Source organism: Myotis yumanensis, unplaced genomic scaffold, assembly GCF_028538775.1.
Source record: "Myotis yumanensis isolate MYYU_CA2020_CCGP unplaced genomic scaffold, mMyoYum1.0.hap1 SCAF_15, whole genome shotgun sequence".
Classification (NCBI taxonomy): Eukaryota; Metazoa; Chordata; class Mammalia; order Chiroptera; family Vespertilionidae; genus Myotis; species Myotis yumanensis.
The window spans coordinates 14,871,947-15,014,178 of NW_027223766.1; the positions used below are offsets into that span (position 1 = coordinate 14,871,947).

The following is a 142,232-nucleotide window of genomic DNA, read 5'->3' on the forward strand; positions in this document are numbered from 1 at the left end:
CCACCGGTGAGAGGGCTGGGGGAGAGGAGATGGCATTCCAACCTCATGAGTCTGATGCTGGCAGGGCTCTCCATGAAACTGACGTGGGCCTGTGGGGAAACACCTCGGCCCTGGCCTGAGGCTGTCTGGGTCCAAATTCCCGCTTCACCCCCTGGCCCCCTAGGACCTGTGGCAACCTACAGAACCGTCCGTCTCCATTTTCCTCCCTGGCAAATGGGGCGATGGATCCCACCCAGCTCGAACTATGCGGAATTATTTCACTGGGAGGCCACGCCCCATGTTGCTTATCCATTCGTTGTTGGATATTTGGGTTGTGAACATTCGTGCACAACCATCTGTTTGAGTCCCTGTTTTCAATCTCTTGAGGTCTGTGTCTAGAGTTATCATAGGGCCGTGGTCGGCAAACTGCGGCTCGCGAGCCACATGCGGCTCTTTGGCCCCTTGAGTGTGGCTCTTCCTAAGCCTTAGGAGTACCCTAATTAAGTTAATAACAATGTACCTACCTATACAGTTGAAGTTTAAAAAGTTTGGCTCTCAAAAGAAATTTCAATCGTTGTACTGTTGATATTTGGCTCTGTTGACTAATGAGTTTGCCGACCACAGTCCTAGGGTAACTCTACATCTCGCTTCTTGGCGGCCACTAGACTATTTTTCAATGTGGCCGCACCATGTTCCATTCCCACGAGCAACGTATGAGGGGGTTCCATGGTCCCCACTTCCTCACCAACACATAACTTCTGTCCTTTTTAAAAACGTGCTGTTCCTTTCTTAATTCCCATCTTGTTGATGACAGCCACCCTGCCGGGTGTGGAGTGGGGCCTCTTTGTGGTTTTGATTTGCATTTCCCGATTGACTAATGCCACCGAGCATCTTCTCGCTCCTGTGCTGGTTGAACCGGAGGCAGCAACTGGTGTGACCGCCTGTCGGAGGCTGCGCTTCACCGGAAAAGGCATCTGGACAATGTGATTCCTCCCCGCGCTTCCCCAGGGTGTGGGCTCGGCTCCCAGGGTCCTGTTTAATTTCCACGTGCGGCAGGAATTGGGCCCCCCCCCCTCCTCTGTTACACAGGGACATTCGTCCCCCACTCAGAGGGAAGGCACGTGAGAAAGGGGAGAAGCTGAGAGTGTAGACTCTGAAGCCAGATTACGGGCTTCCGATCCTGGCTCTGACACCGTCTATGTGACCTTGGGCTACATGAGTCGATGTCTCCACGCCTCCGTTGCTTGTCTGTAACTGAGTTTATAATAGTGACGGCCTCACCAGGGTGGTTGCCAAGATTAGGTGAGTTAGTATCTGAAAGCCAGCGCTCAGGAGGCGTCTGCAGGTATAGGCCTCCACATTCTGTGTTCCTGTTTGCTCTGCTGGTGCGCCAGCCTCCTCCGAGGTCTGTATCAACCGTCTTCCGTTTGAACTACGTACGCACTCTCATCTGTTGTCTGCACCCGTCTTTAAAGCAAAAGGAGTGTGGTCTCCGTGAAGACCTCCTCTTGTGTCTAAGCAAGGCTTTGATGAAACTCTCTAAAAACGGTGCATCTCTGATCGTCAGACGCGGACGCGGGGCCGGGAACACAGAGGGGAAGAAGTAGATGTTGAAAGGCCGGCTGAGTCCCCCAGACCACAGCTACCTGGTCACTGTTTCTCCTTCTGCCTCCGGGCTCCCCACGCCACCTCTGAGTCCTGCCCTGACCCACAGTGAACGTCAGTCCTGTTGGCACCAGGGTTGGCCAACCCAACCCCAACACTCCGAGAAGTCCTTCCAGGGAAACCCATCTCAAACTTTCCCTAAGGGTGGCTTCCTCTGTCACACCTGGGGTTCCTTAAGCTCCCTCAGTTCTCTCACGCCCACATGATAAGTCTTTTTAAAAATCATTCTTTCTCTCTCCGTGAGTGTGCACACACAGGAAGGTCATGTGAAGACCCTGACCAGGTAGTCAGTTGGTTAGAGCATTGGCTCAGTAGCCAAGGTTACAGGTTTGATCCTAGGTCAGGGCACATATAAGAGCAAACAATGAATGCATAAATAAATGGACAACAAATCAATGTTTCTCTCTCCCTTCCTCTCTCTTAAATCAATCAATAAATTAAAAATGATTAGAGAGAGAGGAAAGAGGAGAGAGAGAGAAAGAGAGCAAGAGAAGAGAGAGACATTGATGTGAGAGAGAAACACCGATCGGTTGCCTCTGGTACTTGCCCTAACCAACATTTTGGTGTATGGGATGATGCTCCAACCACCGGAACCACCCAGCCGGGGCTGGAATGCAGTTTTTAAAAAAATATCATCTGGATAGGCAAAACCCAGAAAATGACAACAACTCATATAACCAGATGAATGGCTATAATAAAATATGATACATAACATATTACTGCATCACATGACATAAATGTATAGTGAAAATATCGCAGGAATTAAAGAAACTAAACTCAGAAGAAAAAATTTGTTTGGACATAGCTTTGAGAACATCTGACTCTGGCCTGGGATTCAGATGGCATTAGGAAGTCCTTGTGGACATCAGCAGGTGTGATGTGATGTGGTTACAGAGAAAACATTCTTTGTTTGTAAAAAAGGAGAAGCGAGCATTCCTACTGTTGGAGGTTTATACTGAAGCATTTTGAGATAAAGTATGATATCAGCAAATTACTTTGAAATGGCTCTGTAGATAGACAGGTAGGTGTAAATAAAGCCGGTATGACAAAAAATTTAGGACCATGGACTCTAGGAGGTGCGTGTGTGGGTGTTCATTGTACTGTATGTTTTCACTTTTTCGTACGTTGGAAAATTTTTATAATAAAGGTAGGGGGAGAGTCCATGGGGCTCATGCAGTGGCAGGGCCTGGGGGCAGGTACACCTGGTCCTTGTTCTTCCCACTCATCTCTTCTGCCACTTCTGCAAGGTGAGTGATTTTGTAATGACCTAGAAGGGATCTTCATGTGTAGAAGAGATACTATCTTTTGTTACTTTAAAAAAAAATATTCACCCGGTCGGTGTGGGTCAGTGGTTGAGTGTGTCCACCTATGAACCAGAAGGTCAAGGTTCGATTCCCAGTTCAAGGCACATGCCCAGGTTGTGGGCTCGATCTCCAGTGGGGGGCGTGCAGGAGGCAGCTGATCAATGATTCTCTCTCATCATTGATGTTTCTAACTCTCTCTCCCTCTCCCTTCCTCTCTGAAATCAATAAAAACGTATTTTAAAAAATTATACTCAATTTAATGAATATGTTGGAAACCTCCCCAATTTTGCTTAAGCTTTTAAGTTCAACTGACAACTCTCATTTATTTTATTTATAAGTCTAGTTAATTTTAGCAATCACTCTTAAAGGGGTTTTTCACTTGTTAGTTAAATCCCCTTCTATATCTTCAACAAATTTATACATGGAATATATTTGGTTTTAAATATAAGCATTTCAAAATACCTAACCATCAGAACAGTCCCAACACTAAAACATATTTTAATAAGTCTAAAAAAATGAAGCAAAAATATAGTGCATCTCGAGTTCTCATAAACATTCCAGTATTGTTTACAAACCTAGTAAAATCACGAATGTAAACAATTACTCAATTAGACGCTTCACATTGGAATCACGGGACTGATATATGATTCTTTGACGCCAGCTCCTCTTAAACATTACAAACACCCAGGAGGCCCAGTATACACAAATTGTTGCAAAACCTAATGCAAACATATTACTGTTTTATTGGAATCCTTCCCAAGGTCAAAAGACGCTAACTCGAGGAGGAAACAGTAAAGTTGGGTCAGCAAGTTGACGTTTCCCCTTATTGGGCCGAGGTGACAGCCCACAGGTTTCACTGCGGACACGGCTCCTCACAGACAAGTCGCACCATCCATGCAGGCCTGCAGGGGGCTGGGATCTCGGGGGTCAGGGTGTCCCCTCACTCGAGTCTCATCTGCCCGGAGTGTGTACAGCCTTATAGTCAGGTGATGTCATTTATTCACCGCCCGAAGCTATGTAGGTTCCCCAGCCCCGTGTCTTCTTCCTGCCTGCCTGTCAGGTCTGCACCTCGAGTAGCTATAAATGCCACCCCGCTGGAATCTGTGTTTCTCTGGCGGCTCGATTTCCGGTCAAGGGCATATGCCTGGTGTGCAGGAGGCAGCCAATTGATGCTGCCCTCTCACATCGATGTTTCTCTCTCTCCCTTTCCCTTCCTCTCTCTCTAAAAAAAAATCAATGAACTATTCTTTTATATATATATATATATAATCTATTTCAGCCCTAGCTGGTTTGGCTCAGTGGATAGAGTGTCGGCCTGTGGACTGAAAGGTCCTGGGTTTGATTCTAGTCAAGGGCACATGCTCAGATTTCAGGCTCGATCCCAAGTTGAGGCGTGCAGGAGGCAGCCGATCAATGATTCTTGCTCATCATTGATGTTTCTATCTCTCCCTCCCTCTCCGAAATCAATACAAATATTTAAAATAATAATAATAATAATAAATTCTATTTCAGCTTACAAGCCTCCACTGCCGGAGAGAGCCAAGTAGACTGGCCTGGGGAAATCTGCCACTTTTTGCATTTTTCTCCCGTCCACATAACCTCATCTTTTCCTCTTTAGTGACATTTCACTGATCTTTGAAGTTACATGATTCCCACCACCTCCACATCCCGCCGTTCATAAAATATTACTTCTTTCCTTCTAAGAGAAATCATTCCACACTGGCATTTCTTCACTGGGAATAGACCAGAAGTGCCCCGATTACACCCGCTTCTTATTCTGGGGCTCATTGAGCTAAAACCTCGAGGCGTGAATGAAACTCGCTCCCCAAAGCTGGGTCCCCGAGAGGGAGCGCCAGCCAAGCCCTCTCCTCCCGGAGGCGCTGAGTCCGCAGTCGCATCTGCAGCAGGTAATGGGAAGGAAGGGCTCCTGCCTTTCAGCTGGGGGCGTCCTCAGGGACACTCTCCGGTGCTGGAACAGGAAGTCGGAGCAGCTGGAGGAGCTGTGGTCGGGAAGGTCCCCGGGGCCGCAGCTTTTGCTCTAGTTCCTTCCGAGACAGCCGTTCCTTTCCTCCCTCCCTGGCCAGGTTCTGCCTTTCCCAGCCCGCGCTCCTCCGCAGGAATGCGAGGGCAGCAGGGCTGGGGTGAAGGCCCCAGCGTCCGGCAGGAAACCCCGTGGCCAGCTGTTGATTTTCTCTCCCGACTCTCCAAGACTGGCCAGATATTCGGAGGGATCAGGAGGACCAGCACCTGTGGGGTGGGGTGCCTCACACACTTTTCTGGCCATCAGTAACTTTCCAGCACAGGTGAGGTTGCTGGGTGCAAAGGGTCTCAGGGTGTGTGAATAGACAATTCTTTTTATTATTTTAAATTTTTTATTGTTTTAATACTCACCCAAGGTCATGCTTAGAGAGGAATTGAGAGAGAGAGAGAGAGAGAGAGAGAGAGAGAGAGAGAGAGAAGCCTCCCTTTGTACACTCTCTGACTAAGGATCAAACCAGAAACTCAGGTATGTGTCCTGACCAGGAATCAAACCGGCAACCTTTTGGTGCACGGGACGATGCTCAGTCAACTAAGCCACTCTGCTAGGCCAAGGAAAATTCTATTGTCCTCTAAATTCCCTTTAGAAGCAACAGAGGAGGGGGGAAATCCTGTAGTGCACAAAAAGAAATCCTTTACTGCACAAAAAACTTGGCGAAGTATGTTTAGGTTTCCCAGGGGAGCCGATCACAGGTGATATTTGAAGAGCACAGAGAGCATTCAGGTCCGCATTTATTAAGCATCTACTGCACTCAGCTCTATGTGAGGTGCTGCTGAGATGACTAAGGACACTGTCCTCAGATGTATAAAAGCTGACTGCAGCACAGGAGGTATTTATGGTACGTGTGTGTGTGTGTGTGTGTGTGTACGTATTCAGTTTTGACCTCCTTTCCAGCACAAAGCCCCTAAAACCCGTGGCATTTCTGGAGTGATGGGAGTGTCTTCTGTATTCATAATGAGCCTCTTTCCAGCACACCTGCATTTATGCTAATGAGGTGACCCTGGTGGGCACTTCGTTTGGAGGGAAAGCTAGCCACTCAGAGGACTGACTTTGCTTTCCTTTTTATTGGATTTATTGGGGTGCCAATGGTTAACAAAAGTATACAGCTTCAGGTGCACAATTCCACAACACATCATCTGTACACTGCATTGTGTGTTCACCACCCCACGTCAAGTCTCTGTCCATCACCATTTATCCCCTCTTTTCTCTCATCTACCTCCCCCTGCCCCTCCCCTGCAGTCACCATACTATTGTCCATGAGTTTTTTTCCTCTTTTTTTTCTTGTTTGCTCAGTCCCTCCATCCCCAACACTCCACCCTCCACCTCCCCCGCCACCCCAACCCACCCCCGCCAGCAGCTCTGGGCCTGCTCTCTATCTGTGGGTCTGTGAGGATTAACATTTCCAACCACCCCTTTCCCAGCCTCCAGAGCGGGAAGCAGGGCTGGAGATGGCGCTCAGTCACCTGTGGTCAGTGACTGAGCCAATCATGCTTCTGCAATAACATGCCTCTGGGTTGGCGAACACATGGAGATGCTGCGAGGTGGTGTGTCTGGAAAGGGCATGGAAGCCGGCTGCCACCTCCCCTCCCGCTCCTGCCCTGTGTCCCTCTTCATCTGGCCATTCATTTGTGTCCTTTCTAATCAACTGTAAGTATAGTGTCTACCTGAGTTCTGAGTCGTTCTAGTCAATTATCAAAGCTGAGGAGGAGGGTGTGGGAGCCCCCGACTTGGTAGTCAGCCGGGCAGATGTGTGGGCAGCCTGGCGTCCTCCCTGGCAGCGGAATTGGGGGTAGGCTGGTGGGTCTGCGCTAACGCTGAGTGGTGGCAGAACTGAAGGGCATGGTAGGACACCTGGTTGGTGTCAGAGGATTGAGAACTGTTGTTTTAAAAACCAAACAGTATTATAAACGGGGGCTCTGATATTGGTGCTGCCACCACCATCACCACCCTCTTTACCGTTAGGCTGAACCACGTGTAGGTCACAACCAGTGGAGCCCTGGCTGGGTAGCTCGGTTGGAGCGTTTATCCTAATACGCCAAGGTTGCAGGTTCGATCCCTGGTCAAGGCACATACAAGAACCAACCGATGAACATGTAAATAAGTGGAACAACAAAGGCAATCGCTTCACCGTGTTCGGTTAGGAATGGATGCAGCACCAAGTGCTCTGTGTGCGTCCTCTCACACTCCTCGCTATACTCCTGAGACAGGTACTGTTGTTCCCAGTTTACACACAAGGACACCAAGACTAACAGAGGTTGTCGGCCCAAGAAATGTCCAACTTGTAGAGAATTTTTTATGAGTTTATTTGAGCCAAATTGATGACGATTGCTAGGAAGCAAAATCTCAACGGGTTGAGAAAATGATGCAGAGGCACAATTTGCAATAGCTAAGATCTGGAAGCAGCCCACGTGCCCATCAGTAGAAGAGTGGACAAAAAAGCTGTGGTACATTTATACCATGGAATACTATGCAGCAGTAAAAAAAAAAAAAAGAAGAAGAAGAAGAAGAATCCACTTTGAGACAGCATGAAGGGACCTGGAGGGTATCATGCTAAGTGAAATAAGTCAGTCAGAGAAAGACAAGTATCACATGATCTCACTCATATGTGGAATCTAATGAACAAAATAACTGATGAACATAGAGGAGCCAGAGACATGGAAACATGGAACAGAGTGTGGAATCTCGGAGGAAAGGTGGGGGAGGGTGGGTGGGTGGGAGGCAATCAACCAAAGACCTTGTATGCATATATGCATGGCCCATGGACACAGACAATAGGGTGATGAAGGTGGGGGACAGGGGGCAAGGGCTGGCTACAGGGGGTCAGAGGGGGACATATGTAATACTTTTAACCATAAAGAATTATTTTTTTAAAAAGAAAATGCTGCAGAGAATGGCAGTAATTTCATACAGCAGGATCAAAGGAGGAGATGTAAGGGGGTGGGGTGCATGAAATCCATTAGTGGTAGGCTAAGGGGGTGGGAGAAAGTCAAACGGGAAATCTCTGGGATTGGATCAAAACTTAAACGGAGCGACATACACATTTTTTTTACATTGGTGGGAACAGGCTAGTGAAGAATTCACGTTTCCAGAACATAGAGATGGTGTATGGGGAACCAGGTAACAGGAGGGTTCTGGTCTCGGCTCTGGTGCAGAGGCTGTGCCCTGAGGGGCCGGGAGCAGGAGATGACTCTGACATTTCAAAGGTATGTTATCTTCCATGGATCAGAACAGTGGACGGGGATCACCTAAGGCAAAGACTGACCTTTGTCAAGGAAGCTGCAGGCCTAGGCCAGGACTGCCCACCATGACTCGCTTTTAGTTGGGAATTTTTATGTTCAGACCACCTCGGGTGGTTACTTCAGGTCTCGGAGTTTGTAAGGCCTGCACAGGCCTCCCCTGAGCTTGTCGGGTTGAGTCTGTGGCTTCTTCTCATCCACGCCTCTCCTACATCCCTCACCATAGTCCTGGGGCAGATACTCTGACTTCCCCCTTACACAGGCGGACGTTGACGGCTGGTGAGGGACAGGGCTGGGTTCGCGCTCAGGCAGTGACCCTGGACGTGCTGGATTCCCAGGGCTGCCGGAAATAGCGTCGCAAACCGAGTGGCGGAAACAACAGCAATTTATTCTCTCAAAGTTCTAGGGCAGTGGTTCTCAACCTTGGCTGCACGTTAGAATCACCTGGGAATCTTTTAAAAATCCTGATTTCTGGGCCTCATCCTCCGGAAATTCTGTTTCTTTGTTATGGGGTGGGGCCACAACATTAGTAACAAAGAAACAGAATTTCCGGAGGATGAGGCCCAGGAATCAGGATTTTAAAAAGATTCCCAGGTGATTCTAATGTGCAGCCAAGGTTGAGAACCACTGTTCTAGAGGCTAGAGCAGGGGTGGGCAAACTTTTTGACTCGAGGGCCACAATGGGTTCTTAAACTGGACCGGAGGGCCGGAACAAAAGCATGGATGGAGTGTTTGTGTGAACTAATATAAATTCAAAGTAAACATCATTACATAAAAGGGTACGGTCTTTTTTTTTTTTTTAGTTTTATTCATTTCAAACGGGCCGGATCTGGCCCGCGGGCCGTAGTTTGCCCACGGCTGGGCTAGAGATTCCAAATCAGGGTGTGCACAGGGTTGGTTCCTCTTTGGAGGCTCCGAGGGAGAGCTCCTTGCCTCTTCCTAGCTGCGTCCTCGCCAGCAGTCCTTGGCCCATGGCCTCGTCACTCCAGTCTCTGCCTCTGTCGGCACATGCATTCTCCCTGCTGTCTCTGTCTTTTTTTTTCTGCAGAAAACTTTATTGTTACCACTGGGCCCCAGGCATGGGAGAGGGCTCAGGGGGGTTAAAAGGCTGCCTAGTGGTTGCAGGGAGAGGCTCAGGTAAAAGCCAGACACCAGGGGGACAGAGAGGAGCCCCTGGGAGGCCTTGGGGCTCCACGGGCTCCTGGTGGTGCTTGAAGGTGACCCTTTGGAGGAAGCACTCGCCCAGCCCAGCCAGGGGGCGGCCTTTGGCGGTGCGCCAGGTGTCGCCCATCTTCTTCATGAGTTTCACCTGCTCACCCAGGAAGTGGTTCTCCAGGAAGGCACAGAGACGAGGGTCTGTGGGGTCAGAACCCAGGGCCTGCAGATCCAAAAGGGTCTGGGTCAGGTTCCTCTCTAAGGCCACGGCAGCTTCCATGGTGACCTGAGCTTCACCCACTCATCTTGGGGAGGCTTCAGCACATCCTGAAAGAGGGGGTGGCCTCCACGCTGGTTTTGTATCTTCCAGAGCTGCTGGGAGCCCTCTCAATTCTCCTCGGCCAACTCGAGGAAGAAGTGGCCCCCTCCCTCCAGGGCCACATGGTCACCATGGAAACAGAAGCCCAGAGAGAGGTAGGTGTGGGAGGCCCGCAGATGCAGGCTGGCCGGGCGGTCGATGGGGCCTCCGCCCCGGTGGCATGATTCTGACGAATTTGGGAGCTCTGGCAAATTGCTCGGCAATAAGGAGTCAAGCTCAAAAAACGGTGTTGGCTGCTCTCGGGTGGAGGATGGCTGAGATTATTCCGTGTTGGAGGGTGGTTGGAGGCTGCAAGAAGGGGCATCATTGGGTCTGTTGAAGGAAGAGACAGATGGGGTGGGGTGGGCACTGCCGAGGGCTTTGCCTCTGTCCCGTCTCTTAAAGGGTGCCAGTGATTGGGTTGAGGCCCCCCGGGGTAATGGACCTAATTATGATTGCAAAATGGTCCTGCTTACAGGAACTGAGGGTTAGGACAGCATCATCTTTTGGGGGGACACTAGTCAACCTGCAATACTGCGTTCTTAAATGGGAGCTCTACAGCCTCAGGACGCTGTGTGCCTGGGGTGGGGGAGGGCAGGGCCCCCACCTGCCCGCTGGCCTCCTGCACAGAGCCGGCTGGATGGGGAGACACACACCTGTGGGCAGAGGCCGGGGTGGAGGAGCCAGGCTCCGGCCGCCGCCGTGGGGGAGGGGAGGTCTGCGGGTGGCGTCCAGGTGGACCACCCAGGAGGTGTGGGCAAGGCGAGGGGGCATTTCTCGTGGCGGCTATGAACACACAGCTCTCCCTACAGCAGTGGTTCTCAACCTTCTGGCCCTTTAAATACAGTTCCTCATGTGGTGACCCAACCATAAAATTATTTTCGTTGCTACTTCGTAACTGTAATGTTGCTACTGTTATGAATTGTAATGTAAATATCTGATATGCAGGATGGTCTTAGGCGACCCCTGTGAAAGGGTCGTTCGACCGCCAAAGGGGTCGCGACCCACAGGTTGAGAACCCCTGCCCTACAGCATGGTTTAAATCACCCTGACAGGAAAACCCCCAACTCAAACCTGGGCTGGAGAGGCTTTGTTTTTCTTGCTAATCGATTCCCTTGCTCTTGGCTGGTGGTTAGAAAGGTTTCAACAATTACAACTAAAAAGCTGGTGAGAAGCTCCTGGAAGACAGCACAAGTTGTCTACAGAAGCGGAGCAAGTTAAAGGAGAAATAACTACTCAATGAGGAAGAGTCTAGACTAGCGATGGCACATTCTCAGGGCTTTCCCGGAGCGAGAGTCGTAGAAATGGGCTAGCATTGTGAAATGGCCACGGTCATGTAGGAACAGGGAGCCCGGGAAGGGTCATAATTAAACGTACCTAGGGCTGCCCAGCTGGCGGGGCTCAGTGGTTGAAAGTTGACCTATGAACCAGGAGGTCGAGGTTCGATTCCTGGTCAGGGCACATGCCCAGGTTATGGGCTCAATCCACAGTAGGGTGTGTGCAGGAGGCAGTCAATCGAGGATTCTCTCTCATCATGATGTTTCTCTCTCTCCCTCTCCCTTCTTCTCTGAAATCAATAATAATAATAAACTTTTTTAAAAAATATATTTTATTGATTTTTCACAGAGAGGAAGGGAGAGGGATAGAGAGTCAGAAACATCGATGAGAGAGAAACATTGATCAGCTGCCTCCTGCACGCCCCCCACTGGGGATGTGCCCGAAACCAAGGTACATGCCCTTGCCCGGAATCGAACCCAGGACCCTCCAGTCCGCAGGCCAACGCTCTATCCCAGTGGTTCCCAAACTTATTTGGCCTACTGCCCCCTTTCCAGAAAAAATATTACTCAGCCCCTGGAAATTAATTTTTTTAAAATTTTAATAGCAGTTACTCATCGCCCCCAAATGCACCTGTGGCCATCACCGCCCCCCTGGATCGCTGCAGTGCCTACCAGGGGGCGGTAGCGCCCACTTTGGGAATCACTGCTCTATCCACTGAGCCAAACCGGTCAGGGCAATAATAGTAAACTTAAAAAAAAAGAACCCAGGACTGTGGTCCCACGCTCTGCCTTGCCGTTCCCTGGGAGAGCAGTGATGTCCATCTTGACCCCTGACCGGCCCGGAGCAGGTCCTCGCCGTGCCTCGCCAGCGGTGAGGTCAGCACGCCAGGGAACCAGATAGGAGCCTGTCTGGTTGCGCAGACTGATAAGAAGTGCGTGGTGCCCCGTCTTTCTGGCTCGTGGAAATGGCGCACTCGAAGTCACATGTATCCATTGGGCGACCCTGAACTGTGCCTTGTTTTTCCCGAGGTTCCCAGGGACCATTCGTTGCCTGCAGGTCTCAGCAAGGCTGGCTTCCGCAGCCACGCTGACAAAATTGCCAACGAGCGGCAGGGTTCCCAGGAGGAAACTTCCCTCTGGTCGCGGGAACAATGGGTCCAGTCACTGGCCACCCGCGTGCCTGCTGGTGAAAGCTCCCGTGCTATCTGGTCGCACTGCCCTTCACCTTGGGGCCGCGGCCCCGGAGCTGGCCACGCAGACTCTTTTTCTTGGGTCAGACTGGGGTTGCTTAAGGGTGACTCAGACTGGAGATTAGGGGCAGGCAGAGGAGATAACTGTTTCTGTCTCGTCTGGTTTCTCCTCTGGAGGAGGAAGTCCTCCTCCTAACTTGGTTCCGACGTCACCTTTCGTGACTTGTCTTTTCACTGGCTCCCTCTCATTCCCCAAGTTTGGGTCCCTGGACCTTCTCATTCTGAGTCTCCCCCTCCCAGGCTCACTTCAGAGCGTCTCTGCAGGGGGGTCCAGAATCTTAGCACCGGCTTCTTTCCGGGGCACAGGGGCGAGCGGCCCCGCCTGCCTGTTCCTGTCATCTCCATGCAGAATTTCTGATATCAGATGCACGGTCCGATCTGCTGCTCCCGCTTGCTTAGGCTCCTGATGAGTGTGCTTGTCAGGAAAGTTAAGTCACGCCCAGCTGCGTGGCTCAGTGGTTGAGCATCGACCTATGAACCAGGAGGTCAGGTTCGATTCCTGATCAGGGCACATGCCCAGGTTTGGGGCTCGATCCCCAGTATTGGGCGTGCAGGAGGCAGCCGATCAATGATTCTCTCTCATCATTAATATTTTGATCTCTCTCTCTCTCCCTCTCTTTTCCTCTCTGAAATCAATATATATATATATATATATATATATATATATATATATATATATATAAAAAGAGAGAGAGAAAAAAGTTAAGTCCCCCGTGCAGCCCTTGTCATTGGTCCACACACTCTCCGGCCATCTCCTTTCCCCTCCCACCACCTCCCTGCCTCAGCTTCCCTCCCAACTGGTCCCCTGGCTTCCATGTCCCCAAATTCTTCATAGCCGCTGACCTGATTCTGTTAACCTCACAACTGCTCATGTGGCTGCCAGCAAATGCCCCAGGCAGAGCTGCTCTCTTCTCTGTCGAATGAAGCACACCGCTCCTTCCCCTGGAATGAAGGCTGTTTTTGAGACAGATGGGGCTTCCTTAGGGAGTGCGTGGCGTTCTCTCCTCCCGTCCTGTGTGAGGTCTAATGAGTGTGATCTTGCTGTTCACTCTCCGGCCTTTCCGGAGACCCTGTTCCATGGCCCGGCCCTCCTCCTCCTCCTCGCACCTGTTGTACCACCAACCTTCAAGGCTTATTGCAACAGCCACCTCCTGTCCCCCGCCCCCCGCCCCCCCCTTGCTGAGACCTCGCCGCACTCTGAGGCTTCGTTTGTAGCATCAGCACAGAGAGATACTTGGATGTGACCTTGTGCATTCCCTGTAAGCTCCCGGAGCCCCTGGGACAGGCCCTGGGCCCGGGGATGCCTGGTGTGCTTTCCTAAGCTGCCCCGGGGGCCAAGGCTGTCTGCCTGCTCAGTGGCCCAGGGTCCCAGCCCGGCAGGCCCATCCCAGCCTTGCTTTCTCAGTTCCTCTTTTTAAATCAGACACAGGCAATAGATTTGGCACAGGAAGATCTACCCTGCTTCCCCAACCCCCACTGATTTTAAATTTTGTCGGAGGCAAAAGCAAATATCCAAGGTTCAGGTCAACGCCAATTTGAAAGTATTTCTGCCAGTTGGAAAAGAAAACTTTGAAAAAGACGTTTGACTTTTTTTTTTTAACTTGGGAAAAATTTGAAAGGTATAGCCTTTCAAGGAAACAGGATACTTAAAGAAAAAAAAAAAGAAAGAAAAGGAAAAAAAACCCAGCCTGGCTGCACGCAGTTGAGCCCTGTCAAGCTCAGCTAATCTCCTGTGACAGAGCAGCAGACCTAGCAGAGCAGGGGGAACAATGGCTGGAATTTATCTCCACTGGCTTCATAATTCCTGGGTCCCACTCAATGTGATTACCATTAAACCGATTGAAAGGAGTGTGTGTGTGTGTGTGTGTGTGTGTGTGTGTGTGTGTGAGAGAGAGAGAGTGGGAGAATGCACTCTCACACAGCTGGGAGACAGAAGTGGTCTCCCTAGGGGTCAGCCTTGAGTGCAGTGGCCCTGAACAGTGGCCTGACTGGGCCAGATGACAGCAAAGAGAACATATGCAAAGTCAGCAGTAATGTCAAGTGGGGGTGTAGAGGAATCATCAGCAAGAAGAGTCGCCTTGGCCATTACTTGAGTGAGTAACAGCAGTACGCAGGCTCGACGGGAAGAGAGCTCACGTTTGGGGAGAACGATGACCATGCACCCAGCGTTAGACCAAGACTGTGATGCGGAGGGAAAGAACTACAGCGCGGCGGGGCCTGGAACCCTACCCTGGCATTCACTGTATCCCCTTCCAACTGCACGGCTAGGGAAGTTGGACAACGTTCAAAGGAGAGCCATGGATGTAATTAAACTAGGCTGGGACGTGGGAATTGAATTCTACACAAAAGGGAAATGAATTGGGTTTATGGAACTCAGAGATGGACAACCTTACAAGGGCAGCAACAAGCAAAAATAGCAATAGCTTAAATGACAACACGGGAGAATTAAAATTAAACGTAGGAAGTTTCCTTAGTCCTGAGATGGAGAAATGGGTCGCTTGAGTAGAATGGATTTCTCCAGGGTGGTTGGCGGGTGCTGGCTGATGCAGGCAAACCTGAGTCGCCTCGGACACGTCTCCGCCCACACTGTTCTGAGGCCCCTTTAAATACTTCTTTAAACTCAAGATGGAAATGAAGAGGCAGCCTGGTGCCTCCGTTGTCTCAGTGGCCTGGGGCTTGGTTATCTTTGATAAAGAGAACTCCTGACATAACATGAAAGCCACTCCTTACAGACCAGCGATGGGGACAGGCGCCGCGCCAGGACTGTCCTGTGTGGGCACAGAGCAGATTTGATCTGTGCGGGGCAGGCCGACTCATAGGGAATGGGCTTCTTTTTCTTTTCCCACTTTTAGCATAAACAAGGCCCTGATAAGGGATCTAATTTAAGCAATGGTAACAGTGGAGACTGCAGTGAATGGCACCCTAAGCTGTTCATGTCTGTTCTCGACACCATCCCATTCAAACATTTTCCTTAAGGCGTGATATGGCAGAGAAAAAAAGAACATGATTTTCCCTACAACATTGCTGATAACTAATAAGCCACACACTCAGTTGTATGTAAGTTAATTCTTTAAATTTAATCAGTCCTTTATAAAACTTCCCAATTAATTAGTAAAAGATGGCTTATTTTAATAGCCTTAAACCTTGGTTGCTATTTAAACAAGACATTCTAAAAAAAAAAAAAAAAAAGGCAATCACATAATAGTTTATAGTCATTTACAAGTGGATGGTATACATTTAGATACAGAGGTAGAAGTTCACTTTTACAACGTCTCACTAATACACATTTACCAAATTCAAGGCACAAAATAGTTTGCTTTACAAAAAAATACTGTAAAAATGTCATTTGCTGTTGTACAAGGTGAATAAAAATTTCAAAAGAATCTTTACAGCCTTCCATATGTACTCCATAGTGTAAGATCCCCCCCCCCACACTCATCATAGTTGGCACAAAAATGGGGATTTTTTTAAAATTTAGAAGTCCCCATTTTTAGAAACGTTCTCTTTGCTGATCTGCTATGTGTTCTAGATAAAAGTCCACCCAAAGAAAGGAAACGGTGGCTTCCTGAGGAAAGGGCACGTTCTGTATGCAGCAGAATTCATAGGTAGGAAATGCATGATCTTTTTGGGATAATTCGGTCCCCAGTGATAGATACTTCAGGAAAGGTTTCAGAGAGAAAGTTTAAAAATCCGGCTAACACTTTAGTCGTTGTGACCTTAAGAAAGAGACCCGATTATCTTACCGAAACAATCAAACATCACTTGATTCAAACTGATGGAGATTTCAAAATTCCTTTTTAGAAGAGCTATATAAACACCACGAGAGGCTGCACAGGCTGTGCAAAACGGAAACTGAGGAGACGGGAGAAAACATCGCACTATCGGTCCTTGGAGTTGCAAGGGGGTCAACTGACTGGAGTTTAATGACAAGAATTAATGAACGCTATGGGAATTAAGAAAAACCACACACATGAAACACACTGTAGTTATCATCTCTAGACTTTCTGCTCATTAAAAAAAGTCATGGGAGCCTGGAGACGCCACACAGTGCTTGTCTGAAAGAACTGACTGGTTTTAGGGTTCTGCCTAAAAGGGACCCCACTGGCAACACTCGACCTCACTTTTGCTGATCGCGTTTTCCAAGTACTCTAGTCGGTTAATTTACACTTTATTTTTTAAAAAGTTGATTAATAAAAAAAAAAAAGTCCACACGAATTCAGAATCCCGAGAGTGTCCGTTATGCTGATGTGGTGAACGGAAACATCTTGATCGTCTTCCAAGGGAAACGGCACTCCACCCAGAAAAGATCCTCAGATGCCGTTTTTCGCCTCATTATTGTTTGTGGCTTGTTTTCTCTGAGCGATAAAGGGGTACATACACTTGTCTGCTCCTAGGAACCGATACATGCACACGACTGCTTCGAAAGGGAGGATGCTGCAAGGGAAAGCCACAGCGGTTAGCAAACGCGAGGCGTGCGCTCAGGCAGGGTGGGCTGGAAGGGCGGTGCCCAGGAGGGACCCCAGTTACCTCTTCATGAAGGTCACGATGTACATGAGGCGGGGCGTGCAGATCATGGGCTGGTCGGTGAGGATGGCCCTCATGGCCTGCTGCACACAGTAGTCGGGCTTCAGAGGGGGCAGGAAAGGCTCGATCTCCTTCCTGAAAGTTATGTGATTAAAATGCAATGAAAGGTGAGCACACAACAGGCAAGCCTGCACTTCATTTCACATGAACAGCGATGTTATCTGAGCGACAAGATTTTGCCTCAGTTTTCACTTCATTTCGCTTTTCTGTTTTTTTCTAAATTTTCCTACTATGAACAGGCAGAGTCTGGACAAGTTTAAAAAAGAGGGCAAAATCGGTCTGCTTTCTCTAAAGTGAGTCAAGTTTAAATGTCTTAAATTATTTTTTTCTTTCAACATAAAAAGGAGAGGGTGTTTGGCATAACAAACACTGAGCCCAAAGGAGATGCCGGAGTGGTGTGCAGGGCAGGTCAGGCAGTGGCGTGTGAGCCCTGCACAGCCTTCCGGAGGCAGCAGGAGCCCTTCCCGGGCGCTGGCTGGGAAGCCAGGTATGTTCTCCAGGGCTCTCTGACGTGACACGCATTGACTTTGACCTTCAGCTGAGTTCAGAGCGGTGGATGTTGAAATAGCCTACTGAAACGCGTTACTCCTTTCACTTTCCTTTGTCCCACCACAGCTCTGGACACCTGCCCTGATGCTAAATAGGAAGCAGAGCTCCTCTGGCCCTGAGCAGCTGATTCCTAACAAATAAGGAGGGAAAACCACACACACACACACACACACACGCACGCACGCACGCGCATGTGTGCAGGGAAGGTCAGCCTGAGACTGCAAGGACTGAAGTCACTTTCCACCTGCCTCCCTGCTTGGTCAGGCTCAGGATGTGACCGACAGGGAACGTGCTGGGTTATCTTCCTTTGCCTTTCAAATGCAGCCAACAGAGGTCTCAAGCCCGTCATCACAGGTACGCTCTTACTGACTCGCGGTGTTTATGCTGCTTAGCAAAGTCAGATGAGCCTTCACATTCAGACTCCCACGTGCCTCCTTTCATTCCTAGTAAACGGAGTCGTTTCTTCTCATTCTGGAGTGAATCTGGCCACATACACTCTCTGCAGAAAGGACCTCCCAGGCCTGGAGAGTAACTCCCCTGACACTGACATTCCCACACGGGACTAAGGAAGGAAACACCTCCTAAAGAGGGGTCTCCAGGGCACTCCTGGGAGCTGCGTCTCCTCCATGAAGGCCTGGAGAAGCCATGTTCTGACGCTTCTAGACGGACGTCTGCAGGGTGACACAGTGTGGCACGAGACCCGCCTGTTCGTCTCGTTCACCTCAAAGCCTCTGACCAGTGGAAATTATAGGTTAACTATCAAATGACAGTCCAAGTGCAAGCCGACGTCTAGGATCCAATTTCACGTTTTCCCGATATGGAAAGATGATTTTTAAAACACTTTTTATCAGCAGTAAGATAAGTTCTCACGGACCTGATCCGGCAGCCTCGGAACATGCCAGTGTCTACCAGGTACGGGCACACCAGTGTTGTCTTAATTCCGTCCTTCTCAGCAGCCTTTAACTCGTGGCTCAGCGATTCGTGGAAACCCACGACTCCGAATTTACTGGCACAGTAATCCTGTTAGAGGGAGAGAGGAGGGCAAGAGCTGAGTACACCGAAGCCCCAGACCAAACCCAACCTTCTCCCGGGCCTATTACTCTGGTTACATGTTTGCTACGAAAGGTTACAGGTGACTAAGCAAAGAAAAGGAAAGCATTTTAAAAGACAGATATCTGATGTGGTTCAGTGCAGAAATAATATTTTCAAAGCAACAGCAAAAACACATGAACACTTTCTGCCACATCAATGAAGTATCAGATTACTTGGGGGAAGTTACCACAAAGGAGTCTAGGAGAGCCAGCGAACTGGAGTTAGAAATGGAGAGAGGTTCACTTTGAAGTGTCTGGAAATTTTACAAATGGTCTCTTGTTCCCCGAAGGAAACTGAGAAACAGTTAAATTAATGCTAGGAGAACAGAGGTGCGTCTAGCTTAGGTTATAAGTTGTTATGACCTGATTTTCTTTTTCGGGTGAAGTACAAGTAAAAATGATAACTATACCTGTGAACTTAAACTAGAACTCAGCCTAAGGAAACATGGTATCAGAAGAAAGTTCTCCATTACCCAACGTTAAACTTGGGAATGGCCACGCAGAATGCAGAGTCGTCTAGTCTGTGCCCATCTGCGTGGGGCGATGCTTTCAGTGTTAACCCTACAGGCACCCACAGGAGAACAGCACGGGTTCTATACATGCACACGCTTTATGGTTTGAATGTGGTGTGAAGAAGGTCAGTTCCACACACTGACAAGGCAGAATCTCTCACATCTGCCAGAACCATCTCATCTGACGAGCTGACAGAGATCGCTAGCTCACTTTGGTCAACTTTGGGCCTCACTTATCTGCTCCCCGTGACACTGCCCCTGCCCTCCATGGCTTCGTTCTTGAACCTGTGCCTTCCACCATCATCAAGCAAAACTGCTATCGGGCACGGGGCACACAGAGGACTGGCCCAGCGCCTTCTCTGCCCGCTGCTCTCCCGTCACACTAGCCGGCCCTGGGACGCCAGGTGGAGGGCAGCAGGTACTCTTCTTAGGATGTGGGGGTACTCGTCACCAGAGAATGCGATTCAATGAAGGAAATGCTTCCCATCTGACAAACCTCGACTCCAGCGGTACTGAACAGCCCCAAGGAACTCGCGACTGTCACGATATGACCGTGATTGATCTCCAGCATCGTGGGAAGAAAAGCCTTCGTGGTCTGAAAGAAAAGGGAGACATGGGCTTCAGAACCGATACGAGCAGCTTCATCTAAAACCCAACCCAACAGCATGGAGCAGAGTTCACACTGACCAACAAGAAGATCCCTTCAGAGTCGGGGTAACTTCGCACATGTCATTGGCGTGGCGGGCCTGTTATAAGCCGTGACCAACAAGACCGTGACCCAAGACCCTTTGGGGACAGTGTCCAGATGAAAAGAAAGCCGTTCGTATAAGGCTCTCCATCACCTTCCAAGTGAGTGTTGTCTGCTGACCTAAAAGACCCCCAGATCAGTCTTCTTATGCTCAGGACACCTAAGTGCAGCTCTCTCGGCCTGGGAGGGCCTCCAGCCGCCCCACAAACAGATGCCTTGTGTTAAGTTTACCTAATGGACACATCTAAGCAGTGACAAACCATGAATGCAGGGGTGTCCCAGCAGTCTCTTCCAGCACGCAAAGCTTTACTGCCAAGTGTGCTAACAGGAGGTGAGTATTTTCATATGTAAGAACCGGGGAAAAGTATAGAATCATTTTAATGAAAACTGTCATAATGCTAACCCTGCATTGACAGAAACTTCTCACTGACTGCACTGCACTGGGGAATGTGGAGGGGGGTGGCTTTCCCACGGAGGCAGGTGACGGCCACTCAGGTAGCAGAGCACGGGGCTCCAATTCCAGGAAGGGGCCTCAACGAAGTCTCTTCTCCTTCAGGCTCTATTGCCTTTGAGATGCAAGGCCGTATTTTTTTTTTTTTTTTTACATTACTTCAAATTGCTTAAGATGATCTATGAACTACTCTACCAGGCTCCCAACAGTTTTATAACCTGCTTCTTAAAAGAAAGCAGCAAAGAGCAATCTGTCTACTGTTGAGTTATAGCCCATTGCCAACACAGCTTCCCATGATTTATGAAGTTAAAAAACCTAAACGCTGCACACAATGGACTTTAAGAAGAGCTGCATTCCCTTCTCAGAGGAGTTTCTGGCTAAGTGATCGCTGAATTTCTGCATAAATATCTAATGTGTTATCAAAGCTTTTGCACGTCCAAGATCAAAAACAGTCATTCCATCAATTTTGACGTTTTTCCATGTTCCAAACCATGATGCATACAGTTGGCCAGATGGATCTTGGTGACATGTCCTAAGGTTTTCCTGAGTCTGACTCTGGACCAGCATGTGACACCCCTCGCCCCCCAACTCAGACCCCATCTGTCTGGGCCTCCTCGCTGTTGTCACCTGTGTCATGTTTATTCTCACCTGTCAGGTTTCACCCACGACCTCTTCTCTGACACCCCACCTCCTGGGCCTCCTACATACCTCCGAGCACACTATGCATCACAGTCCCCTCTGCTTCAAAGTGCTCATGCCACTGGGCTTCCCAGGACCTCTCTATCGAAAGTAGTTGGGGTGTTAAGCCTTTACCTAATGTTATTCTGTTCACCTTGACTTTGTCCATATTTCTTTAAGACCCATAGTAGGTACAACCGTAACATCTGTTGTATGGTATCATGGTTTTGATTAATATGTCTAGCTAGCCCAGACTAGGCAGGAAGATACAGGTTCTTTCAGCGATGAAGGGAGATTCCCACACGGTGACAAGCACTGGGGAGAAAGTGACGGGACTCGTGTGCCTACAGACCCGCCGCAGGGCTGGGCGTGTGACAGCCCATGCTTCAGTTTGACTTTATTTCTTCGTAGTAGTAAGCAGGAATGGTTAGGGCAATGGTGATAATAGCTATGATTTTGGACTGCTTGACAGCCAAAAAGGCAAGCTGTGGTACTTTAGGTCATTACAGGTTCTCCTTTAGGCTCTATAGCTGACATGTGGCTATTATATCACAGAATTGCAATAAAGTAACATCACAAACAGGCTTCTATATTTCAAGAGAAAACCTATCAAATAAGTGAGTCGATGAGTGTTCTTGTAAGTATCTGGTTATAATTAATTGCCTCCAGATTTATACTCCAAAAAATAAAATAAAATGTATTCTTGATGTTATCCAGAAATCATTTTTAAGTATTAAAAGTTTGCTTAGTCTTGAAAGACGATAGATTTAGTATGAAGGGCCTATTTTTAAGTTCTTAAATATAAGAACTCAATGTTAAATCCCAAGAAATTAAACACAGTATAAGATACCATTAAGATATGCTACTTGGTGACCTGACAAATCCGAACGTCGACTGTGACCGCCACGTGGCCAGTGTCCCCCGACTCTTGTTGGTGGCTGGCCGCGACTACACACACAGACATTGAGCAGGTGGGCTCTAACGACACCCCTTGTTCATGCGCCACAATGTTGCTTGCACGTGTTAAATGACTAATCCAGGTCCCAGCACCGTATGAAAGTAGGGGATAGAAGATTAACAAATTCCTAATGGTTTTCAAAGTTTAATTTCCTCTAAGTTTCTGAAACTGATGAATGTCCCCTCCCCTGAAATTAGTCTGGTGGCATTAACTTATTCAACAAGTGTTTCTTGAATGCCTACTCCATGCAGGTTCCGTGTTCTGCCCTGGCCAGGGATGGGAAATGACAGCGGGCCCTTCCTGTCTGTGCAGAATTCACACTCGCCGGCGCCTCACTGTGTTAATTCAGAACACCAAATAGAAAGCAGTTCTAGTCTAACTGTCACAAAAGCAGGGTCTTATGGCTGCTTTTTTCCTAAAAAAAAAGTCGTTTGGGCTTCTTCCCCTGCACCCTCTGAAAAGTAGTTTGGAGGGATTCGAAGCTGCTGGTTTGTATTTAAAGGGAAAAAGGAAAAAGAAAAAAATCCAAACATGGCTAAGTGACAATTTTTTTTCCAATTAATTGTGGTTGTGAACCGCTGTTTTCAGGGGAGTATGCTTCACTGTAAGTAGCTAGTAAAGTGTGACATAAGCTTGTTTCCATCTGAAGCTTTCTTTTGAGAGGGAAGGGTCAGGTCAATGTTTTGTTTAAAACATGTGATTTCTTGCCTAGTTAGGGACAGATCTGGCCTCTGTCAATGAAATGCAATGTGTTATGGTATTTCTCACTCCAAGTCCAAGGCCTAATATTCTTTATTTGGAAAAGTTTACCAATTATAGGTCTAATACTACAGTTACTACGACAACACCAAAATGCCAGGAAAGCGAGGTGCTGAGGGAAGTGGGATGCCACGTGGGCCTCGGAGTCCACACTGTCATCCTCCAGGGCTGGCGTCAAATGCTCAGCCCCTACTGTGCGCCAGCGGAGGCCAGCCTGGGACGGGAGCATGCGCGTAGGGACCACGCACGTTTCTTTCTAACTCTGAGTTTGCAGGGCTCACGCTGGAGCCTGATCCACGTGACTGAGCACCAAGGCTGTTAATCATTTTCTTTGCTGCCTGAATGGAGGTGAGCAATGACCGCTTGTGCGTTATTTCCACAACCAAACCCCTGCCTTATGTCTGGAGCACATTACCAAATAAATTTTGATCAGCACGGATTCTACCCCCGACTTTACAAGGGAAATGCGATAAATCAGTGGCTAGAATGCACCTCACTTTCAGGAATTTCCCCAAACCCCGGACTAGTCTCTTTCCTAATGACTCTTGCCCTCCCCAGCCTGGGAGATGACATCTGAGATAGCACAGCATGTTCCGTCCCTGACACCGTCTGACAGCGCACAGAAAGCTGGCACTTGGCAATGAATTATTAATGCGCGCAAATACTGCAGCATGTATGAGATGGGGACCAGCGAAAGGTGAAGTGCTAGTTGCCATGACACCAGTCAGTTCAAGCTAAGGTTCACGATCTTTCACTTTGTCTCAAAGAGTCGTTAGCAGAACAGAAAGGACAAACCTGAAGCGCACACCCAGCGGCTTAAGCCTAAGCTCATGGCTGTGCTGCCATCGGTGCGCCTGGGCGGGCGGCCCGGCAGCCACGCGACACCAGGACACCACGCGACACCTCCATGGAAGGACGGGTTCCCTGGGCAGGAGCTGGGCCTGGAAAAGGGGCCTCTGAGGCGAAGGAAGCAGAGTGGCTGGTGCCAATGGTAGCTGGCAAGGTTGGCTAAACGGTTAACCTAAGTCACGGAATCACAGTCCATCGCTATATCCTCTTACTCAAATGTCTAAGAAACAGAGGAAGATACCCAGTTTCTCATCAGGAAAACAGGGTTGGCTCTTGACCCCGGGGGGCGGGAGGGGGGCCGGGGGCGGGGGGCACTTAAAATCAGTAACCGATGTACACTAATTTGTCTGTTCCGTGAGAGAATTTACAGGCAGAATGGACCTAGGGATTATCTTAACTGCAAAAGAGGAAACTCTTAATAACGGTGCCTGGCTAAGAAGTGTGCAGATACACCTTTCCTTACCCGCGATTAACTTTCCTCACGAGACTCCAATACCACAGTCGGCCACCAGCTGACAGGGTTGCTATGTGACTTTATACAGAAGGAGCCTAGCCAGTTTGGCTCAGGGGTTAGAGCATCGACCCTTGGACTGAAGGGTCGAGGGTTCAATTCCAATCAAGGGCATTTACTGCGGTGGCAGGTTCGCTCCCCAGCCCCGGTTGGGTGGGAGGCAATCAATCGATGTGTCTCCCTCACATCCATGTGTCTCTCTGTCTCCCCCCCTCTTTTCCACTCTCTCTTAAAATCAAAGGAAGAAATGTCCTTGGGTGAGGATTAACCAAAAACACACAAAAAAACCACCAGAAGGAAAAGGGACATTCCTATGGACGCTGACATTCCTATGGAACCTCCTTAACAAGCCTAAGATCTCCCTGGCTCCTCAGGGGTCCTCTTCAAAGCACCGGGCACTTTGAAAGATAACTGTAAAGGTCATATTTACAGTATAAACAAGAACTTGAACAGAAGGATGACTGGACAGACATGACATGTCCTATCTCGAGAAATCTTTGAATGTTAGGTTTACGCCAAATTAACCTCCTACAGTTCCTACCGCCCCGCTCATTCCCGAGCTCTTAATGACAGGCTGCAGCAGAGCCGGCGGCGGCCCTGTCAGGCCCAATCAGCCCAAAGCTAACAAAGAGCACCGGGAGAAACGTGGATCCCGAAAAGCCTGCTGGGAAACTCTGAGACTGACGTGTGGGCGAGATGCCCAGAACGTGCTCGCCGTCCTTGTAAGCAAGTCCAAGTGAATGGGCACGAAGGGGAAGGCGCGGGAGTTCCCACAGCAGGAAGAGGCCTCATGTTGGATTTCTGTGACTTTTACAACTGTCCTGTAGTCAATTCAAGAGAAGGAGTGTTTTTAAAGAATCATTTTGCAGTGTTTATCTCTCATTTGAATGTCCAAGAAACAGAGTGAACTTTCTAAAGAGACCCACGAATCATACTACGGGGAAAGGGTACCACCGTCAACACTTATAGTACGGTTTTCCGCTTTATGTTGACAGTTTTCAGAATCTACAAAGAACAGCAACAAATACAATTAAAAGTAATACAGTCAAGACTCACTGAACAAAGAACATGTAACTGGAGCCCTTAGGGTGCCCCCCTCCAGTGGTTCAACACCGCTCAGGGGGGTCTTGCTTCTCCTGTCTACGTAGCTCCCAGAGAATCCCAGGGACCGCACTGCTGTTGACAAGGCTCAGATGACATCTGGGGGCACTGTGCTCTGGAAACTCAGTCCCCGCTCCTGAAAAACTATGATTCAACAGCACAGACTTGTGAAGCACTGAAAATACAGTGAACTGTACTACAGAGGTTAAGAGGATAAGTCATTAATGTGTTCAGAGACTGAAAAATGGTGGCATACCTCCCACCAAACCCAGGAGAGGAGCACATGACTAAGCAAATACTATCCTGACCACACTTCAGACATGCACTTTGACGTAGAAAATGCTACTTGAAAATTTTCATTACAAAACTACCTTCAATTAGGAAGTGAAACCCAGATCTATGTTCAATACCAATATACCGACTTGAAGTATTCTGGATGCAGTTGACAGCACACATTCTGAAATTTATGTAACTGGATCCTGGCTTTTTTTTCTTTCCTAGTTGGGTGTGTTTGCAGACAGAAAGGGACACATTGTGCAATAGAGCCCCAAGATACCGAAGCCTGGAACTACTCTCTCAATCTTAACAAAATGTTCATCAAAATCTCAGATTGACACAAAATGTTCTGTCTTTAGCTACAGAGGAGGCTCAACATGTCATCATCGTCAACTTGTACCATCTACCGTCCTTTTTATGGCTGGGTTGAGGCCACAGAATTAGCTCACATTTGCAGGCATCAGCAGTTAATCCTAAACACACACACACACACACACACACACACACACCCATTCCTACAGCTGCCCTGCAACCAAGAAGCCAATAAAAGAGCGAGGCCTTTCAAATGAACACCTTGACACCCCGAGTTATTCAGCAAAACTAAGTGTGTTCATTATGTTGCCTTCCCACTGTCGAGGCCTGGAGAGAACCTACCCCGAGGCGGAGATTCAGACATCCACATCCCTTACATTTGAGCGTGTGCCACGCAGAAACACCGGAGAGGAGGCGACTTAAAACTCAAACCTGCCTTTGGAGCCCAGAAACCATGTGGTCCCGACTGCCAATCACTTAGCCTTCCTTGTTACTTGACCTCCCTCGACTTAACTCATTTGTGAGATGAAAAGGAGATCTCCAAGTTTCTTAGCTCGAAAATGTTATGATGACGTATAGCCAATAATTCTTTCTTTGATTCCTGCCACGCTTTCAAAATACAAGTTGTAACACTGAGGTCTTACTTGCACAAGACTCTCGTAAATGACTCAGTAAGTATCTCCCCATTAGGGCCCGCATCTGGTGAGCAGTAAGAATATCTAGTCATCACACACGGATAACTGGTCATGCCTGTGCCTTAAAATAATCCAACAAATAATTCATGTCTCTTCTATGTTAAAAAAAATTACAAGTTATCTACAAAACAATCATCGCTTTTCTGCGTTTCACTCCAGCCCATGGAGCTCGGTGTGTGAAAGAAACCATGAATGCTGAGCCCTGTTTCTGAAAGGCTGACCCTCCCCCTGCCGAGTCCTCGATGATCAAAGGAATGCTCCGGGAGCTCCCTCAAGCTCAGGGCCCTCCCCTTCTGTAATAACTCTTTATAGAATCAGGAAAATAATCCACAAAATTGCAGCCAAACCGTCGGCTGAACAACAGGTTGTCATTAATCCCTTTGCTTTGCCCCGAACTTGAATCACATCTCAGAAATTATAAAGAAGACTGATCTTCCCAAGGGCAGAGCCTCCGTTCTGCTCTGGTGACTGTAACCACTTCCACGGGGCATGGCCACGTGCAGCAGGCCCGGCCACGCTCAGGCCTGAAGTGCAGGGCCCTCCTGCCCTCCCACCCCACCCCACCTCACCCCTCCCCACCCCAGCAATGTCCCCAGGATCACCTTCCATCACCCCTTGTGTTTCATATGTGGAAACAGTTCAAATTCTTCTCTGATTTCTAGTTTTTTTTTACTGGAGTCTTTTTAAAAACTTAAAATCTTAACCTAAATGAAAGAAATATAATCAAAAGGTTATTCCTGAAAACTTACTGTATTCTCAAGCCTGCATGATCACAACATAGAATTTACTATGTGTGAGGGTCTGTCAAGTACCTGTATTGTATTGGGCATGTTGAGTAAATTCAAGGATTGTAGAAACCACCTTTTCTATAAATCAGTGGTTCCCTTCAAGCAAAGTTCCTTCTCAAATTCTGACGTGCATGGATCACCTGGAACCCGAATCAAATGCAGATTTCGACCCAGTAGGTCTGGGAGGGGCCTGGATCTGCTTTTCCAACATGTGGCCCTCTGAGTGGACCCCAGGCTGAGCACCGAGTTCTGTGAGCCAGAGGCTCTGCCCACGCCACACCTCCCGAGGCTTCAGAGCAGTCTCTGCTAGCGATGCAGCAACATAGGCAGACTAATTTCTCTGCTCTATCGAACCAGGATTTTAGGGGCTGGGAAGGCCCGTTCTCCACTCCCCACACTCTTCTCCCAACAATGTTTATTAGATAAAGGCCAGTTCAAGTCAAAGAAGAGCCCCAGAGCTCGGCGGGGGTGGGGGGCTCCGAGTCTGTTTACAGACTCACTATATGCATACTGCCTGTGTCCATTTTAGTAGTGAGCAGGCTCCTCGGCTGTGGTCTGCGAATGTTTGTGTCCCCCTCAAGATTCATGTTGAAACCTAATCCTCAAGGTGATGGTATTAGGCGGTGATTAGGCCACGAGGGTGGAACTCTCGTGAATGGGATGAGTGCCCTTATAAAGAAACCCAGAGAGCTCCCTCCCGCCTCCGCCACGGGAGGTTACAGCAGAGACAGCTGTCTACACACCAGCAAGTGGGTCCTCACCAGACACCCAACCTGCTGGAGCCTTGATCTTGGACAAACCTCCAGATCTGTGAGAAATACATTTATTTCGTTGATAAGCCACCCAGTCTGTGATATTCTGTTACAGCGGCCCGAACAGACTCCCGGTCCACATTAGAACAAGCTCTCAAAACGTGGCCGAGAAGACTTCAAAATCACCCGGAGGCTGTGAAGGCTCGGCGTTCCCGACAGGAAATTCAGACCTTTAGGCCTCCACATCTCTTTCATTTCTCATGCTCACCTCTCTAAAGCCATCAGGCTTTGATGAGGCTGGGAGAAGGCCTGGCCTAGGAAAAAGTGACCCCTTTAATAAAGGGTTAAGTGTGGACACAATCAGCCAGTCAGAACTGCACAATTTTGAAAAAACCATGATTAGCATTTTCTAAGGCAAAGCTTACAGAGTTATCTGGAATTCTGATCCCATAAGATTATTATGTAACAGAATAAAGGTTTTACATTTTTCAGGAGATAACCTTAACAATGAAACTGCACTAAAATCATGCTGTTAGTGACATTTTGGTCCCAAGTATTTATAGGACTTTGTTCAGCCAGTCCTTGTAGAAGAGCCTTTTTATTCACTACTTTTCGCATCCAGTTTGACAGAAATACATTTTGCATCCAGTTTGTCAATGTTGACACATACATGAAGAGGAGTAGGAGGAGAATGAGGAGGAGGAAGAGTAGGAGGAGGAGGAAGGGGAAGTGTAGGAGGAGGAGGAGGAGGGGGAAGAGTAGGAGGGGGAAAGAGGCTGGGTGAGCAGGGATGCACTATTCTATTCTCAATGAAAATTACAGATAAGGCAGAAAAACACATGAATTGGGCTTTGGCAATAAAATTCTATTCATTCTTTAGTCTACAATTTTTGCATGCTTGTCTAATTTATGGAGCTATCTTTCTGGGGATATTAAGCTAGAGTTAATTAGCTATTGCCAAACTAACCATGCTAGTTAAAAAAAAAATCAACGTTTGAAGGTGGATTCTTACATTCTACCACAGGACAAAAGCAGAAGTGACTCACAGGCAAGTCCAGGGGCTTTGAACATGTAGCCCAGGGAAGTACAGCAGGTCCTGGAATAACACTGATTCATTCAACATCGATTCGTTACCATTGATGAGATGCCCTAGGAACTTAACTCTTGATTATATCATTTGGCCTGTGATGAAGGTGGTTACATTATGCGCCGTTTTGCTTAAAGTCGCAGACCTTACTAACACTGTACTTTGTAGAGGCTTCAAACTAAAGCCCTGGGATGAGGGCCTGGGTCCTGGCTTCTTCCTTCCCCAGGGGTGACTGACCTTAGGCAAGTCCCATAACCTGTCACAGTTTGTTTCCTCACCCATAAAAATGGGGGTAAGTCTACTTAATTCCGAAGAATGTGCATGAAAGGGCTTTATAAAACTTAAGGGCTATATAAAAGCACAGTAATGCACACAAGGCTCATTAAGCATATATTTATAGGCTAGTTTGGTTATAAGTGCTATCTATTTTGGGTTATGTTGTTTTTTTCAAGTTCCTGCAACTCCTGGTTTCTTACTATGTATGGCTCCCAGGCCTCCCTGCCCTCCACGCAGCACCAGACCACACTTCCGGCAAAACCCCATCCTGACCCCTGGAAGCAGCCTCAAAAACACATTGCTGAGTAACTGTTCAGACACCTTCTCCTCCGGAGTCCCAGACGGTGCCGGGAAACACCCAACACTTTCCCATAACACCCCCTTCTAATCCTTTTCTTTAGCCCTGTTTTACTAGGACCAGAAAGCAACTGTTTTAAAATATCAGTTACAATGCTTGAAGGAGAAGAGTCCAGCAAATGTAAAAACACTAACAGCACAGAACTACTTTTTGTATCTGCTGTTTCCTCTTTCCCAGGAGATTGTAAAACTATCTTGTTTTTAAAAATCCTTGAGAAATCAGTAGGGGGCAGTATGTTAGTTACAATTTGCAGGTGGGAAATTTCAGGCTGTGAACTTTAAGTTTCACTTGTCCTCAAAATACCCATGTGCTACACAAGTTACACCACCAAGTATTTTCCCAGTTACACCGATTTGGGGAGTGTCACTTTGAGCTCCATTGTTTAGAATGACACTAAGAAGCTGAACCACATTGATATTTTAAAATTCCAGTATTGAGCTATTTGAAGGAAAAGCAAGAAATGCAGACTTTATGCAAGCAGCAAATGAGAAACACTGTGGTTTCCCCAAACCAAAAATGGCCAGTGTCACGCAATGTTAACACCAGTGCCAGCGTTCACAGCTTTGTGTGAACTCTGAGACCCTCACAGACCAAGTCGTGTTTTGTCTCCAAATGTGAAGTCACTGTAAGTGGCTTGTCAGTTGGGCTAATTTGACAGCTCTCAAGGTTGCCGCAGTAATTGCCCTCACTTGTTAAATGTTCTCCTCGCAGCATTTGCTGACGTGCTGAAAGTTTTATCATCATTAGGAGAGGATATTCCATTTTCACCCCCTTGGTTCACTTCTTTTACTTTCAGAGCATTTTGGAAAATGGTCTCTGACAGGTGTGAACGTAAGTTTTAAGAGAATTGACAAATAAAGGGAAAAAAAGAAAAAGGAATTCAGGAATGGGCCAAGCTGGGTGAGATCAAGTAAAAGGTGTTAGCATTCCTGCTGTTGAAAGCATCCCCTCCAGGCCGAGATGGCTCAAGCCTTGTAAACCCAGAGACCCAGGTGAGTGGAACTAGCTGGCCCACTGTCGGGGTGAGGGTGACGAAATCCTAAGGCCACGCTCTGACAACCTCCGCTCTGAACAGGGGTACCTTACAGAGTGTGGGTCACAGCACAGGGGGGCCCTCAGGCTCCCCACCACGGGGACCAGCCGCATGCGTTAATTGTCTATATGTATTCTCAAAGGGAGGACAAAAGCTCCCTTCCTCCACGTTATTTTCCAGTTATGCTTACAAGGGGTCTGAGCCTAGAAGGAGTTTTTAGGTCAGTTGATGAAAACTATAAGAGGGATTTGTTCTCTGAATAGCTAACTTTGACAGTAACTTCTGAGATAAGAAATCACTAATTAAACCGAGAGATTTAACACATTTTTATCTTATCAGGCTCAAAACACTGGATTTATTAACCCACTCAGTGGAGGCAGGGAATAGTTTCTATTTTTTAAAATCTATCAGAGTTTGTCATACTTCAAAGATTAGCTACAAAAGGCCCTTTATCTTGGGAAAAATAACTGGTTGTGTGTAGAAGGAAAGAAGATACAAATCCCCCCTGCCAGTACGCCCCCTAGTGGAATTTCAGCATAGTACCATTTTGGGGTTCCCCAATATCCTGGCTATTGAGGACTTAACGCAGGCGCGGAAGGACTATTCCAAGTCCAGGGGTGTCACTGCACCTGGTCACGAGCCTTCTGCATATGCCACTCACTGCGCATTCCAAGCCGAGCAAGCACACAGGACCACCTACACATCTATCCACACAGGCAGCTCTCTGGGCTAGACAGAGGCAAACTGACTACTTACCGGAATTGAAACAGGCTTAAATGTAGTTTCCAAGAGACAGAAATTTTAGATGAACCTGCTATTAACACCCCTTAACTCAAGACAAACTGAAATAAAAAGGGGGTTCATTCCTACTTTAAAAATGCAGTCTAACTCCCAAGTGAGGTTAAGACTACTGAAAGGGATTTTCTGATTGCCACATCTTAAGAGATATAGTCAAGATACTAAAGTAAATTCACTTGACAACCTGAAGAATGGTTAAGGTAAACACAAATTTAAAGGGAGAGAATAAAATGAGAGAATGTGGGCAGTTAAGCATTGGCCATTGGGTTTGTAGCTCTTCTGGCCCCAGGGACCCAATCCTGCAGCGAGTGGGTAGGGACTCCGCCAGGCAATGCCCATTCAGTCTTTCGGGAAAAGCTATTCAATCCGTGTTAGCATTAGCACAGGTCAAAGAATGCATCCACCCGACATGTCCTCTAGATACATTCTACATGGTTGGATGATGGCTAAAGTCTTGCATGGGAAAAAGAACAAATACCAACTTTGTTTCCAGATATGAGATAAGCAGCACATAATCCAACAAGAGGGCCATTCCCTGAACCTGGAACTGGAGTTGATTCTACAAGGACTGCCCCTTAATATATAAAGATACTAGTTAGTCAACGTGAAAACATCTTGATTGTGTTTGTTTTTTCTTTCCCTGGAGTAGTGACCCATTGTCTGAACTATTTAGCTGTCTCCCAGTGAGACAGGACTCAAATGGCAGAGCAGCTGAGTGGCCAGGGCTCTTTCAGGGCACAGCCCCGTTTGACCTCGTTTAGGGCAAACCAGGGCTATCTAAGTGATGAGCTTGAGGCAAGTGGATTCAGCTTGGGGAGGTCTGAGCTGCGGTGTTAATGAGCCTGGACTTCGTGCTGTGAACATAATGGTCACGCAAGGGTTTGGGGTCGGTTCCAGTCAGTGTACCCTTAAGCAGGCACATCACAGACTTAAGTCTGCTGAGAAAACCCCAGGGTAGGGAGCAACGGCTGGAAACAGGGAAAGATGTTGGGAGACTTTCCAGAGACCAGGCAAGAGTGATGGAAGCACACAGGTGGAGGCAGAGGGTAGAGGAGGGATCGCAGCACATGGAAGCAACACAGCAGTCAGGGCTGGGTGCCCCGTGCGTGCAGCACCAACAAAGGCAGACACTGCTGATGTCTCCAAGCCTGGTCCTGGCCGCGCCTGGGAATTCAAGAAGGAGCAAAAAGGAGGGAGTTCAATTTTGAGACCTGCTGATGTTAGGAAATGCACGGAACAGACAAGGCAGTTGTGTGAACTTGGGACCTGCCACAGGAATCACAGTTGAAGCTGCTGATAGATCGATTACCCAGCCAGAAGTGCCCAGCGGGAAGAGGTGTGAGCTCCTAATACCAGAGTCATTACGTTTCAGAGGCAGGGAGGCTAAGAGGGTTGACAGGAAGAGAAGCAGGAGACGTTGCTTATCATGGAAGCTAAAGCACCGAGTTTCAGAGAGACGGTCAACAGGGTCACATTCTGCAGAAAGACCAAGCTACACACTGGATTTGGCAACTGGGGGAGCACTGCTATTCCTCCTATGGCACCGGTTACTTGGTAAGAGCTTCTAAACCAGCGGTTCTCAACCTGTGGGTCGCGACCCCTTTGGCGGTCGAACGACCCTTTCACAGGGGTCGCCTAAGACCATCCTGCATATCAGATATTTACATTACGATTCATAACAGTAGCAACATTACAGTTATGAAGTAGCAATGAAAATAATTTTATGGTTGGGTCACAACATGAGGAACTGTATTTAAAGGGCCAGAAGGTTGAGAACCACTGTTCTAAACGATCAAGATAATCAGACACATATGAGAACATATGTCAGAAATGTGGGGAAGATTTTTATAGGATAGTTCCCTGCTCACTCAGACCAGTTACATAAAGTGACATTTTATCATGTCATAGGTGTTGATTTCTAGTAGCAATAGACATGGGCCCAGCATGTAATGTATCAAATATAGACACTCAAAGTTCAATGAGCATGTGATCCTATTTTGTTTTAGGAAAGAAGGCTATGAAATGACTTTGTCAGGCACAGTCTCAGGTACCCAAGTAGTTGCTATCTAAGGAGAAGTTTTACTCAGTGTGACCACAAGAATTACTAAGGCAATTTTTAGTTCAGTTCGAGACATAAGAAGTCTTTATCTCTACAGCTCAAACATTTGATTTTTATGCATATATTTATTTAATAACAGAAGGCAGCTAGTTCTAGTACAGACTTTTAAAGAGGCCTTGAATGACAAGGGTTTTATTTGTGTGTGTGTGGTTTTTTTTTGTGTGTGTGTGTGTGTTTAATCCTCGCCCAAGGATATTTGTCCATTGATTTTTTAGAGAGAGGGAAAGACAGAGAGAAATATCGATGTGAGAGAAACACATCGATTGGTTGCCTCCTGCACATGCCCTGACCAGGGCCCGGGCTGGGGAGGAGCCTGCAACCAAGGTACGTACCCTTGACTAGAATCGAACCTGGGAACCTTCAGTTCACAGGCTGATGCTCTATCCACTGAGCCAAACTAGCTAGGGCAAGTTTTTAGGAGCTATCCTTAGAAAGGAAAACAATGCTCTAGAACAGTGGTTCTCAACCTTCCTCATGCCGCGACCCTTTAATACAGTTCCTCATGTTGTGGTGACTGACCCCCAACCATAAAATTATTTTCGTTGCTACTTCATAACTGTCATGTTGCTACTGTTATGAATCGTAATGTAAATATCTGATATGCAGGATGTATTTTCATTGTTACAAATTGAACATAATTAAAGCATAGTGATTAATCACAAAAACAATATGTAATTATATATGTGTTTTCCGATGGTCTTAGGCGACCCCTGTGAAAGGGTCGTTCGACCCCCAAAGGGGTCACGACCCACAGGTTGAGAACCACTGCTCTAGAAAATATATCCTATATAATAAAAGCCTAATATGCAAATTGTCCCTTCAGGCGGTTGTTCAGCTGGGAGACCAACCGCTCACTATGATGTGTGCTGACCACCGGGGGCAGTACGGAACATGCGGGTGTCAGCGACCCGGCCCCTGGGTGGGGGGGGAGGAGGGCTGTGACCTCTGGCTGGCTACCTGGGGGCGGGGGTGACAGGGATGGAGGTGTGAGATTGCGGGGTGTCGGCCGAGCTCGCTCTCACTCTCCCTGCTACCCTCCCCCAGGACACCAGGGCTCGCATGCGGGGAAGCCCCCAAGCTCAGGTACCAGGCACCTGTGAGGAGCCCACCCCACACCTGTGCGCAGACTTTTCTGGGTGAACCAGGCTGCAGCCGCCGCTCAGGCTCCCCGTGGGTTCATGCAGGAGGCAGTCTGCGGGGCTGGCTGGGAGAGAGCACGCTGCCCCTGGGCTTCCGTGTGGCACCGCTGGGCAGCCAAAGGCCCACGCTGCACCCTGGCCTGCAGCATCCAGCTGTGTTCACTGCATCTCTACCTGGAGACATGGGCACCGTGACTCAGGCGGAGGGGGGCATGTGGGGGCGCAGGGGCCCAGGTGCTGCCCAGGGCCCAGAGGTCAGTTGGGACCTGCCCTTCTATGCCAGGCGCTCATGCTTTGATCGCTGGCCAGACCTAGGGATCACACCCGTGCACAGATTTCATGCACCGGGCCTCTAGCAGTCTAATAATTCTCAATATTCCGGTTTGGAGGAGGAAGCATTGACTATACAGTTTTACATGAATACTTTAGAAATACTTTTTTTAAATTCTAAATCTAAGAAGCATTAAACAAAACTAGGTTTCTCTAACCAGAGAACAGAGGATTACAGTCTTTGAGATTAAAAACTAGTAAATCACACACACAAAAAAACTTGAACGTTAATAATTACGGACCATTCATGAGATATTAGGTACTAATGTCTTTAAGTGCTACATTACTCAGGTCTCCTGGTGGGCTTTTACTTTTCCTGGATGGATTTTAACTAAATAGACTTTAGACATTTGGATATAGATAAATGCCTAATTCAGTAATTAGTATTTTAAAACTGTGAAACCTTTTAAGTTAAGTGGTCTATTAATTAACTACCAATTATCTTGTCTGACTACCGTATCAATAGAAGTAAATTACCAACTAGCTATGTGACAGATTGAGTCCTTTGCGATGCAAAATTTCTCCTGCACATAAAAGGCCTGCAGCTAAATGCTTTTGCTTCCCCCTTTTGGTTAATCAGGGATCAATGTGCTGCTCACATCGAAAGGCCAGATGCAGCTCCTTGGTCAAGAAGGATCTACAGATAAACTATCTTCTAGAAACAGCAAGCTAAGACTCTATGCTTAAAAATAACAAGTGAAGCCATGTTAATGTTTTGGGGGAAAACATGGGTTTGCAGTTCCTGAATGGAGGCCAACTTTCTATATTTCTCACCAAAATACAGAGAACCTGAGATAATGGCCAACAAAGGGCATGGTATTGTATACACTCTGCATGGTCTCGTCCTCACCGGGATGTGTGCACAACAGATTATGCTGACTAGAGCCTGCCCCCAATCTATCACTTCCTGACTGGTGACCAAGAGAAGGTTCCTAGGAAGGTTCCTGGTGATGGAAGAGTACTGGAGGGTGAAGGGTGAAGGATCACAGCAGACAGGAGGGCTGTGCAGAACAGTGCCACGTCCGGTAAAAACCGCTAACATGCATGGGAATAGCAAGAAGCAAGGAAGCAGTTGGAGAAGGAGTCCTCTCCTCAAGGCCTGGTCACTGGGAAATGGGAATGGACACTAGGCATTCCGCTTGAGCTTGATTCCAATTCGCCGACTCACACCAGCCCTCTCAAAGTCGCCAGCCTCGCGCCACCGAGCAGACTTACTGCACTACAGTAAAGATGAGCATACAGGGGGAGCAGGGAGAATGGAAAAACTGCAGGAAAGCAAAAGGAGATGCGCACGGTAACTAAGGGGAGCCAGCCCCACTGAAATCTCATCGATCATTCCCAGCTTCAGTTAGTCCAGCATAACGCTTACCTTTGGAAACTGCAGGGGACAGACCCATGTGAACATGCTCTGAAGAGTTGATCTAAATATTTAAGCAGAAGCCTGGCCTTGATTATCAAACATTTATTGAGTGGCTTAGTTCTGTGCCAGGAGGGGGAAAGCAAACAGATGCATATAATAAGCTGCCTTCAGACTGTGTGCCATCTACTGCGGGTTTCAGAACATGAGGTATAAAAAGTTGCACCAAAGAACACAGACTGTGCGAGGCTGCAAGAGATTCATGGCAGGAAGAGAGAAAGCTCGGACAAGTCATTTTGCTGTAACTTCATCAGAAAATAAGAGGTTGGACAAGATGATCTCTAAGGACCCTTGCAGCTCTAATATGCAAAAACACCAGAAAAGGTTACAGCAAGAACTTGAGCAAGGCCTTCAAAGGCCGCTGGAGGAGGGGCGGAGGGCCTTCCAGGCGGGGGAAGAGAGTGAGGAATGGTTTGCAAGCAGCAGCATCCGCAGCTTTTTGGTGGACGCCCACATGACCCCCACGTGGTTTTCTATTTAACTGCATATGACTTTCACTCGGGGTCAGGATTGCATGCTATTGATTATTTTATGAAAACCAACAACTGCTACTTAAAAGTCTGGCTCAAGATGATCTGTTCAAATGACTGGACAAGTCTTTGCTCAGCTGATCTACTTTTTAAAAATTTATGGGGCAACTTTTCCCCACCTGCATACAGTCAAAAGGCACACTGGTGATTTTTTTCTGGAAGAGAATAGCACACGCCAACACTGAACATCTCTGAACAGCTACCAGAAACATCTTCCCCTAAGAGGGGCCACTGGAAGGGGAGCTGAATTCCGGTGGCTCTTAGGCCATGTAGGACCCCCCTCCCCCGAAAGAATCACTGTAAAAATTAACATGATAGTAAGTCTTCTTTTACATTTTAGTTGCTAGATCTTAAAAGGTTTCTTGGCAAGAAGTGAAAAATGCTAACTAGAAAGCGAATTTTCGGATTCAATATTGAAAATAAATTCTTAAGTTTAGATGCTTGGGGGAAAAACAGCTGGAGAACTCAGGAGCCTCCCATATTTTAATATGAAGTGACGTCATACGGTCCAGGCTTCCAAGAACTCCCTAAATTGTGGAGTTAGGCAACATCTCAAAGGGCCTCTGGGAAGGTGGTCTGTTCCTGCGTGCTGTGTACTAGTAGATTCCGCTCCACAATAATCCTGCTACTGGAGAGGTGACTGGGTTTTCTCCTTAGGTTAGAAAGCAGCCTAATGTTTAGGTACAGTACATTAATTGATGTGTATTTTCAAAGCTGAAGCTATGGCTTTTCTGTGCTTAACACCCACTAAATTAGCTCTCATTTCATAGGACCTTTAGAGAAGAAGAGCCGCTTCCCTCTTATAAGTACTTAACTGCAGATCATAGGGGATTTCTGGAAAAATCTGGTTGCGTTTGAAATTTTATAGTTCAGCAAAATGAGCATGCAGAGAAAGTAAGTGGTTAGACTTTAGAGCAGCGGTTCTCAACCTGTGGGTTGAGACCCCTTTGGGGGTCAAACGACCCTTTCACAGAGGTTGCCTAAGACTATCGGAAAACACATATATAATTACATATTGTTTACAGTAGCAAAATTACAGTTATGAAGTAGCAACGAAAATAATTTTATGGTTGGGGGTCACCACAACATGAGGAACTGTATTAAAGGGTTGCGGCATTAGGAAGGTTGAGAACCACTGCTTTAGAGTATTTTGTGTAGATAAGCGTTTAGAGTTCAGAAACCGAGCATCAGCTCCGGCAAAGGCTATCGGAAAAAGCCAGTCCCGGTGCCGGGGTTCATAACTAGCCTCCCAAAGGCTGAATACCTGTTGAGGATGAATAGCTGACTGAACTCAAGTTTCCATGGCAGCTTCACCCTTACCATTCTTCAAACAGGAAAACTACAGTCCACCTGCAATGTATATACATCTTCTATTGCTAAGGAGACTGTTTCACGCAGAATTATAAGCACACGAGACTCTGGATAAGCTGTCTTGCCCAGTTTGTTCAGTTGCACTGGCCTTCACTCGTCTGCCCCACCTGTCACCTGTCACCTGCCACTGCGCTTGTGGACCCGCGGCAGCAAGGACTATCCACCCCCCACCACCACTGCGCACATCACACGCTCGCTCACCCCCCCACACACACAAGCACACTTAATGCCCCCAGACTGCATCTGGTCTTCTCCATCCTCCTTTAAAACATGACATGCGTTAACTCACAACGTTTATAATGTTCATTTCTAGAGGATTGGAAATGAATTAAATAAAGTTCATGTTTGAAAATAAAATGTGTAAGCTTCTTCCAGGATAAGAGAAATGGTTTGCTGTTAAAAGAGCAACACTTGACTTAAGTACTTCTAAAGCTAGATTAAGTTTTTAAGCAGTTGCTAAAAAACTAGTGAGGTTTAAGGTGACCTATTTAGGAGAAACAGTTCTTCATTGTGTTCAATTAGAAAGCTAATCTGCCTATGGAAAACACCACACACACACACACACACACACACACACACACTCTCTCTCTCTCTCTCCTTTCTCCTTACCCTTTCTTTATCGGACCCCACTTCTCTACAAAAGTAAAGGGGGAATGCTCTGGGGGAGTAAAGCAGAAAGTGGGTCAACCATGTACAGTTACAGGGGAGGGTTTCACACCTACCATTACTGAATCAGTTCGGCTGAAAAACTGGGTTAGTTTGGTCCCTCGAGCAGTAGAAAGCCCTCGCTCTCATCCTCAGGCGCTGTCGGAGCTCCGATGTTCTACCCATCACCCAGGAGCTGATGCCCTCGATGATCTAAGTGTCTGATCCCCCAGATCTCACAACCCTCCTGCCCCTACATAGGGACCCTGTGGTCCTATAAGGGTGGCTTCTGTCTCCTGAGAGGCCTCCTCTAAGCTGAGATGGACTCCAACAGGACAGTGCCCCGACCCTGCGATGGTCCATGATGTGAAGTGCCTGCCAGGGTGGCCTGACTGCGCCCAGGGGACCACAAACGCTGATTTCAGAATCTCTGGCACTTCCCAAAATGCGGCCGAGCAGTAATTTGGAAGCCTAAACTCTGACTTTAGGAATTCATAAGAACAGCCGATGTTTTACAAACTCAACGGAAAGTAAAATAAACAAACCCAGGATTTTATGCTTCCTCTTGTTATTTTTATGGCAGTCTTTCAAACTAGTTCAAAATGTTCAGTCCTCTACCCTCTCAAGAAATGCTGAATTGGGGGTGGGGGCGGGAAGCAAACAGCGATTTAAGAGTAACCGGTGAGCGTCCTAATTAGCCGCGGGGAACAGTGCTTAGAAGGAAGCTCTGAGGTGGGAGCGCGCAGGTGGCTTTCAGGCTGGCACTGAAGTTTCTCTCCGTCCCCCGCTTCTCATGGAAGAGGCCCCAGAAAGGAACAGAGGATGTTTATATTTACCCAGAAGTGTGCGTGGCAATTGACCATCATGGTTCTCTCAATGAGCTCATCAGGACATTCCAGGAGGTGGTGCCCGGAGACCACGCCGGCGTTATTGACCAGGACCGAGACCTCGCCAACCTCCTTGCGGACCCTTTCCGCCGTCAGGTAGACATTCTCCCTCTTTCCCACATCGCAGGTGTAGGTAAACACCTGCAGGTTACAGTGGGGCAGGATTTCTTCCTCGCCATTCCCAGCTGTCCTCAGAAGTCCAGATGAGGGGCGGGGTGGGGGGGGGGGGTGGGGATGGAACAGAGAAGGGAGGGGGTTTGCAAAACGTGAGTCACATGGCAATCAGTAGGACAAAGATCACACAAAACAAAAATTCTACAGTGAGCTTCAGATTTCTAACACCGTGAGGCTTGCCAATGACTGAGCTTACAGCTGCTTCCCTCCCTGAAAAGTCTTGGGGAATTACAGCAATTTGCTGGAGAGCTTTGCTTAGGGGGAAATCATGTAACTGTGACAAGTCCAATACAAGTCAGACCTCATGGGATCAGCTTCCTGGAGCGAAAGACACCTGGAAAGAACTGATCTGGGCCCAGGGAGCAACACCCCTCCTCCCAAGCACACAGTACACACTCCTCTTGGGCGGGACAGTGGCCAGAAGTGGATTTTACTCTAGTATGAGCACCCTCAAAATGGAAACTCACCTCAAGGCTCACAAATCAACACTGTAACTAATCATCTGAATTCATCCAAAGCCAATAAATGATCCTAGAGTTTCTCAGGAAAAGTGCACACTGGTGTTCGAACTGGCATAGCACCCTTACACAAAACAAGTTCACAGGTAACTATGCCATGTTATCACACGAGAACTCAATTTAAAAACCGAAATCTCTGCCCTGGAAAACGAATAGCTTTCTCTCTTAGGTTTTGGCAGGGAGCACAAAAATCTGTATTTGCTGCCCTCCAAACCATCCATTTTTAAGCTTTGATTTTTCTGACCTAAACAGCAGGTGCCAATAATTTTGGCGACAAATGATCAGTATGGGGAAGGGGTGGTGCCCAAGTTAATCTTCTCTGTACAGTTCAATGTTTTCCCTGGAAACCAAACTACTTGTTAAAAAGCAAAAGTGATTGTCAAATTTCCTGGCCTAATCAATACTTATGTTTGGTGGTGGTCTCCACGTTTGTTTGTTTTTAAAGTCTCAGATTCAGGTCAGTTGATAAATATACAAAAACGCAGATTTCCCGAGGCCACCAACAACATGGAAGAAATTTTCCAAAGGGCTCAAGTCATTCAAGCTCTGTCTCAAGAAGCGGTGCAGCGCGTCTTTCCATCAGGCTAAGTGTCTAACTAAAGTACGTACTTATCTCTGGTGACACAATGTAATTATTTTCTCGTGATTAAAGTTACAGTGAATTCAGCGCGGCCCTCGCCTACGAGGCTCAGACCACAGGAACCAAACGTGCATCTGTCCGCTCCGAGAACAACTTCCCAGACAAGTTTCCCAGCGCCAAGGCGATGGGGGCATTTCTCTAAGATTCAAGCCTGTGGACACAAGTGCCCTCGGCCTTCCCCGTCCTCAGAGACATCGGACCTCGGCTAAGACAAGGGTTTGGCACACATCCCTTAAAAACAGAGGCGATCGCGCTCTTTGATGGGGAGGGCGGGGGCCGTGTAGGTGTGTGTATGGGGGGGGGAGGGCATGTCTCTTCCAGGACAGCCAGGCTGACCGCGGCAGTGGGGGTTCGGAGGGGGGGCCCCCCCCCAGGTGGGCGCGGGGCCGGGGAGGGGCTGGACTCAACAATGCTGGCGAGGGCGGCGCGGGTGCGGGTTACCTTGCAGCGCCGCGGCGTCCGCCGCCTCCAGGTCGCGGTAGATGTGGCGCACCATGCCCGCCGTCTCCTCGTTGCTCTGCGTGTTGATGTCCCAGAGCACCAGCAGCGCCCGGCGCCGGGCGAACTCGAGCGCGAAGAGGCGGCCCAGGCCGCTGCCCGCGCCGGTGATCAGGCACACCTGGCCCGCCACGCTCTTCTCCTTGGGCCGCACCAGCCAGCGCGCCGCGGCCAGCACGAACGCCCAGAGCACTTTGAAAGTGACCACGAAGAACTCCACCACGATGTTCATCGCGACGCCCGGGGGCCCGCACGAGCCCCGCGCCCGCGCCCACCCCGCGCCGGCGGCAGCCGGGCTCCCCGCCCCGGGGCGTTTGTCCGAGCGGCCGGGACTAGCAGGCTGCGCCCCGCGCCCGCCCCCGAGGTGCCCGCCGGGCTGGGGTGCGCGGGGCCACTCCCGCCCAGGCTCGGCGCGGGGGCCCAAGCGGTGCCCGATGCGGCGGCTGCCTGGCTCGGCGCCTCCTGCCGGCGGCCGCCCGCCCGCCCGCCCGGCCCCGGAGCGCCCGCCTGGCCGGCCGGTCCCGCTGCAGCGGCGGTGACAGCCGCGAGTTAGGCGGCGCGCGCTGCCCTCATGGCCAAGCCGCCGCCGCCGGAGCGTCCCCGGAGCCGGCGCGGCGGCTCCCTCTCACCCCGGGGGAGGGGCGCGCGGCGGAGACGGCTCGGGCCGGCGGGCCGCCGCGGGACTTGTCAACTTGACCCAAGTTGCGAGCGGGTGGCAGCGTGGGGTGCGGGGCAGCGGGAGCGCCGGGAAGGGGCGACTCGCCCGGCGCCGGCGAGCGCTGCCCAGCCGCTGGCAGCTGCTCCGAGGTCTCGGGGCCCCTGCACGCTCCGAGGCTGTCACTCCGGCACCGGGCTCCGCAGCGAAATGCCACTCGCAAGTCGGAGCGCTCCCGACCGCCTCTGAGCGGGATCCACGCTCCGCGCTATATAACCCGCGACCGGGAAGAGCCAGAGGCGGCATCGGCCCTCCCTCCGCTCGGCCCACCCCGCCCCCGGGCGCACCCCGCCCCCGGCCCAGCCCCCCGCCCGCCCGCAGTCCGCTGAACCACGGCGGGGCAGCCCCTCTCACATGGCCGTGGCCGCAGCCTCCAGCCCTCGTCGCACCTCCCTTCGCGGCTCACGCCCCCTGCCGTGGGGTGTCCGGGCCTCCGCCTGCCAGGCCCGGCTGTCGGCAGCGCCCCGGCCATCCTCCTCCGGTCGTCCGATCCTCGCTGTGCCCCTCTCGCCACTTTGGTTAAGCAGGTCATTCTGGAAGGCTCTGCCTGCAATCAGGCGCTGCGGAAGACAGCCCTTCAGGCCGGAGGAACGGAAGGACCTCGGCCGCGCGGCAACTGGGGCGCCGGAGGCTGTGACTGGGGTTGGCCGAGAGCCGAAAAGGTGCTTAAAACCGGTACTCGGGAGCGACTTGGAATCTCAGCTAGCCCTTTGCATCGTGGGCCAAAAGAGTCTCATTTTCCCTGACTGGATCCACCACCGCGGTGGCTGCCTGCAGTCCCGGCCAAACGTCGCCCTCCCGCCGGGCAGGCAATAGGACTGATGCATGCTGGGATTTGTAGTTCGCACCGGTGGCGTGTCATTTGCATTCATTACTGGGTGGAATTCGATCCGCACCGGGTTAACGCACCCTAAGGACTAGTCACGGTGTAAGCACTCCTTACTCTCATATTGATTAAAGAGTTTAATCGATACACATTTTCCCCCATACAAATTGTATCCTAAACTTGATCCTAAGAGACTGAATCAGGAATTTCTTAATTTTGCGTTTGCAGGGAGTATTCTCAGTTCTGAGTTCTTTTCTGGCTTATCCTGGGACACCTATGAGTCCTGGGGCTTCACGCGGCGTCTTTAAGTGAACAGTGCGCATGCGCCGCCTTTCTCTTTTCCGGCTGGAACCATGGAGGGTGCAGAGTAAGTGGCTCTCCCTCTCCTCGAGAATCCTCTTCCATCCCCGAAACCAGAGACCTTTTGTCCCACTTTCCCCTGGTCCTACTGTGCCCTGTGTCCTTGCCTACTTACCTGTGTGTTTGTGACGTCTGGTGACATTGGCGGAGGCCGCAGGCTCGCAGGGGATGCAGGCAGCCTTGGGGCGGAGGTTTTGGAGTCGTAGGGAACGAGGCGAAGTGGGAGAGCTGAAAATGTGCGGAGTCGGCCGGTTGCCCACCCCTCTGTTTTGTGAGGGAGGCACAGAACCTCTTAATTGGGTTCGTCCTTGTCTGGTATGTACTTGATCCAGGCATCATCAGTTCGTTGCTTTCAGCATGTGGCGCTTGAGGCCTGAGCAAGGGTGATGGGATTTTTTTTCTGGGGTTATTTGTCGAGGAGCCTAAGCCCTCGATAACAGTCTCGGGATCCGCGTCTGGCAGCAGTCTCTCATTTTGTTAGCTTTGCTGTGGATATTTGTGTTGTGCGAGGCTGGGACCGGGCATGGGTTAGACGGGAGTGTCCGTGTTAAAGGTCCTCGTTAGCGTAGAAATTGCTTAAAATCTTGGTCTCCCGTCGCAGCTGAGAGCAGCGGAAGGTACACATGTTAGAGGCAGTGCCGGTAGTTGCGTTCAGTGCTCGGTCCGAGGGGGCGGCCTGCGGGGCTGGGAGCTTCATGAGCTGTTAATGTTAATGCCCATCCAGAGAGAAGAAGAAGAAGAAGGTTCCTGCGGTGCCAGAAACCCTCAAGAAGAAGCGAAGGAACTTCGCGGAGCTGAAGATAAAGCGCCTGAGGAAGAAGTTTGCCCAAAAGATGGTAAGTCAACTTTTTTTTTTTTTAGACACTTGTCATGAAAGAAGAGGCTTTGGGGTGGCAAACAAGCAGGGTGTCCTTTGAGGGATTTGTTCACTTCGCCTGCCCTACCCGCGAGCTGGGTTAGCCCCTCCAAGTGACATCTCCGATGAAGGCGGTGTCTTGTCTGCTTTGGGGAATGTTAATGCAAACTGGCAAGAAAAGAAAAAAGTTTCAAGGGAGGATTCGTTTTCTTCTCAAGAACTGGTCTCGTTCACTGGGTTTGGGAGCGAAGGATCGGATGGATAATCCTTGTTTTTCAGCTTCGAAAGGCGAGAAGGAAGCTCATCTACGAAAAGGCCAAGCACTATCACAAGGAGTACAGGCAGATGTACAGAACGGAGATCCGGATGGCCAGGATGGCAAGAAAGGCGGGCAACTTCTACGTCCCTGCCGAACCCAAGTTGGCATTTGTCATCAGGATCAGAGGGTGAGTTCGTTTTTTGTTTGTTTGTATTTTGTTTTGTTTTTGCTGCATTCTGGTTTTGAAGGGAAAAAGCTATGCAATATCAGCAAAACGGGACGTTACTTCTGGGGGCCTTGGTTCTGGAATGAAAGTATTTTGGGGGTAGCTTGAACAAGAGGGACTTATCTTAATGGTTTAGCTGTGAGACCTGGACCCCAAAGCCCCTATCCATTCTCTAATTGAGCAGGGGACTTGAGTTCAGGGTCCTGGAGATGAAAAATAGTTTAAGTGTAGCCTCCTAAGTGCTATAACAGATGTGTACAAAACCGGAAGTGGTAGAAGGGTCGGGGGACGTTTAAATGTCATAGGTATGTGTCCAAGGGTAGTTCACTTGGGAGGGGGCAAGTTGGGAGAGGTGATAGAAAAATTTAGCTGAATAAGGAAAAACACCAGTGGTCTTTGTAGCAGGAGAGGATTCCCGTCTATTTGGGTGGACTTGTCCAAAATTGTAATGGTTTCCTGTCCTTCGTTAATAAAAATTCTTATAAAAAGCCAAGTGAAATTGTTGGTCTTTTTTCACTGCAGTATCAATGGTGTGAGCCCAAAGGTCCGGAAGGTGCTGCAGCTTCTTCGCCTCCGCCAGATCTTCAATGGCACCTTTGTTAAGCTCAACAAAGCTTCCATTAACATGCTGAGGATTGTGGAGCCATACATTGCTTGGGGGTGAGTCTGCCTTCTCCTTTGACTTCTATTGGGGACGTTGGTTATGTTAGCGAGATGGATTTTAGGTGTTTTGACAGCGGTAACCTTATTCTTTGGTCGTTTATGTCTGCTTTCTTATTTCAGGTACCCAAACCTGAAGTCAGTGAATGAATTGATCTACAAGCGTGGTTATGGCAAAATCAACAAAAAACGAATTGCCCTGACAGATAACTCACTGATTGCTCGATCTCTTGGTAGGTTCTGCCTCTTTGGGGGAAAGTTGATATTAGACAGTATTTTCTGGCGTCTTGTGGCCGTGCATTTTTCTCTTTTTACTTGTTTTTATTTACTTTTAACTATACATTATAGCCTATAATTGTGTTTGTTCAGTACCTTAAAATTTAGCGATCTTTTTAAAAAGTAATATCTTAACCTTAAAATGTTCAGGTAAATATGGCATCATCTGCATGGAAGATCTGATTCATGAGATCTACACTGTTGGAAAGCGCTTCAAAGAAGTGAACAACTTCCTGTGGCCCTTTAAGTTATCTTCTCCACGTGGTGGGATGAAGAAGAAGACCACCCATTTTGTAGAAGGTGGAGATGCTGGGAACAGGGAAGACCAGATCAATAGGCTTATTAGAAGGATGAACTAAGGTGAGCATCTACTCGAGAGAGGTTTACTTAATACTCGAGTAAATGGGATGCAGTCTCAAATACTTCTCCCACTAAATATTGATATGGGTTTGGTTTGAGTTCTAATATATTTAGTGGGGTTACAGTTGGTTTGGTTATTTATGGAGGGGGGAGATCTGTTTTTTTTCTACTTAAAAATGGAAACTGAATTGGTACTTTCATAACCTCCTGATTTATGTTAATTCCTAGCTATTGAGGTGGCTTCTTTAATGTTTTTTTGTTTTTGTTTTTCCCTTTCAGGTATCTACCATGCTTATTTTTGTAAATCTGGTCAGTTAATAAACTGAGTCTTCAAAATTGAAGCATATTGGTGTCTTGGTGACTTTTTTGTTAGCTTGCCTCACCTCTGCTGTCCCTTAACTATCAGCAAATTTTAGTATGTGATAAAGTTAAGCCAACTCAACAGCCATTGCATCCAAAACTAGGATTCAGGCCGAAACCGGTTTGGCTCAGTGGATAGAGCGTCGGCCTGCGGACTGAAGGGTCCCGGGTTCGATTCCGGTCAGGGGCATGTGCCTTGTTTGCGGGCACGTCCCCAGTGGGGGATGTGCAGGAGGCAGCTGATCGATGTTTCTCTCTCATGGATGTTTCTAACTCTCTATCTCTCTCCCTTCCTCTCTGTAAAAAATCAATTAAAAAAATATATTTAAAAAAAAAACTAGGATTCAGTTTGTATCTTGTGAGAAACACTTCTTGGTTTTAGTAAGGACTTTTCTGTGCAAAAGAGGCATCTTAACTTTTTACTATTGAGTTTGCCAAAACTAGTTTACTAAGAAAGTTTATTTTGCAGGCCTTGGTGCATGATTTATAGGTAAGATGTAATAAAAGCAGTTTACATTTTAAAATATTGCTGGAATTCCATTCTCTCAGGCTTTGGCTTGCCTATAAAGTATGTACATGTGTTTTCCTTTGTTTTTCTTGTTTTGTATCTTCTGTCCGTATGTCAGTAAGTTTTTCATTGCATATATTATGGTTCTAGCTGGTTTTGCTCAGTGGATAGAGCGTCGGCCTTTGGCTCAAAGGCTCCCGGGTTCGATTCTGTTAAGGACACGTACTTTCGTTGCAGGCTCCTCCCCAACCCGGGCCATGGTCTGGGCTCATGCAGGAGGCAACCAGTTGATGTGTTTCTCTCACATATGTTTGTCGTTCCCTCTCTCTTCCACTCTCTCTAAAATCAATGGGAAAATATCCTTTGGTGAGGATTAACATAAAAAAATAATATAGTGTATATAATTATGAAGGAAGAAATGAAATTAGTGTCCATTGATAATAGTTATTTTGGAGCACCTAAAGCACTCCTAATGAAACTAGTGAATATAACTTCAAATGATAAGTGTTGGTATTTTATTTTTTTCTCCAAAATATTTGAGAGAGAGAAATATCAATGATGAGAGAATCATTGCCTAGCTGCTTCCTGTAGGCCCCATACTGGGGATCAAGCCCACAACCTGGGCATGTGCCCTGACCAGGAATTGAGCCGTGACCTGGGTCACATTGAAGCTCAACCACTGAGCCACGCCAGCTGGGCAGTTTTGCTATTTTATAAGAAACATTCCTCTGGTTTATGTATCATCTGGTTAATGAACTGAAAGTTTTAAGTGTACAGTGTAACATGAAATATGTATAATAAAAGTTACAGTTTTTGTAATCCTCATAGATGTGCCAAGGGTATGATGTATATGAAACACGTGCCCTGTTCTTTTGACACTTTTGCATCAGAATTGTTACTTTTTAGTATTTGAAAGTTGCTAGATAAATACATTTAAGAATTCCTTTAAATTCTTTGGTCTTGGAGGCTGTTTTTCCAGACTAGTGAATTTAGGGTCAATGAATTCTGGAGAGAAATTAAAGTTAAGGTCCTTTAGTCTATCAAATCAGTGATACACGTCTGAGTATACCTGTGTTGCAAGAAATTTAGTGTCTTAGTACTAACAGTTGGATCACTATACAAAAAAATTAACCAATGTACATTAATCTTTAGGTGTCGCCTAAGAGTCTGAGTTTTGAAATTACCATTTTGTTTTGCTGCTTAACCGTTTGAGTCCCAGGGGTATTGAAAAAACACTGTCGAAGAATCCCAAACAGCGCAACCGCGCTTTCTCTAAATGAGTATGAAAAGACCCAAACAGCGTGATAGCGCTTGTTTTATTTTATGTTGAGAAATACCAAGGCTTGGGACTCAAACGGATATTAATTAAAAGGAGCTGTGTGATGTACTTGTGTTAGTAAATCTGAGCGCGCGACTTCGACAATCTGTAACTCACAGTCAGCTGTCCACAATGTTCGAAATGTGCTGGGTTTTCTCGACATAAAATCTCAGCATCGCAATCGCGCTGCTTGGGACTCAAACAGTTAACACTTGGAGTGCGGGTGAATTTCCCGCCAAAATATAAGATGGCTCTGTCTTTTGGTTTTGTTCCATCCACCAAAAGGGTGGATTACAAACAAATATTTGGTAATACGCAGTTACAATCGGCCCGAGTTTACACGTTTCCCGCACTCCACCGCAAATCTATATGAACCGAGTTAAAGACGGCTCCCGCGGAGTACGCGCAATTCACGCGAGCCGGCTTCACTCGTTTCCCACACTCCAAGTGTTAAGTAGATACAGTCCCAGTCCACCATCCCAGCCTTTGCTCATCCAGTATCCTGAAAGGTAGAAAGTGGCTGTGAAGAAAAAAATTGCATTATTGTAATAAAGTTGTACAGATGGCATATTGCTAACTACCTAGGCGTGGGAAAGTAAATGTTGGAGGAATTGGGATAGTAATAAATAGAAGTGACACTCTCTATATGGGTGATGGCATTTGACACAGCTTTTTTTTTTTTTTCTTTTTAATCTTCACCTGAGGATGTTTTTTTTTTCCATTTATTTTTTAGAGAAAATGGGGAGAGACATCGACTGGTCGCCTCTCGCATGTGCCCCTTCGGGCTGGGGATCGAACCTGAGACCTTAAGTACATAGGCTGATGCTCTAATCACTGAGCTGAGCCAGCTAGGGCACCTTTTTATTTTATTTTTGTGGTAAAATTGGTTAGATATGGTAGTCCCCTTATCCACAGGGGATAAGATTCCCAGTGGATGCCTAAAACTGGATAGTACCAAGCCCCATATATACTATTTTTTCTTATACATACATACCTTTGTTATGTAAATTAGGCACAATGAGAGGTTAACAATAATAAAATAGTCATTATAACCATATTGTAAGTTATGTGAATGTGGCTTTAAAGTAAAATAATGGTAACTTGAACACAAGCACTGCGATACAGGGGCAGTCAATCTGATCACTGAGAAAGCTATTCAATGACTAACAGGCAAGGAGTGTATATAGTATGGAGGTACTAGACAAAGGGATTGTCACCAGCAGGCCTGGGCGAGTCATTTCATCACTAAGGATGCTGTGCAATTTAAAACATGTTTAATTCTGGAATTTTCATATAGTTTTGGATTGAAATCATAGAAAGCAAAACTGAGGATAAAGGGGCACTTCCATATGCCCCTGTCCCCAAGTGCTCAACAATCTTGCCTGCAATGGACAGCTGTAGGTTTGTTAGGATCCCTAGACATTGATGCATCACCACCCAAAGTAGCACAGCTTTTGAAGCTGGTGAGGGCTAGGAAATTCTCCACGAATATCTAGGATAAAGAAATGGACTGGGCTGTTTCTGTCCTTGGTAGATACATTCCCGTTTTTAATCCTATAAATTATTTCCCAAGTGTGGCCAGAGAATAGGGACCTGTTTGGGAGTGGGGAGGAGTTGGAGACATCCAGATTAGGATTGCTTCAGAATTAAGGAATCTAGTAGGAGTGTCAGAGGGAATAGAGGGAGAAGGTAGACCCACTGTCCCCTTTTTACTCACCAGGAAACTGACAGCTTCAATTGTCACATGCTGCCAGGTGACAATTGAAGCTGTCAGTTTCCTGGTGAGTAAAAAGGGGACAGTGGGTCTACCTTCATCACAGCGTCATGAAGATAGTGGATAGGGAAATGTTCTGTGAACTGTTAAAACCTATTTAAATGCAGCTCAATACCTTGTTTGACTTGGCCCACCTCTCCTGAAAGGAAGAAGGCTAACCAACCTTTCTGAAGATCTGGGCCTCTAATTAGGTGCTACGGCTACACACTCACCTGTGCATTTCCATTTGTACCCTCTGAAGTGCCGGCTTTATTAGGTCTCTTACTGCCTCTGTCTTCAGAAAGTGTCATCTGTTGCACTCACTGGCCTTTAGCCGATGGTGCCTCACGTTGCCTAGAAGGTTCCTCTGGTAGGCTGGATCAGAGTGCTGGCTTTGGAGCCAAACTGCTTACTAGCTTAATAAATTACTTAACCTTTCCTTATCAGCAAAATGGGGGAAATAGTAATACCTGGTTTCAGAGGATTTAAAGGATTAAATGTGTTGGGTCAAATAAAATGCTCAGAGCAGTGCGTGGCTCAAAGTGCTAAGTAAGCATTTATTGTAAAATTTGAGTACTTATTAGGGGCATACAAATGAAAAGAAGCCTCTGTTCTCGTGTGAATGAAATGGGCAAGATAGACGAAACAAATACGGAGATGTACGTGCTACAGGGACCGCTAGAAAGTGAGTTTATTGGGGTCTTTGAGGACCACCTCCAGGGGAAGGTTGACAACTTTCTGCCCCCCACTGTTTTCCTTTACAGATTTGGTATCAAACTGGACAAAACATTGTTCTCATACAGGCATCCCTCTCTTTAAGGCTAGCCTTTTTATCGTACATGTAACACACAGCACACCTCATTTTAATTGTTTCCCAGATGTGGCAAGACCCTTTAGCAAAGATGACTGGCTTTATTGTGTTGGTATAAAACTGAACCTGCATGTCTCCATGTAGGCACTATGTATGTTTACTGTTGCTGTGGTAACAAATCACAAACTGAAGTTACTTAAACCATAGATTTATTGTCTTAACAGTTTTGGAAGTCAGAAGTCCAAAATCTGGTTCACTAGGCTAAACCAAATTGTCAGCAGGCCTGCCTTCTGGAACTCAGGGGAGACTTAAGAAGCTGCTTGCATTGCTTGGCTCGTCACCCCTTCCTCCATCTTCAGCGTGCCATCTGTTTCCATCTTCCCGTCACCTCTGGCTCTGCTCCTCCTGCCTCCCTCTCACAAGGACCCTGGTTATTACATTGGGCCACCCAGGTAATCCAGGGTAGTCTTCCCATCTCAAATACCTTAATTCTGACTCATCTGCAAAGTCCCTGCATAAGGTAGCATGTCCTCGGGTCCCAGGAAATAGGACGGAAATCTTTGGAAGGGCCATCTTTAATCTTTAACATGGCTCCCGGCTATATTTTTTCTTGTTCCTCGTAAATGAGGAGCTTCTAATGTAGGGTCTCGGCACTTGTAATATTGTGTCTGGAAGACTGCCCTCAGGTCTGTGTACTTGGCTTTTTCATTTGGGTAAAAGGTCTCTGACACGCCTCTTCATAGAATGTTTTTCTTCATAGCATCTCTTACTGTCTGATAAAACTCGGTTAACTTGTCTTTGAGTCACCTCCTTCTCTGTTCTAGTTTTTACAATGCCTGGTGCATCCCATGCCAGTTGCTGCTTTGAGTTAATCCTCTTAAAGGGCAATAGCCATTTAAAATGATGTATCTCCAGTTGGCACATGTAGTCCTTGGGTGTTTGGATGGGGAATGGTGAAAAGAGTGGGGGCTGGATTGTGGATGTATGAGTTTTATTGTCTAGGGATAATAGTAAGTGAAAACAGAACAACATGTTAGGAGAATATAGAGATGGTTCCACTGTGAGGATTGGAAGTTTCACATAGGTTGGTAGGATTTGGGTACCTGGTTATAAAACAATAGGAGCCAGGCCTGGAGTTGGCACAGAGCTGGGGGCAGGAGTGGTGATAGCCAAGAGGATGTGATAGCAAGACTTAAAAGCAGCCAGTTAATGAACATTTGATCATGAATTGAGTGGAGTGTACATTTAATGCACATAATCATAGGTCCGTGGTTCTCCACTTCTGAGTACAGCCCCAGAACTGAGTTCCTAATTGGTTTTGACCCCAAATATTTTCCCCTGGCTATTCCTGTAGGTAAATATACCACTATCCCTATGAAACCATATTACCAGGGCTAAATTTGCAGCCTATTGTGGGGTCAGGAGTATAGCTAAGGTCCTGTGTAGGTCAGGGTGCTAGGCAGGCTTCCTTGCTAGGGAGAGGACACATGTAAGCCTTCACCAAAGAACCCAGACAAAGGAAGCCTAGAACATGGAATTCCGGCGGAGGGGGGAGGGAATTCGGTGTGATTCTGTCACTTACCTAAGAAGGGACTAGTCAGGTATTACTGGAGTGTTTGAAAGGTCCAGACTCATCAGTACTCTGGGACCCTGGTAGTTTGAATCTTAAAAATGCAACTTAGGAGTGCGCATCGCCAGCCTTGTCCAACTGCCCACCACCCACCCTGAAGCTGGGTGTACTTTTCCTGCCCCTATGACCTTGTTTCAGGACTGATTCGTTCACCAGCCTTGTTTCGCCACCGTCCCCCCACTCCGACCCCTTTATCTGTGATCCCGGGGGCGGGGTAGGGTGTCTCCCAGCTGCCCAAGCACCCTCCTAGCTCGGTTCCCAGAGGGACAGCAGGGATGGCGGCGGGCGACAGCAAGGAGGGCAGCCGGAAGCTCCAGGCGCCTGGCAACGGGGGCGCGTCTGGCCGGCAGGGCTGCAGCCTCCAGGCCGCTGTGGGCTGGGCCGGGCGCTCCCCTCTCCTGAGCATCATCGGGCTGCGGGCAGCCCAGCATGTTCGCCCCGAGAGCGGCGATCCCGTTAGCTTGCGGCGGCCCTTGCGGCGGCCTGGCCGGCCCAGTCCCGCAGTGCCCCGCCGCCGGCTCCCGAGCTGCCCGCTGCCCCCGCTGGCCCCAATGCCCCCAATGCCCCAGACTCAGATCTGGGTGCCACCACCCTGGGCCCGGCAGGCGAGGAAGCCCCTTCACCCCATGGAGCTGCTGACACAGTGAGTGTGGGCGGCCTGAGGGCCCAGGGACCTTGCCCGACCTCCTCCCGGGAAGGGAGAACTAGCCTTGCGAGGCACGTGGGTCACTCCTAGAGTTCTTTTCCAGGGGACCAGGCGGGGAGGCCAGGGAGGGCGGGGCTGAGATGGGAGCGAAGCCAGGGAGGACCACCACCTGATCTGTACCTTTGCGCCCCCACCCCCTTTCCGGAACAGACCAGCACCCTCAGCCATCCCGCCAGCAGACGCACGCGCGGTGCAGGGAGGGTGTTTACTGTCCACCACCGCACGTGCACGCGGCCACGTGGATGGAGCAGGTTTGCGACGCCGATTGTGTTCATTAGAAAGCTCTGGCCCCATTTTCATTGCGGATTTTGCTTTGTACCATTTCTGATTTACCTGTAATTTGAGCTGATTACTGTTTTCATGCGGGGTTGAAAATACTACAAGAGATTTGTGTGATGCTCGGCGTCTGTTCTGTACCGGCCACTTCCCCTACAGCCTTTTGGGATGAGACATGAAAACTGTGGAGCCTCTTTCTAGACAAACGCAATTTTGCACCCATTTCTGGGCATTGTGTGTCCTCCTCATGTTACTGACTTTTCCCCTCCGGAATCCTTGCTCTTCATCTTACTGACTTTCTACTCACGTTGCTAATGGTGAGTTAAGTCTCCAGTTACAATGCCTTTCCTTCAAAAATACTTCTGACATTTCCTTTTTAAGTTCCTACATTTTTGAAATTGCATCATAATATCAATGGAATCATGTATGGATTCCTTTGAGAAATTACCTTTTTCACTTACGAGGATATGGCAGATGCCTATCATATCTTTTATATAGGTCGGCATTAAATATTTCATAGATGTATCATATAGATAAATGTGTGATCATGTGGTATAGATGTATCACAATCTATATAACCATCTTGCATTAAGGTTGGTTCCAACTTTTCCTTATTACAAACAGTGAACATTCTTACCCCTGGGAATAGTTCTACAAAGTTAATATCTTGAAGCAGAATTGCTGGGTCAGGTATATGTACACTAAAAAATGTTGGTGGAATCTTGCCTTCTTAAAAGTCTTTACAGGTTGACATTTCCATCAGCAGGCTGTGTTTGGAAAAACCTATGTTTATCATTTAAAAACAAAACAATAGCTTTCACTTGCTGAGTGTTTATTACATGTCCAGTGCGGCTTTGAACACTTTGCACATGTTTTAGAATTAATCCTGGCCTGCGAGGCAGAGTGGAGTGGGGCATTAATCCTCACTAATACAATGCAAATCACAGGCACTATTGTTTTCTTTTCTTCATGATCCTATAGTTATGCAGCTATTAAAGGGCAGAGTCAGAGTCAAGATTAGAATCCAAGTTCTTTTTATTCCAGTGCTTGTGTTCTTTGTTGGATCAGTAACGGAATTGTTTCCTTGAGTTGTTTGGGGATTAGATGTGATTGTGTATTTGATGTTACAGTATAACTGATAGTTCTTTTCTCTACTTCTATCGAACTGGACATGGTCCAAAGCTTCCTGTGATTCTGATTCCTCTGTGTCCTCTGCCTCTCCATTCACTTCTCTGCCTTTTCTTTATCTTCCTGCCTTGTGTATATTTTGAGGAAATCTGGCTTGCTTCTCTCTCTCTCAAATCTCCTTTGGCAACTTTAATCTAGTCTCCTGCCTCACTTCTCACCAGTAAATAGATAACTTAAATTTTTCATCTCCCAGCCAAACCTATAGTCTTCAACTCCTGTAGCTTAAACCCAGGTTATAGCTCTACCTGGAGGATCTAGACCAGGGGTGGGCAAACTTTTTGACTCGAGGGCCACAATGGGTTCTTAAACTGGACCGGAGGGCCGGAACAAAAGCATGGATGGAGTGTTTGTGTGAACTAATATAAATTCAAAGTAAACATCATTACATAAAAGGGTACGGTCTTTTTTTTTTTTTTAGTTTTATTCATTTCAAACAGGCCGGATCTGGCCCGCGGGCCGTAGTTTGCCCACGGCTGTTCTAGACTCATGGTATCTAAAACAGTTCCTTGTCCTCTACCCCCGGGCCAGCTCTTTCTCTTTGAATTTAATTCATGGTTCCATAATTCTTAGTCAACCTAGAATTTTAAATCCCTTTTCTTTAAATCACCCTAAATCCCTTTTCTTTGCTGAACCTCCTAAACTCAATCAGTTGTTAATAGTGCATTCTCACTGCTGCTACTCTAATGTAAGCACCCTGGGCTATTGTATTAACTGTCTCAGCCTCTGCCACAGCTCAGTGCAAGGCCCTTCTGTGCCCTCCCATTGCTCCGGGAAGAAAGCACAGACTGCATTCGGATGTGTCTGTGATCTCCCCCCACTCCCTTCACCCCCCACCTCTGGTCTATCAGTTCATTGTTTCTCAGGATGCCTTTACCTGAACCATGTCTCCATTTTCCATGGCATCTTTTCACACCTGTATCTTTCCAGGAATGTCATTACCCACATTTCTGCCTGTTTGAATTTTATATAAATGTCATTTTCTAGTGTCTCCTAAGTCTTGAACCTCCTTGTGAAGGTCACATCTCCTGTCTTTTAACTCCTCTAATATGAGGCATTATGTATGTATCACCCCTTGGGCTGTGATTTCACACTTCGCCTCATGTTGTAGCTGTATGAATGGCTGTTGTTTTTCCTTTAGGACAGGGAATTCTGTGAAGGCAGGATCTCTATTTAGTTTATCTTTGTGTTTATGAAGCACCTGGCACACTCATGTGCACGTAGTACATGCTTAGCGAATATATTTGAGTAGGTGAGCTAATACATTCACTTGGGAATAAAAGATTGCATGTATCAGTGTATTGTTAGCTATAGTCACAAACAGACCTCAACATTTAAGTGATCTAACATATAGAGTACGTCCTCATTTATCTCATGTGCACGTCTTTGGGATGTGGGAGGAACATGGAAGACCTAGAGAAAACCCACGCATACATGGGGAGAATGTGCAAACCCCACACAGACAGTGGCCCCAGCCAGAATTGAGTTGTTTTTTTCATTTATGTTATAACAAAACAACTATTCCCTCCCCCCTCAAAAAAAATATGGAACGCTTCACAAATTTGGGTGTCATCCTTGTGCAGGAACCATGCTAGTCTCTGTATCATTCCAATTTTAGTATACATGCTGCTGAAGCGAGCACACAAAACGACTTTAAACAAAATGATGCTACTAGAGCACCTGGCGTTCCTGATCAGCAGGCTGCTTTCTTCCCATAACTAGTATCCAGGCTCTGCCATTCACGAGCAATTTGCTCTTGTCTAGTTGCAGCCAGCAGAAAGGGAAGGAAAGAGTGTGGAGAAAGCAGACCTGCTTCATAAAAGCTTCCTGCATAAAGGAAGCTTGCATTTTCTCACATTCCCATCTCAGGGAGGCAGCCACTTCCCAGGAACAGCTCTGTTCTCCAGAGGAGCAAGAATTCTGGTAGGCATGCAGCCTGTTCTGCCACAGTTCATTTCTTCTTATCAAAACCTGTGGCACTTAGCTTGACGTCCTTGCTTAAAATCAGAAGCAAAACTCTCCGACTCGCACACTCAGGTTAGCAAAGGCTCTGTAGTACCACAGCTTTATCATGAATAGTTATCACAATGAACTGTAATCATTTACTTTTTCCCCTCAGTACACTATAGGCTTTTGCATCTTCATCATTTTTGTACTTCAGCTTCTAGCACAATGACTGACATGGATAAATAAATAACCAGCTTTCTTAATGAATCTATAGCTTGTCTTTCTTGGTGTTTACTTGATAATTATTTTGGTTTAAACAAAGCTAAAATTCAAGATAATCTTACCATCTGCTGTTTGATGTTTGGATTATTTTCAGCCTTTTTTCTTTTTATTATAAAAATACAGAATTTGACATTCTTGAAGATAAATATTGTGTGTGTCAATGATTATTCCTTTAGGATTAATTCCTGGAAGTGAATTTCTGGGTCAGACGTACATAAAATTTTAAGGGCATACATATTGCTATCTGGAAATGCTATAAAAATGCATTTACTAGCCCTGGCTGGCATGCTCAGTGGTTAGAGCGTTGTTTTGTGCAGGGGTGATTTACGGTCAAGGGCATATATATATCTGGGCTGCAGGTTTGATCCTCACCTCCAGTTGGGGCATGTGTGGGAGGCAACCAATCAATGTGTCTCTCTCACACTGATGTTTCCTCTCCTCTCCTCTTCCCCCCTCCCTTCCACTCTCTAAAAATCAATGGAAAAAATATTCTCACTCCTTGGGTGAGGATTTAAAAAATGCATATACTGAAACCTATGACAGTGCCTAGTTCCTTGAAACCCATCTTACACTGTTGAGTAGTACAGAAAAATTCTTGCCATTCATTTGGCAAAAGTTACAGCTCATTATATTGCTTTTATTGTAGTACTACTGAGGATGAACTTTATTAACCATTTCTATTTTTTTTTTCTGTAGCAAGTTACCTATTTAATAAATATACTTTCTATAGGGTCTATTTTAATTTTTATTCCTAATTATCCTTGTACATAAAATAAATTCTTCAGTTCTTTATGTCTTCATTCGAAAAATTATTCTGGGAACTTCTGGTCAGAGTGAGCTGACATGAAGAAAACTCCATTCTGCCTCATTATATCTCCAATGTGGGGTACATATAATAAGGTAACTTATGGATAGGTGGCTGGGCTAGGAAGCAAGAGAAAGAAATGCCCAGTTGCCATACATGAAGGCATGTTCACCTAGGAAGCCACTGTTGAGCATCTGCCGAAAGCTGGGAATCACAAAGGAATACTGTTCCCATTACTATGACTGCATCACAAATTCCTCCAAAACGTAGTGGAAAACAACCACTGGCTGTGCTCATGTATTCTGTGGGTCAGGGATTCGGACAGTGCACAGGACGGTCAGCATGGCTCTGCCTCCCCCACGTCTGGGGCCTCCACTGGAGGACTTGAAGACTTGGGGCTTGTTCACTCCTGTGTCTGTGGTTGGTGCTGGCTGTGGACTGAGACCTTAGCTGGGGCCTCTTCCTACCACCTGGCTTCCTCACAATATGGCGGCTGGGTTTCAAAGGTGAGTATTCCAAGAGAGAGCCACGTTTATGAACTCGCCTTGGCAATCACACAGGCACTTTGACTACATCGTATTGACTGAGGAAGTTAGGTTCAGGGAGAGAAACAGACTTCACCTCTTGAAGGAGGAGTGTCGACATTACACAGAAGGAAGACTGTGTGGGGATGGATATGTATTAGTGCATTCTTCCTTGAAAAACACAACTGGCCACAAGAACCTTGACATTGAGATGATAACCAGAAAAATGCTCTCCATTGGTCTGAGGAGGCTGAAACAAAGCTGGCCATCCACTTGCACTAGGAAAAGAGTCAGCTACTAGACGGAGCTTCAGATCCTGTACAGCACATGTCTGAGGCCTGAATCCATATTACTTCATGGTTAAGGGATCCCAATCCCAAAAATGGACATATTAACTGGCACCTCTGAAACCCAGGTCCGTCCAGAGACGCATGGAAAACCTCTCTGCAGCGAAGTTTCTGCAGCTCAGGGACCATGGAGTCCTATAGACAGCAGTCTTTCCAAAGATGAGCTCACGTTTACTTCATACAAACTACATAAGGAAATGAACCACAAGGAAGGAGACTTGGCAGATTTAGCAAATGGGAGATTTGTATCCCTAAACTAAAAAATGATGGGCACGATGGGAAAAATTAGATCTATAATATTCAAGGAGATGAAGGTGTGGAAACCGTAAGGCAAGAACTGGGCAGTATGGAAAAAAAATAGGCGACGTCTAGGGTTGCATGTTCTATTTTGCTGATTACATTCTGTGATGTCAGGTAGTAGGTGCTTTTGTCTCCTATATGTCCTCTAAATCGGTAGTTCGATCTGAAACACATGGCAGGCTGGGTTTGTCCCGGGGAACATAGTTGGCTGACCCCTGGATTAAAGTTTGGGGGACCAGTAGTTCAATATTCACTAATTCAGTGTTAATGTTGACTTTATAAACTGTACCAATCTTGAGTAATGAGAATCGATTTTACTTATATTGTATGTTATCTGTAATAAACTTTGTTCATTTGTTTATTTAATGTCTATCTCTCTCGCCTACGTTTCAGGAGAACAGGGACCCCATCTGGTTTGGTTCATTTCTACATCCTTGTTGTGTGACATATGTTTGTCATTCATCACATTTTTGTTAAGTGAATAAATGAATGGATGGATAAATAATGAATAGAGAACATTTAACATTTTCTTCTATTTCTAAACTAGGTGAAAAAATAATATAAAATTTAAAATATTTGGAATATTTTAATTAAAAAATATTTAAATGCACCCTTATTTTGAAGTGCCTTTGAAAATATAGTAATTATTTTATAGCTCTTTGTTTTAAGCAATTAGTTCAACTCAATCCCTTTAATTTGAGAAAGCATTTGTTTTTTTTTTCTTTTTTTTTAATATATTTTTTATTGATTTCAGGGAGGAAGAGAGAGAGATAGAAACATCAATGATGAGAGAGAATCATTGATTGACTGCCTCCTGCATGTTCCCTACTGGGCGGATCCAGCCTGCAACCCGGGCATGTGCCCTTGGCCAGAATCAAACCCGGTACCCTTTAGTCCACAGGCTGATCCTCTATTGACTGAGACAAACCGGCTGGGGCTTGAGAAAGCATTTGTTTTGAGTGAGTTTTTTTTTTTTTTTGTGTTTTTTTTTTTAATTGATTTTTTACAGAGAGGAAGGGAGAGAGATAGAGAGTTAGAAACATCGATGAGAGAGAAACATCGATCAGCTGCCTCCTGCACATCTCCTACTGGAGATGTGCCCGCAACCCAGGTACATGCCCTTGACCGGAATCGAACCTGGGACCTTTCAGTCCGCAGGCCGTCACTCTATCCACTGAGCCAAACTGGTTTCGTCATTGAGTGAGTTTTTTATGACCTACCCTAGAACATAAGTACTTTGTTCTTTTTATTATCTCTTTCTACATGTGTTTTTTTTTAAACAGTATTTTTTTGGTCCTATAAAGTATCCTTAATTTTTCTTTTTCCACCAGAATTAGTTGGGAACCTTGTTTTCAGGAAACATTAGATCAAAAACATTTGTGTGTTTTTAAAAATTATTATTTCAGCACATTCCTTAAGTTGTACATTCTTGCAGCTATGGGCTTTTCCTCCCTAACTTTCTATTATGGAAAATTTCAAACATACACAAAAATGTAGAGATAATAGTGTAATGACCCCTAGTGTATTTATTGTGTGAACTTTTAAAAAATATTCAATTTTAAGAAACATTTCTCTTGATCTTATTGGCTATGATGCCCTGAGAGGCATTTACTGGTATTGCTAGTCCCCGACGGTTTCTTCTGTCCTGGAGGGAGGCTTCTAAGGAGAGAAGGGCCTACCTTGGAGCAAAAAGAAAGCGGTCAGGTCACCATCACCTTTACGAGGAAAATGAAAAGCAAGTTCTTAGCAGGGAGTCAGGATTGTGATTTTAGTAGTCTGTCAAGACTTTGGAAATTTAATTGCTCCCTATTTTAGTTCAGACTTGTTGTCATTTTCATTATTGTTGTTGACCTTCTGGTTGTCTTGTTTGCTCATCTTTGGTAATAAACGCTATGAAATCAAGGGAGTTCAAGAGCATCAAAGAAAGAAGGAGCCCCTCTTCTTCCACCGCTGCTGGGAGGGAGGACAAACCCAGTGTGGGAAGCAGTGTGAGCCTCTGAGCCACTGCAGGGAAAGCCGGTGGCTCAAAGCAGAGGACAGTGGCTCCGAGGAGAGTACGGGGTGGGTCCCGTTGGGGATACCCATGTGGGCCCGTGGCATGGTGCTGAGGTTGAGCTTCTCTCATGGCTGTCCCTGCGTTTCCTAATGCTCTTCACGCCCCCACCCCCCTACCCCCCGTAGCCCATAACGATGTGGTTTCTACCCTCACCTTTAACTCCAGCACTGCCATTTCAAAGGGCCCAAGATCTCACCACCAAGTCTAGTCTTTCCCCCCTTTATTCTCATCCCATTTCTCACTTCCCGATAAGTAACCTCTCCTGGTTTTCCTTTTAATTTTTTTTTTAAAATATTTTTTTTATTGATTTCAGAGAGGAAGGGAGAGGGAAAGAGAGATAGAAACATCAATGATGAGAGAGAATCATTGAATGGGTGCCTCCTGCATGCCCCCTACTGGGGATAGAGCCCACCCCCAAGCATGTGCCCTGACCAGGAATTGAACCATGGCCTCCCAGTTCATAGATCGATGCTCAACACTGAGCCACAATGGCCAGGCTAACCTCTCCAGGATTTGACACAGCTGCTTAATAGGAGATGCTAACCTCTCACCACTCCAAGGCAGCCTTTGTGCCTCCCCTCCTTTCTTCTCTCTTCTCTTTTCCCCTCTTCTCTCACCTTCTTCCCTCTCTCCTCCCACATTCTCCCCTTTCCCTGCTTCTTGCTGCCCACCCATTTGTGGGGATGCACACACGCCACGTTGTCTCTCATTTCATATCTTTTCCTATGTTTCCTTTGCTAGGACCCTGTGTTGTTTTCCCTTATAGCACTTTCTACACTGTGTCACCCGTTCCGTGTCTGTTTGCTGGATTCTGAACTCCTCAGGGGCAGGGATTGCTCTGTTTATCATGTTTCTCCAACGCTTTGCTCAATTCCTGACGCAGAACCAACCTTTGGGAAATATTTTGTATGAATGAATGAGCGCAGCTGAACCTGGGTACCTGTAATCCTTTTGTTGTGAAGACTGGAGAAAATGAACATAAAAGGCCGGGCAGGGAACATGGGATAATAAGGCATTTGGTGAATTGTCACTGCCGTGCTTGTCGTCATTGTCCTGAGTCCGGGCCGCGCCTTGCTCACAGTGTACCCTCTTCAGCGTTCAGTAATGCCTTGCACAGAACAGACACTTCACAGCTATGATTGAATTGAATGTACAGTGCATAAGCTAGATGCGTGACTAGTTGTTCTTCTGTGTCCATGTTTAGAATAAAAGTAATGGCTATCTTGAGGGCATGTTTATTTTCCATGGAGCATAGAAATTATTTTTTTTAGGCAGAAATGCATTTTATAACGGTAATAATTAATTTAAATTTTTAAAATTTTATTGTGGTAACACAACATGAGATTTTTAAGTGAGCAATACAGTATTGCTATCTGTAGGCCCAATGTCGCAGGACACATCTCTAGAACTTACTCATCTTGCATCACTGAAACTTCATCCCTACCAATTAGCAACTCCCCACGAACCCCAACCCCCTGCCCAGCCTCTGGCAACCACCAGCCCATGCTTTTATAAGTTTGACTATTTTAGGTACCTCATATAAGAGGAATCATGCAGTTTTTGTCCTTCCATGACCATCTTATTTCACTTAGCAAAATATCCTTAAGGTCCATCTGTATTGTATATTTCAGGATTGCCTTCTTTTTTATGGCTGAATAATATTCCATTGTTGATCTCTACCTCTTTTTTTTTTTTATTCCTTCGTCTATTTTTCAAAAATATTTTTTTATTGATTTCAGAGAGAGGCAGGGAGAGGGAGAGAGAGGTTTTCTCCACATGTTGGCTATTGTGAATAGTGCTGCAGTGAACATGGAAGTACTAATACTTCTTTGAGATACTGATTTCAATTCTTTAGGCTAAATACCCAGCAGTAGGATTCCTAGAGTCTATGGCAGTTCTATTTTTAACTTTTTTGAGGAACCGCCATACTGTTTTCCATTTTGTATTTCCACCAATAATGCCCAGGGTTTCAATTTTTCTACATCCTCACCAGCACTGCTATCTTAAAAATTTTTTTTCAATAGTATCCATTTTAACAGGTGTAAGGTGATATCACACTGTGGTTTTTATTTGCATTTCCCTGGTTGTTAGTGATGTTGAGTGTCTTCATATGCTTATTGGCCATTTGTATGTATTCTTTAGAGAAATGTTTATTCAAGTCTTTTTTTTTTAATTAAATTTTTATTGTTCAGATTACATTTGTTCCTCTTCCCCCCGCCCCCCACCCCCCGCATAACTCCCCTCCTTCCAGTTCCCGCCCCACCCTCCGCCCTCACTCCCCACCCACTGTCCTCATCCATAGGTGCACGATTTTTGTCCAGTCTCTTCTCGAATCTCCCATTCCCCTTTCCCCCCCAAGAATAGTCAGTCCATTCCCTTTCTATGTCCCTGATTCATTATAATCACCAGTTCATTCTGTACATCAGATTATTTATTCACTTGATTCTTAGATTCACTTGTTGATAGATGCATGTTTGTTGTTCATAATTTGTATCTTTACCTTTTTCTTCTTCTTCCTCTTCTTAAAGGATACCTTTCAGTATTTCGTATAATACTGGTTTAGTGGTGATGAACTCCTTTAGCTTTTCCTTATCTGTGAAGCTCTTCAATTCTGAATGATAGCTTTGCTGGATAAAGTAATCTTGGTTGTAGGTTCTTGGTATTCAGCACTTTGAATATTTCTTGCCATTCCCTTCTGGCCTGCAAAGTTTCTGTTGAGAAATCAGCTGACAGTCGTATGGGTATTCCCTTGTAGGTAATTGAGTCTCTTTCTCTTGCTGCTTTTAAGATTCTCTCTTTGTCTTTTGCTCTTGGCATTTTAATTATGATGTGTCTTGGTGTGGTCCTCTTTGGATTCCTTTTGTTTGGGGTTCTCTGGGCTTCTTGGACCTGTAAGTCCATTTCTTTCACCAGGTGGGGGAAGTTTTCTGCCATTATTTCTTCAAATAGGTTTTCAATATCTTGCTGTCTCTCATCTTCTGGCACTCCTATAATTCTGATATTAGTCTGCTTGAAGCTGTCCCAGAGGCTCCTTACACTATCTTCACACTTTCGGATTCTTTTTTCATTTTGCTTTTCCAGTTGGGTGTTTTTTGCTTCTTCAAATTTCAAATCTTTGGTTTGATTCTTGTGCTCCTCTGGTCTGCTATTGGGTATAATATTCTTTATTTCAGTCTGTGTATGCTTACTTTCTAATTTCTTTATTGTAGCATCGAGGATCTCATTAGTTTTCGTGAGGCTCTGCTCAAGTTTATTGCAAGCCCTCAAAATTGCGATTCTTAGCTCCATATCCTCCATTTCTGTCATGTTTTTTTGTCTCCGCATCTTTTATGCTTTCTTGGTGCACCCCTTGTGGTCTTTGTGCACAGTCTTGTTCTAGTTAAGCCTTAATTGTTGTAGTTAATACTAGAGGGATTTGACCACCAGGCCGACTGGCTGTGGGAATCAGCTGTGTGGAAAACTTCTGTCCTCTGGGGAGGTGCTAATCTAGCCTTTGCCTGAGGCGATTGGCAAATGGCTCTGCGCAGGGCTTGGGTGGAGTGGGATCAACAGGGCGGGGGGAGGGAGCAGCTATGGCTGCTCTCAGTCCGTCCCCAGGGGCTCTGCCTCTCTGTCCCAGCAACCGCTGCAAACCTCGGAGGGACCGTAGCCAGACAGTCCCGCTTCTCCCGTTTGAGTCTGGGTCCCTAGAGACTCGCCCGGATCTGTAGCCCAGAGTCTGAGACTCCCTCCTGATTGAAAACGACAACCGCGCCCTCAGCCACCAGCCCGCTTTGCGCGCGCACCACCGCACCACCGTACCTTTAAATTTTCCACACTGCGCCTCCTCTGAGCCTCGTAATGCTGTTGTTTTTCCTTCTAGTTGAAGAGTCTCTCCTCAGCCAGCCTTCCTGTGGTTCTGGTTGATGTCCGTTCCGTCTTTTAGTTGTATTTTTGAAGTGGTTGTTTGCGGCAGCAGTCTCCAGTGTTTACCTATGCCGCCATCTTCGATTCTCTGTCTATTCAAGTCTTTAGCCCATTTTTAAAATTGGTTATTAGTTTGTTTTATTTACTAGGGAGTTGTAGGAGTTCCTTACATATTTCTGTCATTAACCCCTTTTCAGATATATGATTTGCAGATATTTTCTCCCATTCTGTAGATTTCCTTTTCACTCTCTGTTTCCTTTGCTGTGCACAAGCCTTTAGCTTGATGTAGTCCACTTGTCTGTTTTTGCTTTTGTTTCCTGTGCTTTTTGGTGTTATAATAATAAAATCATTGCCAAAACCAATGTCATGAAGCTTTTCCCCTATGTTTACTTCTAGGAGTTTTATAGTTTCAGGTCTCAGGCTTAAGACTTTAATCCTCTTTAAGTTTATTTTTGTGAATGGTGTAAGAAAGGGGTTCAATTTCATTATTTTGCATGTGGATATCCAGTTTTCTCAACACAATTTGTTGAAGAGACTATCCTCTCCCTATTGTGTATTCTTGGCACCCTTGTCAAAGATCAGTTGATTACATATGTGTGGATTTATTTCTGGCCTGTGTGCTGGTCCATTGCCTCCAGCTTTGATCTTCTTTCTCAAGATTGTTTTGGCTATCTGGGGTCCTTTGTGGTTCCATATGAATTTTTAAATTGTTTTTACTATTTTTTAAAAAATACCATTGGGATTTTGGTAAGGATTGCAGTGAATTTGTAGGTCATTTGGGTAGTATGGATATTTTGACAATATTAAGTTTTTCAACCTATGACCATGGAATATCTTTCCATTTATTTTTTCTTTAATTTCTTTCATCAGTGTTTTGTAGTTTTTCAGTGTATAAGTCTTCACTTCCTTAGTTAAGCTTATTCCTATGTATTTTATTTAAATGATGCTATTGGCCTTAGCCAGTTTGGCTTGGTGGATAGAACTTCGTCTTGCAGAATGACGGGGCCTGGGTTCGATTCCGGTCAAGGGCACATGCCCAGGTTGTGGCTCAATCCCCAGTAGGGGGCATGCAAGAGGCAGCCAATCAATGATTCTCTCTCATCTTTGATGTTTCTATCTCTCTCTCCCTCTTCCTTTTTCTCAGAAATCAATAAAAATATATATTTTTAAAAATGATGCTATTGTTTTCCTAATTTTATTTTTAGATAGTTTGTTGTTGATGTATAGAAATACAAGTGATTTTTTTGTGTGTGTTGATTTTGTATCCTGCAACTTTACTGAATTCCTTTATTAGTTCTTTTTTGTTTTGATGGAGTCTTAGGGCATTCTTGCACATAAGATTGTTTCCTTTATAAACAGGAACAATTTTGCTTCTTCCTATCCAATCTGGATGCCTATTATTCCTTTTTTGGTAACTTCTCTATCTAGGACTTACAGTACTACATTGCATAGAAGTGGCTAGAGTGGGCATCATTGCCTTATTTCTGATGTTATAGGAGGAGCATTTAATTTTTACCATTGAGTATGATATTAACTATGGGCTTTTTACTAGTAGCTTTTATTATGTTGAGATAATTTCTCTGTATTTCTAGTTTGTTCAAAGTATTTTTTTTATCATCAAAGTGTGTTGAATTTTATCAGATGTTTTTTCTATATCTGTTGAGAAGATCATGTGGTTACTTAATCTTTCATTCTGTTAAGTGGTATATCACATTAACTGATTTTTGTATGTTGAACCATTCTTGCATCCCAGAGATAAATTCTACTTGGTAATGGTGTATAATGGTAATATTTTTGAGAGAATCCTAAACATTTTCTTGTACATAATAACTTGCTGTTGGACTTAAATTGTTTTTATATTGCCAATTACCTATAACCTGGAATTTGAAAGAATTCATTAAACTTTATAAAAAGAAAAACTCTTACTACATATTTTAGCTATATTGTTAAAGGCCTCTTGCTTTAAAATACCAAGAATATGTATTTAACATATATAATATAAGTAAACTTTTCATTTAAGTGTTTGTTAGTATTTAATCTGTATAATGAAAAACAGATTGGAAAAAATATTTATCTTTGAAATACCTTTCTTTTCTTTTTGCTTTTGTATTTTGTGTCCCAAATTCGGATCAGCATGTCACTTTCATCAGCACTGTTGAAAGAAGAAAAAATGCCAGCACTATCTCCTGAAATCAAATTTGAGACTTCTGATGTCACCAGAAGTTCCATGGACAGATATTTTCTTTTTGAGAGTGGTTGGAGGAAAGCAGTTTTCGAAACACAGAAGTTGAAGAACGGTAACGTCAATTTTACTCTTATTTGACTTAAGAAAATATAGAAATAGTGAGTTTGAATTTACATGTATATTTTTAAAGTAATAAGAGACATTTTATAATGTTTGTAACATTTAAGTAAGAATACTATCTTAAGCTTACGGAAAAGATAAATGGAAGCAAATTAAAATTAATTTACTTCATGTAATTCTGTGACTCATGATAGAACAAATTTAAAGAACTACTTCCCTTGATATCAGTGCAGTTCTCCCTCTGTTGGATCATGCTACTTTTCATGAATAGTATTTGTTTTCAAATACCTCAAGTCGCCCTTGCTGGTTTGGCTCAGCAGTTGGAAAGTTTGCCTGTGGACTGAAGGGTCCCAGGTTCCATTCCAGTCAAGGAAGGGCACAAACCTGAGTTGCAGGCTCAAATTCAGGCCCCAGTTGGGGCGCATGTAGGAGGCAACCAATCAATGTGTCTCTCTCACAATGACGTTTCTCTCTGTCTTTCCCCCTCCCTTCCACTCTGTCTGGAAATCAATGGAAAGGATGTCCTTGGGTACAAACTAACAAAAAGAAAAAAACAAAACAAAACTGGTTAAATACCTCAAGCTGGTTTTCATATTTTAAGAAACCCAGATCTTTTACAGCACCTTTCTGTATTAATAATTCTAATCAAAATTATGTCTTCTTTCCTTTCCTGTAAAAAATATTTTATATCCTACTATAGAGGCCCGGTGCATGAAATTCATGCACGGGGTGAGGAGTTGAAGGGGGTGGGAATGGGGGGTCCCTCAGCCCAGCCTGCGTCCTCTCTTAATCCAGGACCCCTTCGGGGATGTCGGGCCTAAACCAGCAGTTGAACATCCCTCTTGCAACCCGGGACACTGCATGCACCAGTGACCATACTTTTCATACAGGTGAAAGGCATCTTGCTGTTGTATGGGCAGCTACATTTTTTGCCGTGATTATAAAAAGTAGTACATAACATGATCCTGCTGAGGCAGTAGTACCATTTTCCCCATCTTATGGGTGGAAAAACTGAAGCAAAGAGAAGTTACGTAATTGGCTTTGTCACACAGTTATAAGTGTCAGAATCAGGGCTGACCATAAAATGTGCATGCATGTCATTGCTGCATCATCCTGGTGTGTGTGTGTTTTTCAGTGTTAGAGTAGCCTTGCTAGGTTTTAATTTTTAAATCTAAGAGACTGTTCCCAATATATAGGGTAGGGTCCTTAGGCCTGGCCAGCGAGCAGGGCCATCTGTGGGGCGATCGGTGGGTGGGACGATCTGGGGGCCCCTGCTGGCACCTGCCTTGGCTGGCGGCCTGGAGCCACCTGCTGGCTGGCCCCTCCCCCTGATCGCCGCCACTGATCGCTTTCCTCTCAGAGGGCAGACGCTCAACACAGGAGCTGCCCCCAGTCGGGGGGCGGAGGGGGGCAGAGGGACAGCTCTTGCATTGAGCATCTGCCCTCTGGTGGTCAGCGCATGTCGTAGTGACCAGTCGTTCCACCAGTAATTCCACCGTTCGGTCGATTTGCATATTAGGGTTTTATTATATAGGATAGTTGCTCAATAAAGACTAGTTTGAGGACTTTTGACACGTAAATGAGTATGTATAACTTTCCCTCCTTAATTTCAAATTATAAATTACATTTTTTATTTGTCCTGAATTCTGCCATTAGCTTTATTGATGGAGATATAATTCTTGAAAATAGCAAAATTTGAACTCCCTCACCATTTCATCACTTCTGGTTTTGAATGTGTTGCTACAGTTTTTCAATTTTTCCACTAGCTTCCCATTAAAGGTACTCAGAAGACACCCATTTATCTGTCCTCCTACCCCCAGGTTTAATTGCTTAAAAGAGAATCTATATATTTTTTTGATCAAGATAAACTTTTCTTTTCCAAAAAAGAAAAACAATCAAAGGTTGCATAAGAGCATTTTGAGTATTTAATATAATTCTAGCCCCACTAAATATCTTTTTTATTACTGGGCTAGACTTGCTCGGTAGAGAAAGCTTTAAAAACAATTCTCTATGTTTAGTTTAATGACCAACCAAACCTTTAATCTCAATCTTTTTTTCCCTTCATTTTGAAAATTTTTAATAATTTGATAATCTCTTTGTCTAATGATATGTGAGGTCAGTAGAAGAAATCTTGGTGTTTCAATATTGTTATTTACAGATTTGGAATTTTGCAGCAAAATCATTAAAATCAGTGCCTGGAAAAATAAAATAAAATCAATGCCTGAAAATAGAATGCTTTTATCTCTTATTGCTAGCTCAGGTGATCATGTATTTACATTCCTTGATTTTCTACATAAAATCAGGAAGCAGATAATGTAAGACTCTTGAAAGTGCTTTCGGCTCTTTTCAGTGTGAATCCGTCTAATATTCTGAGGATTCTAGAATCATGAAGACAGAGGACAGTGAAGACTGTGAGGCTCTGGGAAGCTGCCCTTTTTCTTGGTTCGAATCTTAAGCAGCCTCTTACCCACTCTCCCCTGCCATCCCTATGTTAGGAATTCAGGTGTTCTCTCAGGAAAGATGCTAGGTAAACTACAGTAGCTTAATTTCTTTTACTTATGATCCAATTAGTATGTTTTATTATGCATTGTAGTATTAGGAAAAGAAGTTACATACTTTTAATCAGGAAATAATGAAGGTGGTTATGATACTATTTTTTATTAGAATACACCCAAGCATTTGGTCTAGAAGAGCTCAGAGAACGTGTCAAAATGCCATACTTACCAGGATTGCAAAACTGCCAGAAAAGTGTGAGTTCCCCTCCACCCGAGGTTCCTAGCAGACGGCCGTGCATTGACACCCAGATGCCTCCAGTCAGGTAGGTCCTGCCTATTCTGTCTCTCCTGTTGAATACTTAGCTGGAGTAATACTTCTACTTGGAGAGGTCTTTCTGGCCCGTGAATCCAGTTCTTTCTTGCTTACTAATTTTTTTCCATAAAGGATTTAATTTTGTGATTTTTATTCAGTTTGATAAGTAGGAACTTCCCACGATTGTTAAGTGACATTGTCAGAAAGGATACAAGGTCTTTTTTTTTTAATTTTTTACTGCCCTAGTGTAAATTGCTCATGAGAATATTGGAATTTTTAGCAATAAAAATAAATGAACTCTACAATATGAACAAATCTCACTACCCTGCATACAGAAACTTGCATTTCATTTCCCATTTGAAGTGATGGAGGGGTGATTCTGAATGAGACATCAGCCTAATGAAGAGCCTGCATTGATAATCAGAAATGAGTTTGTCAGCTGGAATCCTTGCATTTAAAAACATTATTATAAACTAGAGGCTCAGTGCACGAAATTCGTGCATGGGGTGGGGGGTCCCTCAGCCCAGCCTGCACCCTCTCCAATCTGGGACCCCTCGGGGGATGTCTGACTGCCGGTTTTTATTAAACTGTGTTTAATAAAACAACATAGTTTATTTAAAAGTTCTTATCATTGCTCTTTTACCTTACCTTGACTTTTTCACCTAAACTGCCAGTCGGACATCCCTCTCACAATCCGGGACCACTGGCTCCTAACCACTCCTGCCTAATTGCCCCTAACCACTTCTGCCTGCCAGCCTGACCACCCCCTAACCGCTCCCCTGCCGGCCTGATCGCCCACAACTGCCCTCCCCTGCCAGCCTGATTGCCCCCAACTGCCCTCCCCTGCTGAGACCCACCTCCTCCACCGGGCCCCACCTCCACTGTGAGCATGGCCATGTGATGGCCATCTTGTGACAGCCGTTTTGTGATGACATTAAGGTGTGATGCATGAGGGCGTGATGACCACCTAGGCTATTATTAGTATAGATACCTTTCCCACTGTAAATCAGACTGACATACCCTTAAAAGAAAACCCCTTTCTTTAAAGAGATGTATGTATCTATTCATTAGTAAGACAGTCTTCTATTTGGTTTCTGCTTTGGTTTATTTATTTATTCATCGGGTATTTATTGAATGGCCAGCCTAAAAACAAGACAAAGCATTGAAAGCAGTCTGATTTGCAGATCTCTTTAGGGGAGGATTTATATCTTTACATATATTTATATTTTCATGTCATGAGCTTTAAAGTCAACCAGTTGTACATAGTGCACAAGTATCAGAATTTCAGAGTCTATATCTTGAGTTTTCCACCAGTATTATGCTCTTGCTAATTACTCAAAATAAATCCTGATAATATAAATAGAAAACTAGAACATACTAAAAATGAAAAGTTGTGGTTAATTTATATCTAAATTGTGAAAATAAGAGCTTTGCAGAAAATTTACCCATCTTAACATATCGATTTTTATTGTTGAGTGTTCTAGCCTTTTTCATTTTGATATATTTTTATTTTAGTTGTAATTTTAGTGTACTTACAATGTTTTACTTTGCCTTTTTCTCACACACACACACACACACACACACACACACACGTACGTACTTATCTCACTATATAATCTTCAGTTACTGTCCACATATTTCATTGATGTTATTAAACTGTGTTTAATAAAACAACATAGTTTATTTAAAAGTTCCTATCATTGCACTTTTACCTTACCTTGACTTTTTCACTTTTGTGAGCAATAGCACACATAAAACCTTTCCCCTCATTTTAAATATTATCTGAGGACAGATTGCCAAGCTCTAGAAATATACAAAGCAACACTGCTCTTTCTGAAGTGAGATTACAGTGAGACAAGGCAGAGCCAGAGACGGTGGAAGAGAGTGAGTTGCCAGTAGAGTAGATGGTGGGAATTAGAGAGACAGGATGGTAAGACTGTGGAAAGAAGAGGGCCCCCTGGGAACCTGAGTACAACACCTACTCAAGGACACTGTGTTTCCATCACCAAGACACCTGTATCCCTGTCACTTAGCCCATCCCTGTCATGTCCCAGGGGTCACAGCCCTTGATGGGGAAGGGAGTAAGAGTGTGGAGGGCTGCCTGTGGTGATGGACTTGTCTCAGTCCAGGCCAGTCTTCTGACCCTTCTTTCAGTGTGTATGATCCCCTAAAAAACTGGAAGCCCAGAAAGCACCCCCTGAATTAGCCTATTCGGCCTCTAAATTTTCAGTCTTTATGTTGCTTCCTACTGTTTCACTCTATTTCAGTTTTTTGTGTGTGTTCTTTTTTTTATTTTTCATTTGCAATTTTGGCTGTTTGTGAGATGATTCATCAACATTTCATATTGACTTGAGTGTGAATTTCCATAAGTCAATGAAAGATAATTTGAATATATTACAATTGTGTTATGACAAGTGGTCTTCATATATAAGCGGAAGAGAGGAGCTAAGTGCATAATGTTAATGAGTGCATGACAAGCAAAAATGTTAGTTCTTGTGCCTATCTTTGAAATGAGTGTCTTTATTTTCACCATTCTGGTGAGGACACATTGAGTTGCCTGCAAGTTTTGTTGTTGTTTTTTGTTAATCCTCATCCGAGGATATTTTTTTCCATTGCTTTTTAGAGAGAATGGAAAGGAGGGAGGAGGGGTGAGAGAGACAGAAGAGAGAGAGAGAAACATCAATGTGAAAGAGATACATCCATTGGTTGCCTCCTGCACACACCTGGCCTGGGGCCGGGGATCAAACCTGCAACACAGGTAGGTGCCCTTGACCGGGAATCAAACTCGAGACCCTTAGGTGCTCAGGCTGACACTCTATGCATTGAGACACGCCAGCCAGGGCTACAAGTGTTTTATTCTCCTCTTCGTATTGCCCAGCACCCTGTGAAGGAATAATCTTGGTAAAGCAAGGAAGTCCTCATTTTTGTTTGTTTTGTGTACAAACCTTTACCCTCTTTGATTCTAAAAGACTAATGTGTTTTCATATTTCTTTAATGCTAATCAGAAATTTTCAGTGACTCTCAAGGCACAGTCTGGTAATATAACTGATAGTAGGAATCCTAACGGTGACGAGTATTTAAAAGTTTTGGCTGACTTCTAAAGTTTAATGTAGCTACAAGAAATTTGGAATTCTTAGGTACCCTCTCACCCACAGCAGATTCAATCATGGCATATTTCCTACATATTATCTAGATCTATCCCAGAGGAATGAGAGTTAATTGTGTCAAACTTTAGATTGTGGGGATGAATAGGTGATAAGTGTACAAATAACTGAGTTGGTGAGCTGGCATATCCAGATACCCTGTTGATCTAATCTTGATTCCCTTCCTCATAGCATTCCCTGAATCATGATTAGTGAGAATTAAGATAAAAATAAATTGAGATAAAGATGGGAAAAGTTACACATAACACTCCTTCATGGGTAAAATTTATTAGCAAAAATTGAAACATTAAGTTGGTTCATATCTGTTTCTGATTAGATTAGCTATGATGGAAGGAGTTTCGTTTCTTTAAAGTTTATTTAATTTCTTTGTGATGTCCTTCAACAGGTGAGTCTCACTAGAAGCATGCTTCATGTCTCTTACTGCATTTTGAAAGATTGATGTGCCCTGGATTTGTAGAGAAGTGACTTCATGATAATATGTAATTTCAGGATAAAGAAGACCAAGGAGCCCTGCATTGTGGTACCACTTCTGGAGAGACCAAAAGGCAAGCAGGCTCCTCTTTTTTCTGACCACATGTCTTATTGGGCTGCGGAATACTTATCTTTTGTTTAAACGTCCTTTCTGTTAAGAAAGGACTGATTTAATTGTCTTTGTTTTGTTACTGCTTCTTTGAAGCTTTAGTTTATAAATGTAGTAGATGCTGTGTTCGGTATATCGTGTATCTTTAATATCCCAGGACCCTGGCATGGGCCCTCCTCATTGCAGGCGGACCATTGCAGTTGCCTGCAAGCTAATCTGGCTTGGAATTTCTGGCCTTTGAAATCCTTCAATCCTGCAACAAGCCTAAGACCTTGGCCTCTAATCACATCACTCCCTTCTTCAAAAACAATTCCTCCACATTACCCTCAGACTAAAGTATGAACTCCTTAACTTGGCACTGAACCCTTTACCATCTTGCACTAACTTGCCTTTCTGGCCTGATCTTCTAATTAATTATTTTCCTGAATCCTCTGTTATCTTATCACATCCAACTGCAGAAACTTATCTCTATGCCAATAGTTTGAGTTCAAAAGAACTACTCGTAACATTGATTTATTCCTAAGCCTTTGGTGACTAGGAAGGTTTATAGCACCAAGTTGTATTTTTACTTATTTGGAGTATGAATTTGTTCCTTGAAGTGATAAAATCAGGCATTCTCACCTCCACATTTCTGATGTGTTTGATCAGAATTTTGTTTTTCAAAATTAGACTCTGAAAAATCAGTTGAGCCCTTTAGGTGAGGTCTACAAGATCATGGGAATTTCTTGGCAGCTCTGGTATCTAGACTTACTGTCTCAGCCCTAACTTTTGTGTGTTACTGATTCCTGGGCCTTACACTAAGGGAACCGTATATGGCCTGTGACGTGCACATGTCTAGCATTTAAGTTCTCCAATAAGTTCGTGCTCATTTCCTGAAGGAATTTTATCCAAAGTTAAATGGGAGACATTCTTTTTTTTTTTTTTGAAAGATTTCTTGAAGTCAAAAGTTTTCCACTTTCTTGTCTTTTGTCGACTATTATGTAAGCCAGGGTTTTTCAACAATGGCACTATTAACATTTCGGACCAGATAATTCTTTGTTGTGGGGCTCTGTCCTATGCATTGGAGGAGTTTAGCAGCATCCCTAAATGCCAGAGTATGGTCACTAGATGCCACTATGTGGTCATCAAAAAGGCCTCCAGACATTGCCAAAGGTCCTTAGGGTGCAAAATCACTTCCAGTTGAGAACCACAGGATTAAGTATAACACATCTAACATTATATATTATTTACTATTTGTCCTTCAAACTATCAAATGTTTCCTCCTTTATCTGTATATAACAATTCTTTCTTTACCAGTTGAAGATTTTTTAACCTTATTATTATTTTTTTAATATATTTTATTGATTTTTTTACAGAGAGGAAAGGAGAGGGATAGAGAGTTAGAAACATCGATGAGAGAGAAACATCGACCAGCTGCCTCCTGCACATCCCCCACTGGGGATGTGCCCGCAACCAAGGTACATGCCCTTGACCGGAATCGAACCTGGGACCCTTCAGTCCTCAGGCCGACACTCTATCCACTGAGCCAAACCGGTTAGGGCTTTTAACCTTATTTTTATGATAATCACAGTTATCCATCACTTCCATGAGTTTATACTTATAGACGAATGGAGCTAATAGAGCACCTCCAAAGAAACCACAGACACTAAAAATTATAGAGTAAATAATATATAATGCTTTCTCGACACTGTTAGTAGCCGTCAGAATTGACTTATTAGGAGCTTTGCAAGTTCAGTCTCTGGATGGTCATAGGTTAAATGTTCATGAACTTCTCCTTGGATATGTCCTTTCTCTGAATTTCCATATATATAAACAATTTATGTGATCAACAGGCAGCATAAAATAAAAATATACATGGTAATTTAAGCAAAAGACAACTTGACCCAAATGAACATTTGTCTGCCTATGTTCCAATAGGCCAAGTTTATGGTTCTTTTGGGCCAGATGCTATATCTTCTTCACCTTTATAACCTGCAGTGCCTACACCAGTTTCTGCAATATAAAGAGTGTTCAGTAAATACTTGATTTTCCTTGAGTCATGCAAGAACACAGTTCAGGCACTCATTCACCAAATGTGAATTGAGTATCTATTCTGTGCCAGGCCTTGTTCTAGATGCTTGGGCCTCGGTTACATCCCTTCACAACACCAAGGTCCCAGGCCTTGTGGAATTTACATTCTAGTGAGAGAATACAGCTGACAAACAGCCTATATAATAAAGAGTAAAATGCTAATTAGACCGAACAGCAAAACAACCATCTGGGAGGTCGTTGTGAGGTCCAGCCGAGGCAGCTGGGGCTGCGAGGGCCGAGCTCCTTGCACGAATTTCATGTATCGGGCCTCTAGTTAAATATAATAAAGAAGGTCCATTGCCTACTATATCAGAAGGTGTAAGTAAAACAGAAACAAAATAGAATAAAGGAAGGGAGATCAGGAGATCTGGGGTCAGAACAGGTTTACTGGAGAGGGTAATATTTGAGCCAAGACTTGAAAGAGGTGAGGGAATTAAACTCCTGGAAAACAGTTACTCTCTTGGAGCCAAGAAAGATCCCAGGGCAGGATGGTACCTGACCGGTTGGAAGAATTCAGGAGTCAAGAGTGGCTAATCTCAGAGTGTGAAAGACCAGGTAAATGAGGTAACATCTGACCCTGTAGGGCCTGGAAGGGTCACTGTATTTAACTCTGATTGAAATGAGGAGCCACTGAACAATTTTAACAAAAGAATGATTTCCATGTGATCCGATTTGAGTTTTTAAAGGATCATTTGGTAGCTGCCATCTATTTCAGTAGTTACTCCTTTTTAAAAAAAAAATGGCCCAATCCTGGTGATGTGGTTTAGTTGGTTGGGCGTTGCAAGGCCCATGCACCTAAAGGTTGCTGGTTCAATTCCAGTTGTCGGGCAGCTAATCCATGTTTTGCTCTTGCATCGATGTTTCTCTCTCTCCTTCTCCCTTCCTCTCTGTGTCTCAAAATCAATAAAAATACTTTATAAATTAAAAATAAATAAATAAATCCTGTAATTCCATTATAATAAATAAATACCCATAGAACTTCCACCTCCAGCTGTGCTGGAATAGCTTCTATTAGATGACTTTACCACTGAGAATTAGCATAAGAGCTAATTATAAAAAATCATAAAAATATATTTTATAATAAATACTATAAACGTATATTTATTATTAATATAAAATAATAAAAATATTAAAAAGCAACTACTTTAAGGTGCCAAGAGCTCTCATTTCCAGTAGGATTTCAGAGCTGAGATATTGGAGAAATAACCACAGAGAAGTGAGCCCCAAATTCTGTGAGCAGTTTTTCTCTCAGGTGTTTGCCTGTTCCTAAGGGGCATGTCTGCCAGGTCATATGTCAGGACCTCAAGCATAAAACAGCCTCTTTGAGGCGAAAGAACTGAGCAGAGGTTTCAGTAAGTTAGCATTTGCTGGGGAGATAGAGGGGCAGGTTAAGGCCTAGCCAGGAGAGCCGTTTAGTGAACTCCCAGGCTCTCAGTTAAAACTCCCAGAAGCTGCACACAATAAAGGCATCCCAAAAAGAGACAAGCTTTAAAACAGCCTATAGCCCATCCTTGGCCGGATTAAAGTGACGGCTGCCAGAAGAAAATGAAATCTCTCTGGAAAACATAAGGTGACAGAGCCTTGCAGGTAAATCACTTGAGCCATTTGTTTTCTTTGGAGGAGTCTTTTAAAATGATCCAGTCATTTTAACTTTAGGACTCTTAAAGCATTCTAATTTGTCAATCAGTTTTGGTAAGTTATATGTTCTAGAATTTCTTCCATTTTGTCTAAGTTTTCAAATTTATTGGCCTAAAATTTAATCTTTGCTCTATCTGTACTTCTGTTCCTCTTCTAATATTACTTACTAGAGACCCGGTGCATGAAATTTGTGCACTCAGGGGGTCCCTCAGTTGGGCCTGTGCCCTCTTGTAGTCTGGGAGCCCTCAGGGGATGTCCGACTGACGGCTTAGGCCCGCAGTTGGACATCCTTAGCACTGCCGCAGAGGCGGGAGAGGCTCCCGCCGTGAACCAGGCTCAGGGCTTCTGGCTGAGCAGCACTCCCTCTGCAGGAGCACAATGACCACCAGGGGGCAGCTCCTGCATTGAGTGTCTGCCCCCTGATGGTTAGCGCTCATCATAGCAACTGGTTGTTCTGCCATTCGGTTGATTTGCATATTAGCCCTTTATTATATAGGATTTGTTCCTTCTGCCTTGTTTTCTTGATTACTCTCACCAGAGGCTTTCCTTTGTTATTAGTCTTTTCAGTGAAGAACTCTTATCTTTTTAAAGTTTCTTATTGCAAATTTGTTTTCTGTTTCTTTTCTGAATTATCATTTTCCCCCATGTTCTGTGGGTTTATTCTTTTCCTAATGTATATCTTACACCTCACTTACTAATTTTCAGCCTTTTTTTCTAACAACGGAAATTTAGAAAATTATACCCTAAACCATACAGAGGTTTATACCCTAAAATTTCTCTTTTGTTTCACCACACAAGTTTTGTAATATTTTTATCATCTACTTAAATGTTTATTATGATTTATTTTTTATTGATGCATAATTTAGAATGTGGGTAAATTTCTAAATATTTGAGAATTTTTATATTTATCTTATTGCTGACAACTTCAACTTAATTTTATTGGTCTGTATGATAACAATTCTTTGAAGTTTTTCGAATATTGCTTAATATCTAGCATCTAGTTATATTGCAGCCAGAGGGTCTAAGATCAAGTCCATTGCAGTGCTAAGCACAAGAATGCTGATCATATTCTTGCCCTCTGCTCTCTCTGAACTTCTCACTCATGTTACACACTCAAATAAAAACAAAACAAGCAAACCCAACCACCCTGGAGATTTGAAGACAGTTTTTTTGATACTTGAAACTTTAACATGAAATAACAGTATCTTCAAAATAATATATGGATTCATATATTATTTTCAAACACTTGTGTGTTTCTAAATAGAAGTATTTACACACACTTACATATTTAGGTAATAAGTAGTGATTTACATGGGAACTTTGAATTTGGTGGATTTAGGTTCAAATCCTGCCCCTAACAATGGCTAGAATTTAGGCCTCATTAAATCATTTTAAAATATGTAATCCAAGATAGTACTAGTTACCTACTTCATTGGGTTGTATGAATGAAATAGATGAATAGAGTACTTGACATAAAGAGATCACTCACGCCGAAACCGGTTTGGCTCAGTGGATAGAGCGTCGGCCTGCGGACTGAAAGGTCCCAGGTTCGATTCTGGTCAAGGGCATGTACCTGGGTTGCGGGCACATCCCCAGTAGGAGATGTGCAGGAGGCGGCTGGTCGATGTTTCTCTCTCATTGATGTTTCTAACTCTCTATCTCTCTCTCCCTTCCTCTCTGTAAAAAATCAATAAAATATATTTAAAAAAATAAAAAATAAAAAAAATTAAAGAGATCACTCACTAAGTGTGAACCTACTAGTATTATTTCTATTCCTACCACCCTATGAGAGGCTCAGAGAGGGCCCATTTCACTTTACAATTTTACTATGTTACTTCACTTAGTATTTATGAGAAATGGTTTCATTTGCAAAAAAATAACTTGATAAGCACTTAAAGCATTAAATAAGCTAATTATTTATAGAGATAATTTTTATGGAGAATACATTTTTATAATTATTTATAGATAATAAATTCCACAGCCATCCCATGTTACAGACACAGATTTAGCTTTATATAATTAAATGCACGCATTACAGGTGTTTTTAGTGAGATATTTTTGAGATGACTTATCACAGTCACTTTAGAAAGTAAGTAGCAACATTTCTACTTCAAGAAATCGTAGTGCTTGGTGGTCGCTCGAGGAACAGACATTTTGCTTGCACTATAGTTGAGAGACTACCATTAATATCTGATTATTTGAATTTTATCAGCTGATCTTTTTTCTTGACAGGTTCTGGCTTCAGCGATCCCCTCGCTGGAGCACCCCCTCAGTACTTACAGAGACTTTCCAGAATGTCCATGCTGGAGTATGACACCATTCGTCAAGAAACGGCCACGAAGTCCAAAAAGGGTAAGAGACGAGAGCTGCGAGACTGCTGGTAACACGCAGCGCGACGCTTCTTCACTCACCGTTAAGGCTTATACTTCTTCCCTTCCTTTTTCTTTTTCTTTCTTTTTGATATGTGATATGATATGGAATGATATATGTAACAATGGAAATGTAAATAGGAAATAAATATTTTATGTTACATTCAGAATACTTTGTGCTTTGTTAACTATACAAAGAGACATTTAAGTTATAGATTATGTAGACACAATCATAAGAAAAAGTATGTTGCAGCCCAGCTGGAGTGGCTTAGTTGGTTGAGCGTTGTCCTGTGCACCAAAAGGTTGCCAGTTTGATTCCCGGTTCAGGGAATATACAGAAGGCAATCTCCTCTCTCTCTCTCTCTCTCTCTCTCTCTCTCATTTCTTCTCTCTAAGCATGTCCCCTCAGATGAGGATTTTTTAAAAATTTATATTGCATGAATTTTATGCACATGATTATGTTTTTTTGACTCAACTTGAGAAATGTTTTGAGTGCCTCTGTAAAATGATATTCACCAAGAGCTGTAGAAGATTCAAGAAAAAGCTCTAGTTGGGGTTCGAAAGCACCAATATAAACCCCTCCTTTTCCCTGCTTGAGTGTGAAACAGTTGTGAGGTACATATTCAAGCAGATGACGATGAGAATATTAGCTTTGCTTGCTGATAAAACCTGGAAGGAGATCCTGGCTTAGATGTGTGGCAGCCTCCAAACACTGAACTTCAGAATTGGGCCAACGTATACACCCAGGTAAGTGCTGACAAGCTCGGGCTCACCTGCCAAGTTAGGGCCTGGATGGCCAAGCAGAACAAGGCTCCTCCACTGTAGACAGGCAGGTCCCTGAGGCGGGGAAGAGGGTGGGGAGACTTGCCCCTCTGTGGGGAGCAGGCGAAGGTCTAGATCAGGAGGACACTGCTCCTCTAGAAAGCCTGAGGGGTGGGAGAGGCATGCTTGCCAGGAACCAGGAGAAATCCAGCACACCAGAGTCTGCGATCCAGTGAGAGTGGGATACAGGCACAGCAGAACCCGTATGATATGGGTTATGGAGGGTCAAGAACAGGGCGGTATTCCAGTGGGAACGCTTCCTGGAACATGCAGTGTTCAAAGTGGACCTTAAAGTCAGGAAAGATGAATAACATAGCAGAGGTGCAGTGTGCATTTGGGAGTGACACTGTGGGTGGAACACTGGGGAGCAGAGGGCAAGCAGCAGAATTCACGTGCCTACAGGCACCAAACCAAGTGCCGTGCTGAGTGACACCATGAGATGAAGGCTTCGGCGAACTGGGCACTCACCACCCAGCTTTAGCTCTTTGTCACCTGGAAATGTAGGCCCAAAGTCACCAGATATTCCAACTTTTCATTAGATTCCAGATTTTCATGTGAAGCCTTCTAATGTGTCAATGTTAGCAACTAATTAGAAGTTTATGAAGCCATTGTGTGGACCAAAGAAAGTTACATGCGCCAGCTAGCGCTGGCTTTGAGGGGCCATTCTTTTCTGCAACCTCGGGGTCAAAGGGTTAGAGGGCAATAGGGCTTGAGATAAGCGGATGATATCCGGTAGAGAGCCTCAGATCCAAGCATGAGTTTCTATTTCCTCGCTTTCTCAAGGGGAGATTTTGAGTCTGAAAGTAGATTATTGCTTTTGTGACTTAGGAAGATTCATCCAGGCTAGATTGTGATGGGAGGAGACGGGGACTAGGGAAACCAGTGAGAGGCCGTTTATAAAAATTGAGGTAAGAATCTCTCAATAGAAAGGTAGAAACAGGACATCAAGGCAAAGCACCCAAGATCAACTGATTGGACATAAGGGTATCAAGACAGGAAGAAGCAAAACCAGCTCATTTCTAGTTTTAGACATAGATTCTCAAGAGGAGATGCTAGTTTGGGGGAATAACAGGATGAATGCAACTTTGAGTATATTCAGTTTAAGGTGCCACCAGGACATCCATCCAGAGATGCCAAACAGGTAGTTGAGAGCAGGTGTGTAGTTCCGGAAAAAGATGCTTGACTGGAATTAGAACTTGGAAAAACATGTGCATTGCCAAGGCTGAGTTTTCCTGCTAAAAATGTAGAGAGAGAAGAGAGGCCAGATTCATAAGGGATGGGAGCGAATAGGAAGAAGACAAAAATAAAAGAAGTAAAGCATCACAGATAAAGGAGAATGAACATATTTCATGTTCTTGCATGCTTTATGTTAATGTATAAGGTACACTATTAGTATGTATGTGCTTATAGGCATTATCACAATGCATCAGTTCCTCAGGGGATAACTAACATTACCTGGAGATGTTTGTGCTGACATTTGCATTTCGATTGAGAATGATTTAGATATTACTTGTACCTTTTCTTTCTTCTAGTAACCCATTCCAAGTGTGGTCAATGATTTAAGAAATGGGAAACAGGAGAAAAGGTCCTCTCAAACATTTTGTGAACTCTTTCTTGGATGAGCACTTCTCAATACCTTTAATTGCCAAATGAGTGTCATCTAGTGAGCTCCTATTGTGTACTCTAAACATTTCATCTCATTTGTAAACCTTATTAACATCCTAAAAAGTAGGTAGGTGATAGTATTCCTGTTCTATAAATGAGGTAAACAAAGGGTCTTTGTTTTACTCCGGCTCTCAAGTTAGAAAATAGGAGAACTGAGCCCTAGTTGGACTTCGGACCAAAGGGTCCCGGGTTCGATTCCAGTCAAGGGCATGTACCTCAGTTGCAGGCTTCTCCCCAGCCTGGGCTCTGTTCGAGGTGCATGCAGGAGGCAAGTAATCAATGTGTTTCTTTCACATTGATATTTCTCTCTGTTTTCCACTCTCTCTAAAAATCAATGAAAAAATATCCTCGGGTGAGGATTAAAAAATAAAAATAAATAGGAGAACTGATTTCTCACCTGCTAAGCTCCAAAGCCCATATACATAAACTTAATGGAATAATAACTTTTTAAAAACTTGACCTTAGTTGATACATCATGGTTTAATTACTTAAAATGTGGGGAAAGATAGTACTTGCAGAGAGGAAAATATCTCGTAATGTTGAGTTGAGTTGAGTTCCTGATGTACGACGCCAACACATCTTGGAGCATTTATACCAGTAGAATAGAAAGATCCCTGCCCCCACATCCCCCATGAAAAGTTCAACTCAAGTCAATTTGGGAAAGGAGTGGAATGTTTATTTCTTTTTAATAAATGAGATATGCTGACGATAATTAATCACCTTTTTAGCCTGGGGTTGAATTTAACTTATGCTTTTCATTAAATCTGGGTTTTTTTTAAACCCACAGGCTCCACTTCCTTACATTGCATTCACTCTTTTTGTCCTCATGAATTTTTTAGAAAAAACAACAACAAAACACAACAGCACGTAGTTAGTACAGAGAAGGCTCATATCACCCCCAAGTAAGATAAACCCACAATTAAGAGATAAGGGGTAATGCCAAGTTCTGATATTGTTGCTAGCATGGATATTACATTTATGATTGGGGTTGAAGACAGTCTTGCCAGAAATGATCTTTTTGTGTCTGTAATTTGGAACGTGCACCTGTGTAAGCCACATCAATCATAATCTTGAGAAACTGTACCTTTTGATAAATATTTAGGATGGCAAGATTGAGTCCTGATTTAAGGATGAGAAAACAGTTCTTTACAAAGAATAGTTCACTCAGTGACAGATAAATCATTAGTCAGTGATAGTTTTAAAGAAATTTCCTAAGATTCACTGCCTTCTCTCTAATCCTAAACTCATCAAACAGCCTTCTAATATGTAATTTGGACTCCTGAGTAAATATACTCACCAAAAACCAGATGCCTTCTCTGGATGACAATATAACTAAAGTTTTTACATGTTCACTGTGCACAGGGCATTGTGGGAAATGCTTTTCATCTAATATCTTATTTAATCATCCCAACAACCCAACTTGACAACCCCTAGTCAGTTCGTTCTCACTCCATTCCCCTGGGCGACTGTTACCTCCTCTTCTCTCTTCAGCCTTTCCCCAACCTCTGACTCCTTCCTTCTTATTTCCCTGAGAACATAGGAGCCATCCGAAGAGAACGTCCACTCACTGCTCTGTGAACCTACTTGTTTCTGGGCTCCTGCACCCACGGCCATGCTCCTCAGAGCAGCCCCTCACTCCTGCACAGATATCATCAGCATTTCCCCTCCTGACACCGTCATTGCACTGTGTAAAACTTGCTGCAGAGTCTCCTGTCTTAACCCAACATTTGACCTCTGTGATCTGCCCTCCACGTGTTTCCCTTTACTTCGTGCTAGCCACTTCCCCTCCGTCTCCTTGATGAGGTCATACAGGTCTCACTGGTGAAGCGGCATGTCTGGGCTTTGAACCTTCAAAGGCAGAACTGCTGATCCATTTCTATGTCCCTAGTTCTTGACTCTGCCTGGCACATAGTGTGAACTGAAAAGCACTTGATTATTTTGTGAGAAAGAATGCAGTTAGAGGTCAGTTGGTGATGAGACAGTTCAGACCAGAGACACTGGACTTTCCAGTCCACAGGGTCACTAACGGAGTTTCTACGGAGTGGGAACAGGTAGGAGATCTGACCGGTAAGTGGCAAACTTTGGATAGCACTTCAGAGAAGTAAATTGGGTCTAGTCCGGCAGGAACTGTCTTCAAAGGCTAGCAGCCCGGAGTCAAATGGCCACTGCCTAGTCAGTAGTGAGGAGCCCATTGTCTCAGGACAAATTCATGGGAAACAGACCCTCAGGTGGAGACGCGCACAGGAAGTTTGCTGGCCATGCTGTCAGGAGCAGCTCCGAGGAGGGAGAGCCCCCAGAAGGAATGGGCAGAGGAGCCAAACAGCAGTGGCCAAGCCCCTCAGCCTTATGAGACCCCGAAGCAAGGAGACCTCACCTTCATCAACTCCAACCTCTTCCCGCTGACCAGTCAGTCACTGGATGTGAACTGCGGTTGGGCAGGGCTGTGACCCTGGCAAGGTGCTCTCGTCTGCTGAGAGCACTGTCACCACGAGCACCCCAGAGCTGGGGCATGAGTGCTGTGTTCCAACAGGGAGATCTGGCTCCCTGGGGAGCGGGGTGGCACACGCCAGCGTCTACCACCCCGCTCCCCAGGGAGCCAATGCATCAGGTAGGAAATGAAGTTGGGCACCCACGAGTGGAGGAAGAAGGGGGCTTGGCCACATGCTGGTAAGGCTCCTGCTAGGAAGTGGTTCAAGGGAAGAGGTTCATGGGTAAGGTCAAGGAAGCAGACAATCGGGAGGGACCCAAGACCACCGCTAGCGGAAGACTGTTACCACCCTGAAGGGCCTGGGGAGGAAAGTCATGCCACTGAGCCCAGTGGGGACAGGAGCTGTAGTCACGAGGGACGCCCGAAGGTGAACCATGGGAATGGATAAACCCGAACCTCTTTACCACTACTCCCCGCTCCGTGCAGTACCCCGCATGGCCAACACCAGCTGAAAGGCAGTCCCTAACAGCCTGGCTGAGGCATTCCATAGGAGGTGGCTCTGGGCTCAGAGCAGGATAAATGGAGAACCACCAGCAAAGGGCACAAGTTAAAAACTGTCCAGGGATTAGAACTTGTGGCCAAGAGTGAGATGCTGCTCTGCGCTGCCTTCCAGACTTCTCTGCTGATCAAGACTGAGGCTGACCTAGAGCCTGGGATGGAACTGAATTTTGGATGGGTCTCTGATGTGAGGTGTGGACCCAAAGTACAGGGGCAAAGTTGAACAAAAGATGGGCCAAATGGTCCCAGGTGGGAAGACTGGAGGGGCCAACGGGAAAGGAGGCCTGGAGAGCAACATAAAGCCAAAGAAGGCAAGAAATCCACTCCACCCCCACCAAGGCCTGCTGTTTTTGTTTGGTTACCGCTGAGGTCTCCGAACCCGGGGTCAGATGAAAGACCAGGTCTTCTTCCAGTGGCATTTGGACCGGTGAACTTGAGGATGGCAGCTTGAATGTGCCATGCAGCCTGAAAAAACCTGTGAGACGTCGGGAGGGGGCAGGAGGTTACAGGAAACCTTGAAGTGAGGGAGCTGGTGCAAGGATCTGTCATAACCCATCACCTAAGATCACCAGCGTCTGATGAACACACACGAAGTCCAAGTGATGGTGGCACATATTTGTTCCTTTTCCCATCCAGTCAGCCTGAGTCGGGCATCTGGGAATGCCTGTCTCCTCCTTTCGTCTCCTCTACCTGTTTTTAATCCCTATAGCCTACCTCCACCCCACCCCTGCCTCCACCCTGCTCCTGGGAGTGGGAGGGTAAGGCTCTGAGAGTATTTTACCCGAGGAGATGAGAAGGTGGTGGCTGGTAAACAGGCCTCCTCTGTAGAATAGATGGGCTTTTTAGCTTTCTCACAGGAGCACCTGCAGGACATGCAGCCCTCTGGGTAAAACTGAATGACAAGGGGCTTTACCTGAATGACAAGCTGCTCTGCCGAGTCATTTAGGTGAAGACCCTTCGCACCAGGAGCCAGGCCAGGAAGGAAGGGAGAGGGAGGTGGAAAACCCTGTCCTTCCACACTGGAAATAGTAATAACAACAATATTTCTAGTGGCTCATATACTGAGTGGCTGCTCTGTGCCAGATACATATTAGATGCTGTAATGTTGGCCATCCTCCTCCTGAAAGGTATGCCCATGCCCTAATCCCTGGAACCGGTGAAGGTGACCTTATTTGGAAAAAGGGTCTTTGTAGGTGCCATTAATTTAAGGATCAGAAGATGAGATCATCCTTGGTTATTCCCAGGTAGGCCCTACATCCAATGACAAGTGTCCTTATAACAGACACACTGTGACACAGAGGAGAGAAGATTATGAAGAGACTGGAGCAGGGATTGGAGTGATGCAGCCATAAGCCAGGGATGGAGCCACCGGAAGCCAGGGAAGCCCAGGAGAGATGCTCCCCCGGAGCCCTGGAGGGAGGGCAGTCCTGCCGACACCTCCATTCAGTCTTCTAGCTGTGAAAATAGAAATCCGTGTGTGTGTGTGTGTGTGTGTGTGTGTTCTGGTTTCTTATCTGGAGATTTTTTTTTTTTAATCCTCACCCGAGGATATTTTTCCATTGATTTTTAGAGAGAGTGGAAGAGAGAGGGAAAGACAGAGAGAAACATCAATGTGAGAGAAACACATCAATTGGTTGCCTCCTGCAGGGGCCCTGACCAGGGCCCAGGCTGTGGAGGAGCCTACAACCAAACCAAAAATCCCTGTTGTTTTAAACCAGCTCCTTTGTGGCCCTGGGAACCTAAACAAATGCTCTACATGCAGCATTTCCAGTTCTCACCATGATGTGAGAATTGGAGGTGAAGGTGGTATTTTCCCATGTTATAGACAAATTGGGGTTTGAACCTGGGCCTGCTGGACCCGCAGGGCCCTGTGCTCCCCATCACAGCACCATGTCATCCAGTCCCAAAGTGCCTTCTGCATTTCTGGCTCATGAGCAGGTCCCTGCTTGCCCCACTCGGACTTGTCCATCAGCAACATTTAATTGATGGGCCATTGTGTAGGCTGCAGATTAGTGCTGTGGATACAAAGGCAATTGTCATTAATTCTTCCTTCTTCAACCCATTTAGGGCCTGAAGCTTCAGGGAAGGAAAAGTCTAGCATAACCACCTCAGGAAATACATAGAAACAGTATGGAACCCTCAGTAATCATTTCAATTTTCCACAGTAACTGACATCTATAAAGTGATTTACCCAGCCCTTTCCCTGACACAATTCCATTTGAGCCTTGGAAGACGAGGTTACCCAGAGATGATCCGTATGGTGATTTATTTCACGAATGAGCACAGCGGAGGGTGCCCAAGTCAACTGGGCCCCTGGGCGCCACATGGTTACTGAGAAACAGCTCCCCACAGTGCCCACCCCTCTTTGAGGGCCACCATAGACTCATAATCAGCCACATGGTTTCAAGTACTTACCGTTTATTTGGTTTTTCTGTCGGGATTGTTCTCCCTCGAAAACCAGGGAGAGCCGCCCCCGGAATGAGGAAGAGCTGGCTCCTATTTGAACTGGGTTGGGGTGTTGAATAAATGACTGATGTCAGCGGACAGCCCCGAGTCAGAAGAAAGCTGAACTAAGACCTGCTTTAGAATAAATATTTGTGATTCCTCAAGCAGCTCTTGCCTCTTAATGTCTGGCTTTTGCAAAATGCTTACGGCCTGCAGCCTGATGGATGCTTATGTTTAAAGAAGCAGAGGACTGGCCACCAGGGCCTCGTGACTCCACCAACGGGCTCAGCTAAACACAGAAACGTGTGAGTTCCCAGTTGTGGGCACAATTGACGTTGGAATGCAAGTTGGTACCTACATATAATGGATACGTGAGGAGAGGAATGTTTTTCATTCATTCAGAGTTTTGTATGTGCCATGTTTTTATCTGAAACTAAAGAGATGTCGGTTTGATTTTCTATAACTCTACAAACCTGAGTCTAATCTGAGATCATGTGAGCATGAAGAGACACCAAAAATCTGTCTTCCAAAAACTGGATCTGGTGAAATAATGCCACCAGGGACCTTATTCTAAAGCTGATGATTTCTGGAGGAGCCGACACACGTACTGTCTATACGTATAGAGTGTTTTTTTTTGGCAACAAAGGAAAAACAGACAGAAGAAAAGACAGCTCTGGCTCATGACAAGTCAATTTCATTTCATGTAAATGTATTTTAGTAGATTAAAAATATTCACAAGTTGATTGACACATTAGAAGATTAGGCACATACAGTTGAAACAATTTCTGATAACTATCCCTTCCCCCAGCTACAGGTTTTGTGTGTACAATCTTTTTGTGTATGTGGTAAAATACACATAACATAAAATTTGCTATTTTCACCTTTTTTAAGAAAAATCCTCACCTGAGGATGTTTTTCCACCGATTTTTTTTTTTTTTTTTAGAGAGAGAGAGTGAAAGGGAGGGGGAGAAAGAGAAAAAAAAAATTAATGTGAGACACTTCGATTGGTTGCCTCACACATATGCCCTGGCCAGGGCTGGGGATCGAGCCTGCAACCAAGGTATGTGCCCTTGACCAGAAATGAACCCAGGACCTTTCAGTCCAAGAGCCAACATTCTATCCACTGAGCCCAACAGACCAGGGTTCTTCACTATTTTTAATTGTACAATTCTGTGGCATTAAGTACATTCTCATTGACACCCTTGAGTTCTCTTGGCGTTTTGTTTTGTTCTTTTCTTCTCTCCTATTTCACTTTTCTTGGCTTCTGCCATCCCCACACAAATGCAAAAGATTCTGAAGGAAAAAAAGAATGATCCACGTGGCACCTGTGGTAGGAGAGCTCATCAAAAACGTTGATGCTGAGGCCTCACTGTTTGGGGTTGCACTGCTGTGACAAGGGGCCCCTCATCTGGGCTGGGGTGGGGTGGAGGCTGGGCAGTGGGGTGGAGGGAAGGTGTTAACTTCCCAGGAAGAAGTGGAAAGTTTTCCAGTTTCAAAGGTCAGGTCTTCCTTAACCCTAGGGAGGCCACACAGATCTTTTGATGCATGAGGACCCTTCTCTGACCCAGCTCTAACTGATGGGCCATCCGGTTGTGTGGTGGCAGAAGAGGGGAGGAGCAAACTCTTTTGTGTTGGAGGACTCTGATCCAAACATCTGGGAAGAGAGGCGAAAAAGGTCTCTGTATCCTGAGGCTCCAATGCTCAAGCTCCAACTTGATACCAGTCTGAAGGTTGGCACAGGGCCCAAGACATTTGGGGCTGGTGGACACTTGTGCCCACCATGTGGCTAGAAAGAGTGGTTGGACCCGAGGATCCATCCATTTCAACCCCACGGCTCAGGAAAGAGTAGAGCTACCATGACTTCCCCACTGGTGGAAACTGGTCTTAGAGAAGGAGTTGCAAGCTCCCAGGGAAATGTAGTGATTCTGACATTGTTTGTCTGGACTGGATGGAGCTGAAAGCAGACAGAATCCTAGGCATATTCTGGGATGGAAACACACATCTGCAGTCTTCAAAGTTGCTGAGAACATTCACCAACCCTGCAGTTGAACTCATCTGCCCCATCCTATTTCTTGGCAAGTTTATCACAGTCCAGCTTGTCTATGGCCTGGGAAGATCAATGGGTGTGGCCATGGCCTAAGGTCCAATTCCGGGTCAGGAAGGTGGCCTGGGGGTCCACAGTCACGGCCCACAGGGTTGGCTGATTGCTAAGCCCCACATCTGTCGCTTCCAGTGCAGTTGTGGATGAGGAGTGTCGTCGTAGACCTCCCAGCATCATGGTCACTAGCTCTACCTGGCCAGATGGAGTTGGCGTTAGAATACAGGCTCTGATGCCAGGCTGCAGGGCTCAAATCCCCACTCTGAAACTTGATAGCTGTTTTCCTGTAGTCAGGTTTCTTTGCCTCTCCAAGTGTCATCTGGGAACTGGAGATGTAACAATCCAATTTCATAACCTCACCTACTTCTTGGGAGGTGTTGGGAGAGGTAAGCAAAATAATGTGTCTGCCACAAGGTGCTTAATTCTGTCATTTTATTCCTTCAGGATGGTCCCCACGTCTCCGCAAAAGCCGCGGAGTGTCGGGTGGTGTGGGAAACGCAGTACTGCAGGGACAGACGAACCCAGGAAGGTTGATCAGCCACCGCCCCCCAGTGTGGAGGTTGAGCAGGACACAGTGACCAGTTCCTGGGTTTCTTTTCAATTTTAGCAGAAAGAGTATCATTTTAATAAGATGAAAGGAGGCTTGCCAGCTCCCAGGCACGGCTGTGTGTCCACACCGTCTCTGATCATCTGGAGAACTGTGAAGGGACCACACTGGGGCCTTCCACCAAGACCTGGGGACATCAGGACACAGGGACACGGGGCTGGGAGCCTTTCATAATTGCTAATGTTCAGATGGGGTGGTGGTGCCAGTGTGTTTAGAAAGACCTTTTTGAGCACTTTGAGCTCTCCCATCAGGGCGATGGATCTGATTTCTTAAATTACCTGGTGGCAGTTTACACTTTTAACTTAGGGAAAAGCGAGTATGTCTTTAGCTCCATTAAAAAAGATATGTAATTTTCTAGAGAGGAAGGGAGAGGAAGAGAGAGTCATTGATTGGTTGCTTCCTGCATGCCCTCCACTGGGAGTCGAGCTCGAAACCTGGGCATGTGCCCTGACCAGGAATCAAACCATGACCTCCTGGTTCACAGGTTGATGCTCAACCACTAAGCTACACCTGCCAGGCTGATGAAATGGTACGTTGACTCAGTGTACTTTTTCTACCTAGCCGTTAAAAAGAATAAGGCTTGCCCTAGCTGTTTGGTTCAGTGGATAGAGCCCCAGCCTGCAGACTGAAGGGTCCCCGGTTTGATTCTGGTCAAGGGCACATGCCCGGATTGTGGGCCTGATCCCTAGTAGGGGGCTTGCAAGAGGCAGCTGATCCATGGTTCCCTCTCATCATTGATATTTCTATCTTTCTCTCCCTCTCCCTTCCTCTCTGAAATCAATACAAATATTTTTTTAAAAGAATGATTTAAGGACTAGCAAAAAGGAATAAATATGATTCTGCCTGCACGTCTAGACTTTCTCCCCACTCCTTTTTAAAGAAAGGTTTATTTTTATTATTTTTAAGGAAATGTTTACTTTTAAACATTTTTATATATTTTCTACTTGAATCCTCTTATTGATTTTGAATTTTTCTTTTCATCAAAAATTAAGTGTTCTGGGACCAACAGGGTTCCAGGGACTTTACTCTTTCTGGTAATAAATAGTATAAAATTTTGGAAGGAGCGTGAAACAAATGGATTATCCAAAGAACCTGCGTTTTGGACACGACGCAGCTAAGCTCATTGCCATCTTATTGGTGAATGGCTGTTGCCAGAATGTGTTGAACTGAGGCCCATGCAAGTGATTTCAGTTAGTAGTTGATTCCAAACCCATTGTCTTTCAAGTTTAATATTGGTCCGCCTGGTCACCGTGGCCAAGAACTTTGAATAGAAAATAAAGACGAGGGGGATTATTGGCCTCCAAGCACCCCTCCAAGGCAAACCTTGCCTTTGATTGGGTTTTACGTGGATACTCCCCCCCCCCCCCCCCCCCCCGCCCCGTTATGCTGTTCGGTACCCTTGCCCTGCATGCCAGAGCGGAGTTATTGGCGGGGGAGTGTTGACTCGCCTTGTGGGAATAAGCTTTTAATCACCTACAAAGAGCGGTTGGCCTCCCCTAAAAACGCGTCAGTAAAGTGGGATTCAGCTCAGTCGGCTCAGCCCTCGTCAGCACCAGGCTCCCTCGGCCAAGATGACTGAGCCAGAGTGGAGGTCAGAAGGTTAGTAAGCATCACCATGTCTCGCTGGCTGGCTTGTTTGGTGTATTCTTACAACACAGGTGAATGTCGGCTAGTTTCTTTCCCGCTTTTATAAATGCTGGCGTGTCCATCTTCATTCCTTTCTTCTCTGCCTGCGTCTGCAAAGATGGCTGTGATGGAGCTGGGCAGGCGGAGCTCATCCGCAGAGCTGCTGGCTCCTAAGAGGGACTCACAGAGGGCGGTGTGGTGACATCGCCTGGGAGCCGGCCATGGGACCAGGACCAGGACCAGGAATCTAGCTCTGTGAGGGCTTCAGGCGGCGGCTGAGCCCTGTGTCCACTAGATGGCACAGTGACATTGGGCACACACACCATGGGCCCTGGGGCCTTGGGGACTCACCCTTCCTGGCTTGATGGTCCCTGAACAGGAGCTGGAGGATCAGTAAGGTGGGGAGCTGGGGACAAACTTCCTAAGTTCTGTATCTTGGGTCCATTTTTCAGAATCTTTATTATACACACTGTGAACATTGTGTGGCTTTTGTAAAACTTTGGGCAATAATTAATGACGAGGAAACAGAGAAATACACAAATGCTTGATTATGCAGGAGAAATGCCAGTGAAATGTAGCTAACAATCTCTGATATGTAAAAAATGCCTCCTAACATTTGGGGGCGGGGGAATATAAGGCTTAACGAGCTCTTATGTTATGCCAGGAATTGTCTTAAGCGCCTTATCTGCATTAATTCAGTTAATCCTTATAATAACGTGTGAAGCAGGTGCTCTTAACATACTAATTTTTCAGACAGGAAACTTGAGGCACAGAGAGGTTACGTTACTTGCCTACAGTCACAGAGCTAGTAAGTGCTGGAGCTGAGACTCAAACCTTGACTTTGGCTCCATGACGATGCTGTCCACACAGGAGACCTCTGCAAAGTACACTTTTATGCTTTCTCCTTGCAAAGGGGAAAGCTTCCTCCCTGGCATCCTCGCTTTAGCCCTCGGCACTGGGATGTCCCCGCTACACGTCCACGTGTCAGTGTTCTCATGTTCCAGTTCTAGAGCAGATGTCACTGTCCTTACAGAGATAATGCTGGGACAGCATCGTTCTCTGTCCTTCTATTTAGAAAACCATCACTTTAAAAAATTCGCCTGTGGATTTTCATTCTGGTTTCCACGTACCAGTAGGAAAATAAATATGCTACACAATTTATCCACTTAAGAACACTTAGGCTATGGCTAGAGAATTCGTTCTAACATTCGTTCTAACATTCATTCCTCCATTGACTCGATGACGTTGGCAGAGCCTATGCAATGTCCCGGTCCTGCGGTTAGAGAGGTAACTCGGGCAGGGCCGCCACCTTCACATCACTCCCAGTTCGATAGAGGAGACAGGCAGGTAAACACCATGAAAAGCAAAGCTGTTGGGCTGTACCAGAGCTTTGGGCAGCGGCGGGTGGGGCCTCAGGGCAGCCTCCACAGGATGGGATCCTGGGGCTGAGACCAGAAGGATGAGCAGGGATCCCCTCATCAAACACCGTGTTCCCAGGGAGAAAGAGCACAGTGTGTTCAGAATGCTCAGAGTTTGGACACTGTGGGAAATGAGCCTGGAAAATTCCCTGAAACTACCAAGTTCTCATGAGCCAGTCAAAGTTCTGACTTTATCTACAGCTGGTGGACGCCACAGTGGGCTTGCCTGGAAGGGGGTGTAGCATCAGATTTGTGTTTTAGGAGGAGAACTCGGGTCTGAAGGACGCACTGGGGACCGAGGGCGGGAGGCAGCAGTGTCAGGGAAATTTCCACTATACGTGGGACCTTTATATACGTGGATATATTACAGCCAGCTGTCTTCCATCAAGGGTTTGGGGTTGCACTGAGGGTCTTGTTGATCAGATGAATGTGGGAGCTGAGAGACAGGAGAGCTTGGGCTTGGACAACTGGGTGGGCCAGGTGCCTTTGGTCAGTAAGGAGCCCATGCTGCAGGGGGCTGTGCACTGTGCCATTTTAAATGCGTGATGTTTGAAGTGCTGTGGACAATCACGTGGCTCTAAGGCTCTGCCCTTGGGAGCAAAGTCGAGGTTGCAAATGCAGAATTTGGAATTAGCAGGACCCTGATGGAGGCCCAGACCTTGAAGTGTCGTTACAGACTCTGATAAAATACGAACCATTTCGTTGTTTCCAAATGTTTAGCTCTTTAGGGTCTCATAGATCTGTCTGCATTTTTTTCACCTTTCATCAAAAGTTGAAACATCGTATAGGCAGCTTTCAGGAGTCATGCTGGGACTGAGCAGAGAATACCGCGTCTCCAGATTTGTTTTGTCTGCCTTTGCTTGTGCCCAAAGCCCGAGCACATCTTATCCTCAAGGTTCTCCGAGATCCATGGAACACAGGTGTGGACGGAGATGACCTGAGATTCCAATCAGACCACGTGCAGATTCTAGATGCCTCCCACCTCCCGCGCTGCAGTCCCAGGCTGGCTTTTTGAAGAACTGAAGAGAACGTGCTTCCCTGGCAGGTGAAGTGAGGGAGGGGACCAGAGCCAGCCGCGGGCTTGTATTTATTTTAAAATGGTGTAAATGTTTAAAATATGATATGTAAACTTGCTTTTCACTGTAAGCAGCCTTGACAGTTAACCATTAGGTGTCTCTGGGATGGAGAAGTTCTGAGTGTTTTTTTGAGAGGTGAGCAGAAAGGCCACTTGCTCCATAGCACAGGGTGAGGGGGGGAGAGGGATTAGCAGGACGGGGGAGGTGGGAGGAGGGGCCGGGCCCCGCAAGGCAAATGGGTTTGCCATCTGCTCTAGCTGAGGTGAGATGGAGGAACTGGTGGCAGCGGGGCCAGCACATGCGTGAAATTCAGTTGAAGATGCCTCATTCCTCTTGGGGCCTTTGCCATGATAACAGCTCCCCAATCTAAGTGGCTTACACCAGCGAGCGTTCACTTCTCCACAGCGCCACATGAGAGTGTGGCCTGGGCACGGCTCTGCTCCAGGCTGTGGACTGACTCGGCCAGCCTCTCTCTCGTTCTGGGCCTCAGGCCTCAGGTGCATTCCCCACCTGCATCTTGCAGCGGGTGGCAGACATAGCAGCAGCGCGGGAGGCCGAGGCACACCACGCAGTCTCACTTCCCTGTGCAGACGTGGCTGTCATGCCTGCTTGTGTTCCACAGGCCAAGGCAAGTCGCAGGGCCAAGCCCAGAGGAATGTGTTGCAGTGGTTCTCAACCTTCTGGCCCTTTAAATACAGTTCCTCATGCTGTGACCCAACCATAACATTATTTTCGTTGCCACTTCGTAACTGTAATGTTGCCACTGTTATGAATCGTAATGTAAATATCTGATATGCAGGATGGTCTTAGGTGACCGCTGTGTTAGAGGGAAGGAGGCAGTGAATACTGAGCATAGTCATATTTTCTGCCACCACTATCCATTCATTAATTACACGCCTATGGACTGCCAGCATTGTGTTGGAAGCTGAGCTATAGGAATAGATCTGCTCCTTGCTCTCATGGGCTCACAATTCAGTGTGGGACACAGATGGTGAACCAGCAATTACAGTAAAGGCTGAGTCCAGCCCCAGATTTAAGACCCCTCCCCTCCTTGCACCCCTCCCCCCCGCCCCCCCGCCCAACACACACACACATGGGGGTGAGGGCTGCAGAGTGGAGGATGCTGCCATGAACTTTTTGGGATGAATTACTCTAGAATTTTGCATGTCAAGTCCTGAACAAAAATTTTCCGTGGATGGGATGGGGAGTAGTGGAGATTCTGTTCTTGAAAATCCTACTCAGGTCACCAGCCTCCTGAGACTCTTTAAGGCAGTGGTTCTCACCCTTCTGGCCCTTTAAATACAGTTCCTCATGTTGTGACCCAACCATAAAAGTATTATTTTTAAAAAATATATATTTTATTGATTTTTTTACAGAGAGGAAGGGAGAGGGATAGAGAGTTAGAAACATCGATGAGAGAGAAACATCAATCAGCTGCCTCCTGCACACTCCCCACTGGGGATGTGCCCACAACCAAGGTACATGCCCTTGACTGGAATCGAACCTGGGACCCTTGAGTCCACAGGCCGATGCTCTATCCACTGAGCCAAACCGGTTAGGGCCATAAAATTATTTTTGTTGCTACTTCATAACTGTAATGTTGCTACTGTTATGAATCGTCATGTAAATATCTGATATGTAGGATGGTCTTAGGTGACCCCTGTGAAAGGGTCATTCGGCCGCCAAAGGGGTCGCGACCCACAGGTTGAGAACCGCTGCTTTAGGGCCTTCTTGGCTGAGATGGTGTCAGGCCTCGCATGTTACCTCCCTTGACATCCTTTGTCCCATCTGCCACCTGCAAACCCAGCCCCACCTGGCTTCCCAGTCAAATCACGTCCTGAATCACTCAAGACTTCGCCAGATTCAGCCCTAGCTGGTTTGCCTCAGTGGATAGAGCATTGGCCTGTGGACCAAAGGGTCCCAGCCAAAGGCACATGCCCAGGTTGCAGGCTCATTCCCAGTATGAGGAGTGCACGAGGCAGCTGATCAATGATTCTCTCTCATCATTGATGTTTCTATCTCTCTCTCACTCTCCCTCTCTAAAATAAATAAAGAAATATATATATATTTTTTAAAAAGACTTCACCAGATCCAGCTCTGTATTCAGAGCTGAGGCTCAAGTTACCCTTCGCTCCTTAGCTCTTCATGACCAGCTGCCCCAATTTTGAAAACCGATTCCTGCCACATCCTGAAGCTTTCTTTCTAACCTTCCAAAGTCTTCATTACTCTCATGTCCATGCCGCTCTGACCCCACATCCCAGGGCTCCCACCTCTTTATACCTATTGGACTCCCGCCCTGTTCCAGGGTTAATAAACTCCACCACTTCCTCAACATCATCCCAGAAGGCTACCTCTCAGAAGACTCTTCCTTGTGGGTGTCTCTTAAACTCAGAGCCTAGAAACAGGTGATGTTTCTCCAATTCCCCTGCATGGCTTCCTATACTCTGGTGTGAGCCCTGTGCTCCTTTGTAAGGAGAAATTCTTGGGTACATACACGTGGACAGCTCTACTGGGGTCAGGGAAGCCCTGGCAGCTGATGACTGTGCTATTCTCCATACTCACTGTTCAGTGCAAGCAACATGCTGTGCAAGTAAAAGGCTGGCCCATGCACACGGAGTGCAGATGATACTCGGGGAAGGGTTGGCTTTGAAATATGGCAGACCAAGAGTTTCCATCAATGACTCATTCAAATTTACCTTTTCTGTGGGTTCTTGGTATCAAGAACAGTGACCCTGGGCATTGGGGTCCAAGGTCACAGGTGAATATAAATACACCAAGGTTCTAGAGAAGTTTACACTGGGCTAGTTAAGTCTGAAAGCAAGCCAGCCAAGTGGGGAAATAGCTCAAGTGCCCTGTCTGCAAAGCTTTACTAAGATTTATTTGGAAAGTTATGGTCTCTCCCGAAATGAATTCACAGATTGCCTTGCTCTGATTACAAGAAGAACGTTGAGGTCTTTATTAACCGTCCTTACGGAGATTAATTAGGTAAATTTCATTACAGTAACACCAACTTTCTTGGAAAGAAACCATCCAACTTCAGAATGACTTTGAGTTTATATCTGGAAACTAAGCAATGTTAATGTTTACAGTTGAGAATGTGAAACATTAGGTTTTAATAGATGTTGATGTCATTCTTGGCATCCTGCAATGATATAAACTACTCAGTGAAGAGGTAACACATTGTTAAATGGAACCGAAATGCAAAGAAAGAAGTTGAAATGTACACACGCTCACTGTTCAACCGGCCTCCCACCTCCCCACCCGGCACTTGCTGTCTGAGCTGAACCAGAAAATGGTGGTTGACATGCCCCATCTATCAAGAAGGTCTAGGCCAGCAGTTCTCACCCTGTGGGTCGAGACCCCTTTGGGGGCCGAACAACCCTTTCACAGGGGTCACCTAAGACCATCGTAAAACACATACATAATTACATATTGTTTTTGTGATTCATCACTATGCTTTAATTATGTTCAATTTGTAACAATGAAATTGGGGGTCACCACAACATGAGGAACTGTATTAAAGGGTCACGGCATTAGGAAGGTTGAGACCCACTGGTCTAGGTAGAGAGATGAAGGAGTCCCTCCCGTCCCGTTTACTGGTTGGATGCTCTAGTATTTCCAAGGAGCAAGAAAGAAAAGCCAGTTTTAGTCCTGGTTCTGCCACTACTTGTTGCCTGACCTTGGACCAGTTGCCCTCTCCGGGCCTTGAAGGTGATGTCTACATGAGAGATGTTGTTTCATGCATGATGTTGGGAAAACTGGGTGAGCTCACTTGGATGGAGGTAGTTGAGGAGAGATTGGTAATCATCTTCAAACACATAGAGATCATTTACATTCATCATCAGGGAATAAGGGGTATGGATAGCCAGGAACGAGAAGAAGAGAGGCCAGGATGATCGGAAGGGGCCGGAGCAGATAAGAAAGGGGAGAACAAAGTGAGAGGGTCCAGGCTATTTTTCCATGAGTTGGTCTGGGAGTCTCATAACTCATTTGTAGTAGCATAAAATTCCAATTTCCAGACAATACAAGTCGTTGTGGGTCAGATTTTAAATAGTCATTCAAGGCATCCAGCCCTTTCTACTGACTCCAAACACAATGTTGGAATCTCATCGATTTATTCACAGAGGGCGTTGGAGGTATCTGAGGGAGCTGACACCTAACATCCTCATGTAATTTTGCTACAGCTTCCCTGTTGGTTGCAGCCACTTGAGAAGGTGTTGAATGGTACCACCATCTCACGGCCACTGCCCACATGAGGGCGCTGATGCCTTCACCTGGGATAGAGGTCCCTCGAAGCCCTTCAAGCTGCCAGTCCTTAGAGTGCATGTGTGTAGGCAGTGAGAATAAGGTCTCCTACGCTGTCTGCCCAGATTCTGAGGCTTCAAACCCAGTCTGCCAATGCCGCACAGGAGGTGGACCCCAAAGCTCTGAATGCATTGTGAGGAGGGGACTAGCGAGGATGTGGCACATCATGACATTTAAACACAGACTAAGTCAGTTAAGGTCCTAGTGATGGATATGCAGACTCTATTGTTACTGAAGGCATTTGCATTATTAAATCATGGTATGAATCCTAAAAAAATAGATAAAAAGATTATTTCCAAGGACTGGAGGCCATTTGCTCTCCACGGAGGAGAGTACAGGAGACTCGGGCACACACGTGCTCATGTGGATTCAGGCGGCTGGGGAAGGCTGTCTTGCTCATCAGAATGATAGAGCCTGGAATGGGTCTGAGGGAGCTGTGCCCTGCCCTCCTCTGGCACCCTGTTAGCAGAGGGGATTTTCCTGCTAGTGAGGCTGAACTCCCTGATGGGAGTGAGAGACTAGATCAGACCTACGCATTCACACTCACCCGGCAACTCTCATTCTTCATTGAGGCCAAATAAAACCCACCTACGGGTTATGGAAAACGGCGCTGAGTAAGAATAAGAGCATGAGAGGAAAACAGGGAAATATTCGAGGTGCCAATCCAACAATTTCAAGGGTGAGAGCTGGGATATGCCTTAGACATAGGAAGGCCCAGCTCTGCCCCCCTCAGCTATTTCTGAAACTATTTACAAGACGGAGCTTAGCTGTTCTCTCCAGCTTCCAGGATTCTAGGCTCACTTCAGTGCTTTTGGAAAAGAATAGTTTGAGTGTGTCTATAAGCTGTACAGGGACGACATGCTCTGTTGCTTCGGCCACTTGAGAAATTAGACAAGGAGGAACAAGACTGTCAATGTCAAAGGTCTAAGCTAGTGGTTCTCAACCTTCTGGCCATTTAAGTGCAGTTCCTCATGTTGTGACCCAACCATAAAATTATTTTCGTTGCTACTTCATAACTGTAATGTTGCTACTGTTATGAATCGTAATGTAAATATCTGCTATGCAGGATGGTCTTAGGCAACCCCTGTGAAAGGGTCGTTCGACCGCCAAAGGGGTCGAGACCCACAGGTTGAGAACCACTGGCTCTAAGCCAACAGTGAGGGCTGCTTCTGCTACAAGTTGCCAGATTTGCAAAATGGGCAACTGGCTTGCGTGTGTGGCAGTATTAGACGATGCCACTCTGAGCTATGTTTCTTATTTTAGGGTTTGCTCTTGGCACGCCTGTGGCATGAGTCACAGGACAGCGGGTCCCTCGTCTGTGTCCCTGTCCTCATCACTAGGGACTGTGATCCCAGACAAGCCATCCAACGCTCAGAGTTGCAGTTTCCTCTCTGGGTCTCGAGGCTGTTGGAATAGACGGAGTGTCTTAGATGGCCGGCAGTTTGTGATGGAACGTCACATCTTTACCCCACGTGTACTCTTTAAAATAATATTTTTCTTTACATTAACTCCTTTTTAATTATATACATGTACTTAAAAGGTGGTTTTATATCTTACTGTACAGGGAAAGCTGCCCCACTTGCCACAAATAAAAAGTAAATGCAAAAGTAAGGACAATGAAAAGAAAACGACGTTATTAAAATCTAGCGAGAGCCATGCTTGCCAAAGTCAGCCTGAGGCTTGCTCTCTCTTTATTAAAAAGGGAGATTAGCAAGTGTTAGAAAAGTGTTAAAGATATATTAGCCCCAAACCCATACTTTCTCTTGGACATAATCATGGGGGCTGAAAGAAACTTGAAAGACTGGCTTACTCTTTTGTAAGAAAAGTTTTTATTTGGAAATATACTTTCAAACTTACAGAGAAGGTGTGCCAATAGTTCCAAAGAACTGCAGTTGTCTTTTATCCAGATCCACTAGTGTTGAACATTGACTTGATCATTTTTTCTTTCTATATATATACTTGCAACTTTTTTCTGAACCATCGAGTAGGTGGTTTACCCCGTGCCCTGAGTACCTCGGAAAGTCTTTCCTAAGAATAGGGGGAGTCTCTTTTCTAACCACAGTGTGATGGTCACAGTCAGGAAATTTAACATTGATGCAATACTTCCAACTGTAGGCTATAACTCAATTTTGTTAGCATCCTCCCCACCCTCCCCACCCCCCAGTACAGGAATCAGCTCAGCTGATATATTGCATTTAGTGGTCATGTCTCTAGTTTTATTTAATCTGGAACATTCTTCAGCTTTTCTTTGTATTTCACGACTTTGGCATTTTTTGAAGAATGCAGGCTAGTCAGTGCACAGACTGACCTTCAGTTTCTGGAATGTGGAGTAGATGCTGGAAAGACTGACGGACTTCTGACTCAGTGTTACTTATTGCCACATCCATGTTCCTGTGAAGTCGTCTCTTGTGTAACAGTGACAGCTGCCCACCCATGACGGAATCGGAGAGATTAACTCCCTGGTTCCTTTTAGCACCTTTTAGTTCTCGGTTCTGAAGAAATCCAGACACTGGTATTAACCAAACCACATGATCTGTAATCGGTCACATGGTTGGCAGTATTTCACGTGGTGGCTGGTGCCACCAGATATGGCACAGACAGCCTAGAAATGAACGAGAAGCTTCCTTCGTATCTCTCCCTGCCTCTGACAAGGGTGGATAATGCCTTTTATTCGAGAGTCCAGCGTGGCCAGGCAGAGAGGGTGAAGAGGAAGAAGGATGCATGAGTGATGCTCAGAGTTGTAGCAGGAATTCCTCTCTCTGTGACCTTCATTGTGAACAGAAATGGCCGATAAGCCACGGAGAGAGATGCTGGAGCCATTGGGTCAGAGTGGAAGTCTCCACAAGCAGTTACGGGGCAAGAAGTATGACTCAAGCCTACCTTTAACTGCAGTTTTTCTCCCTGCTTTCTGAATTGGGGACCCTACACTTTGAATTTTCATTAGGTCCCACAAATTATGTAGCTGGTCCTGGTTAATGCCTATATTTTAGGTGCAAAGGAATCTGGGAAATGTAGTTTTGGGGTTCCACCCTGGGAAGGAGGGCTTATTCATAATGCGAGAAACCAGCTGGTCAGGAGTAACAGAATATCAGCAAGCCACCCACCTCAATGCTGCCAGGCCACTAACCATAGTTATTTTCTCTCTTGGATCAGGTGGGCCCTGTAGAGTCTGAAAGAGGATGAGATGCCTCAATCCCTTGGTTTTAAAGAAGACTTCGAGAATTCAAACGGCCAGGAGGATACATCAAAGTAAAACCAGCTTCCCCCAGCTCTCTGAGGGGCGGCGTCCCTAACTGAGCATGTTCCTTGATTCCAGCTCAGCTCTCCAAACGCCTCTGGGCACCTGCCTGCCTCCCAGCAGCTACTATTGTTCTTTAGTGCTTTCCTAATGCTCTGTTTATGTCACAGAATGGATCAGACTGCAAACATTTACCTTTCTCAAAGTCAGGTCCCAGGAAACCCTTCCTGGTGTGACAAGATTCGTCATGTAGTCCCTGCTATTTTTGTGCTCATTGAATGACTGTGAGTAGCCCTAGGATTCTCCGCTGCACATGTCCTGAACGGAGAGGAGGAAGAACCAGTTTTTCCGAATTGAGCGATGACTTTGAACCTGTCACTCAGAGAGCTCCCCTGCGAGACTTGGCAGAGATACATTCGCTGTCATTGTCCAGATCTTCCCTTTTTATGCCCCAAAGAAAACCAGGGACACGTGTGTGTGTGTGGCCAGTTTCCTAGAATCCATCTCCTTATGTCTCATTCCTGCCCCAAGATAGACCAGCAAGCCCTCTGGGACCAGCAAGCCCCCTGGGAAAGCATGGGGGCCACAAAAGGAATGACCAGTCTTGCATCACTGAAAAGAGTCCATTGAGACATCACGTGTTCATGTTTTGGGGATTGCGGAGACCAAGTCCTCCAGTTTAGAGATAAGAACCCTGTGCCTGGGAGGCTGCCTTGTTGGCTGGTGGTAGAGTTGGGGTCCCTGAGTCCCCACCCAGGGTTCACCGGCTTCTCCTCCACTCTGCTCCACCACAGCCAAGACCAAAGAGACAGGAGTCCAAGAGCAGCCATCTAATGGGCTTAGAATGCCTTCATCCCAGGACGTGGTGGCTTCGTGGTCTGGAGCTGTCAGAGCAGGGAACATTTGAAGAAAAGGACAAACTGTTTAGATTTGCAATTGAAATGTTGGGATCAGGTGAAACAGAGGCAGGGGCCAGAAAGTTGCTTCAGGCCAGGACGGGGAAGGTAAGTAAGTGAGTTTGTACACCATTCTTGTGAAGAGAAGAAAAGAAAAGGCATCTGACTTTAGCATCCCAAGAAATCAGTGTGTGTGTGTGTGTGTGTGTGTGAGAGAGAGAGAGAGAGAGAGAGAGAGAGAGAGATACAGTGTGAGTCATAGTTGTGGGATTACTAGTATGCTGCTGGGCTCAGGTCCCAGCTTCACCCCTTATGAGTCGTACACTGTGGGCAAATGAAGTCCTGTCACATCTGTAGGCCAATCCCTTAGTGATGAAGTAGGGAGTTTTAGTGGTAACTTCATTGTGGGGAGTCAGTGAGGTTTTCTATGCAAAGCACTTAGATCAGTGCCTGGCTGTCGGTAAGTGCCCCGTTAATGTGTGTTGTTATCTCATCGGACAACATCTACAGCCCATACTTTCCGGGTGGGTGGTTTTCTGGGACTCCTGCCCACCAGGTGTGCTCCTCACCTGTTGTACACAGAGCTAACACCCTCCCATCCAAAGTGCGTGCCAACACTATGGTGCTTAGAAGGGACAAGCTCACCTAACACGCCCACTCCTCTGCAGGGGGTGCCCGGTCCCCTCACCCCCTCCTCAAATCTGCCTCTGGCGGGGCATGGCTTGCTCAGATGACTACCCACACAGCTTCTAGCCTCATCCCTAAATGAATACAGACTCTTTCTCTCTATAAGGACTCTCATGTCTGAATTTCCCTATGAAATGTGTACATCATAGAACTAATTCCTCATAGTAGATTCTTTAAATAAAATGTACTTTTTCGAGTAGAACAAAATCACCACATTGAATAGAAGATTTATATTCATCCACAGTATAAGGAACCCAGCCTTGCTCCTTGTTTCTGCATTGCATGACCTCACAGGCCTCCCAGATTTCCTGGTATTCACGCTTTGGTGAGTGTGGCCATTGAAATGTCTTTCTTCATCTAGGCCCACGGTCGGCAAACTCATTAATCAACAGAGCCAAATATCAACAGTACAATGATTGAAATTTCTTTTGAGAGCCAAATTTTTTAAACTTAAACTATATAGGTAGGTACATTGTTATTAACTTAATTAGGGTACTCCTAAGGCTTAGGAAGAGCCACACTCAAGGGGCCAAAGAGCCACATGTGGCTCGCGAGCCGCAGTTTGCCGACTATGGAGCTAGGGCAATAAAAAATTTTTTTAAAAAATACAACAACAATTAGGTCTATTGGTAAGAAATCTTAAGTGTTTGGGGAATTGTGATGATTAATTTTACGTGTCAACTGAAGATATTTTTTAGATAAGATTAACATGTATATCAGTAGACTTTGAGTAAAGCAGATTACCCTTCATAATGTGGGTGGGCCTCATCCAATCAGTTGATGGCCTTAATAGAAAAAGGACTGACCTCTAACTAATTAGACAGAATTCTTCCAGTAAATTGCCATTGGACTTGAACTGGAACTGGGTCTCCAACTTGCTGGCTTACCCTACACAGTTCAGACTTGCCTGCTTCAGTTGCCACACTTGCAGGGGCAATTCCTTACAACAATCGCTCATTCTCTCTCTCTCTCTCTCTCTCTCTCTCTCTCTCTCTCTCTGCTCACACACACACACCCACACTTCTGTTTCTCTGGAGAACCCTGACTAATAAAAGAATCCAGTCTCTGTTTTATTACCCTCTTGATAACTTTGGCATTTTAGTAAACAATTTATTTTCCAGAATATAAAATACACACAGTGGAAAACATAGAAAAAATAAACAAATAGTACCAAGATGGTCACTGTAAGCATTTGCTGAAAGCCCTACTTTTTTTTCCTGTGTACATATTGGCGTGTATACCCCACAGACCTGGAATCACGAATCTTTTCCTGTGTTTTTTTTTAATAAAAAAAATCACATTAATTGTAAGCATTTTTAAAATGTCATTAAAATATATGGAGAGAAGTTTAGGGCCTGCCCACTGGTCTGTTTTTGCTGGAAATTTCGGTTGTTTCCTATTTTCTGTTATTATAAATAGCTCTGCAAGGAAAGTTTTTGTACATAAATCTATGTCTGCCTCTGATTATTTCCTTAGGGAAGATTCCTGGAAGGGGAATTACGGAGAACTCCGGCCTCATAAATGAGAGAATTATGAAAAATGGAAGGGGAAAATGCAATAAATTAAATGAATTGGGTCGCTTGACTCATTTTAACTGAGAAAATAAGAAACACCTGACCTCCTCCAGGGCCGACCTCGTGGTCATGGACGTTACTTAGGGCGGCGGGAGGCCCGGCAGAATGAGCCCGGGATTAGGAGCCGGAGCTTGGGCCTGGGCCAGTTCATTTCTCTTTACAGCCGTGAGCTCCTGGGCCAGGCCCTGACATGTCCCCTCCCATTTTTTTCTGTAAAGTGGAGATTTAGTAAGTGCCCCGCCTACCACACAAGAGGTCTTGGAGAGCCTTCGATTGAGTGTGTGTGTGTGTGTGTGTGTGTGTGTGGCCTCCTCCCCAACCTGGCCTTCCTCCTCCTGTGAAGTCTGTGTTAACTCGCCAAGGACAAATCGTAGCCTCCCCTCACTTTCTCCACGCTCCTTTCTAGAGCATTTCTAGTGCTGAATTGTAATGATTTTGTGCACACTTCCGTTCTTTCCAGCTGGCCTGTGAGTCTCATCCAGCTTTTCTCCCCCACTGGTGCTTACCAGGGTGCAAGGCCTGCAGAAGGTGCCCACTTAATGCTGGCTGATGAAACTGGAAAGTGCTAAATGAGCATGATACCTTCCACGAGCATCACTAAGCACCAAGGACGTGTCTTTGAACTCAAGGCGCTCACACTACCGTAGAACCAGTATTAAAAGGATTCAAGGCAGCATTTGCTAAGTCCCTGGTTGGTTATGCAGACGCAAAGCACCGTGGGAGCTTGGAGCCGAGCAGGGAGCCATGGCTGAGGGCTGTGCGGCCAGGGAAGCCTCCCGGGACCAGAGCTGGGCCTCTGAGACACGTTGGCCTTGGACAAGGGGAGAAGAAAGGTTATCCCAGAAAGGGGAACTGAGTCAGCAAAGTGATCGGGGTGTGACTGTGTTCTCTGGTGTCCAGTAGGGACACTTGCTGAGTGAGTGACAGGCCTGGATGGCTCAATGGGCCTTCCCACAGGGACTGACGATGTTGTCAGTGAAAAAATACCACGTTACCCAATCAATGTTAATGCTGTGCTAACCAGCCCCTCATTTTGCAAATACAGGTATGAACACAGTTCAGTGGGATGTCCACGATGCCGTGCTTACAGTGACAGGCCTGTGCTCCACCGCCTCCCTCCACGTGCCCGCCCTGGCCCTTCAGCAGACCCAGGACAAGGGGATGTGGCTCTGCTCTGTCTGATCAGCTTCCACAAGTGACACCCAGCTCGGAGGTGTCCTTCTGCTTAATTCACTGTTCCTTCTGATGTTTTAAAAGCCACTCTGTCCGTTCCAATGTGGCCGACACTTGTGTAGAAGTCACACTGTTTGCCAAAGACAGAATCAGGAGTTGAAGGGTTTATCACAAAACCATCAGAAAACCACCCAGTGATCATGTCAGACAATATATTTTGCCTCTCGGCCTCTTACTTTAGGTAAGAGATTCAAACTTGTCTTTGAAATTGATGGGTCATAGAATGATATATTTTTTTATTGATTTCAGAGAGGAAGGGAGAGGAAGAGAGAGAAACATCAATGATGAGAAAGGATCATCGATCTGCTGCCTCCTGCATGCCCCACACTGGGGATCAGGCCCACAACCCAGGCACGTGCCCTGATCAGGAATTGAACTGTGACCTCTTGGTTCACAACCACTGAGTACTCAACCACTGAGCCGCACCGGACGGGCTAGAATATTTTTCAGTTAAAACTAGATTCAGCTGTGAAGGAACAGCTGCATTTAAACAAGATGGTAGTGTGGTTCTTTGCACACGTCAGAGGCCCGGAGCAATGTCGCCCAGAGTTTTAGGCTGACTCCATTGCCACCAGAGATACAAAGCTCTTCTCTTACCCTCTTCCTTCCCCCTCCGGGAGGCCGGCTTCCTGCTCCAGGCGCCACTGCAACTTCAGCACTTGCCCGCCACCCCAGAGCCCGTGTGCTCTCCCACGGCTGCCTCTCAGGCTACTGCAATCCCGCGGCATTTGGCTCAGGCAGAAAGAGGTGAGTGTGACTTTGTGAAAAATTATTGGTAAGTAAAAATGAATGGGGAGGAGGAGTAGTCACTGTAGATATTTAAACATAAGATACACTGAGGCTATGGAGTAGATGCAGCATGAATTTACTTGAAATAAACAGTGTCTGGTAAGAGGAATGTGCCAACTGCTCTCATAGATTTAAGATTTTACTATAAATGACATAAAGGGAGGGAGAAAGGACACATCTTTGGCAACCCTTTCTCCTTGTCACTATTTTTGGTTCCCTGTCTAAAGAAAGTTTTAAAGATTTCCTTGTAAGGACAAGAGAAAAAAATCATGTCGCGGCCTCATGACCTCAGTGGAAGCAACCATGGGTGACTGCCTCGTCGTCAGCAGTTGGAAAAAACTGGTAGCCGACTGTGAAATCTCCCCCCTCAAATGGCGCACACTGATGCAATCAGTTCAGAGAGTGGTCCCTGAGCATCATGAACCCCTGTGTTTCAGATAAGGAATGACCCCCGGGCTTGAATAGAGGGTGCCGCCCCCAAGGAGGCAGCCTTTTCTTCCTTAAGCAGGCATTGGAGCAGAGCCCTTAGGAGATGTTTGGTGAGATGCTTTTGGTTCTCACAAACTCTTCTTTCACGTCTGGAATTCCTTCTGGGTGGTGGAAAGAAGAGAAGCAATAAAGAGACTGTCTCGCCCACATGTGTTTGGAGACCGGTGATAAGTGTGTAAACAAGTTGCTGAGCAATAAGGAATCAAGAACAATTTTTCTCACAAAAAAATGTTGAGCTCACCCTGCGCATATATGTATTAAACACACACTTAAATGATGTTTATTGCATGCCTTGTAGGGACGTTAGAAATACGAACTCTTTTTTAATACTCTTAACAACCCGCTGAGGGAGGTATTGTTTTACTAGTGAGGAAACTGAGGCACACAGGCTTGATGAAAAGGTCAAAGAGCTTGTAGGTGCCTCCAGGGCCCATGCCCTGAACCCACCTTCCTGAATCCCGAAGTTTGGGGAGAAGGTCTGTTTGAAGAGCACAGGTGATAATAGGACATTTAATACATTGTAGGCAGTGGGAACGGCACCAGGTGTTTGACCGGTGGGGTCAGACCAATCCTGGGTTCAGCAACCTCGGTAGTTGGGTTCTCGCTAGGAACGAATTCAGAGCAAGACCCAACTGTAGAGAACATTTATTTGGTAAATTACAGAAGTAAACGAAGTAATTCCTAGAAGAAATGGGCTTAGCAAACAAGTTATGGAGATGAAGGGCCAGCCCTTGGAGCTTGGGAGCGAGGAAGCTCAAGGTAACGTGCCTGGGGGTGGGGAGAAAGGGGAAGGGAAGGCAGGGCAGGCGTGCTCCTGGGAGGGAGAGCGCACTGGGTCCTCCAACCTAAAGGTTTTAAGGGCAGAGATTTTAGGGGAGATCCAGGGCAAGATCTCACTTAATAGAATATTCAGCAGTTTTCCAGGTGTGACCTTTCAGGGTTGTAGCCTCCACTGATTGATGGGCCAGCACCAGGGCAGGGCGTCATTATTCAATGCCGCTGGTCCTGACGTCAGCCGTCAGCCGAGGCTGGTTTTGTTGCTTATCTGGGCCTGGAGCTGAAATACAACTGAGGCCTAGAGGTTATCTCTAGGGAGGAAAGGTCAGGGGTCCAAATTTCATGACCAGCCCTATGCTGGGGGACGAAAGGTCACCCTGGGGGCAAGGTCCCACCCCACCACTGGTTGTCCATTGCTAGGCACCTGGGGCTTTCCACCCTGGGGACCTTCTGTACCTGGCCCATCGCCCTTGCTCTGCTCAGCTCTGCCTGCCTGCAGCAATTCGGTTCAGTGCCTTGTACCAACACTAAGAAGAAAACACCATTTCTCTCTCTCCTACTGCTACTGCTTCTGACACCTAGCATGGGGTTTTCCCACACCAACCACAGGGCAAGATATGGGCAAGCTCAGTGCTCCCCTGCCCTCTCTGGACACACCACCTCCCAGCACCTCCGTTTGGTACCCCCCTCTTTAAGCCCTCTGACCCTTCAGTTAGGGTCTTTAATGGAGGCTTTTGTTACATAGACATGATTAAATCATCCGTCGTTCCAGATTAATTCAAGCCCTGGGGTGGGGAGGGTGTGCTGGAAGTTCTAACCCTCTGATCACAGGTTTAATTTCCTGGCAAACAGTCCTCATCCTTCAGGTTTCCTAAAGTCACCTCATTTACATAAACTCATGTGTGGTTGAAAGGGGCTTGTAATAAATAACAAAAGACACTCCTTTCACCTTTATTGCTCTGAAGCCATTTCAGGAGCCAGATATGAAGACAAAAATATCTATTTCTTTTTTAAAAAAAAATATTTTTATTGATTTCAGAAAGGAAGGGAGAGGGAGAGAGAGAAACATCAATGTTGACAGAGAATCATTGATCGGCTGCCTCCTGAACACCCCACACCGGGGATGGAGCCCGCAACCTTGGTGTGTGCCCTGACTGGGAATCTAATCCTGACCTCCTGGTTCATAGTTTGACGCTCAACTGAGCCACACCAGTCAGGCTATATTTATATGACAACTAGAGGCCCAGTGAATATGCACTGGAGGGGGAGGGGGCGGGTCCCTCAGCCTGGCCTGCACCCTTTTGCAGTCCAGGAGCCCTCGGGGGATGTCCAACTGACAGCTTAGGCCCGCTGCATGAGGGGAGTCGGACATCCTTAGTGCTCCCACCACCACCACTGCACTCGCCAGCTGTCAGCCCGACTTCTGGCTGAGCAGCGCTCCCCTTGTGGGAGTGCACTAACCACCAGGGGGCAGTTCCTGCATTGAGCATCTACCCCCTGGTGGTCAATGAGCGTCATAGCGACTGGTCATTCTGCTGTTCGGTCGATTTGCATATTACCCTTTTATTATATAGGACGAGGCCTGGTGCACAAAAATTTGTGCACTCGGGGGTAGGGGTCCCTCGGCCCGGCCTATGCCCTCTTTCAGTCTGGGACCCCTCAGGGGATGTCTACCTACTGGCTTAGGCCCGCTCCCTGGGGGATCAGGCCCAAGCTGGCAGTCAGACATCCCTCTGGCAGCCTGGCAGCCCTCGGGGGATGTCCACTTACCAGCAGGGAGCAGACCTAAGCTGCAGTTGGACATCCTAAGTGCTGCTGAGGAGGCGGGAGAGGCTCCTGCCACCACCGCTGTGCTGGCAGCCATCAGCCTGGCTTGTGGCTGAGCAGAGCTCCCCCTGTGGGAGCGCACTGACCACCAGGGGACAGCTCCTGCATTGAGCATCTGCCCCCTGGTGGTCAGTATGTGTCATAGTGACCAGTCATTCCCAGTTGTTCTGCTGTTAGGCTCAATTTGCATATTACCCTTTTATTATATAGGATAGAGGCCTGGTGCACAGGTGGGAGATGGCTGGCTTGTCCTGAAGGGTGTCCCGGATCAGGGTGGGGGTCCCACTGGGGTGCCTGGCCAGCCTGGGTGAGGGGCTGATGGGTGTTTGAAGCTGGTCACACCCCCTTCAGGGTGGGGGTCACTACTGGGTGCCTGGCCAGCCTGGGTGAGGGGCTGATGGCTGTTTGCAGGCTGGTCAAGCCCCCCCCAGTGGGGACCCTCACCCCATGGAGGTTTGGCCAGCCTGGGTGAGGGACTGATGGCTGTTTTCAGGCTAGCCACACCCCTTTTACGGTGGGGGGGGTCCCCACTGGGGTGCCTGGTCAGTCTGGGTGAGGGGCTGAGGGCCGTTTTCAGGCTGGCCAAGCCCCCTGGCGACGGAAGCTCCCAGCCTCTCCTTTTTTTCTTTTTTCTTTTTTTATTCTGGGATTTATTTACCTTCTATAATTGAAACTTTGTAGCTTTGAGTGGAGCTCAGAGCTGGCCAGGGCGGGGCGGGAAGCTTGGCTTCCTCCATCACCAGGGACAACCCAAGCCTCCTGCTCGCTCCAGCCCCATGGCCACAGCTGGCTGAAAGCAGGTATCTGGGGTTTATTTATCTTCTATAATTGAAACTTTGTTGCCTTCAGTGGAGCTCAGAGTTGGCCGTGGCAGGTGGGAAGCTTGGCTTCCTCCATCACTGGGGCAACCAAGCCTCCTGCTTGCTCCAGCTCCATGGCTGCCAGCTGCCATCTTGGTTGGGTTATTTTGCATATAGTCGCTCTGATTGGCTGGTGGGTGTGGCTTAAGGCGTAGTGAAGGTGCGGTCAATTTGCATGTTTGTCTTTTATTAGTGTAGATCAGGGGTCCTCAAACTACAGCCTGCGGGCCACATGCAAATACAAATATTGTATTTGTTCCCGTTTTGTTTTTTTACTTCAAAATAAGATATGTGCAGTGTGCATAGGAATTTGTTCATAGTTTTTTTTTAAACTATAGTCTGGCCCTCCAACGGTCTGAGGGACAGTGAACTGGCCCCCTGTTTAAAAAGTTTGAGGACCCCTGGTGTAGATTATTACATATGATATCACAGTGGCAGAGTACTCAATGGTTTTCTGAAGGAATGGATGTAGGAAGCAAGGAAAGAAGGAAGGAATCGAGGGAGGGAGGGAGGGAGGAAGGAAGGGAGGGTGTCAGGGGTCATTCCACATCAGGAAGGAAATGCTGGTTTGGGGGTTTTCTCAAAAAGATGGTACTGCTGAGGATGAGGCTCTGTTTGACCCTCTGTTTCCTCATCTTTCACGGGGATTATCACAGCTAACTTGAGTTAACTATGGTTTGTTGTTTATAAATACTGTATATATCAAATCGATAATATATGCTGACGTACTTTAAAAAACAAACTGACATGCACATGAAATACTTTTGTAATTGTTATGATCAAGTCGACTCACTTGTTTCTGTTTTCCATTTTCCTTATTCAACCTTTCATTTAATTTTGGGGTGAAAAACAAGAAGGCTCAAAAAACTCTCATATTCTCCAGAAGTCATTAAAACCAGCTACTAATCTTTTTCCCTTTGGCAGGACATTCCAAATATTATACTGCTCCCCCAAATGCAAAACATTCATTATTATAATGACACCTTCATAAAGGAAACACTTTCCGAATGGCATTCATCCAAAATCTCCAAGTACACCAATCTTCAAGGCTTGACATTGTTTTATTGGCTTGCAAACCTTCAGACCTTCTGTTTATCACAGGAATAAGTGTAATACACCCTATGATTATCTATTATCTGCAGAGTTTTACTCACACAAAGCTTCGTTCTGATAGGCCCCTCTGTACTAGTCAGTTCTTAATCACAGAGAAGGGACTCATCCCCTTTGGGTGTCTACTGTGTCTTCTCTTCCTGGAAGTTTGCACTGTAGACTAGGCCTGGGGGAGGGTCTCCCTGGAGCTAGGAAAGAACACAGGTTTTCTATGGAGCCTATGTTCAAAGTCAAATGTAACTTTGGGGGGCTTATCTCTTTTTGTTTGTTTCACCCACATTTCTGTCCTGTCCCCTCAGCTTGGATAATGAAGATTGACCCCATTTTAAATCCCTCCCCATCCCTTCATTCCTCAACCTGTTCCACCCAGGATGCCACCCACCACTTTATTTTTTTTTATTTTTTTTATTTTTTAAATATATTTTATTGATTTTTTACAGAGAGGAAGGGAGAGAGATAGAGAGTTAGAAACATCGATGAGAGAGAAACATCGATCAGCTGCCTCCTGCACATCTCCCACTGGGGATGTGCCCGCAACCCCAGGTACATGCCCTTGACCGGAATCGAACCTGGGTCCCCTCAGTCCGCAGGCCGACGCTCTATCCACTGAGCCAAACCGGTTTTGGCCACCCACCACTTTATTAAAACTGCTCTCAGTTGCCCAGGTCAAGGGACACATTTCAGATTCTGGGAAAACAGAGACAAACAACCAGCCCTTGACCCTGAAGATCTCGCTGACCCTTGGGGGAGAGACCCAAGTACGTCAGCCTCTCTGGTTTAGTTGCTTATCTGGGCCTGGAGCTGAGATACAACTTAAGGCCTAGATGTCATCTCCAGGGAAGAAAGGTCAGGGGGTCCAAACCTCAGGACCAGCGATGTGCCTGGGGGAGGAAAGGTCACCCTGCGGGCAAGGTCCTACCCTACAACTGGTTGTCCATCGCTAGACACTGGGGCCTTCCACCCTGGTGACCTTCTGCACCTTGCCCATCGTCCCTGCTCTGCTCTTGTCTAACTGCCAACAATAGAACCATCCCAGAAAAAAACAAACAGAAAAACCCCAAACCATGAAGCAGGGTAAAAACCTCAGACCCTTCACTGTTCCTGACTTAGCAGTGACCTAATCCAATTTGCTTTTTTCAAAAGGTTTCGTGATAAGGAGACTGGGGTGATTTGCTCTAGGGGAGCTGGGCCAAGGCCCTCATTTGGGCTTTCAACACTAAAGGGCTTTTCAACACTTTTTAGTGCTTCTTCCAAGAAACCATCCTCACTCGCCACTCCACATTTCTCCTCTGAATTCTCCAGGGCTGTTACCATATAATTCCTGGTTCTCCATTATCCCAGCAGCTTCTGAAGGAATCCTACACTCAGAAGCTGATGCGAGAAACAGCCCAAGGGAAGAAACACAGAAATTCAGAATTTACCATAGACTTTGTGAAAAAAAAATGAGATTTCAGAGAGGAAGAGAGAGGGAGAGAGAGAGATAGAAACATCATTGATGAGAGAGAATCATTAATGGGCTGCCTCTTGATCCCACTGGGAATCAAGCCTGAAACCTGGGCATGTGCCCTGACCAGGAATCGAACCATGACCTCCTGGTTCATAGGTCAATGCTCAACTACTAAAACACACCAGCAGGGCTATTGTAGGATTCTTTTTTTTTTTTAAAAAAAAAGTTTGAAGCCTGATGGATTCCCATTTGAATCATATTCATTGATAAAAAAAAACTTCCTGTAGAGATGCCCTTGAATTTTGTGAAAGAGCCTCTGAGATGCAGTGAGGTACACCCCGCCACTCCCCCTTCCCAGCCTGTCCCCCGTGGGTGCCCCCAGCCCACGCATGTGCAACGCTGTGGCGCCACCTGGAGAGCTGTCACAAGGTAAGACTTTCTGAGGCCTTTTTGTTTCTTTGTTGTGACTGCGTATTGAACACAAAGCAAGTGACCCCCTTAGTTGAACTTACAATTCCCAGTCCCCACTGAACATCTGCTCCCCAGTAAAAAAAAAAATATTGTCTGGATCCCAAATCAAATGGAAACCAAACAAAATCCGAAGTAAGGAGGGAATCTGGTATTTTCTTTTGTCTTTTCTATTTTCTAAAATATATTTTTAGTGATTTCAGAGAAGAGGGGAGAGAGAGAGAGAGAAAGAGAGAGAGAGAAACATCAATGATGAAAGAGAATCATTGATCATCTGCCTCCTGCACATCCCCAACTGGGGATCAAGCACACAACCCAGGCATGTGCCCCGACTGAGAATCTAACCCGGGACCCTTCCTGCAGACAGACACTCTATCCACTGATCCAAACTGGTTAGGGCTGTCTTTTCTAATGTTCCCCTTTCCTCCTTCCTCGACCTCTAAAGTCTCCTGTAATCTCGGGTTGGACTCACATTTTCAAAGGAATCTGTAGGTTCTAAATTGGCTCAGTATTCTGCCACCACCACTGCGCTCACCAGCCATGAGCCCAGCTTCCGGTTGAGCAGTGCTCCCCCTGTGGGAGCTCACTGACCACCAAGGGGCAGCTCCTGCGTTGAGCATCTGCCCTCTGGTGGTCAGTGTGTGTCATAGTGACTGGTCGTTCTGCTGTTTGGTTGATTTGCATAATAGCCTTTTATTATATAGGATGTTTCTATCTCTCTCTTCCTCTCTCTGAAATCAATTAAAAAAAATTTTTTAAAAAAGAAGAAGGAAGCAGAAAGGAAATAGCCCCTGTAGGACAGCTGGGAGCCATCACCTTCCATGTCAGGGAACAAGATTAATAGTCTTGTCCCCCTGGGACAACATCTTCCCAGGCCTAAGAGAAGTGGGGCTGTTCCAGGTGGTCAGCATTGCGGAGCACGGTTGTCTTGTCCTTCCTCTCCTTGGAGTGTCTCCTGCCCCCTCCTTGTCTTCCTGGCTGACAGGATCTGAGACAGCCATGTCTGCAGGTTCCCTCGTGGTGTCCACAGCCCTTTGCAGGGCTTCACTGGGGGAGGAAAGGACACGGACATGCTGACCATCACCTGGCTCTCAGGAGTCCCACAAAGTCTGCAGAATTATTGTTGGAAAGACCAGGTGGAGACCCGGGAGACCAGAAACTGGGGAAGCAGCCCATCTTTTCCAGGGTCAGCTTAACTATGATAGGATTTAGGCTCTGACCCCTTTCTATAGGGAATGTGGGTCACTGTAACACTACCTGAATGATGAAATGTGATTTTCCGGACATAAAATAAGACCAGTTATGTAAGAATTCTGCAACAACTGTTAGTGTGGGGAAGTGGGATGCTGGCCACGTGTTTTGTTTCCACTCTTAATGTCCAGAATCATCTCTTTGTTCAAGGATCTCTCAATCCTCTTCTGTACGCCTCCTGTTCTCTGTACCCACCAAGGTGTCTCTCAGGTCATCGGCTCCTAGAGGGCAGCCGGCACACTGCAGGTGCCCGGCCAGTGAGTGGGGAATGCCGGGGACAGGGGGGCTCTGGTCCTGGGAAGCGCTGGGCAGAGACTGCTCAACCCTTTACTTGGTGGGACATGGGAGTCGTGGATCAGATGGATGGTTAGAGTGTATGATTGGCTAACCCCTATGCTGTATGCCTGAAGCTAATATGGAATCATACTGAATGTTGACTGGAACTGGGGGAAAAGATAGATGTTTAGACCCCATGACTTTAAGATGCCTTGAAACTCTGAAATTCTATCATCCTTGTGTATTTAGAAAATTTCAGAAATTATTAGACTTATAGTAAATTTGTTTGTCAGAAGCTTATACATAGCACTGTTATTTTTAGTTTTAATTTTCTTAGTTACTTAAGTTCTTTTTCAATAACACCAACGAAAAACATAATTTCTGATGACTCTTACTATTGTCATAACTTATTTCACAAAATTGAAAAGGCACGTTTTTAGACTTCCAAAGGGAAGTTAATTACTTGAAATGGAGCAAAAAAACTACTAAAAATACCAGCAAAATAGAAATTGTCTAGGCCCGAGGTGTGTAGTAAAAATAATCTAAACTGGGGCCCAACCGGCATAGCTCAGTGGTTGAGTGTCGACTTATGAACCAGGAGGTCATGGTTCGATTCCCGGTCAGGGTTCATTTCCTGGTCAGGGCTCATGCCTGGGTTGGAGGCTCAATCCCCAGTGTAGGATGTGTAGGAAGCAGCCAATCAATCAAGATTCCCTCATCACTGATGTGTCTATCTTTCTCTCCCTCTCCCTTCCTCTCTGAAATCAATAGAAATGTAGTAAAAAAAAATAAAATAATCTAAACCCAGGCCTTTCCAATCTTTCCACAAAAGAAAGATTTCATCTATGAATCTGTGTGCCCCTGGGGAGCAGAATACATAGTTTCCCATAGTGATAATGTTTAGTTGCTTACAAAGGGGGAAAAAATAGTCTGAAGTTCTAAAGACAAGGAAAAGAGAGATGAAAAAGAGCAAATACCACAACTATGAAATAAAAAGAAAAACAGAAAAATATTGGACTGCCAACAATGATCCTTGCTTTTTGGAACACAAAAATCAAACTTCCAGTGTCACCAATCTTTGCAAGATTTGCCAGGTTCTGTGATCTTGAGGAAGAGTCCTAGGGGCCTGTATGGCACACCCTAGGGATTTAATTCTCACCAAAGCAAAAGCTCCCCAGGCTCATCTAGGAATTCCCATCTCTGTTGTAGTTCCTGGAAGGCTGGAGGCTGGGATTGATGCAGAAATCTCACATGTGTTTGGAAGGGAAGTTACAGAAATGACATTCCACATGAGAAGTTACATCAAGTTAAGTGTGAGTCCATCGCAGAAGAGGTGGCCTTGTTTGATAGGTGATAGCACTCTCCAGCAGCCTAGGGACTATTTGCTGATTACACGTGGGGAAGAGTGTCTTTATGAGGAAGGATGAAGTTGTCACCACCTGAACGCACTCATCAATTTGCATCTCACATGGTGCCTCCAATGTCATGCGCTATGAACGCATTGCATCATGACCAAGTATTCTTACCAAAAAGCATCAACCCAAATTCAATCAAGCCCTTAGATCTCACTTCCAGTTTATAGGAAATACGGGGGAGAGACCAGGAGGAAGCCAGTGGAAAAATTTTACCGTGGGACCTTCTACGGTAAACCTAACCCATCTTTTCAACAAGTCAATGGCATGGGAAAAAATGGTGTGTGTGTGTCTATGGGGAAGAAATCGTTGAAGATTATAAGAGACTGAGTCAGGATGCACAGCAAATAAATGCAATGTGTAAGCCTTTTTTGGATCCTAATCAAACCAACCAATTGTAAATAAATATTGGGAGATGGTTAGGGGAATTAGAATATTAATTGATATTAAGGAATGACTGTTACATTTTCCTAAGTGTGATATTCCCATAGTTGTTATTGGAACCTGAGCTAACTTTTTAGGAAGATATGCTAAACTGTTTAGGGATAGAATAGCCTTGACAGTGCTGGAACAGGTTTTTCTGCGGACACAGTATCAATACATTCCTTTTTCGAATAAGGCAGTTTGAACTGAGCTTTCTTAGTGGTGTGTTTGAGTGCTGACACTAGCTGTCTAGTGGAGAGGGGAAAACAGATGGACCAGGAAGGGGACGGGGAGTTGCTGGCGCGCTGTCACTGGGCAGGCAACAAGAGTTGTGCTTGCTGCTCAGTGAGTGACCCATGACCCAACGCCAGCCCACCAAGTGTTTGTTACACATCCCTAACAGGGTAAGTCCAGAAGTTGAGAGTACACATTTTGAAACCTTAATAACAATTTGACCGAGTCATTTTATGCCCATTGAATCTTATGATTTAAATGAGGCTTATGACAAATGTGAGTTTCTGGTTTTTTTATTGTTTTATTTTTTGTGTGTGTGGTGTGTGTTTTTTTTCCTATTATTTTTAACAAGATTCCTAAGTGACACGGTATTCATTATTTCACCATCGCTGTTGCCAGGGCTTCTTAACCAGGGTCTGCGGACCCCTTGCCCAGTGCGCCGGGTGGAAGTGCACACGTGTACACAGACACACATGAACACATTCAGACACACGTCATACACGTACCACACGCATCTGTCAATAGCTTTCATCAGGTGTTTGGAGAGATCTCTGACCTCCCCAAATGTCAAAGAACCCCGGGCCCAGAGTTGCCTCAGAGTAATCCTCATCGCTTTGCTTAGAGTTGCCTGCGTGGACACCCCCCCCCCCCCCCACCCCCAGACTTCTAGATTCTAAATTTCTTAAATGCTAATTCCCAGCTCTCCCTGTTAGTGTGGCCCCATCACTGTAGTCGTTTAAATACGAATGTCTTTGGTTGTTCTCACCACTCTGCCAAGAGGGAGCTCTTAAAACGAACAGGACAAGGAAACCACGCGGCCTCCAACACCGACAGGCTCCCTGGCACCCAGTCGGGTGAGGGGCAGGGTGTGGGGAGCCGTCTGAAGCCGGGTTCTTGCCCATCTCAGTTCCACCACGTTGGCAGCGCCATTTAACAATCCCTTTTGGCTTCAACACTCACCACACGATTAACTGTTTAAACAAATTCCAGCGAGCACATCCATTATTACTAATGAACCCCAAATCAGGTCATCCAGAACTGCAGAGCGCTGCCAGATGTTTCGCCAGGAGAAAAGGGGGTGGGGCCGAGGGCGAGGGCGGATTCTCTCCCACCGCCCTATTAGCTTGGTCTGAAAGCTCTAAGTTATCAGGCAGCGACACAAAGAGGCATCACATACATTTGAAAGTATTTCTTGGAGATTGTTCGCGTATCAATTTCATTGCGGAATATCACTTTGCATTGATAGCATACCTGGCAAAACCTTTTCGGGCCTCCTTTTCATATAGATCTTATTTTACCCGAGTGTATCTGAGTGGGGAAGCAAACGTTGTGACTGTTTCCCATTTTTCCAGGTGAGAAAATTAAGACAAACTGGAACACATAGGTTTTTGTGGGTTTTTTTAAAAAAAAATAAGACTATGTTTAGTACCAGATGTTCTGAGGTTATTGTGGGACACTCATTTCCAAACAACCAGTGAGCTAATAGACTTTTTAAAATAAAAAGTGTGCAAGAAATAAAGTCATAAGGGCCCATATGAAGGCAAGCGAGGTGTTTTTTTGTTGTTGTTAATCCTCACCTGAGGATATTTTTCCTTTGATTTTTTAGAGAGTGGAAGGGAGGGGGAGAGAGAGAGAAACATCGATATGAGAGAGACACATCCATTGGTTGCCTCCCACAGGAGCCCTGACCAGGGCTGGGGATCTAGCCTGCAACCGAGGTACGTGCCCTTGACTGGAACCTAACTGGGACCCTTTAGTCCTGGGGCTGACGCTCTATCCACTGACTCAAACTGGTTAGGGCCACACAAGGTGTTTTAAGGTGTCTGAATGAGATAAACCAGGGCAGGGAAATACTAGTAAACCTGCAGCAGTGAGCCTAAGGGTCAAGGTGAAAATGTGGGATGGCGATGGGCAGTTGAAGGTCCCTGTGGATGGGGTCCCGGGTAGGGGGACAAGGACCAAAGGCTCTTTAGGCATCAGGATGTTATCAGCAAAGACATGGGAAAGGTTTGCCATCATGTTTCTAGTGTCCGATTATCAGCGGGCATGTGCGGCAGAGCTGGCGCCTCTGAGCAGCTCGACTTCCCCTGGGAGCTGGTTCCTTTATCCTGCCAACTTAAGGATTCCCACTGTGAGATCACTTGTATGTAGAATCTAAAAACAAAATAAATGAACAAACAAAATTGAAACAAACTTATAGGTATGAAGAACAAACTGACCGAGGCCAGAGGGGAAGGGTGATGGGGAACTTGATGAAAAAGGTGAAGGGATTAGGAAGTACAAATTGGTAGTTATAAAATAGGCATGAGAATGTGCTGGGACTGACCAGCAGACCCTGAGCTATGGATGAATAGATTACTCTGACACATGTTTCTGTGAAAGAGAGGCTAAAGGGCTGGTTGGCAGGAGGCACCAAAACAGCCTCGATTGCCTGCCTTGTTAGTTAGGCTTTTATTGTAACAACAGCTTGAACTCAAATTAACCTCTAGATAAGATCAGCAGGGTAAGTATCCTTAAGAGAGCACATGCTTCTACAAGGTCGGGTCTTTAAAGACTAAAGGTAGAGATTCCAGCAAAACACCCGGGGGCTCAGACTTGTTTGGAAAAGTCAAGGCGGGGCTGCCGCCTTTGGCAAGGTCCCCCTGGAGGCCCCGACCTTTTGGAGAATCCTTACAGACATTCCAACCAAGTCAATGCTTCCCCACAAGAATGTAAAGCACAGCATAGGGAATAAAGTGAAAATATTGTAACCCCTGTGTGTAGTGCCAGGTGGGTACTTGAATTATTGGGGGGACACTTTGTGACCTTATGAATGTTCATCCACGGTGCTGTACACCTGAAACCAATACAAAATAGTGTTGAATGCAAGCTGTAATTAAAAAATAAAACAATTTTAAAAAGATTCCCATTGGAGACTCATCTCTAAAACAAAATTCCTCCAAATGGCTGCAGGATCAGTGTTATGTAAAATATGGACAACTTAAGAGGTGGTTAGTAGGCCTGGAAGACAGAAAAAAGGGAATCGTGTCATGTGAGACCAGCAAGGGACCCAAGAAAACAGGGCTCACCTAGTTCATCTCTCAGGTGAGGGAACTGGGGCACAGAGAGGGCAAGCAATTCCCCAAGGGTGTGCACACACTCTAAGGATCTGGAGGTGATCCTATGTTGTTGTTGTTGTTTTTAATTTAAATTCTTTATTGTTGAAAGTATTACATATGTCTCCTTTTTCCCCCATTGACCTCTCCCTGGCTGTTCCTTCCCCCCAGCACATGCCCTCACCCCCTTGTTGTCTGAGTCCATTGGTTATGCTTATATGCATGCATACAAGTCCTTTGGTTGATCTCTTAAAACCCCCCCCCCCACCCCCTTCCTTCTGAGGTTTGACGGTTTTTTCGATGCTTCTATGTCTCTGGATCTATTTTTGTTCATCAGTTTATGTTGTTCATTATATTCTTCCAGGAACCAATTCCAGCATGTCATAATTTCAAAAGTTTCATAAAAAGGTTGATGAGACTTGGGGACTCAACAGGGTTGAGTCACACATGTAGTCACCTGTTGGGAATGACTAAAGGCATTTCCCCAAACCTGAATAGGAAACTGATTGTGGCTGCCAGACAGTTAAAGGGCATCTTAAATCTACATGTTATTGCCTCCTACTGGCCAAACACCTGAACAGCCGTAGGCTATTCCCCAAACTGACAATGCTTCTGTACCCTTTGAAACCTTACCCTTTGAAGTGTATTATCTCCACCTTGCCTTAGGACAAATTGTGTTAATAAAAGCAAGGGTCCTAGACAAGGAGGGAGTCTTCAGTTCCTTTAGCTGAAGGTCCTCTGACCCCCAATGCCTTTCAAAATTATATCTCGTCTCCGGACTCTTTATTTAGTCTCTGGATTCCTATGTCATCTACGCACAGCGCCTTTTCCAGATTCCTGAACCCTTCTTGATGCTGGGACAAGAACCCCGGCAATATTCCACAAATGAGTGAGATCATGTGATATTTATCTTTCTCCGACTGGCTTATTTCAATGATCCTATGTTAATGAATAGTGTTTTTCTGCTTATTCTTACATGTATGCTCATTTCAAATACTTGTATGTTTCCAGTGGGCTTTACATATTTAAAACTTGCAATGAATAAGAATTGTGTTGGTTTTGTCTCTCCTGCTAAATATTTGTTCAAATAACTAAATTTTCACCTGGCTAGTGTGGCTCAGTGGTTGAGTGTTGTTTCATGCACCAAGAGGTCACGGGTTTGATTCCCAGTCAGTGCACATGCCCAGGTTTCGACCTCAATCCCCAATAGGGGGCATGCAGGAGGCAGCCGACCAAACATTGGAGGGAGCTGACCAATGTTTCTATCTCCCTCTCCCTTCCTCTCTAAAACCACTAAGAACATATTTTTAAAAAAATAATCAATTTTTCTTTATAGGTAGATTTCTAATTTTTTAAAAAGTAATCACACATTAAATATCTCAAAAAGGGTCCAAATTTAGAGCCTCATGTACAGAAAAGTCTTAGTTCCTGCTGTGTAAGGACTGCTGAATAAGGCCGACTTTTTGTTGGAGTGCATTTCATCATGCATTCCACCCCTACAATACATTTGATTTATAAACTCTAAAAATAAGACATACTTTAGACAGAGACGTGGGCTTGGTCAGAGTGAAAGTCATGGAATAAACAATCTCTTGCAATCACTAACATTCCAAACCATTTTTCAGGGTGATTATCTAGCCAAGAATTACAGAAACCACTTTCTGTACTTTGCACTGTACGAATCAATCGAGAGAGGGAGAGAGAGAGAGAGAGAGAGAGAGGAAGCCCTACCTACGGACCCAAGGTTCAGTGTTCCTTTAGAAGTAATGAGGTGTCATATGGTGAGAATGACACCTTACTTCTTTCTCTTCTCTTCTCCCTCTCCTCTTCTTTATTTAAATTAACTTTTATTTTAAAATTATAATACATAAACATGCACAAACATTACAATAAAATTATAATACATGTCATGCACTTACAGAAACATTAAAAAAGTTAAGTTGTTAAGCGTTAGGTTATTATTTTGAATTTTAAGAATTAAAAAAAAATAGAAGCATGTCAATATGCAGAGAAAACTGTATCTCCATCCATTTCTCTTCTGACAAATGCCACGACTCTCTTCATCTCTCTTGGCACCAGTGGCAAAGTGTCAGGCATGAAGTCACCAAAACCTGGTGTTTCTGTAGAGTCACGGCTCGGGAGGATTGTGCCAACACTCTAGGAAACAAAAGCATTGCAGGAGAGCACCAACCAGGCCTCCTAAATCAGCCAAAACTTGTGTTCGAGGCCTGCTTTCCCACAAGCAATTAGTGAGTGTCAGCCCTGCGCCAGGAGCTGGATTTCAGAGATGAGAAAGACACAGTACCTGCCTTACATGAGGCCCTTGTCCCGCACAGGAGACGGATCAGGGAACAGTGCACTCTCACATTGCGACACGCACTGGACAGAATCACAGCTAACGTTTGTGAGATGCTTGCCCAGGGCATGGCATTGGGCCAATAATGTCCCTGGTGCTGAGAGGGCATAGAGAAGGGCCACGGGTACCTAGGAAGATAGGACGCCTTGCTAGATATGAAACAGAAGCAAAAGGGCGATCTGTGACGGAAGAAACGGTGTGTGTGGTACAAGAGAGAGCCAGCCCAGCCGGCATGGCTAAATGGTTGAGTGTCGACCAATGAGCCAGAGGGTCACAGTTTGATTCTGGGTTAGGGCCAGTAGGGGGTGTGCAGGAGGCAGCCGGTCAATGATTCTCTCTCATCATTGATGTTTCTATCTCTCCCCCTCCCTTCCTCTCTGAAATCAATGAAAATTTTATTTTAAAAAATATAAGAGAGAGCCAAACTCAGACGAACTTAAAGCTACTTTATTTTTCTTACCTCATCAAACCTAAAACGACAGATATTTCTCAGCCTCTGGAACAGACCAAAATGCCAGTGAAATGACACAGCTGCGAGTTGAAGGCCTTTTTCTCCACGGCACAATCTTCCAGATCGTAATGACTCTGGTGCCACCATGGACGTTGAAACATGCCATCAAACAAAACATGGCTTTAGGGTCTGTGGAATTGGGATCTAAACCCTGGCTGGGCCTCCTGAGGGGCTGGCAGTGTGACCAGGATACCTTTTCTAATTGAGTCTCAGTCCACACAGTGTCGCAGCGGTGGCACTATTGGCATGTGGACTGGAGGATTCTTGGCTGTGGGTGTCCTGAGCATTGCAGTGCAGTCAACGGCATCCCTGTCCTCTCCCCATTAGATGCCAGTAGCAGCATCCCTACGACTGAAACTGCTCCCAGACGTGGCCACGTGTCCCTGGGGCGGGGGGGAAATCACCCCAGGTGGCACCCTGCTCTGTGGATGGGTCTTTTCCTCCTGTTGTCATGAGTCAGCCCTGGGAAGGGCAGGCACTTAGCCTGTGTAGACCCACTTGTACTACAGGCTTCCAACATTTGCTGAATCCCAACAAAAACCTGCTGCAAAGGACGGACCTTGCCAGTGTTATCTGCTGGCTTCCACTCACACTCTCCGTACTACAATGCTCTTGGGTTTTTGAGGCCAAAATGCTGCTTCCGGAGCAATCTCACTCTCCGGGCTTTCTGACTCGGCCACAACTCCCTTTTCTCCCCTCCATCCGCTCCGCTCTCTGCATCTGTGCGCGGTGACATTGTGATGGTCTCATCCCCGTCACCTCCTTGGGCTCCTTTTCTCGTTTGTCCCAAGAAGACGCTCTTGACCTCTTCTGGATCCCCAGGATGTGTCTGTTGTCCGCCCCCACCCCAGCTGAGAGAGCCTCCCACATCCTTCCTGCCTGATCGGCTGGCCTGTCTCTTCCTTACAGATCCTTTTCCAAACCCTACTCCCCAGGGACACCCTTCCCAACTCCCTGTCTAGCGATCTCCCGGCAGCTTTCCCTGGTCATTATCTGTCCGGCCCTGGATGAAACGGACTCATGGAAAAGACCATCATTTGATGACATGCCTACTGGAGTCACACGCGATGGCATCAAATGCAAGCAGACTCGCTGCTCTCTGCCCTGCCTTCTGAGCTGCGTTTACACAGCTGTTGTGGAGGGTTTCAGAGTTATTTATCTCTAATATTTATCCTGGTCAAACATCGCTCGTTCCAGGTTGACCGATATTTCAGAAATTCATGTCTGTGCATTAGATGCGGGGTTCTTTACCAAGCCCATTTCCCCATCAGACAGGAACCACAGACTCCAGCCCGGGCCCGCGGGCTGCTTGCTCTCAAACTGGTGTTTGCCACTTTTGCTCTCTGCTTTGGTCCAAATGACTTTTGTTTCCCAAATTCCTCCCTTTTTTCCTGGTATGTAGCTCTTTAGTTTATAACATTTTCCTATAGACCTCTATTCTTGCTATAAAGTTATAAGCAATTTTTTTTTTTTTAATGAGAGAAAAAGACGTAAAAGAAAGGGATAGGAAGTGAAGAAAGGGGTGGCAGTGGGTGGGAAAGGAAGGCTTGGAGGGACTGGGGTGCAGCTCGTGTTCATGACTCACGTTAAACATTCATGGTGGTATATTCATGTTTTTAGGTTTATTAATGCATTTCACGGAGGCAATAACATCTTCAAAGCCTACTGAGCACACTTTCAGGAAGAAGTTTGCGCACATCCTGTGCTTAATGAATCCAGTTACAGAATAGCCTGACTCGGCGTAGCCTGGCCTTTTCTTCTGTGTTAAAATATAGAACAGAACGCTGAGCTTTTTTTTTTTAATTCCCCGGTGAACCCATCTTGGTGTCCTGGTTTTCATTAAGGTTACACCTGATGACGTGTCTATAAGTCGCCCAGCAGGTCCAACCCATTTTCCTGATGTCAGTGAAGGGAATGGACAGCCCCCAGGGGCTCACTTCCTTGACTTCTTGGTCTTGGCACCTTGAAACTGAATTCTCATTCCTCCTATCCTCCATCATGGATCCCATTTGTTAGTGGAAATTCATACTGGTTTTCAGTGAGACTTGCCCATTTTACCGCTAGGGAGTGCTTATTTTTTGTCAACACCTTTCCTACCTGCCTAGGTAAATTCTGAAGACTCTCGGCATGCTCCCTATTCTCTAGAGGACATTTTAGTTCTGCACAGAGCAGCTCATCTTCCTGTGCTAGTAGCTCACTAGGGCTCTGGAGTATAAACGGACCCGAGAACCGCCTTTCAGACACTAGTAACAGGGCAAAGGATTGGGCTGAGGACTACCTCGCACTAATCTTGTCTCACCTCTACTGACGTCCACCTAGTTGGGTTCAACTCCCAGCGCCACCATTTTCTAGCTTTGTGATTTGGAGCAAGTTGCTTCCTGCCCTCGTGTCTCCATGAAACCTATTTCATAGGATTTCCATACCTAAATTAGAGATGACCTGTGTTATTTCATTGAAAGTTTTTCTCTCCCACCAAGTATGTGGTTAAGATGAGCACCTTTCCCTGCTCCCTCCACCCTTGGATGAGACTAACAGGTACTCTAATTCAGCAGTTTTCAAAATATTACTATGTCCCTCGAAACAATGTTGAAAAACCTTGTAACCCTCGTGCTTAAAAAAATTTAGCCTCTAAAATATTTTGCCAGTGGTATAATTTGATGCAAAGAATGCAGCTTTGCCCCAGCTGGTTTGGTTCACTGGATAGAGCATCGGCCTGCGGACTGAAGGGTCCTGGGTTTGATTCCAGTCAAGGGCATGTACCTGGCTGCAGGCTCCTCCCCAGCCTGGGTCCTGGTCAGGGCGCATGCAGGAGGCAACCGATCGATGTGTTTCTCTTACATCCATATTTCTCTCTGTCTTTCCCTCTCTCTCCTACACTCTCTAAAAATCAATGGAAAAATACCCTTGGGTGAGGATTAAAAACACACACACAAAACAAAGAATGCAGCTTCAATTGTATAGATATTGGTACTTGAAAATAATATTATTCTATTACTTTTTTACATATGTTCACTACAAATACCACAGTTATTTTATAACCACTGCCACCCACCTGTGTTGCATGGAAACACTTTTTTCTAATGGTGGGAAAGTTTACAAGGTCCCTTTGTTTTCTTGAACTTGTATCTCCATCTCACTTCTCCCATGGAATTCTATCCTATTGACAGTTCTCTAACCACTGTATCATCATGTTTTCCAACAAAAATATGCATATAAATTTAAATGTTTAAATGTGTTATGTCTTGGAGACTGCAAGTGTTACAAATTTATTCTGGAGTGAGTTACCAAGTATTAGGGTTCACTTGCTCAAGACAACATATGCATATGAAAATTAAAAAAACTTATTCTTAAACATAAAACTCACTATTTTATTGGGAAGGTATTTCAGAGAGCCGCCCACTTCTCCCCGAGCACACCCTAACCCGCAGCCCGTGGGCAGCCACGGAGGTTCCAGGGAGGGGCGTCTTCCCTTTGGGATGGAGCTGAGTGGTGGCGGGCGGGGGAGAGTCGTGGACTGCACCTCGGTCCTGTCCAGAGGCCACTGTCCGCGGGCCACTTAACTTCCCTTCATCTCTGCTTCCCGGGAGTCCACATGCCCTGTTTCCTGCCCAGAGCTGTAGAAAGGTCTCCTAAGATCATGTAAAAACAGAATACAGTTGTCAATCATTGTTATTGGTTAAGGAGGGAAATGCAGGTAGAAAACGAGACCTGGGATTGAAACCGCAGTTTGTGATGACAATGCTTGTTTAATCTGACCTGTTACTGGTATCCAACCTATTAAAAGAAATACATTTTTCTAAAGAAAGAGACAAGGGTCCTTTAGGGATCCTTGAGATACTCTTAATAATAAAATGAGAAGGGTTCCTGTAAGCCTAAGGGATTTAATGTTTCCTCTCGTGGGGAGTTTGCTCTCAGGGAGCCCCCAGCGAGGGCCTGGAACCCCGGGAGGGCAACCCACCCACTTGTCACCCGGGAACGGCTTTGTGAGTCACAGAATCACACCCTGTGTGCACACAGCTGAACAGCTTCTGGTTTTAGGGACTTTCATCCTCGGCTCTTGGATAAAAAGAGTGGGGAAGAGAATGATCTCTGAAGAGTAAATAAGGAAATAAGCAAGTGGGGGAAGAAAGGAAAAGAAGAAGACCAGAACGCAGCCCGTTTGAAGTCTGCCCATCTTGATTCCATCAGTGGAATCCCCGGGGAACACGCAGAGTGAGCTGGGCGGCTCCTCCTCCGTCCCATCCGGCGGGAGGGTCTGGCGAGGAGGTGGAGGTGAGGAGGGGCGTGCTCTGCACGGAGGATCCCGCGGATCCCACGACTCAGCCAGGCTTTGAAGTTGACCTGACGGGGCCTTTCATCGAGCTCTCTCTGTCGCTGCGGCTATAATTTAAACTTGAAACAGGAACAAAGTGTTTTTGCTATTGAGTAAATCCTCTGTTTAGAAGAACAGATTCTCCCCGTGCAGATGGCTTCTCTCTTTTCTTCTGGGCTTGGTGGTGCATGTAGCCACCACCTTTCACAATCAAGGTTTGGAAAACCATCACTCCGTACAGCACGTCGACAAAACACACACCAGCACTGACTGTGGGGTCTCAGCAGTGATAGCATTCCTGAAGTTTCCCTCCCTTCTCCCCGCCCCCCAACCCCGCTTTCTTCCCCTCCCTCTTGTTTCTTTTCTTTTCTTTTTTAAAATATATTTTTATCGTTTTCAGAGAGGAAGGGAGAGGGAGAAAGAGATAGAAACATCAATGGTGAGAGAGAATCATTGATCGGCTGCCTCCTACTGGGGATCAAGCCCACAACCCTGGCATGTGTCCTTGACCGGAATTAAACCCGGGACTCTTCAGTCCACAGGCTGACGCTCTATCCACTGAGCCACACGGATTAGGGCAGTTTCTTTCCTTTTTAAAAAATTAAATTTATTGGAGTGACATCGGTTAATAAGGTTATATAGGTTTCAAGTGCACATTTCTCTGATACATGGTTTATATATTGCATTGTGTGTCCACCACCCCAAGTCTAATAATTTTCCATCAGCATATATTTGACTCCCCCTTTACTCTTTACAACCGCCTTTATTCACAGATATATACACCCTTATGTTCATTGCAGCTTCTTCTTTTTTAATTTTAGAAAAATGATGTTTCCTGCTTTGCGGTTTTCTTACTGTACTAATACAATAGTATTGCAAATGTAATGCTCATTACAAAACATTAAGAAAAATACAGATAAGCAAACACAAGCATCAAAATAAAAATGTATGGATCACTTCTTCCAAAACTAACCTCGGTTAACATTCTAGTGGAAATTCTTCCAGATTATCCATCCACCTGACTCTCTCTCACTTAGCATGATGCTTGGATCAAAACTGGGTGTCTTATTTCCCTCAATTTGACCCAGTTCTGAATAGAATCTTCTACTTGTCTACTTTAGTTTTATTGACAAGGAGCTAAATCTTGGACCAAGTAAGAACAAGATTTTTCAGGTCAGAGTTATCTGAGAAAGTCAGTTCTAAAGTTCCTGTTCGTGAGTGTGATTGGGGGTTAAAATTCAAAGGGTCTGAGTAAATGCTGAAACCAGAGCTTTCTGAGCAGACTTGTCCGACCTTGACCCACATGGTGTGATTGAAAGTGTGAACATGTCGTCCCCAACGTGTCCATCATAGGTAGCCTCCGCCCCAGCTCTCTCTGTCCCTACACTTTCCAAGACCCATTCATTCTTTTTTGTGCTACAAGAATTCAGGCAAGATCCTCCCATGGAAATGTGCCTGCTTATAGAGCTCACACTACTGTTATCGGGCACTTAGTAACACCCCAGCTAGTAATAGGTCATCAATTTCTAGTAAGGGAGGAAGGCCTTGATAAGGGCATGGGTTGAGGTGAAGGAAATGAGGGAGAATAGAGAGTTGTGGGAAAGGAACGTTAGGACAGATTTTGACTGTAGGGACTACCTCCCACACATTTGATGTTTCAATAGTAAGAACCAGAAACCCACTGAACGGACACACGCGCGCGCTCGCGCTCTCGAGGGGGGGGGGGGGGGGGATATTGTAAAGATCCAATATTCTTAGACTTATGAGGACATGAGATGAAGTACACCAGGTCTTGGGCAGTTGGGAATTCAGGAATGGGGTCCCTCTCTTCCTTCTCTGCCTCTCTTGTTCCTCTACACCTCAAGCAACATCTTTTAATCACTCACTTGGCATTTGGCCCCAAATGGTCTCAGACCCTAACATCACAGCAGTTCTGGTGCAGTGCCGGGAGCCGGTCCATCCTTGCTGTTTCAAGGGACCTGGCATATATATAGCATACTGTTCTTAATATGTTTGCTCCCTTTAGCGCCATGTGTTTTAACCAAGGTCACCTCTCCGAGAAAGGTTGTTTCCCCAGGTGGGGATCTTTCCCTGAGGTTAGGGAGGGGATACAACCTCTTAATTAAGTGCCAGGCGGGTAGTTAAGCTACATAATCTTTACTCCCTGGAATGGAGATAAGAAACGCCCTAACCTTTGTAATAGAAATTGACAGGATTAAAATCGGCTGGTATAAATACGGATGTAACAAGACAATAAACGTCAGATCCTAACCAGAACCTAGCCAGAGAACATGGCAAAAGATCCTGGACAGAACCTGGCTACAGAACTTCACTGGAGAACCTAGACAGAACATGGCAAAAGAACCTGGATAGAACCTGGTGACTGAACCTGGCTGGAGAACCTAGCGAGAGAACATGGCACCAGAACTTGGTTGGAGATCCTGACCAGAACTTGGTTGGAGTTCCTAACCAGAACTTCGCTGGAGATCCTGGAGGGAGAACCTCGCTATGCTGATGAACTGAAACCAGTTTCCATGTCATTCATTCTTCACCGACTCCGTCCACACCTTTGGGGATCCCTGGACCCGATGGGGTTGGACCCCAACAGTGCAGTATTCACACAGCTGACAATTATTTCTGTGTCTCTTACTTCAAATTCCTTAGAGTATCGGCTCCCAAATCAAGCTGGTCGTTGAAATCGCCTTGGGGTTTTATAAAACATGCAGACTCCTGGGGTCCCATCCCAGACAGCTCAATCAGAGTCCCTGGATAGAGAGTTGTAGACTCATCCGTTTCTGTTTGGGCCACCTGTGTCACAGCTGCTGATTGGGTGCCCAGGAGCAAGAACACTGAGCTGTGGCCAGGGTAGGTGGCTTCAAGAGGCACATGGGGTCGCCTCAGGTTGTGATGGTGGGAAACACCATGAAACATTTATCACAGGGCTCTTTCCAATTCATTCTCCACTTGCCTTGAGGGTTGAGGGAGTTTTATACTATATATATATATATCAGGTCATGCTCACTCCAGTTTAAAGTCCTTCCACTGATCTTTTTAGTTAAAGATCAGAATGCTTAGCATGGAGAGAGAGGTGAGGGCTGACACAGATTTTTGAAAAATGGGAAACACGAATAGCAAAACTGAGTATCCGGGGACCTGGTTTCTGGTTTGGATTCTACATCCTCTTGTCAGTCTTGTAACTTCCCTGGCATTCAGTTACCTCACTGTACAACTACGTGGTTGGAATCTGGTCTCTAACTCTCTGAGCTGTAGCCTTCAGAGATGTCTTAGGTCTGCACCACTAATTTGGGGACAAGAAATCATTCCAGGGTCTGGGGTAAGATTTGTGTGGAGCAACTTGGGTCATGAATACACTCACCTCATATTAATAGATGAGAATTGCCGAAACCGGTTTGGCTCAGTGGATAGAGCGTCGGTCTGTGGACTGAAAGGTCCCAGGTTCGATTCTGGTCAAGGACATGTACCTGGGTTGCGGGCACATCCCCAGTAGGAGATGTGCAGGAGGCAGCTGATCGATGTTTCTCTCTCATCGATGTTTCTAACTCTCTATCTCTCTCTCTTCCTCTCTGTAAAAAATCAATAAAATATATTTTTAAAAAAATAGATGAGAATATAGGTGAGAAATCAGTGGTCATGAAGGACCTCTGTGGCAAGACCTTGGCCAATCTCGCTGCCACTGACCGCAGGGACAACAAATGTGGTCCTTCCGGTCTATGTTGATACAGTCGGATCATCCCAGCAACTGCTCTTTCAAAAGAATAATTCTAAAGCCTGCTTAGGAGTGTGCCCAGGTTGTAGCTCGGTGAGTGTATGGCCAGTGCTGAAATTATTCAGTCCCAACCAAATGTGAGGATTGGTCCAAGTGGAAGTGATGTGAAGCGAACTACCATGAGAAAATTCCACGTTTCCACGGGTGACTGGTCACACGGCAGCTCATGAGAGTCATCTGCAGGAGATGAAACTGTGTCAACAATTCACTGGTGGGATGATTATATGGCTCTTCTAAGTGCGTGAAGTGACTTGAATTGCCATTTTAAAAGCAAGTTTAGCAATGCATCATTCATTTCCACTGGGCCATGTGTCGCTGAGGTCAAAGGTGGCCTCCATCACTTGAACATAACTGAGCCTTTAACAAGTTCAAACTAATCCATAGCGGTAGGCAGAGGCCAGTGGCTGGATGGAAGTCTACTCAAAGGCTCTTTCCTCTGATATCCCGATCAAAACTTCCATCTGCTTCCCAGTTTGCCCACAATGCAATAGAATGCCCTTCTCTTCCGGAGGCCAGCCTTTTTCTCTCATCATTCAACCTGCTAAGAAAACGGACCTTTACCAGGAATGCTATCCTTTCTTCTTCCTGGATGAATAGGGGCTGAGGACTTCTGATCCCTAAGGCTTCAGTAATCACCCCACCTTCTGTGCAGCCACACCATCTTGTAAATACCGCTCTTATACGACCAGAGGTCTAGTGATGTCTGTCTGCCCCCTCGATTGTATGTTTCTTTCTAGCGAACATCGTGACTCACTTGTATTTGTATCTTGCATCCACCACAGCAGCCAGCACACAACTGTTATTTGATAAATACTTAGAGAACAAGAAAAGAAAGAAAGAAAGGAAGGAAGGAAGGAAGGAAGGAAGGAAGGAAGGAAGGAAGGAAGGAAGGAAAGAAGGAAGGAAGGAAGGGAAAGAAATCACATCGATGACTGTGGTGGGGGTTAATTATCATCTCATAAGGGCTTTTACTCCAATTTATTCCATAGCAGTTAAAATACTTCATATTGACAACAAAAATATGGCAGTACACAACACAGTTTGAATATTAGTAATTGAAACAGCAAAGTGCCGTGTAGGAGATATTTATTTTGAATGATGGTGCTTCAGGAAAGGCAAACAAACTAGTTTAAATAAAGAAGGATGAGGAAGTGAGGACCTTCTGAGGAGGGGTCCCGAGTGGTGTTAGGGGTTGCTCACATCTCTATCCCGGTCAGGGCACACATCAAAGCACGCGGCCTTCTTTTTCCTGCGCGTGTCCATTCTTACGTGTTTCCACCCCACACGGGATAAGGCACAGGCTGGCAGGGTTGGGAGGAGGAGGGGCAGGGGTGGAAGAGACAATGAGGATGAAGGATTGCCTTGAGGAATCTGAGCAACTTGGAAGGAGTTGTTATGGGTCGAATTGTGTCTTCCCCAAAGTTCATGTCGAAGTCCTAATCCCCAGAACCTCAGAATGTGCCCTTATTCGGAAATAAGTTAAGTGTGGGCCCTGCTCCTCATAAAAAGGGGAAACTTGGACACAGAGACACGCACGCAGGAAGCACACCGTGAACTTGAAGCCAGCCATCTACAAGCCAAGGAGAGAGGCCTGGGACAGGTCCTTCCCCCACAGTCCTCAGAAGGAAGCAATCCACTGACATCTTTTAAAAAAAAAACAACACACATGTTTTTATTGATTTTAGAGAGAAAGGAAGGGAGAGGAAGAGAGAGAGAGAGAGAGACAACGATTGATTGGTTGCCTCCTGCAAGCCCCCTACTGGGGATCAAGCCTACAACCCGGACATGTGCCCTGATCAGGAATCCAAGCAGCGACCTCCTGGTGCACATCAATCACCAGCCAGGGCACCCTCTGACATCTTGATTTCGGAATTTTGGCCTCCAGAACGGTGAGACCAAAAAATTTCTGTTGTTTAAGTCACCTACTTGGTGGTACTTTGTACGGCAGCCTACCAAATTAATTGAGGGATGAAAGAGAATGCCTGTGTCTACATGTAAAATAATGATTTGCTCAGACGGAATAAGCTGAAATGAGAGCTGTGAGCGACCAGGGATGAGGAGAACCGCGGGTGGAAGGCAGTTCCCGGACTCAGCCAGCAGATGGCGTCGTTGCTTGAGTCGCTCTCTGGGCGGGAGGAGGAACCCGGTGGGTCGCTGCAATCTGTCAGATCCTCGCCAGGGAGTGGCCGGGACATGGTAATCGCTGGATTTGAACACGACGGTAACTGTGTCCGGCATCCTCTGTGGTTCGTGGTCTGCAAGCAGGGGCTTGTGGGAAATATTTATGGCTGTTATAACCTAGGCAGGTGTGCAGTGTGGTGCGTGGGCATGGAATTTAAACTTTTGCTATATCTGATTAAAATGCAAACTCTTAGAGCAGTGGTTCTCAACCTTCCTAATGCCGTGACCCTTTAATACAGTTCCTCATGTTGTGGTGACCCCCAATTTCATTGTTACAAACTGAACATAATTAAAGCATAGTGATTAATCACAAAAACAATATGTAATTATATATGTGTTTTCCGATGGTCTAAGGCGACCCCTGTGAAAGGGTTGTTCGGCCCCCAAAGGGGTCGCGACCCACAGGTTGAGAACCTCTGTGCTAAGGGAAATAAATGAGCAGAGAAAGACAAGTACTGCATGGTCTCACATGTAGAATCTAAAAACAAAACAACGATGTCAGATGGGCACTAGACTTATTGGGGTGATTGTTTCATAAAGTACACGAATGCCCAATTAATGTGTGACATACACTTGTATGTCAACTGCAATTGAAAAAGAAAGAAAGAAAGAAAAAGAAAGGAAGAAAGGAAGAAAGAAAAAAAGAAAAACTGAGTTCATAGATACAAAAAACAGATTGATGGAAGGTGAATGCAATGGGTAAATGTTCAAAATTGCCAACTTCCAGTTATAAAATAAATCATGTAAATAAAGAACTGAATGTACACCATAGTGACTAGGGTTAATAGTAATGTGTTGTATATTTTAAAGTTGTTAATAAAATAAATCTTTAATGTTATTATCATAGAAAAAATTCTCACTATTGTAACTAAAAAAAAGAATTTAAGGAACCGATACCAGAACATGATCACACATGGTTTAATGTCTTTGTTTTTTAATGGTCTAACTCTGCTATTTGTCAAGATATTTATCATAAAGAGCCTATAAAATTTTAATAGAAATCCAGTTGTTGATTATATAATTAGTTCTCTGAGTAGAAAAAAAATATAGACACTTGAAATGGCACAGAATGGGTTTGAATATCTCTAGTTTGGGCAAGTTATTTAATGCCATCACACTTCAGTTTCCTTAACTGTCAAGAATAAATAGTCATTCTTGTCTCATAACTTTCAACAAAATAAGAGACAAAGTATTTACTATAGTTCCTGAGTCCTAGCAGGTTTGGCTCAATGGATAGAGCGTTGGCCCAGGGACTGAAGGGCACCAGGTTTGATTCCAGTCAAGGGCATGTACCTGGGTTGCAGGCTCCATTCCCAGCCCCAGTCATGGCAGGTGCGGGAGGCAACCAGGGAGGCATCGAATCAATGTGTCTCTCTCGCATCCATGTTTCTCTCTCTGTCTCTCCCCTCCCTTCCACTCTGTCTAAAAACCCTAACAAACAAACTACACATATACAGTTCCTGGTATCAAACAGGCCTCCGACATGGTAGCTCCATTATTTTCTGTAAGTAAGCGAGTATCTAGAGGCTTAGCATGCAAAGAGCGTGTTTTCTCTCAAGCAAATGTCTGAGATCAAGGTCAAAGTCATAATATGCAGCCGTGGCCGGCCTTCCCACCCACACAGGGCCGCCAGGCACGTCAGCGGCGCGCTCCTGCCCACTTACTGCTTGGAACTAAATGCGGTAGGAACATTCCTGGGCCCCGAAGCGGCTCGTTTCTCCCCGGCTTGCTGTGTGGCGGGCGCTTCCGAGGGCTTTGTGCTCTCCGCTGACTTAGTGGGAGTTTGCGTGTGGGAAGAAAGAACAATTTGCTATAAAGATCCCTGCTGTGGAGCAGAGAAGGTTACTTTACCGTAAAAGGAGCAAATGACGCGACTTCTTTAATGTCATCCAGATGACTTTCCCCTCTTCGCTCTTTAAGCTCTGCTTCCAGTCCCGCAGCCTTTCCTAGCGGCAGAGGCTGAACTTGGCAGGAGCCGCAGCCCCCACCGTCACACCCACGGCTGGCAGCGCATGGGTGTGCTGGCTGTACCTCCTTTAACTCCAGAATTCCATTTGACACGAGCCCCTTCCGTGCGGATGAATGCTGTGTCGTTTGCTAAGTGTTTAATGTGTATTAGTTCATACAGCGTTAGGGCTGGGTGCATCGGCATTTTCTGTGAAGGGCCGGGTAGTGAATATTTTAGGCTCTGCAGGCTGTATAGTTTTTATCTGTTGCAAGTACTCAGCTCCGTGCTTGGAGAGTGAGAACAGCCACAGACAACACATAAACAAAGGGGCATGGCCGTGACCCAATGAAGCTTGGTGTAGGGACCCTGAAATTTGAAAATCATTTCATTTCCACATGATACAAAATAATCTTTAAAAATAAAATTCCCCTTTAGCTCACAGGCTGTAGAAAAATACGTGTAGCCTGGCTGGTGTGGCTCGGTGGTTGAGTATTGACCTATGAACCAGGAGGTCAGGTCATGGTTTGTTCGATTCCCCATCAGGGCACATGCCCAGGTTGTGGGCTTGATCCCCAGTAGGGGGCATGCAGGAGGCAGCCGATCAATGATTCTCTCTCACTAATGTTTCTATCTCTCTCTCCCTCTCCCTTCCCCTCTGAAATCAACAAAAATATATTTTTAGCCCTAGCTGGTTTGGCTCTGTGGCTAGAGCATCGGTCTGCGGACTGAAGGGTCCTGGTTTCCATTCAAGTCAAGGGCACATGCCCAGGTTGAGGGCTCAATCCCCAGTAGGGGGGTGCAGGAGGCAGCCAATCAATGATTCTCACCATTGATGTTTCTCTCTCTCTCTCCCTCTCCCTTCCTCTCTGAAATCAATAAAAATATATTTAATATATGTATATTTTAAAAATAGGCATAATTTGTCTATCATCTATCCCTGACCTAGAAGATTATGAGAAATGTGTTGAAGCTGCTTCTCAAGGCTCTTCACTTTATAGCTGAGATTCTGGGGCACAGAGAGATGGAAATACGTTCCTCCAGATCATACAGCAAGTGAGTTATAGAGACAAAACCTTATTCCCATCTCCTGACTCCGAAATCAGATTTAAAAAAGAAAAAACATGTCATTCTTCAACAATCACCATGATCGATACACATCCATGCAGGCATTAGGATGAGCTTGTAATTGATCTGTGGACACAAATGTCTGTCTCCTACTTGGCTCCTCTGGTCTCAACTTGGAGAGACTTGGACTCTGCAAGATGACTCCCTCCCCTGGCCATTCCCAGCATGCCCTTGGGTCAAAGAAAGCATGTGCGGCCTCTCTCCTGACTCCACTGCTGCTTGAGCTGACTGTTAGGATATTTGGGCTAAAAGGGTCCCTAGAGATTTTTCTTGGCTCACACCTTCAAATTATGTGGGAGAAACTGAGGCCCGGGGAGTCTAAATGAACTGCCCAAGACCAACCTTTGGCAGCATCTAGAAGCCAGATCTCTAGACCCCCCCAGCCCAGAGCTGTTTTAATTGCACCATGTAGCCTGGCACCATAGTTCACCAGAAGGAATTCTATTACTCAAAATTAAAGCATGCTTTTGTGTAATGTCCAGAGAACACATGTACTAATTACCATCAATTACCAAGTCATTCTTATATCTCAGGAACTGTACTAGACACCCAAACATTATTTAGTCCTTTCTTTCTTATCTCCATTTTACAGATCGGGAAACAGAGGCTGGGAGAGTTTACAATCACGTATTTTATGCCCCATAGCTGGTAAGTAATAGAGCCACAGTTCAAAACGACTTATCTTTTTATTTTTTATTTTATTTTATTTTTTTAATATATTTTATTGATTCTCCACAGAGAAGAAGGGAGAGGGATAGAGAGCCAGAAACATCGATGAGAGAGATCGATCAGCTGCCTCCTGCACGCCCCCCACTGGGGACGTGCCTGCAACCAGGGCACATGCCCTTGACCGGAATCGAACCCGGGACCCTTGAGTCCGCAGGCCGACGCTCCATCCACTGAGCCAAACCGGTTCGGTGACTTATCTTTTTAAAACCAGAGCGCTTCCCTTTCCAGGTCACCTCTGTCGGGTGCTCTTGTTTTAAGCCACAGAAAGGGCAACAAACTGACGTAAATTACAAGCATTTATTGGGGCAGGGGGTCGAAGGGGGCAGTGTGACTTCAAGCGTCAGCCCCCACTCGGCCTTCCCTGGCCTGTTGGAAAGACCTCAGGCTTCAGGCCTGAGTCCTCAGTCACACCCAGGGAGGGCGGATGTGAAGCTGAATCACCTGTCGAACAACATCCCCATCCTGGGCCCTCCTTGGACCAATCTTTGCGCTGGCCTGTGGGCTGAAGGCGGAGTTAATCCTCAGAACCCACCACTGGAGTTGGGAGAGAGGTTAAGGCACTCAAAATGAATGCTTGTCACATAAAGGAGAGAAGGGTGCTCCCCCCGGAAAGGAAAACCGGGGGCTGAGGAGGGGGGGTTTAGGAAAAGAACGGAGGAATGACTACTTTGCAGGCAATCGATGCATGCACTTGACCGCCTCTGTGTCCACTGTACATTAACGGACAGGGTGAAAGATGCAGACCGGCAGTGTGAACCTCGGTGGTGTCCCCCGCTGCATGCTCTCAGGCTGTAGGGGAAGGACTGCTCCAGGCACACACGCACACCAGTCTTAAGCAAGCACCTCTGGGTTCTCGCCTGCACACTAGGCATTACTAAGTGAGTAGGGATCAGCCTATCAAGGCAGGGCCTTCCCGAAAGCTATGCGAGCTGTTCCCGGGGGCGAAATCTGCACTTTCAAGGGACAAAGAAAAGGGACTAGTGGTGACCCGGTCCTAGTCTTTCTAACCCACATCCAATCCTCTCTTGTTGTCCCAGCCGGTGTCTGACTGTCAGACTCCCCACCGCCCATCACAGCACGTGGTGGCTATCACATGTCGGCCATCTCCATGTGATCTCGGTCTCCGTAGGGAAGGACGGTTTTTTACCCTCTTTGGTCCTCAGCCTTGACAGGGCGGGGCTCGAGACAATGAACAGCATCTGCCTCATAGGATTACCTGTAATATTGGGTGACGAAAGTTTCCATTCATTCTAAGATGCACATTTTCTCATATGTGAACACCTCTGAAGCTGAGATCCATTCTTGCAATGAACTGACTGACTGTGTTGTGCCCCCGTGCCCAAATTCATTTGTGGAAACCTAATGCCCAAGAGGATGGGATTAGGAGGGGGGTTCTTTAAGGGACCCTCTTAGGTCAGGAGACTGGAGCCTCGTGAATGCTCTTACAAAAGGAACCCAGGGCAGCCCCCAGGCCTTGGCCACAGGAAGTTGCAGCTAGAAGGCGCCGTCTATGAGCCAGGAGCCAGGCCTTCTCCATGCACCAAACCTGCCAGCACCTTGATCTCGGACTTTCCGGCCCAGACATGTGAGGAAAACTTTTCCATTGTTTATAAACCACCCAGTTTACGCTAATTTGTTCTAGCAGCCCGATCGCACTAAGACAGTGCTGCGACGGTCTATCTTCGTGTTTCATCAAATAACGGTGAAGCTTACCACCAAAGGTGTCTGATAGTCAACAAAATATGATGTTATCATTATGCAGGCAGTCTCCTGCCTTTGACAAATGCCCAAAAAACATGCCCAGGAACCACCTATCCACTTTGTCAACCTCAAGAGGTTCCCTTTACATTCCCGACAGCATCCGGTGACTTTCGTCACTCCCCATCCCTCTTGTATTTTAAATGTTTCCAACGTGTTTTCAACATTATTTTTATTTCCATGTCCATGTCCACTAGTGACAGTATTCCAGGCAGTGCTTAATCTGACTTGTCTCTATTTTCCATTACCAGCTCACGCCACCACCGAGCGTGAAGTCATGGGAAGAACTCTGGCACTGTTTTGGAAAGAATAATTTTCATTCTAGTCTGGTTTTGCCACTCATCAGCTACATGTCTCATCTGTCGTCATCTACAAAATGGGGTGGGGGGGTGATGTGCGAGGTCCAATGAGATCACACGTGCAGGCGTCCTCCACAGTCACCGCCTCTGGAGTCTGGAGGACAGAAGGCCGCGCTCCCCGCAGTGACGCCCGTCCTGGGCAGCTTCCAGCGCTGGGGAAGAACAGGGTGTCTATCCAAGTGCCATGACCACTTCCTCGCTGCACCCCCACTACCACTGGGGTGCTTTCTGTTCTGGAAACATCTACGTGGGGAACAAAGTGGCTGATTGTTCCATGTGACTGCACCCAGTTTCCAGCAGGAATGTGAACTCCGTCGCTTTAAATGTCAGTGTCCCCCTGACTCCGCGGGTCCCGGCAGGGACTGCTCGCTTTGCAAGGGCCACTAGGGGCGCCTTATCCTGAGGTTTTCAAGACGGGTGGGTGTGAGTCTGGACTTGAGACTGTTCCTTTCAGTGTGACTTTCCAGGGACAAGCTCCCTTCTATGTTGGCATTAAAGTAGTAATCATTTATTGGTGGGTTTTTTTTTTCCTTTTTTAACTTCCGGCTTCCCCCTGCTTTGCGCACAATTAAAACCGAGTTTGTCTTGTACTTGGCTGTAGGCGTAAGCTATGGAGTGGGAGTGGGTGGCCATTAGGGCCCTAGTAGTTGCTTAGCCCTCGTACTAAGTAACTCCATCTGTGCTCGGTTCGCACACGTGGCCTCCCTTCTCTGGGCAGCTCACAGTGATCCGAAAAGGCAGAGTAGAGTGTCTTGTGTTTGAGATGAAGACACGGGGGCGATTTGTCAGAAGTTATGACTCAGAACTGAGCTCAAACCTTCTGAACACGGAACCTCCAGCCTTTTGTTTTTTGTTTCTGATTTTTGGTTTTGGTTTTGTCCCAGGGATAAGAAAAAAGAAGTGAAGTCCTGGTTGGTGTTGCTCAGTGGTTCGAGTGTCAGCCCCCTCGTACTGAAGGGTCTCAGGTTGGATTCCTGGTCAAGGGCACGAAACTGGGTTGCAGGTTCGATCCCTCCCCCCAGCTGGGGCAGGTTCTGGAGGCAACCAATTGATGTGTCTCTCACACATCCATGTTCCTCTCCCCCCCCACCCCGCCCCCATTCCCTCCCTCCTTTCCATTCTCTCTAAAACTCAATGGAAAAAATATCCTCAGGTGAGGATTAATAAAAGCAACAACAAAAAAGTGAAAAAAATATTTGAGGAAGCATTTGGCACTTTATGTTCAATTCTCGTCACCTGGAGGTCATCTTCCACTCTCTGTATGTCTTTCTTTCATGTTTTATTCCTTAAATGAACTTGTCAGTGAATCATTTTCCTTTGTACTTTTTTCTGGAACAATCCCAGATTCTTATGGTGTTACAGAATACGTCGAGCTCAAGGCCTTCCATAAAGCAGACAGCCTCAGGGAAGCAGTGAAGGATAAATTACATAAATGAGTTAGTACAAAGCTGCTAATAAAACCTACGATACAGGTGAAGGCAGAGGGTACAATTTGCTGACAAAGCTATTTAGTACTAACTACCAAGAACTAGAAATACAGAAGATAAAGAAGTAGAAATTATTTATTTAAATTGCAAACAGTAACAGAGACGTAATGTAAAGAGGAAAACAGGAATGAATTTCCAGCCCCAACACTTATTTATGTAAATAGTCACAAAGAAAGAACTTTTTTTGACGTAGGACTGCGTTTTCCTTAGACAAATAGAAAAAAAAATTACATTATATGTTGGCCAAACTTGATCGATGATTGGAGTTCCTAAAACACAATTCTTATACTGTATTAAATCTTTTCCATTTCACAACTTTTTTGTGTGTTTTTAATGTTTGATTACTGCATTGTGTTACTACTTTTGTAGTAAAGTTTGTTTTCTACATGTGTTACTTTTCTTTCTAAAAACTAAAAAAAAATTCCTCTTTGAGAAGTCTTTGTATAAGAAAAGAAAAAAATAGTCTGTAAACAAATCAGATTTCTTAGATTCATAGCTACAATTTCATGGTTTCTCACAAAAACCTTACTAGTTTAAATGATTTAGGAACATAAATTGAAATGAAACTTCTAGGATAATGTTTGGTTAACCAAAAAAGATGCAGAACATATATTTGGAAGGAAAGGTGGGGGGGAACGTGTATGTAAAGTTAGGCCGGCGCTC

The 142,232-nt window shown here is 45.9% G+C and overlaps 3 protein-coding genes and 1 non-coding gene across 4 annotated transcripts; 2 read left to right on the forward strand and 2 right to left on the reverse strand.

The window, feature by feature from the left end:
* Positions 1 to 15,313: 15,313 nt before the first annotated feature.
* On the reverse strand, positions 15,314 to 42,680 carry RDH10 (retinol dehydrogenase 10). The gene is made up of 6 exons (XM_070392641.1): positions 41,640 to 42,680; positions 39,816 to 40,051; positions 19,495 to 19,593; positions 18,270 to 18,415; positions 16,790 to 16,921; positions 15,314 to 16,696 (listed from the first exon to the last, which is right to left on the reverse strand). Exons 1-6 carry the CDS (start codon positions 41,926 to 41,928, stop codon positions 16,573 to 16,575), a joined length of 1,026 nt encoding a protein of 341 aa, XP_070248742.1. The 5' UTR covers positions 41,929 to 42,680; the 3' UTR covers positions 15,314 to 16,572.
* An 818-nt stretch (positions 42,681 to 43,498) lies between these two features.
* On the forward strand, positions 43,499 to 46,575 carry RPL7 (ribosomal protein L7). Its single transcript, XM_070392642.1, has 7 exons — positions 43,499 to 43,604; positions 44,322 to 44,433; positions 44,733 to 44,899; positions 45,461 to 45,598; positions 45,722 to 45,831; positions 46,025 to 46,234; positions 46,514 to 46,575. The coding sequence occupies exons 1-6, from the start codon at positions 43,591 to 43,593 to the stop codon at positions 46,231 to 46,233; spliced, it is 750 nt and encodes a 249-aa protein (XP_070248743.1). The 5' UTR covers positions 43,499 to 43,590; the 3' UTR covers position 46,234; positions 46,514 to 46,575.
* Positions 46,576 to 56,319: 9,744 nt separating this feature from the next.
* Positions 56,320 to 56,423, reverse strand: LOC138993598 (U6 spliceosomal RNA). The gene has a single exon (XR_011468313.1). It is a non-coding gene; the product is annotated as a U6 spliceosomal RNA (small nuclear RNA).
* Positions 56,424 to 67,085: 10,662 nt separating this feature from the next.
* Positions 67,086 to 80,000, forward strand: CUNH8orf89 (chromosome unknown C8orf89 homolog). The gene is made up of 4 exons (XM_070392266.1): positions 67,086 to 67,245; positions 69,918 to 70,071; positions 73,715 to 73,770; positions 79,746 to 80,000. Exons 1-4 carry the CDS (start codon positions 67,119 to 67,121, stop codon positions 79,895 to 79,897), a joined length of 489 nt encoding a protein of 162 aa, XP_070248367.1. The 5' UTR covers positions 67,086 to 67,118; the 3' UTR covers positions 79,898 to 80,000.
* Positions 80,001 to 142,232: the final 62,232 nt, after the last annotated feature.

Excerpts from the sequence above, each read along its gene's own strand:
- RDH10 (XM_070392641.1), bottom strand. The coding sequence starts at position 41,928 with ATGAACATCGTGGTGGAGTTCTTCGTGGTCACTTTCAAAGTGCTCTGG. Across the intron at positions 40,052-41,639 it reads GGACGCCGCGGCGCTGCAAG|CTGGGAATGGCGAGGAAGAA; the intron begins GTAACCCGCACC and ends TTCTGAGGACAG. Across the intron at positions 16,697-16,789 it reads ATCGTGACCTTCATGAAGAG|CATCCTCCCTTTCGAAGCAG; the intron begins GTAACTGGGGTC and ends TTTCCCTTGCAG.
- RPL7 (XM_070392642.1), top strand. Across the intron at positions 44,900-45,460 it reads TTTGTCATCAGGATCAGAGG|TATCAATGGTGTGAGCCCAA; the intron begins GTGAGTTCGTTT and ends TTTTCACTGCAG. Across the intron at positions 45,832-46,024 it reads ACTGATTGCTCGATCTCTTG|GTAAATATGGCATCATCTGC; the intron begins GTAGGTTCTGCC and ends TAAAATGTTCAG.
- CUNH8orf89 (XM_070392266.1), top strand. The coding sequence starts at position 67,119 with ATGCCAGCACTATCTCCTGAAATCAAATTTGAGACTTCTGATGTCACC. Across the intron at positions 67,246-69,917 it reads AACACAGAAGTTGAAGAACG|AATACACCCAAGCATTTGGT; the intron begins GTAACGTCAATT and ends ATTTTTTATTAG. Across the intron at positions 73,771-79,745 it reads ACTTCTGGAGAGACCAAAAG|GTTCTGGCTTCAGCGATCCC; the intron begins GCAAGCAGGCTC and ends TTTTCTTGACAG.